This window comes from Dromiciops gliroides, chromosome 1, assembly GCF_019393635.1.
Source record: "Dromiciops gliroides isolate mDroGli1 chromosome 1, mDroGli1.pri, whole genome shotgun sequence".
Lineage (NCBI taxonomy): Eukaryota > Metazoa > Chordata > Mammalia > Microbiotheria > Microbiotheriidae > Dromiciops > Dromiciops gliroides.
The window spans coordinates 248,145,894-248,277,098 of NC_057861.1; the positions used below are offsets into that span (position 1 = coordinate 248,145,894).

Genomic DNA, 131,205 nt, shown 5'->3' on the forward strand with positions numbered 1-131,205 from the left:
AAGATGGTGGACTTGGAGTAACAAAACCTGGGTTTGGTTATTTCCTACAAGACCTAGCTGAGAGATCATGGGAAGCTTATTTGACCTTCCTAAGATTCAGTTTCCTCATTTGTAAAATGGAGCTGATAACATCTGTAGTACTTACCTCACAAGACTTTTATGAAAATCAAATTAAATAATGCATGTAAGGACCTTTGAAATTCACTAGAGAAATGACTACCATTACGATTCCTATCATCTAAGTTCAAACTCATCCTCAATCCACAAGATACATTTACAATACCTTGAAAAGTGGTTTTTCAGTCTATGCTTAACACCCCTGGTAAAATGGAACTCATTCTTCATAAGACAACCTCTTCTTTTTTCATGTTTATCCCAAATCTTTGTCCCTGTTCCTTCTGCCCATAGACGCTAACTTCTCTTGTCTCAAAGAGGGTTGAATAAGAATTAGATGTCAAAGGTAAGATTTGAATCCACATATTTCTGGCTCTAAGTTCAGCACTATAACATACGCCATCTACCTACATGTAGAACATTAAAAGAGTCACTTAGTTCCGTTTATTTACAGAATCACAAAGTTGAAAGGGATCTAAAGGGCCATTTGGTCCAATTCATACACAATCATCCAAATCACCAATTATCCATAGCCTCCCCTTGAAGACCTCCAGTGAAGCTGAATCACCCCATCACGTAGCCAAGAGAGTCCGTTTCATCTCTAAACAGTGCCCATTTCTTTGTTCTTTCCTTTTCTTTTTTTTTTTTTTTTTTTTTTTAGAAATTAAGGTCTTTATTTCAAAATCTGATTATAGTCGACCCTTTTATCAAGTGCCAAAGGTCACTTGCCATACCCGCACCAAGTTGTCTGTGTATACAGCAAATAGAGTCTGACCATCAGCAGACCAGGCTAGGGAAGTGCACTGGGGAGGCCCAGAGTGTTGCTACTATTGATCACTTCTCGCTTAAGCTCATCCACAATGATTTTACCCTCTAGGTCCCAGATCTTGATGCTGGGCCCAGTGGCAGCAAAGAGCCAGTAGCAATTAGGGTTGAAGCAAAGGGCATTGATTATATCACCACCATCCAAAGTATAGAGGTGTTTACCCTATTGAGGTCCCACAGCATGGCCTGATCATCCTTGCCTCCAGAGGCACAGAGAGAGCCATCAGGAGAAACTGTAACTGTGTTTAGGTAGCCTGTGTGACCAATGTGGTTTGTCTTCAGTTTGCAGATGGCCAAGTTCCAGACCTTGACCAGCTTGTCCCAGCCACAGGAGACAATGATAGAGTTGCTGCTATTGGGTGAAAAACGAATGCAGGACACCCACTCTGAGTGGCTCTCATCCTGCATAGTGTATTTACAGACACCCAGGGTGTTCCACAGCTTGATAGTCTTATCCCCGGAACCAGAGACAATCTGGCCATTGTCTGAGGAGAAAGCTAGCCTCAGCACATCCTTGGTGTGACCAACAAAGCGCCTGGTGGTAGTGCCAGTTGTAAGATCCCATAGTCTTAGTGTGCCATCCCTGGAGCCTGAGAGTGCAAACTGGCCATCAGAGGAAATAACCACATCACTAACAAAATGTGAGTGACCCCTGAGGGCACACTGATGGATCCCATAGTTTGTTTCATCTCTGGTAAGCTTCCACATGATAATGGTCTTATCTTAAGAAGCTGACAGGATCATGTCTGGGATCTGGAGAGTCGTAGCGATCTGGGTCAACCAGCTATTGTGGCCTTTACGGGTACTCCGAGGGGTCATCTGTTCAGTCATGATGAAGAGACTTCAGGGGATCGCTCCAGGAGGAGGAAGGATGGATCCAGATTGCACAGAGAGCCCAGCCAGTGCTCCTACACGTTAGGAGCCTAGCAAGAAAAGAGCGACGGTGCCCATTTCTATGGAGCTTTTCCTCAAATTTGCCTTTGTGAAACCTCTTAACTCTTAGCTCTGTCAGTGAAGGAGTGAGAGGGGGAAGACAGGCAAGTTGTCTGACTTAATGAAACACTTATTTGAACTGACCAGCAAAAATAATTAATATATGAAGAAAAAACCTAAGTGTCAATAAACAAATGTATTTCTTCCTTGTTCATTTTTAGTTATTTGCCTGGTTTTACTCCATTAAATGCTAGAAGTTTTATTCTACATAAATGTAGAACAAAAAGTCACAAGCTCCACCCTGCCCTAGACCTGATAGGTAAAAGCTTCTCAGTTGATTTGCATATACCTGGTAGCATTAGGGGCATGAGATGGAAATTTAAAGAGATTTTTCACATCCTAATTCAGAGCAGGCTAAATTTAAAAAGTGACAGAAGAGATCAAAAGATAGAGTAACTTCTGCCAACTTTTGCCTACTGACTGGGTATGGCAGCAGGTCTAAATCACAGAAGAGCTAAAATACCTTAGACGGAGCAATTGCTAAAAGATTTGAAAATCTGCCCTACAGGGAAGAGGCCACAGAGCAACTGAAATTCAGCAGACCAGAGAGCCTCAGCTACATTTAATCATTTATCTTTAATGGTTGCAAGTTTATAATAATTGTAAAATTTAAGAAAGTTTATTAATCTCTTTGCCAATAACTACTTTCACTACATTACATTTCGTTACTTTACATTGATTTAAACTGAATTTTATAGGTTTAAAATACCAAGGAAATAATACTAAATGTTATCTCTCCTTTTTCTAACCCCTGGCAATGAAGAACACATTTTCTTCTACCTTATTCCCATATCTCACACATTTTTATAGAACAAAAGGTCTTTGAGTGGAAAGGAATTTTTAAAACAATTTCATTGTTTGTATCTCAAATCCCATCCCAATGTGCCAGACATAGTAAGCACTTAAAAATGTTTGTTGTTGTTGAATGAATGTACTGTTAGGTACTGAAGGAGATACTAAGATAAATGAATTAGTCTTAGAATAAGAAGGGACACCAAAAGCCATTTAGTCTAACCTATACCTAAATAGGGGCAGCTAGGTGGCACAGTGGATAGAAGTCTGAAATCAGAAAGACTTATCTTCCAGAGTTCAAAACTGGCTTCAGATACTTCCTAGCTGTGTGACCTGGGAAAGTCACTTAACTCTGTTTGACTCAGTTTCCTTATCTATAAAATGAGCTGGAGAAGGAGAGAGCCTTTCTTGTATCTTTTGCCAAGAAAATTCCAAATGGGGTCACAAAGAGTCAGACACAACCTAAATAAGAACCCCTCCAACATTTTCAACAAGTGGCTGCCCAGCCTCTTCTTAAGTACCTCTCTTGGTGGGGAACTCACTATATATAGAAGGACCTGGTTCCAATCAGGATGAACTTCCCTTATAATATTGGGTCAATGACTGGGAATCCCAGATTCTTCAGTCCAGCCCAGCAATGTATTCAAGAGTTGTTGCTGCTGCTGCTGCTGCTGGTGATGTGTGTCTGTGTTTTTTGTTTTTGTTTTTAACAATACTTGAGATTTTGGTAGTTCTCATTCTCATGTAGTATGAGAACCAAGACATCATGATAGCTTTGCCAATTTTGAATTTTTTAGCTTATGTTAATTACTATGACCTAATCTTTACTGACCAAAATGCCACTGACTTCTAAAAGTACTTTCTTGTGTAATTCTGCATGAAATAATGATGTGCTAACAAAGTTTTACAATTCAAGTGTAGTTTTTAGTTTTCTTCTATTGAGAAATTATTTTGGATGCCTGAGATAGACTGGTAAATGACAAACATAAAAGCAGTATGCTATTGTTATCATCTTAAAGTTAGCATTTGGAATGACTAGATATAGTTAAAATTGAATATATTAAGCTCAATTAAAATTGTTGTCTAAATTTTACTTGTGGTTTTCATTTAGTATTTATGGGAGAGACTTGAAAGGTTACCTAGTGCAATCTGAACTTCAACAAGAATCCCTTCTTCAAAATGCCTGATAATCCAAGATTTGTTTTAAAAGTTTCCAGTGACAGGGAAATGATTAACTCCTAAGGCTGTCTATTACAAATTGAGAGAGCTCTAATAGTTAAGCAGCTTTTTCTTCTATTGAACTGAGATTTGCCTCTCTATCTAGTGCTACCAGTTCTGCCCTCTTAGGTCAAGAAAAAAAATCTAATCCCTATTCCATATTCATCTGTCTGATATTTGAAGACAGTTATCAAGTTCCATCATCATACTTTTGACCTCATTACTCCCCTGCTCAAGAAGCTACAATGGTACTCTATACTGCCTCTTAAGAGGAAAAAAACAAACAAACAAGAACAACAAAAACTTCTCTTTGGCACCTAGAGAGCCTTATAGTTCCCTTCTTTCTTCCAGAATGTTTATCTATTACTTTCTTTTATCAACTCTATATTTGTCCTATTTGTTGACCCCCATATACTGTACAATCTTCCATCTCCCATATGCCTTACATTAACTTATTTGTTTTTGTTTTGTTTTGTTTTGTTTTTTGGGGGGCAATGAGGGTTAAGTGACTTGCCCAGGGTCACACAGCTAGTTAAGTGTCAAGTGTCTGAGGCTGGGTTTGAACTCAGGTCCTCCTGAATCCAGGGCCAGTGCTTTATCCATTGTGCCACCTAGCTGCCCTCTTACATTAACTTATAGGCTTTACAACAACAACAAAAAAAAAATAAAGATGTCATTGAGCTTTTTAATGTCCTAATTTCTATTTTAACTCAACTCTGTTAAGAACTGGGTTGGAAACAGAGGCAAACCTCTCGATAAAATTTAGATCTCTCATTCCCCAAAGGGGAAGACAGGAAAATGCAAAGATCATTTCTCAATATTTAAATCACCTTCTTCCTAAAATGGAAGAAAACCAGAGAAAGACAATGCCTATAAAACTAAAGAAAGGTTTTTACAAGCAGGGAAGAAAAGAGAATTTTAACATGCTGCATGGGTACCAAGTAATAGATTGTGTGGGTTTATATACACTTTAAACAAAGGCAGTTAAAGAATTTTGGAGCGAAAGGAATGAGTCAGTGTGTTCCATTCCCATGGAGAGCAAGGAATTCCAGGGGTCAAGGAGGTGGCCTTTGATACACAAATCAGAAAGCATCCTTAGTGATAAGCAGCTCACAGTTCAAGGTTTGATTAGAAGATGTCTTGAGGGGCAGCTAGATGGCGCAGTGGATAGAGCACCGGCCCTGGAGTCAGGAGTACCTGAGTTCAAATCTGGCCTCAGACACTTAACACTTACTAGCTGTGTGACCCTGGGCAAGTCACTTAACCCCAATTGCCTCACTAAAAAAAAAATTAAAAAAAAAGAAGATGTCTTGATAAGGAGATCTCTCAAAAACAGGACAATTCTGAGAGTCCCATAAGAAGAGTTGGCAATAAGAAGATAATAAGACCATAAATAGAATATGTCCATAGTCTCATAACTTTCAGTCAGGTAAGTCTTTGAAGATAGGTCCATAAATCACCATCACCAAATAGTTCAGGGTGTACATCAAAGTTGGAAGGAGTTTAATAGGCTTCAGAGTTACTAATTTTCCAACTAAGTTTACTCTGGTCACTGCAAAGGATTGTTGGCGTATTATCCAATACAGCCAGTCCTCATGAGTTGTTCTGATTACCTGGATAATTGGGGGACTCAAGCAAATCAAGGTATCCATTTTCACAAGGTTGAAATTCAATCAGGACTTTTTGTATCGTACTTCATGTGTGTAGATTCTGATATATCAAATGTGCCTACAGGCAATTACTCTGTGTGTGTGTGTGTGTGTGTAACCTGCACCTGTCTGGCCATGCCCAAATCACCTAACATAAAGGCATGCTAAGGGGCTTTTGGAGTATGTCTATTTTGCCTAACATGGAGGCTTCTACATCCCCTACAACATGGGTCAATGTAGCCTCCTTTGATTGACTCTGTAATTAGAACAGGTATATCTTTAAAATTGGAAAGACTGATATAGTTGCTCTCCCTTTCTGGCTCTCCTTCCTACTCTGTCCAGAGGGTAAACATTATAGTTTACTTCATAGGCACCATGAACTGAACCAATGAAAATGGAAGAACTTTCTTCTTATGCCCCCTATTTTTGACCTGGCTCTGAGAAATGGGCCTGGGATCTCTGTACCACTATTTGTTCTTCTTAGTTTCTAGGTGTTGTTAGTGATCCCAACCAGACCTAGAAATTTTAGCAATGATGACCTGGGAATCAGGATTCCAGGTGGGATGATATAGCCAGCCAGCTTGGCAGGGAAGCTTTGCCCAGAAAAGTCAAGGAACATGAGACTTAAACTGAAAGGAGGGGTTTTGACTTGGAACTAGGAAGTGAGCTATGACCCCTTACCATCCCAAGACTGAAGTGTAAAGGGAGAGAGGAATTATGCCTGCCACATGTTGGAGGAGTAAGTTTGCCTACTTGTGATTATATCTTTAGAAGTAAACATTCCTTTGTAAAAGCTAATCTGAATGTAAATGGTCATATGGACCTAGAAGGCAGAGGATGGATATTCTACACTTGGGGGAACAACATTGGTGAGGTCTGGAGCCATTGGCAGGGAGCTCAGATGTGTCTCAAAACTTCTTAATGGAACAGAAGAATCCTGGGATAGTAGGGGATGAAATCTAGAATACCCGGCATTCAGATTGAGGGAGGTGGGGTCATCACGTATTATACGTATAAACATGAATGTTCTAGCAAGCTATGTGGGTTTGTTTACATAGACCAAGAACAAGACACTAAACAGTGGCTGTATTCTTACAGACATTATCCTTACATACAAACTCCTTGTAAGATAATGCCGTCCATCTGCACAGGGTCATGACAGCCACATGATATCCACATGGGTGACAAGGAAGCACAATCTCGATTCCTTTTCCTAACAGAAGGCTCACAGCACTCTTTCCTCAACCAAAAGCTAGAGGGAAGAAAAGGAATACAAAAAGGGCTAAGGGAGAGTTATAGCTATCCTTTTATATTTGAACACATTTATAGCTCCATCATCTGTCCTTCTGAATCTGAAGCCAACCAGAAAATTCCAGAAAAATCACCATATAAAATAAGTGTCAAAGTTACTCATGGCTAGATGAAAACTCATCAAGCTTTCTTGTGTGTTGGACTGGCAGCAGGCAGAAAATTGCGCAGATGCTCTAAGAACTATATCTTCATTGGCCAGTCCAACTATTTTCAATCTGTTTTCATGTCCATTTTATTCAGTCACTGCCTACTTCACAGAATTTGTCTTGAATAACTCATTTGTCTCCCAGATGTAATATATTATCTTCATAAAATAACAACAATAATATTGTATGAGATGATTATGGATTTGAGTCAGATTAAACTCTGAGGATGGGGTCTGGAAGGTACCCAGCCCGACCCTAGTATAGTTCATTTAGAAGTTTATTGCTTGTCAAATTCTCACTGTCTCCTTTAAGTTTTATTGCCAATTAACAGTATTTTTACTTCTGCTCAGTCTCCCCACTTGTCAGCTACATATTAGTTTTGTCTGCAATCCATCATGTGTCAGAACCCCAGTCCCTGTTGAGTGGGTCAGGGAGTTTGCCCACCAATTCAATACTCGGGACTCAAGAAGAAAGGACAGGGCTCGGCACAGGATGCAGCAATTAAGTTGAGACCAGATGTTAAGTGACATGTCTCTTTTTCTCAGAGCAGAATCCCCTTGGCCCTGGGGTCCCAACAATGGATTATTCTTTTCTTCCCAACATAGCCGAAGATAAATTTTAACCCTGTCGTCCTTCTAGAATTAACACAACTACAGAACAATGCTGAAGCACCCGAGTGACTCTTCCTGTTATTCAGGTTGAATATCTTTAGAGACAGAGGCCGGGAGAGGGGAGTCAGTGGGAACTGTGAGATCTGAAACATCTGACCATCACTCCCCCGTTCCCTCTTCCTTTGGTTTGACCTTGTTCCCCCTCCCCTTTTCCCCTTTGTTCCTAGAACACGTATGCATGTCTCCATACATTGATCACAAGCTAAACACACACCCAGGGTGAGACAGGATTGGATGTTAGATTGTGAGCTCACCCTAGTGTGCATGGGGACTTCCCCCCTAACATTCCTATAAAAGGTCAAGGCATGTATTAGCTAGCACGGCTCAGGCATTGAGTTTGCCCATTCCCATGGGAATGTAATAAATCTGTCTCTGCTTGACTTGGTGGTCTCCTCGAGTTATTTGGGTAAACTGAGGCAGTTTGCCCCATACAATATCATTTACATAGCACTTTAAGGTTTGCAAAGTTCTTTACATATATTATGTGGTCTGATCTTCACAACAACCCTGAAAGGTAGGTACTAATATTATTATTCCCATTTTATCAATGAGGAAACTGAGGCTAAAAGAAATTAAATGACATGTCCAGGCTAGTACCTGAAGCAGAATTTGAACTAAGGTCTTCATGACCTGACATTTTCATGTTAGTTTCCACATTTGTAAAAATGAAGTTAATGATGACAACTAACTCATGGTTGTTATGAGGTTCAAATGAAATAATATCTCAAGCACTTTGCAAATTGTAAGCAAAATAAAAATGCTAGCTACTATTGTTGTAAGTTGATAGTTGGTAAAATGTGCTACACTAGTATATTAAGGAAAAGTCATAGATATAATATGCTTTAATTTCAAAGAGTCATTTGACAAAGCCTTTTATGATCTTCTTGTGGACAAGATAGAAAAATGTGGGCTAAATGATAGTTCAATTAGGTAAATTCATAATTGATTGAATATTGGGACCTAAGGAGCAACTACTGAATGAATGTCATCATGGAGGGGAGTCTCTAATATGATGCCACTGGGCTTAGCATTTGTCTTTTCTCTGCTCAAATTTTGTTAGCAATGAATCAATGGCATAGATATAAATTTTATGAAACATGATGTGGATGACACAAATGTATGAGGGTAGTTGACACACTCAGCTTGTGCGCAGCTGAGATGGGCCTTCAAGCTCAGGAGGAAGAAAAACGAATGAGATGCAGGAATTGATGGACAATGGAGAACACAGTTTTCCAATATCCTCATTGCGGCAGGAGCTGTGGCTCACGTATCGGACTGCACAGTCACACTGTGGCCTGTGGCTCTTCAAGGCGCTGATCCATGGTCGTCCTCGACTGGTGGAACCCTACTACAGTTGACACACTGAGTGATAGAATTAGTATTGAATAGGATGTCAACATAGTCTGAATCCAATAACATATCAAATAAATAGGAATAATGAATGAATGAAGCATTTATTAAGTGCTTACTATGTACAAATCACTGTGCTAAGCACTGTTTATACAAATAGAAAAGTAAGAGTCTCTGCTTTCACAGTGCTCACATTCTAAGTTGCAGAGATAACATATAATATGAAAGGTTTCAGCTGTAAATCAAAAAGGTCCCATGATCCTCAGGGTACACAGTGAAGCAAATAGTAATGTGTCTTTTTAAGTGTAATTTTCATTGATAAAATCTGTTCAGTTTCTGATGTTGAATCATTTGGCAATGGCAAGAGGTGTTGTTTCCTGTATTTGATTCCCAGGATGATGGCTGTGGGGCCTAAAATCATTGCTATTTCAAAGGTTCTTGGGCTGAGGGTCCTTTGTTGTCTCTATTAAGGTCTGAAGGGAGATAGCAGTCAAGGTGGTGGTAGTGGTGGGATGACTGGGACATGCTGCCTTCTGCCTCTCCCTCAGTATGTCTTGCTATTTCAGCTGGGTTGGATTGCCTGCCAAGTGAGTGGCAATTGGTCAACAGTTGATGGGGATGGCTGGTCCCTTAACCACATGAGTTTCTTCCCTGATGATGGTTGTAACGGCTGGGTTGGTAGCAGGATGAGTGGTCTGGAAGATGTTCCCAGAGCTCTTGTTATCTGACTATTGTTGGCAGTTGTTTAACTGGTAGTGATGAAAAAGGGGGCCCCTTTTCCACAATATGTAAAATGCTACAAGTAGGTCCCAAAATTTAATTGTACAAGTATAAGAGTATGGAGATAATAACACAAGTGACAGACTACAAATTCCTAAAGAGTCAACAGCATGTCAAATTTAAAAAAAAGTTAATGTAATCTTGGGCTGCATTAATAGAAGTATAATGTCCCTGAGTAAGGGAGGTAATAGACCTTTTGTAGCATGCACTGGTCAAATGGTCAGATCATGTTGGAAATATATGTGTATATGTGTGTGAGACTCCATTTTGAACTAGTCTCTTGTCTATAACTTTCCTTGGGCAAAGCTAATTACAAAGAAAAGATTCTTCTTTTTAATATCTCAAATCCTGTTCCAAGTTACTAAGCTTCTGTCCCACTGTCCCATTTTACAAATGTAGAACCCCTTGTCCCATTCCTTCTGCTTCACACATTATACATTTGTTGTTGTTCAGTACTTTCAGTCACATCCAGCTCTTTGTGACCCCATTTGGTGTTTTTTTGGCAAAGATACTGAAGTGGTTTGCCATTTCCTTCTCTAGCTCATTTCGACAGATGAGGAAACTGAGGCAAACAGAGTTAAGTGTCTTGCCCAAGGTCACACAGCTAGTGTCTGTGGTCAGATTCAAATTCACATATTCCTGACTCTAGGCCCTACACTGCACACCTAGCTGTTCCACACTATGCATATTGATAGGAAATTGTGTTCAGAAGTTCTTTGATAGATTTAGTTGAGTGAATCAAATGACTTCCCCTTACCATGAATTTTAGTAATAATTTGAATAAAACTTCTTATTTGTTTTTACTGATGTTACCCAAACTTTGAGCAATGTGTCTTTTTCACATGATAGCATATGTTCAAAGGAAGTATTAATAGAAATTCAAGGGGAGGAAAATAACTTTCCACTAGATGAATCAGGGAGGACTTCATAGAGGAGGTGGCAACTAAGACTTGAATTAGTTGTCTCCAATAACAGAAATGTCCTTCCTCTTAGCTTTGGCCTGAGTTTTCTGGACTTCCTTCCAGGTTCAACTCATATTTCATGTTCTGCAAGAGGTGGTTCCTATACAATCAATTTTAGGCTTGTTGGGCTTAAGGTCTTGGCAGAACATACCAGTGGAATGCCCAGAGGGCATTTGGAAATGAGGGAAGAATGCATAGATTTAGAAGTCATCTGAATAGAGGTGATCTTTGAGGTGAATGAATCAGCAAAAGACTGGGTGTAGAGAGGGGAGAACAGAAGGCAGAGGATATCAGAAGAAGGAACAGGAGGAGGAAGTTGAAGGAGCAGAGGAGATGGGAAAATGAGGAGAATGGTAGCAAAACCAGGAAAGAACATCATAGAAGCACATGGGGAAATATTATCCAAAATGGAGTCCTCGAGTTTCAAAGGTTCCACAAAAATCAAGATGAGTGGTGAGAAAAAGAACTGGATTGGTCAACTAAGAGGTAGTTATAGAGTAAGAAACTGCAGTAGAATAATAGGGAAGATAGTCCCACACTGTAGGAGACTGAGTCTGCTTCAGATATCCCCTTCAGCCCCTACCCACTGGAACCTGAACTCTGATAGGTAAACTTTCACCTTAGCTTGCCAGGGACCAGAACAGACTTCACAAATTATTTCCAAATGACTGGCCACATGTTATATTCCCACCCTACCATTCCCTATATCCAGTCTTCCCCCATTATTTGTATTTTTTTAGCAATGGCTATCACGCAATAAGAATTTAATAAATGTTTTACTATTATCATCACAAATAAAGATGTGGGAATAGAATGTAGACTACTCTGAACTGTGTGTGCTCAGTGATAGCAAACTCAAATAGAAATAAATCCTTGTGGGCAGAATATTGACTTTTTAAAACCACAAATTAATGTTATCTATACTATATTGTATTTTTGTTTATTTTATTCAACATTTCCCCAATTACATGTTAATCTGATTAAGCCTAGGGAAGTATTAGGGAGTTTTGTGGTTGCTTGGGGTGGGGAGGGTGCAGGGAAGGGCTGTTGAGGTGCAGTTTTACACCTGGAACTGGAAATGTCAACCTAAGAAAAAAGATTGAAGGAGGAGGTGATAGCTATCTTCAAGTATTTAAATGGCTATCTGATAGAAGAGGTAGTAGGTTTCCTTAGCCTCAGAAGGCAGAATTTCAGAAAGCAGAATGGGGAATAGTTATAGAGAAGCAGATTTTGACTGAGTAGAAGGGGAAACTCCTTAACAATTAAATATTCAAGTTCCCCATCATTAGAAGACCCATTTGTCTGAGAATTCTGGCTCCTGTACAGGTACTAGATGATCTTTCCAACTCAAGTAATACTATGACATTTCTGCTCTAACTTGTTAGTGATGATTCATTTTTAAGCAAGAAAATAAATATGGACATTGTAATTCATTAGGAATTTCTGTAAAAGAGTGCCTTGGCTCAAACTCATTTCTTCATGTCGGAACAGCCTGCCCAGTTTGAGAGACACGGATTCATCATTTCAGCACAATCCTCTGGCCAATCATGATGGTTCAGAGGATCAAATAACTTCTTTTAAAAGAAGTGAATCAAATAACTAATGAGTAAATCCAAAACTGGCTTGTTTGTTTGTTTTATAGATCAGCTTATTCAGTTCACTCATTATGAGAAAGTAGGATACAAAAGGGCAAGGCAACTTGATTGTTTTTTTAATGGAAAGCAAATTGAATGCACATTTTTTAAAGGTTGAGTTAAAAATATTCTTGTCACCTCTGTGTAATTCTAAATATGTGCTCCCTTATGTCATCTGGAGTGCTTTGCTCCTTGCTTCCCCCAAAACACAGCTGCACTTTGTAAAAGATGTGGTAATGTCATAGCAAAAGAAAGGTTTCAGGGTCAGGTCTCTCTCTGCCTGACCTGAGGTTAGCACAGTACCTGACACACCGTGGGCATTTAATCGTTGTGGTTTGTCCATTCTCAAAGAGAACTGTGACATCAGGGTGATGTCATGACTTTCAGTGAATTGGATTTGTGAGGGAGGGCTGTGCAAGGTCACCAACCTCATTCTCTCCTCCAGAGCCAGCTGGATCCAATGGCAAGATAGATAGCAGGATGACTAGCAATGACCTCTGATGTTTAAAGCAATTGAGGTTAAGTAACTAGCCCAGGCTCACACAGCTAGTAAATGTCTGAGGTGAGATTTGAACTCAGGTCCTCTTGACTACATGGGGCAGTGCTCTATCCACTGTACCACCTAGCTGCCCTGGGCATTTAATAAGTACTTGTTGAATAGACATTTGGGGTCATTTTCCAGCCTCTCTTTGAAGGACTTGCCTTTTTAATCTTCCCTCTTATAACAAGAGGAAATATTTTACTTTATCAGCTCAGGGTCACCCATCTAATTGCATTTCTGGATAATAAAAAGAATAATAGTTAAAATTTATATATAGCATTTACTATGTGCCAGGAACTGTGCTAAGCACTTTACAAATATTTTATTTGATCCTCAAAAAAATCCTGGGAAGTGGGTGCTACTATCCCCATTTTATGGATGAGGAAACTGAAGCACAGATGTTGTGACTTAGCCAGGGTAACAGATAATGTCTGAGGCCAGATTTGCACTCAGATCTTCCTGCCTCTAGGCCCAGCATCCCATCCATGTGCCACCTAGCTGCCCATCCTAAGTGTTTACCAGCCCATGAAATGTAAATCTACTAGAGATAAACTGCAGGCAAACTGCCCAAATAGGAGTATATGAGCTTCACTTTCAAAAATTGCCCATGCAGTATTTTCTATCTAACCCCCACTATGCTTCAGCTTAAGGACCCCCAAAGAACCAAGCTGAGCTTCAGGATGGTCCTAGGGCAAATAAGGAGATGGATAGAGTCATCCTCCTGGCTGTACAAGGGTCCCAAACTAAGGTCAAGTTCTGGTGCCAAACATGTTCTACTCAAGAAAACCTGTACTAGCAGAGCAGTTATCCCAAAGTGGAATGGGGTACCCAGGGAGGTGGTTCCCTTTTACTAGAAGTCTTAAGGCAAAAGGGCAAGGCTTGTCAGGTATGTCCAAGGAGGGATAGTTAGACTACATGATCTCTGAGGTCCCTCCCAGCTTTGAAATTCTTTGATTCTGTGATTATTTAATGAGGGATTCTGAATTATCTACTATCAGTCAGGAAAGGGATAAAGGAGTTATCGATTTGCACTTTATTTCTTGGAAGCATCTCTCAATCCAAAGTGTTCTTGTGGACAAAAAAAAAAAAGGCACAAAAGTGGCAGATATTATCATGGATAATAGGAAAGACAGCCTTTTTTCATTACTGTTTAGGACTAATAATCTGAGCCCAGAATGCAGGATTTGCAGTTTAAACATTCATTACTATTCCTAGGATAATCTTAAATCAAAATTAATGCTACCATAGTAACTTGTTAAAATACCACATTATTAAGTCTTCTATTTTCTGGATGATGTTGCGAAGTCCCTTAAAACCACAATGAAATCTATTAATTTTTGACATAAACATATTAATTTCATTATTGAGAAAATTAAATAAAAATCTAGATCAGTTCAGTCATGAGTATTAATTAAAAATTACTAGCATTTAAACTATCCAAACTGTATTTGAAATATACGGCCACTTAGTAAAGGTCCGTATCAGGTAACAGAAATATCCAAAAAAAAAAAAAAAAAGACGAAAAGGTCTTACTTAAGCCATAGTTAATTAGGTGAGTCACACCCACATGTTTTAGGTTATATATGGAATAAGGAAAAGCTGACTGCACAAAGTAAATGTTCAGTGAACAAAAGCAAGTGTCTACCTAGAGAGGAACCCAAAAGAATGGCAAAGACTGAGCCAGAAATAAGAGCTCCTTGAGGGTAGAGACTATGGCTTTCTTTCCCTTAGCACCACAGGAAGACTACCTTCAATATTTCATAAATATTGGTTAATGAAATTATGATGGTGGTGATGAAAACTACTTCAGAAGCTAAAAGGCTGTGTAAGGCTCACAGGCATGGATAAGTTAGATGTTCTTGATTTGGTTTGGCAAAATTCATCAGTACTTACTAAGCTGTGCCAAACCCAGACCCCTCCAATTCCAACCCCACCTACTAGGAGTTATCCATACCTGGAGGATGCTCACTGATGCAACCATCTGAACAAGGTAATGGTAGTGTCTGCCAAAAATGGCTCCTGCTCTTAGGTTCTACTTTGTTTTGTTTGGAGAAGAGAGGAAGGAATACCATGTGAAAGGGGAAAAGACAATTACAACTGACTCAGACTATCCAAAGGTAGAGAAAGCTAACAGAATGATGCATGGAAAAGCACCAGCTTTGGAGTCAAGGACCTAGAGTTGACACCTAGCTCACCCATTTATTACCATACCCTCTAGGCCTCATTATCTTCATCTGAAAACAAGGGGATTGATCTAAATAACTTCAATGGTCTCTTCCATCTGTAAATATGAAATAAGATATCATGATCCCTCATATTGACACCAGAAGTTTTAATTATGTTAAAATGCCATTGAAAAAGTTATTCATGTTCACATTACGAGGGAAAAAGAACACAATTCCCTGTCTCTTTTTGATATGATATGAGAAATTGGGGGGGGGGGATAGAATCAAATTATTCTAGGAGCCTAGAGTCTCTGCTGTTAATAGTTAATATCTATCTTTAAAATAAGTTTGAATTCGAAATGTTTCCTATGAAATTGAAAAAAAACACTAAAAAGATCTCTCTCTCTCTCTCTGCAGGGCAATGAGGGTTAAGTGATTTGCTAGTGTCAAGTGTCTGAGGCTGGATTTGAACTCAGGTCCTCCTGAATCCAGGGCCAGTGCTCTATCCACTGTGCCACATAGCTGCCCCCAATAATTCTCTTTTAATTAGAAAAAACAATTCAATTCACTTGAGTTATGAATTCAAGTTGTAAAATGTTATTTATGCTAAATTTGTTTCAGTTTGAAAAACTATTTTTTTAAAAACTTTGGTTGTCATAAGAGATACAGAAATGGAAATGTTATAATTTTGTAAGCATATTAATATTGCTTTCCTTCCAAATACATAACCAAACCTTTATCACCTTTGTAGGTAGAATAAGTCACAAGTCTATTTTTAAAAAATTGAAACTGTTAGAGATCAATATCATTTCCAATTTAGAAAAGTTGATTAAAATTTGAATTTATTATTTGAGATTCAAGACCTTATAATCATTATTGATTCCTTGACAAAAATGAATGAGCCTTAATAATTACTAAAACCTTCTTTTCATAATCCAATAATGTATCCATTATATAACATTAAAACCAGATATGAAAAGAGGAAAGCTAATCTCTTGTCAGTCTCTTCAAACATCTCAATCCCTTGCAGACCATTAAAAGCATCATTTTTTCCTCCTCAATTGCTTTTACATTATGCATTTCCTAGAATCCTTAAGAAAATTCCTGCATCTTCCCTGACAACATAGTCCTTCCCTTTTGAAAAGCTGTTCCTTGCTAGCAATGTATTACTCAATTTCTTTTTATAGTAGAAAGGCCATTAGATAGCACCAGAGTATATAGGTTCCAAGCCCAGGCTTTCAATTATCCAGGTATTAGACCTCAGGTATATCACTTGGTCTTTAGTTTCACCACCTTTTTTTCTAGTTTCAAATAGGGGGGAAAATCTATTAGTATCACCTCATTATTCCTTTGAGGAAAATTTGCAAACTTAAAAAACATAGAACTTTGAATTATCCTATCTTATCTATAAACGAGTTGGAGTAGATGATCCTAAAGCTCGTTCCTCCTTTGCTCAATTTTTTGAGCATTCAATACTATGCCTAAGGGATAGGAAGGATGTGTAAGAAATGGTCTCTGATTTGATGACGCTTCTATATCTGGTGGGGAGCAGGAGAGGAATTAGCTATGTGAAAACAAGTAGAAAACAATAAAAGTTAATATATAAATACCATCTTGTTTTAGATGATTATAACGTGATGTGATTTTTAACAAAACTGGAATAGGAAATCACATAAATAGTGACTGTCAAAAATAAAGGGGAGTGATCAAGAAAAAAACCATTCATACAACTGTAAACATTGCACAAAGTGGGCCCAAAGTCACGAAGGTATTTCAATATTTAATAGCTCCTTTATTTTTTTAATTTACAATACCATAGCATCATATACAATATATAGGAAATGAATTTATATTATATGTGAAAAATCAGATCTCAAGTGGCAAAAATAAATAAAAAATAATTTTCAAAAAGTTATTAAAATATTGTGACTTTTGGCCCACCCTGTGGGTGGCTCTGATGGTTCTGAAGCCATCCTCTACAATAGCGATGGTTCAATACCTTTCATCCCTCCTGTCAGGTTTAATGAAAAACTTTGAGCTGGGAAACCTTACACAGGTCTTGTCCTTCCCCTAATTCCCAGAAGTCTGTATAATACGTACCTTGCCTTTCTCTCCTAGACATTATAAAATATACTTCTCATCGGAAAAGTTTATTGAAGTCAACTCAATCCATTTTCCAACTTTTAGAACTATTTTTGACAGATTTTTTCATGCTCCACACACATTTGTCATTATAAATTAGCCTGCCTTGTTTGCTCCTTTTGATGGTAAGCTCCTTAAGGGAAATACTATCTGCAGTGTAATTCTCTAAACATAAAGGCATGAAATGAGCTGAAAGTCTTTTTATTAGTATGTAGTAAATGTTTTATTTTCCCATTCCATTTACAATCCTATAAAGTCGTAACTAATGTAACAGTGAATAACTTTAATTTTAGTAATGAAAGGTTCTTCTCTAACATGGACTTCTCCAAAAAAAAAAAAAAGAGCACTGGACATACAATTTACATTCTAAGTATATACATTTCCATAAACCAAGAAAATTATCCTGTACATTTGCATAAAAAGCAGTGTAATTTTTTTTAAGTTTTTAAGTTTTCTTTTTAAATCTCCATACTCTCTGGTTAAAGTAGCACACATTTTTTTTTAATTGTCTAGGATCATACAGTGTAAAGATAATACCAACCAACAAAAGGGGTATAACTTTTTTAAAATATAAAAAGATATAACACTTTCAAAAATGTGAATTTTAAATGGACATTTCAATAGCAAATTAATTCAAAGTAGGAAACATATAATCAATGCAAAATGCTATATCTGACCAAAATTCCCACTAAGCTGTATATATAAAATACCCACACCTTTGGGATGCATATAGCTAATTATAGAACCATCCTTTCACCAAACTCACTCAAACTACCCACCAATCTTACATAAACACTTTTTCCCTTGAATTTACTTAAGTTCCAGAGCAGAGGAAAGTAACATATATGTATAGGGGGAAAGAAGGGGGCTGAGTAGTACAAAAGAGAGCTAACAGAAGTTTTGGTTGTTTGGTTGCTTCAGTTGTGTCCAACTCTTCATGACCCCATTTGGGGTTTTCTTGGCAAAAATATTGGAGTGGTTTGCCATTTCCTTCTCCAGCTCATTTTACAAATGAGGAAACTGGGGGAAACAGGGTTAATTGACTCATGCAGGGTCACACAGCTAGTAAGTGTCTGAGGCCACACTTGAACTCAGGAAAAGGAATCTGCTGGATTTCAGGTCTGACGTTCTATTTGCTATGCTACCAAGTTATATAACAGCAATTCTTGGCTACTAAGAGGAAGAAAAAGAGTGGAGAATAAATTCTATGTAATCTATAAGTAGGCAAAAATAGTCCTTGGCATCCTATTGTCTCCGTTTTCCCTTCACCTGTTTTTACTCTTGCCTCCCAAAATCCCTTCTGCTCCAAAATCTCAGGTTCCCTATCCCAGTTTCTCCATGCTCAAAAATTCTCTCTGGATTCTTATGCTACCTACTTTAAAAACAAAAACAAAAACAAAACCTTATTCCCTTTGCTAATCACTAAGGAAACAATCTGATCACATTAGTTTATATCATTTGAGAACAAACTTAAGGTGTGACAATTTAATCTTTCAATGGCTATTTCCTTGCCATTCTAATGAAATGTCTAATTGATGGTGTTTACAGGGTAATGCTAAGAAATAATGAAGTGTGAGGAGACAGTTACTTTTTAAAAATCACATTGATTCTTGAAACAGGAGATGATAAACGAACACTTGTGGAACCCCAGATTAGGTGGAAAGGATGGAGAAGTGGAGAAGAGAAGCAGTTTGGAAGGGAAAAATGATATATAGGCCAAGAAGGATGGTGTCCTTAGGTCAATTTATATACCTTATAATTCATAAACTCAGAGGTGCATATTTAGCTAGACCTCCACACTTTGTTTAGAGAATTGTCCATAGCTCAGCTATTCTGGGAACTATCAAAACCTTGGTTTGGCCATGTAAAAGCAATCATTATCCTTTCTTTACCCAATATGACCAATTACCATGAAATGATGATTATAACATGAAATATTGACTGTTGTTATTCTGATCTGATTATGACACAAAACATTCCGTATGTAATCAGTCTTCACTGTCTGTAGCTTACTAAGTTCAGTTATATAATCACAACTTTAAAAAAATGTATTAACCACTCTGTACAAATTTCAAGGGAGTTGTAGAAAACTATTAAAACTTAATTGTCTAAATCATTGTTCATAAGTAGTAAAAGACAGGTAAGCATGTCGTAATACTGCACATTATTAGCAGTAAGCTTCATGCTGAAAAGAGAATGTCTAATCATAAGCAAGCCAGTTTACTCTCCTCTTCAAAGAGAAAATCATGTTGTTCATCCTGCAGTTTTAGTACTGAAAGGTCCTTCTTATTTCTGCCAATGAATGGAAGGCAACCAAGTAAGAGAAGCTAGTAAGGGCTTCTAACTCACAGAGAGAATAAAGTAGAATAAAGTAGTTCTATATATTTAATGTAAATTATAGATAAGGAGCTGGGCCCCTGGTTTTACAGATGAGGAAACTGAGGCAAAGAAAAATTGAGACTTATATAAGGTTACACAAATGGTAAAGCATCAAACGGAGAATTTGAGTCTTGGTCTTCTACCTCAAGAGTCAGTATTATGTTCAGTGAGTTTAATGAAGAGTTATTCTTTTTTCATCGTTGTTTTAAGACAGTGAGGATATGTCTTTCCCTCTCTACCTCCCTCCATCCCTCTTCTCTCCTCTTTCCCTCTCTCTCCCTCTTTTCTCTCTCTCCCTCTTTTCTCTCTCTCCCTCTCCTCTCTCCCTCCCCTTTCCCCCCACTTTCTCTCATCCCTTTATATGATCAAGGCACTATCACTCAGCTTATAATGGAGCCTTAGAAATAATCATTTGTCTTTTTGCCCCCAAAATAATGAAAATTGATTTCATTTTGCCATGTGTTTGCTTCTTGGGAGAGATAAATAGATTTTCAGAAAAAAAAGTGTGAGGGTAAGTAAATACTCCCTTCAAAATGAAGAAAAATTCACCCTCATCAGAGTCATCAAATTTAATTTTTTGTTCTTTTTGGAGTCCTCCAAACTATATGGAAAAAAGGTGTAGAAAAATTAGAACACATTTATCTCTTCATGCATGTTTGTGCCAATGCAGCAAATTTGGGTTCCAGGTGATCTAAAAATTCAAGCCCTTCTTCCTCATGGTGCTCACTGCAACACCCTACAGAACCAGCTGCAGAGCCTCTCCCTTCATAGTTATATGTAAGGACGTAGTCTTGAGCATTGGTGTTGTCTTCATTCTGATTGCAGAGTTGCAACTTCTACAAAGTAAGAAAACACATTTTATTATTTTTAAAGAGGCACCTAAATAGACGAATATAAAAAATATTTTTATTTACCTTTGATTGCTTAATTTTTAACCAGAGTGTGTCCTCTAATGGATTCCTACACACAAAAAATGTACATGGTTGGCCTGTATCATAAGCATACTATAAAATCAACATTTAGCAGATGTATAGCAATCATGCAGTTAGAAAAGTATGTGCAAATATGTTCTTCATAATCATGTTTTCATCAGGAAATTACAACTAAAAACAGTATTTTCTCATGAAAAGGAGGTAGAACCAGGACTCAGACCTTTGTAGTTTTTGGTTCAATACAATTGGTAAGCAATCTAGAACTACATCTCTGTACATCAAAATCAAGTTCCCCCAACCAACAGGCACAATGGAAAACATTTTTCTATATAGTTCAAATGAAATCAATGTAATTACATGAGAAGCACAAAATGAAGTTCATTTCAAGCTTAGACATTTCACAAAGTCAGGGCTAATCTTTCTTGTTTCTCCTGTTCTTTGTCTATCAAATTCCCTTGTCCTTAATTGGTAGCGGTTTGGCCAACTTTTGTCAAGTGCCATTCTTTCCACCCAGCCACCACAAGCTTTTCCAAAGATTAAGCTTCTAAGTACAGTGTATTGAACCAAAACCCCACAGATAAATGGTTCCACTGTCTTACCTTCTTTATGATTTGAGCTTAGAGTTACCTTGTGACATGAAAACCAGAGTCAAAAAAACGGGCCCAGACTTGGATTTCCCAACAATAGGCAATAGATCAATGATAAATCATAAGTCCTTCCTATCTCAGGTAAAGATCCAAAAGATTAAGGGCTTTGAAATATATAAATAAAAGATATTCAAAGCATTGCAAACTTAAAGAGAAAAGAAAGAGGTTATAATATCTGTTCTTTTTCATTCACAGTTTACCTCTCCAAGCCCTATACTGGTGTCATGAACTTGTTGGGAGAGAGGATACAGACAGTAAGATGTGCAAATTTAAATTCGTGAAATTTAAGTGTTTTTCTTAATTTATTATATTAAGTGAATTTGTACAGTAAAACACTCAAATGATATGAGTTTTATTGGGTGGCATTAGATATGCTGATGGACTGAAGAGTTAGTTACATAGTAAATGAAATGTAATAGATAAAATAGAATATGTTTCTGATTATCATGAATAATATGATTAATTAAGATTAATTTGAAAATATGAAATAGTTCCCCAAATTATATATTTAGTTTAGCCTATTACAAATCTACTGTTCAGTACATATATGTATTTATACTTATATATATATATGTGTGAGTTTGTACATATATTATGTGTGTGTATATATGTAGATATAGATCTCTTTATATAGATAGATCTAGATATACATACTCAGAGAGAGCTCTAAATAGATACATGCACACATATAGATATAGACATATCTATACACACATATACATTCTCAATACAAACATCATAGCTTGGAGACTACCCAGAAAACTTACTTCACCAAGACGTGGTTGAGTATAATTGTGCCACTCAGAGTATGCATATCTACAGGTATCAACTTCAACATGTCCTCCACTCCTGCATGAATCCAGGGTATGATGTCCTCCTCGACAAGATTCCAAGGTCTGATGTCCTCCTCGACAGGATTCCAAGGTCTGATGTCCTCCTTTTATCATTTCAAAACATTCCTGTCCCCCATTTTTAATTCCTGATCCCAACGTGCCACAAAAACCTTGGCCATTACCATTTATCATCTGTGTAGCAAATCCATTTGTGGAACACTGAAAGAAAGAGAACCATTTATGTCATGTGAGTCATGGATGAAAAGTATGATAAAGGGTAGAAAGGGAATAGTTTAAAATAAGGAAACTTCCTCAATCAATTCAGGCTGACACCTTCTCAGCTAGGTAGTATAGTTGTTGGGCTTTTTTTTTCCTTTTTGGGGGGTGATGAGGGTAAAGTGACTTGCTCAGGGTCACACAGCTAGTAAGTGTCAAGTGTCTGAGGCCAGATTTGAATTCAGCTCCTCTTGAATTCGGGGCCAATGCTTTATCCACTGTGACACCTAGCTGCCTTCTAGGTAGTATAGTTTTAAAGAATTGCCTAGGTCACTAAAGAATTAAATGACTAGCCCAGGGTCACAAAGCCCTATCTGTAGGAGACAGGATTTGAACCTTGGGTTTCATGGATCCCAGGCCAGCTCTCTATACCATAAACTTTGCTGCCTTGCATATAGGACATAGTAAACATCATATACTATAGGGACAGCATTATATCATAATAGCAGGGCTCTATTATATTTTCTTTTGTCAAATATATATAGACATTGTGGAAATTTATTTTGATTTGGGGACCCTACCTTTGGGCTGAGATTGGAAAGCCTTAGGCCCTCATGGTCTCTTCTGTGTGCGAGGGGCTGGTGCCCCTCCCCCTCTGCTTCAGCTGAGCCAGAAAGCCCCGTGGGCTGTGCAAGATGCCGGGTCAGACACTTCCTAGTTTTCTTACCCTGAGCAAATTACTTAGTTCATCACCTGTAAAATGATCTGGAGAAGGAAATGGCAAAACACTCCAGTATCTTTGCCAAGAAAGCCACAAATGGGGCCACAAAGAGTCAGATACAACTGAAACATCCATACAACAATCTCCTCAAGAGATCTCATTCCATCCTCTCTCATTCAACAGATTGTCCTCTCTGTCGTGCTGATTCCATCACTTATTTTCAGTTTCTCCTTCTCTACTGGCTCATTCCCTATTGCCTACAAACATGCCCATGTATTCCTTATCCTGAAAAAACCCTCAGTTGGTCTTTCTATCCCTGCTATCATTCTATGTCACTTGTGCCCTTTGTGGCTAAACTCAAAGACTTTGAAGAAAGCTCAAAGATTTTGAAGATAAACATATGAATCAACAGGACAAACAGCAACAACAGAAGGAAACATGGCCCCAAGATCTAGTAAATAAGTGCAGGCATATTTGAAGAAATACTTCAAAATAAAGAAAAATGATCCAACACTTTATGAAACAGAAAAGCTTGTGGATTTGAGAAGAATATGGAACCAGAACGTGCTATTCCCAGGTCTCCCAGAAGGACAAGACAAAGCAAAAACAAAACAAACAAACACCATTATGATAAAGGAAATAATACAACAGAACTGCCCAGAATTTCTGAACATAAAAATTGAAATTCCAATTGAAAGAATTCATAGTTTACCTCTAGGGGAAAAAAAAAAAACAACCCAAGGCTGTAAAATCCATGACAGTGCTTAAATTTAAAATTTCAATTCAGAATCAAATTTTTGTAAGCCATCAAGGGAAACCTTAAATTAAAAGGAAAGGATATTTGAGCAACAGAAGACTATTCTTCACACACTAGAAAAAGGAGAAGATAATGGAATAATGTATTTCTAAGAGGAATGGAGCTCAAGATAAACCCAGCTTAACCATACAAGAAAAAAAGATGGACATTCAATAAGAAAGCGTTTGGAACACTTTTAGAAAGAACCAGAACTGAAGATATCATTTGCTTCTCAAACACCCCATACAATAGAAATGTAGGAGTGAATAAATGTAATAAGCAAGGACAACAGCAACAAAGTGACAACAGAAAGATGAGTAAGAGAATTCTTTCCAAATATTCATAAGACGACAGGGATGAAGGTGGAAACCTGGTAGAGGTAAGAGCAAAAAGGTACAAAAGGAATATCATGCATAGAAACTAGAGATCCCCTGCCTAGAGGGAAATGTTTCTTTTGTGGGACTACATTACATGGGAGGTTACGTAAGAGAGAAAAGTTGGGGGATAGAGAAGAATGAGTGATGTGCCCATATCAAATCATGGGCTAACAATGAGGGGAAGGTGAAATCTGTGGTCTCAGAAAGAGAAGAGCCAACAGGGGAGCAGATGAAGAGGAAGGAAGAAAGATTAAAAGATGGTGAAAAATTAAGGAGGCCTTACTTTAAAGGTAGGAAGGGGTTCCACTAATGTATGTTCCCATGAGTGAAAAGAGATGACTGATGAAGAAAAATGAAGATTTTACGTTGGATAAGACATTGGGGATTTGATGCTTGAAATGTCACCTTGTCCTGGAAAGGGGAGATGGAACCCCTAGGGGCAAGTGGCACCTGGAAGAGTCAACATAGGAAGATTTCCAGGCAAAAGTAGAAAACAAAAAGTTCAACAAGAAAAGATATGGATCACTGTTGGACTGCATAATCAGGGCTGTGGTAGAGAAGTGACCCTACCATGAGGCAGTATCTTCTATAACACCTACAATAATTGGCATGATGAGGCAAGCCCTACAGGGCAGTGACAGATAGCACCTAGAGAGGAGCCTAGAATGGATACCTTGGAAGCTTTTATTGCATGAAGAATATAGAAAAAAATAGAAGACCAGATAATTATAGTGGTCATGACTCAGAGAATGAGGGACTAGAGTAAACAGAAAATATTTAATGAAAAAGAGAAAAATCCTTTTGGAAAAGGGGATCAAAAATGAGATTTTACAACTAAGGAACAGGACTAGCTTAAGGGTTAGAGAAGAAAGGGAAATCTATTTGACTGAGAGGGAAAAAAGAGGAAGAAGAAACAGATAACAGATAAAAGCAGGAGAGAAAAAAAATAATAAATCAAACCCTAAAGGGCATCAAATGAGATAAAAGGGAGGGAAAGAAAGCCAGTGGGAACAGGGACACCTTAAAAAAATATATTGAAGTAAGTAACTGATAGAAAGTAATACTTTGTCTACAGCAGAAGAGGGAACTTGAAACAGAAAAGTTCCTGTAAAGACAACATTAGTGCATCTAGGAAAAGAAGGGAAGTGGTTGAATGGGGAGGGGGGGAATCTTTGTATCAAATTATTCTGATAAGGGGTTGGTACCCAAGATATATAAACAATTAAGAAATATGTATAAAACAAATAGCCATTCTCTGATATTTAAATGGTCAGAAGATAAGAACAAACATTTCTCAAACAAAGAAGGGCAAAGTATTCATAACTCTATGAAAGAATGCTCCAAGTCACTAATAAGAAGAGAAATACAAATCAAAACAACCCTGAAGTTTCATCTCACTCCCTGCAAATGGGCAAAAAAGACAAAAAATTGCAGAGGTTATGTCAGTGGAGCTCTGACATGGTACATTTTGGGAAGTAATTTGGAATTATGCAAATAGAGTGACTAAAATGTCCATATGCTTTACCAGAGATTCTCTTACTAAGCTTATCTTCCAAGAAAACCATCACAAAGGAAAAAAAAATCCTCATATACTACAAAATATTTCTATTAGCATTTTCTGTGATATCTAGAAATTGGAAACAGCACATACTTATCAATTAGAAAATGGCTAAACACATTCTGGTACATAAATTAAAGGAATATTACTGTGCTTAGTGGAAATGATGTGTATGATGAATACTGAAGAACATGGAAAGATCTACATGAATTGATAGAGTGAAATATGCAGAGCCAAGAAATCAACACACACAGTAACTACGACAATATAAAAGGAAAGAACAATGATACTCCCCCAAATCAAAAGTAAATGTAATAAAATTCTAAAGCTCAAGGAGGACTCAAATGAAGAGATAAGCAATAATATTCCCAAACTACATCTTTATGGAGGTGGGAGGTCCAAAAGTATTTCATGTTGCAAATCTTTTCAGACTTTTTCAACATATTGACAAGTTGTTCTGACTTATTTTTCCCTCTCCAAAAATGCCATTTGTCATATGAGATGGCTCTCTTGGAGGGAGAGGTGTAGGGATACACAGAAAATATCAATGAAAACTTATTTGAAAAAAAAAAAGTGAGCTTTTGGTGGCACTACTTTCATATTTCTTCTACAATATATTATTATGAAAATCTCCCTGGACCTGCCAAGTTGATTGTGTGTAGTAAGATTTGAAAATAATGATCAAAAATAGTGGTATGCTAAGAAATGTCAAATAACCATCTCTGCAGGAAAAAAAAATTGTGCAGCAAAACACTTTTTTACATTTAATTTGTATTATTAACATTTTCTCCACTGCTTTCTTAGGTTTAGACAATCAACAAAATAATAAATCAAGCCCTGATTTATAGCACTGACAGATTTGTGAGGTATAAATTCACTGAAAATTTAGCAATTTACAACTCACATTGAAAATTTAGCAGTTGGTAGTAATCTGGTTCAAACTGACTCTAGCACACCTCTGAATCATATATGAAATCTACATCATTGTCAAATGAAATTGATGCTAAGCATAAACCTTATCTATTACTATTTTTTCATTAGTCTCTCTTCTCCCATAGAGTTCATATATCTGATAGTTATATGATCCACCTTTATGCAGATGACTAATATTTCTATATTTTTCCTTCTCAATCACTTACCCAAGGTCTGATGTGGTATCTTCAAATAGACATTTGTCACTGTCACTTTAAACTCAGCACATCTAAAACTCAAGTTGTTACCTTTCTCTACTGTGAAAAAAAATGCTCTAAGTACTGATTTTTAAAAGAGTCATTTTTTGCTTTAATTCATTTCCTGGGATAAATTGTATTCTCTATATAACTTAATTTTGATTATGTTATCCTCTTCTATGGGTTTAATGATCACTTCACGAGTCAGTGAAAGGTAGGAAACAAGCCCCTGAAGACTTGGGTTCAAATCTCACCTCAGCCACTAGTTATGTGATCTTGTTGATCAAGTCATTTTCTCATTTTAAAGTCAGTGGTTTGTACTTAATGAACTCTAATGTCCCTCACAGCTCTAAATCTATGATTTTGTATTCAAATGACTCCAAAATGTATATATCAAGCCCATTCTCCTAAATTCCAGCTTCACATCCTGCTTTGTCCTGGTGGCTTTTTCTACCCAAATGGCATAATGAACATTAAATTCATTTCTCAATCTGAACATCACCTTCTTTAACTAAATCTAGCTCTCAATCCAAATTTCACTATTTCTTTAGATAGTACCATCCTTTTTCCAGTTACCCAGGCTCAAAATATATGGCTAATCTTTGAGTTTTCCTTCTCACATATTCTATAAATCCAATCAACCGCCCAGTCTCATTAATCCTATCGCAAAAGCATCTCATGTTTTTCCCCTTTGCCCTCCCCTCACAATACTACCACTCTAATTTAGATCAAAATCTTCTCTTGTATTGAGACAAGGCTCCTGATTAGTCTCCACTCCCTCTAGTCTCATCCTTTTCTAATTTATCCATTCAAGTACCAATCTAATTTTACCAGTACATGTCAAGATACTGCTGAAAAACATTAGTGACTCTGTATGGCCAGTAGGACAAGAGAGAACCTGCATGACCTGGTATTTTCGGCTATATTACAGTCAAATGGAATGTGTGTACACACACACACACACACACACACACACACACACACACACACACACACACATGCTTTTCTTCCATAAGGACTGAGCCACATCCACATGCCTAGACCCAGTTGGTGCTCACTAGAACCTTTCAGAATAGAGAATTTCCTTAAAAGTTCAGTTTAAATGCCACCTCCTCCCTGAAGTTTTCCCTGAACTCTTGGGCAAAAGATCTTTTCTTTCTCAAATGTTCCCAGATGACTTTGTCAGAAGCTATTTTCTTACATAATAGTTTAAGACAGCATTTGTAAGAAATGTATTGAACCATTCTTAGATGTTTCATTTTCTTAAATGTTACTTTTATTTCATATTCCACTTACAAAAAATTCTAAAGCTACTAGTTAATCTTGATTTGTTACTTTAGTACTATAAAAGAGCTATAATTTCATCAGTGTGCATATGCCCTTCATACATTAGTATATAGTTTCCAGGAATTACTATGGCTAAAAAAAAAAATTTCTTTAGTGACATTTTCTGATAGTAAGTGCCTCAAAACTTAGACAGGTTCCTACATGAAACACATTCTTGTCAGTAGTCCCATATATTTTTCAACTTTGTAGGCCCTGTGCATGTTAAGAGGCAGCAAGCATAGCCTTCCAAAGATTAGATCACCTCCAAGCCACAAAGAGCCACTAGGTTAGGTCTTTAGGGCAGAAATTAAGCAGGAATGTTAGTTATTTTAAGAGGTTTTTAAAGTCTAATTGAATGCAAAAGTATAGCATGCTTTCTCAGATAGACACACCTGGAAGGGATCTAGCTTACTGTAACTAACACATGGAGAAGCTAAGATATTGTTTTATATGTTGGCTACATATGCCAGTTAAAGACAAGCATAGGTGGGGGGTGGGGGAGTGGAATCTAGCATTTTTCATTCTGGCCAAGCCTACCATATTAAAATATTGACAAATAAATTCCACAAATTAATTTTCTTTTTTCTTCAGTGACACAAACATACCACTAGGTAAGAAACCCTAGACAACTTTTTTGAGTCTTTTCTTTCCTTTAACCCTCAGATCTACACCAATCATCAAGACATGTCAGTTCTTCATTTGAAACTTCTCACATCTGTGTCTAACCTCTTGTAAAATCCCTCTAGCACCAGAAAGGAAAAATAATTGGCAGAAAATAGGTTGAAGAGAAAAATATTCAATTCTGGTTTGGTTTTGTGTTCTCTACCAAGGAGAATGATCAGTATACTGTTAGGCCTAGAAAAAGGGCAGGATCTTCAACAGAAGATTAGTAGCAGATACAAAATAGAGGTGGAGCCAAGATGGCAGAGAAAAGGCAGGTACTCCCCCAAAGCCCTCCGAATACCTTTAAATAATGCTTCAAAACAAATTCTAGAGTAGTAGAACCTGCAAAAAATATGGAATGAAGCAATTGTCCAGTACAAGACAACTTAGAAGGTCAGCAGGAAAGGCCCATTGTACCAGGGTGAAAGTGGAGCACATACCAATATAGATTCAGCAAACCAAAAGCAGGCCTTTGGGTGAGCTACAGTGGAGTTTTCCAGACCTCTCAGCCCACAGACAGTAAGAGTCAGACAAATGGTTAAAAAAAGATTACAGGGGACCCTTTGTTGGTACCAGGGGTGAGACTCCATTGCATTGTCCATAGTTGGATCTGGGTCACATTCCTGGATCTCAGTCACAGGGAAAACAGGAGCACTAGTAAACCAGAACTTCTGCCTACAGTAGAGCTGGGCCCCTGGTCACAATTTCAGGGGAAAAAGAAGTGCTTATGGTTGCTCACAGACCAGTGCACAATAGAGGAGACTAGTAAACACACTTCTTCCTAGGTCATACAACCTTGAAAGAAGTGGAATCCCCAGAATTAACTCTAAAAACAGCTGCCTGAAAAACCCAAAGCTTTGGGCAGTGCCCCTCCACTTTGGAAGCAGAGCCCCACTTTAGCACAAAGTTAAAAGTCAAGAAATGAGCTGGAAAATGAGCAAATAGCAGAAAAAGGTCCTGACAATAGAAAGTTGCCAAGGTCACAGGGAAGATGAAAACAGAAACTCAGAAGAAAACAAAGTCAAAACTCCTACATCCAAAGTCTCAAAGAAAAATATGAATTGGCTACAGGCCACAGAAGAGCTCAAGAAAGGATTTTAAAAATCAAGTGAGAGAGGTAGAGGAAAAACTGGGAAGACAAATGAGAGTGATGCAATAAAATATTGAAAAAAAAAAAGTCAAGAGCTTGGGAAAGGAGTCCCAAAAAATACTGAAGAAAATAGAATAGGTCTAATGATAAAAGAGGCACAAAAATTTAATGAAGAGAAGAATGCCTTGAAAAGCAAAACTGTCCAAATGAAAAAGGAAGTACAAAAGCTCACTGAACAAAATAATTCCTTAAAAATGAGGATTTGGCAAGTAGAAGCAAATGACTTTATGAGACATCAAGAAGCAATAAAATGAAATCAAAAGAATGAAAAAATTATTAAATATCTCATTGGAAAAACAACTGAACTGGAAAATGGATCCAGGAGAGATCATTTTAAACTTATTGGACTATCTTAAATCCATGATCAAAAAAAGAACAGTCATGGTCTGTCAAGACATTACCAAGGAAAATTGTCCTGCTATTCTAGAACTAGAAAGTAAAATTGAAAGTGAAAGAATCCGCTGACACATTCTGAACAAGATCTCAAAATGAAAACTTCCAGGAATATTATAGGCAAATTCCAGAGCTCCCAACTTAAGGAGAAAATACTGCAAGCAGCCAAAAAGAAACTATTCAAATATCATAAGCCACAGTCAGTATCAAACAAGATTTAGCAGTTTCTACATTAAAGGATCAGAGGACTGGTAATATGATATTCCAGAGGGCAAAAGAGCCAGGATTACAACCAAGAGTTACCTATACAGCAAAACCAAGTATAATTCTTCAGGGGGAAATATGGATATTTAATGAAATAGAGTACTTTCAAGCATTCCTGACGAAAAGACCAGAGCAGAATAGAAAATCTGACTTTCAAATATGACTCAAAAGAAGCATAAAAAGGTAAACTAGAAAGAGAAATCATAAGGGATTAAATAAGGTTAAACTGTTTATATTCCTTCATGGGAAAAAGAAAAGATAAGGAAAAGGGCCAAAAATATTTATAGCAGCTCTTTTGGTTGTGGCAAAGAATTGGACATTGAGGGAATGTCCAAGAATTGGGGAATAGACTCTCAGTATATTTGAGGTATGCCAATACACAGTTCCACCTCCTTCATTGAACTCTATGCACACTCATTATCCTTATAGCATTTGATCATACATGCATTGCTTCATACTGGCATTTACCAGTTTCATAATGGTACAACCTGTATCTCCAAGTATGTTTTAAAATCCTTAAAATAGAAACTATGTCTCCTGTTTCTTTTGTACTACCAAAAGCATGTAGTACTGTCTTGATCATATAGTAGGCATTCAATAAGTACATGTTAAATTATATAACAATTTATTAAGTAAAAATAAGAGGTACTTTGAACCCTATAAGGAAATTAGGCTAGATATTAATATGTACCTCACCTATCACATGTTGTTATAGAGTTTGGCAAGGATTTAAAAGACATTTACAGGAAAAACAAACTATAAAGAGTTCAATTTTTCCTGCAAATCATTTTTGCCTGTAGAAAGAATTAAATAGATTTTATAGGTTTTTTGTTTTTTGTTTTTTAGTAGAAGGGTACAATTATCTGGTCAACAATCAGACAAAATATGTTCATCTCTTTTACACAAAACACTATTATTGCTTATGAAGACACAATTTCAAGGAGCAGGTTTAAAATCTTAAACCTGCTGGAAAGCTTCCCTCAAAATTACTTTATATCCTATTTTGTACATATGTTTTATTTACCTATATGTTTATATTTTGGTTTCACTAGATACATGGTAAGGTCCTTGAGAACAAAAACTATTTTCATGTTTTCTCTGTATCTCATGGCCTAACACACAGAATGTACTTAATAAATTCTTAGTTATTGGTTGATTACAGTAGAAAAATAATTAGTAATGCCACTTAACCACTACAACTATGTCAAAATCTCATGCTGTTATCAACAAATGCCTTCTGAATGTTCTCGTGTTAGCTGACAAAGCACATGATGATATCAAAAAATTTTACTGACATCAAAATTGTTTTTTGTGAAGAAGCAAAGCCTCACATATTAAAAAGATAATCCATTCATGATTAAAGATTTGTTTCTAAAACCACATTACTTACCACTCTGTCATCTCCAGGAGCTTCTGTGTTTGATATAATTAGATTTTGCTGAGCCATATCATCAGGAAAAGGCTTTTTTACTTTTGAAGTACTCCAAATTCCACAGACTAAGGTGAATAAGACACCTAAGTGAGGGATAGAATGCAAAACAATAAGTACAAGGTATATAGAATGATTACCAACTGATTTAATTATTTTAGATCCTTGGATTAATTCTTCATTTTCCTATTTATGGATTAATTGGATACAACTGAAAAATGTCATTAAGTGTACTTCAAGTGGTTTCTTTTGGCCACTCCAAACTGAGCAAAACCAAGTCAACTTAGGTTTCAACATCAGTAGTCTAATGTATATTTACATGACTTTAACCATTCTCTAATAGAATCAGAGTCTAATAGAATTCCCACAAATAAAAAAAGGATATAAACTTTGGGCAGTATGTAACATTTACACACTTTACAATTTACATTTAGGGAAGGGATTTTTTCCCCCAAATATCCTACTGAATACAAAAAGTATTAATTGTTTCTATGACTACAAGGCAAAGAAAGACCATTCTGTCCTGAATAAATGTTTTTGGTCAGTATTTTTATTAAAGACACTGTATCATTTCTCCACTGTTAAAGATTTAAATTATATGCTAAATCTTTATATGGTTATAAAATACAAAAAGTTAAAATTATATATTTTTTTACTACATGGTGTCAAAGTCCCTAATTCAGTTGCATAAATATGCACTAAAACTTTAGGTTTACCTTTTACATATATAATATAAACCCACATATTAAAAGAAACATGTAATTGCTTCTTCATGTAGTCCTAGTCTGATGTCTCCTTGTGGTGTTAGGTAAGATTAGATTCTCAAAGAATAGGAGAATAAAGCTTAAACTCTGATAGATTCTACTATTCTGGAGAGTCTTCAAGTAGACACCTGACAAATGGTCTCCGTTCTGCATTCTAAGGACCAACCTAGCTAAGCTACAAACAGATTATTACCAAGTAAACTGACCACTTAGCGACAATTTTTTGGCTATAGCAACCAGTGAAACAAAGAAAAACACAAAATATATTTATACATATGTGTATGAACCCCCATATATAGAACTCAGTTTAAGTAAAGCTAAAGCAATACCATTTCTGAGGCTTTAAATTCAATTGCAATTTTCATATTGGCTCCTAACCATTAGTATAAAAGATATTTACTTAAAAGTAGTCCAGTGGAAAGAGGAGGAACCTTGAAATTGGAAGCCCCAGACTTAATCCTAAACTCTGCCACCTGCTAGCAGCCTGACTTTTAGAAAGTCACTATTTCTTTAAGGCCCAGGTTAATCATTGATAAAATGATGGTAACAACACTTATGGTAAGGCATCTCCATCACAAGTTTCTGTGAGAAAGACAATTTGTAAAATATAAAGCCCTATATTCAAATAGTATATAATTTTCATAGGATCTCTGGGTTGGAAGGAGCCTCAGAGACCATCTAGCCCAAATAGCATTATTATTATTATATTCAACTAAATAAGAAGACTTACAAAATAGTAATGCTACACCCAATAATATTGCAAGGATGGCCCATGTGCCCAGTCTTGTGTCTGGATGTGCTGATTTCTCAGATTCACATTGTTCTGGATGAACACAATCACAGAGATTAACTCGCAAAGTCTTTGTTGAAGACATTCCATGTCTATCACTCACAATGATAGGCACGGCATATTTTCCAAATTGAGCATTATTCTGATATGAAAGATGCGCAGATGTATCTGAAAGAAAAAAAAGTCAAGTATTATAAACTCTTAGGTTATATTCACTGTTGTTCCTCCATCTATCGCTCTACATTTTTATCACAATTGTCCATAATGATCACACTCCTGTTGAGCTACATGTCATCATTCAGTAACTTTTATTCAGTGTCTAACCTGTATAAATCATTTTCCTAGGCAATAAAGTATAGAGAAAAGAATAAGTCACAGAATCTGCTTATAGAGAGTTTATACTCTAAGTAGAGAAATGAAACAAAATAAATAACAATTTTACAAAATAAGGTAAGCTAAGTACATAGGAAAGGTGCAAATAAACTTTAGGGGAAATTCAAGGCATTTCTGGCCACTAGTAGGTGACAAAAAGTTCCGTGGAGGAAATGGTAATTGAGCTGGGCCATTAGAGATAATGTAATTTTTCAATATGTAGACATTAGAGATGGGGAAGGAGAACTAGAGAAGTGTAGTCAAGGCATAGATGATTTGATGAACACTAAATGGAGCAGAAAAATGAAAGGATAAAGTAAGGGATTAGTGATTCATACAGTTTGCCAGGAAATGTTATGTGAAAGGATTGTCTGAGATAAGTCTAAAAAGGTAGACTGGAACTAGATTATGAGGATGTCTACAATACTGCACTAAGGAGTTTAGTCATTATTGGATAGGTAATCAGGAACCAGTGAATGTTTCTAAGCAGGAGAATGACACAATAAAAATTATTTTAGCTAAATTTCTATAATTGCTTAAATTGTTAAATATAACTGTCTTTACCTATATCTCTAGCTACAAATAACCACAAATGAAGCCATCTTATTTGTCTTGACCAGTCTATCTTTCTATAGACTGTCTTCTGTGAAAATCTACTATTAAGCCCCAAATTCTAACATTTCAACAGTATTTGTCTTCTAGAACAATAATTGGTAATTTTCATCATATATTTAGGGCAATGAACTAAAATATTGAGTACCTTTAATGCTTTGAAAGTTTGCCACCAAAAACCGCATAAGTTGCTACTATGTCCACATATTATAGTAAACATACTTTATTTTTCTAGATAACCTAATAATGACTATATGTTAGAGCTTTATTATTTGACTTCATTCTCACATGAAGAACATATGTGCACATATACATATGTGTTCTTGTGTATTTAGATATGTAAACATAGTTGATATTAGTGGAGCTAGTTGTGATGTTGATAGGCTAGGATTTTATGCCATTAGAGAAACATCGAATCATACTTTTTTTTTTTAATCATCAATTGTTATAAGAGTTTCACTCTGGGTTATTCACTCATTCATTACCTATAATTAAAAGATTCATAGGTTTCCATGAAATAGCTTTGTGGTATTTTGTGTATCTCAAAAACAAATTATCAGGAACATAATTTAAATATAATTCTTAGTTCTGTACTACTGATAATAATTTTGGGAATAGATTGATATCGAATAACAAGCAACTAACATTAAACAAAGGAAATAAAGCAACTTACTACTTTGGAAAATGATTAACAACTAATGCTTGCCACTGGTAGCATAAATTCCAAAAGAACAGGAGATTAAGACAAACTATTGAAGAGATTTTAGCTGTGGCTAATATTCTAAGAGAAATCAAAGAATTTTAGGATTAGCATGGATTTCGGAGGTTATCAAAGCCAACTTATATCTGAATAGGAATATGTTCTATACAAAATCCCTGACAAGTACTAAGTCAAGCTTTCAAAACACTAGTGCTATGAAACTTCCCAAGGCAGTTGATTCTACCTTATGACAGATCAAATTTTTAGGAGGTTTTCCCTGACATTTAACAAAAATTAGCCTTGGAAACTTCTACCCATTACTCCTAATTTTGTTCTCTGAGGCCAAAGGTGGGGTGGGAAACAAATCTCATGCCTCTTTCATATAACAGTACTTCAGGTACCAAAACCAGAACTCATCTTTCCCCATACATACTGTCCTCTTCCTATCTTTTCTATTATTACTGAGACCACTGCCATTATCTTTGCACCCTGTCAGTTACCTTAGTGTCAGCCTTGACTCCAAACTCAAACTCATACTCATATTCAATCCACTATCAAATCTTGTCATTTCTACCTTCATAACATCTCTCCTATACATCCTGTTATTTTCACTCATACAGCCTTACAATGACTACTGCTATGGCCTTCCGGTTGATTTTGCTGCCTCAAGTCTTTCCCTACCTCAACCCATCTTCCATTCAAAAGCCCAAGTTTAGGTCTGAACATCTCTCTCTCTCTCTCTGTGTCTCTATTTCTCACACACACACACACACACACACACACACACACACACACACACACACACACACACACACACACTCTCAATGCAATGAACTTTGGTGGCTTCAAATTACTTTTAGGATCAAATAGAAAATCTTATTTGGCTTTTAAAGCCTTTCACAACAAAATGCTTTCCTACCTTTCCATTCTTCTTGAATTTTATTCCTCTCTACCCAGTCTAAGATTCAACTACATAGACCCACTTGCTGTTCTTGATACATGGTACTCCATCTCTGTTTCACCTGTTTTTGCACTGGCTATTGTCAATGCTTGGAATACTCTGCTTCCTATCAGCCATTCACTATTAACTTTCTTGGATTCCCTAAAGACTCAACTTAAATGCCATTTTCTCTAGGAAGTCCTTCCCAGTCACACCACCCCCAAAACTAGTGTCTTGCTTCTATATATTTCCCAAAAGTAGAGTCTGCGTTGTACATATCTTGGTACCCCAGGTTCTTAGAACATATCACGCTTCTTCTAGTAAGTATGAAATTGAGTTGTAGACCACATACCATTCAATCTGGTGACTGTCCATATTTTCTGGATATCAGGAGAACTGAGTCCTAATTTGAAATTAAATGGAGGTCCATTCATGGGATCATCAGGATCAACAGCAATGATTGTCGCATGTTCCATCTTTGGTTTGCAAATTACTATATTCTCTTGATGAATGACTGGAGCATTGTCATTCACATCTTCAAGGATAATTCCAAGGGTGCCAGTACATGTTTTACCATCTAGGAAAATTAGAGAAAATTTCAAAGCAGCTTTTACCCTTTTATTCATTCTTGGTGGTAATCAGATTCAATTTTAAACCCTAATTACCTAGAATCTTAAACCTTTTACTTCATCTGAGAGCTTGCATTCCTCTCCACTCCTACTCTCAATTTTATATTATACAGCCTTTTGTATCTCTTCAATCACAGTAACAAGATTTTGTGAAAATAAACAAAAACTTAAATGATATTGCAGCAAACACATTAGTTATATAAACTTAAAATATATCATTTGAGTCAACCACTATCCTAAACCACTTTAACTTCTGGTTAGAAGCAGTGAAGCAAACTAGCAAGAATATGACAGCAATATATCATGAGGATAATACACTATAACCAAGTAGGATTTATACCAGGAATGTAGGGCTGAGTTAATATTAGCATAATTGACCATATAAATAAAAAACAATAGAAATTATATGATTATCTCAACAGATACAGGAAAAGCCTTTGACAAAATGCAACACCCATCCACACCTATTAAAATACAAGAGAACATACCAAAAAATGGAGTTTACCTAAAATGATAAGTAAGATATATCTAAAACTATCAGGAAGCATTATCTGACCTGTAATGGAGATAAGCTAGAAGCCTTCTTAATAAAATTAGGGTGAAGCAAGGATACCTGTTATTACCACTATTATTCGATATTGTACTAGAAATGCTAGCTATAGCAATAAGAGAAGAAAAATAAATCAAAGGAATTGGAAGAGGCAATGAAGAAATAAAATTTTCATTCTTTGCAGATGATATGATGGTCTATTGAGATAATCCCATAGAATCAACTAAAAAACTACTTGACATTATTATCAACTTTAGCAAATTTGCAGGCCACAAAATAAACCAACATAAATCATCAGCATTTCTAAATATTGCCACCAAAGTACAGAAGCAAGAAATAGAAGGAGAAATTCTATTTAAAACTACTACAGATGATATAAAATACTTAGGAGGTTACCTGCCAAGACAAACCCAAGAAGTATATGAACACAATTATAAAATACTTTTTATACAAATAGAGTCAGGTCTAAACATTTGGAAAAATAGTAATTTTCAGGGGCAGGCCAAGATAATATAGTAAAAATAATAATTCTATCTAAATGAATCTACTTATTCAGTGCCACACCAATCAAACAATGAAAAAAAGATATTTTGTGGATAGAGCACTGGCCCTGGATTCAGGAGTACCTGAGTTCAAAACCAGCCTCAGACACGTGACACTTACTAGCTGTGTGACCCTGGGCAAATCACTTAACCCTAACTGCCTCACAAAAAAAAAAGAAAAAGATATTTTACAGAACCAGGAAAAAAAAGGAACAAAATTCATCTGGAAGAAAAAAAGGTCAAGAAAATCAAGAGAATCAATAAAAAAATGTGAAGGAAGGTGCCCTACCCCTACCAAATCTCAAACTGTATTATAAAGTCGTAATTATCAAAACATTCTGGTATTGGCTAAGAAAGAGAGTGAAGGATTAGTGGAATAGATTAGGTAGACAATACACAATAGTAAGTGATCATGGTAACCTAATGTTTGATAAACCCAAAGATCCAAACTATTGGGACAAAAATTCATTATTTGACAAAAACTGCTGGGAAAATTGGAAAACAGTGTGGCAGGAACCAGGTGTACACCAACATCTCACACTACAGACAAAGATAAGGTCAAAATGAGCACATGATTTAGACATAAAGGGTAATACCGTAAGCAAATTAGGAGAGCATGGAATAAATTACCTATCAGATCTATGGATAAGGGAAGAATTTAGGATCAAATAAGATTTAGAAAGTATTCCAAAATGTAAAATGGATCATCTTGATTACACAAAACTTAAAAGGTTTTGCACAAACACAACCAATGCAACCAAAATTAGAAGGAAAGCAGAAAACTAGGAGAGGAGGGATTTTTATAGCAAGTATCTCTGATAAGAGCCTCATTTCTCAAATATATAGATAACTAAGTCAAATTTATAAGAATACAAGTCATTCCCTAATTGATAGTCAAAGGACATAAAAAGGTAGTTTTCAGAGAGTCACATGAAAAATACTCTAAATCAGTATTACTTAGAGGAACGTAATAAAACAACTTTGAGGTACCACCTCACACCATTCAGAATGGCTAATATGACAGAAAAGGAAAGTGACAAATGTTGGAGTGGATGGGGGGAATGAAACATTAATGTACTGTTGGTGGAGTTGTGAAGTGATCCAATCATTCTGGAATGCAATATGGAACTATGCCCAAAAGTCTATAAAACTGTGCATACCCTTTGATCCAGCTAGGTAACACTGCTAGGTCTGTATCCCAAAGAGGTAAAAAAAAACAGAAAAGAACCTATTTGCACAAAAATATTTATAGCAGGTCTTTTTGTGGTATCTAAGAACTGGACATTGAGGGGATGGCCATCAACTGGGCAATAGCATAACAAGTTGTAGTATATGACTGTAATGAAACATTATTTTTAATAAACATTTTTAAAGTTTTGAGTTCCAAGTTTTATCCCTCCTTCCTTCCCTTCCCTATTTGCTTCCTAAGGCAGTAAGCATTCAGATATTGGTTATACATTGCAATTATTTAAAATTTTACTATATTAGTACTAGAATATTATTGTGCTATAAAAAATGACAAGTGGGATGATTTCAGAAAACCTGGAAAGTGATCATGAATTGATACAAAAGTGAAGTTATCAGAACCAGAAAAACATTGTATACAGTAACAGCATTACTGTAAGATGAAGAATTGTGAATGACTCAGCTATTTTCAGCAATTCAATGATCTAAGACAATCCCAAAGGACTCATGATAAAAATTCTACATATAGCTCCAGAGAAAGAACTGATGGTGTTTGAATGCATTCTAAAGCACACTATTTTTCTCTCTCTCTCTTTTTTCTAAGTCTTCTCACACAAAATAACTAATATGGAATTGTTTTACATGATTGTACATGTATAACCTATATGAGATTGTTTACCATCTCAGGGAGGGATATTATTTGGAATCCAAAACTTTAAAAAAAGGTAATGCTAAAAACTGTTTACATGTAATTGGGGGAAAATATTTTAAAAGTGTTTTGAAGAAATACAAGCAAATTGGGGGAATTAAAGGGAATGCCCCTATAAATAAAAACCTTGGTTGAGCCTACCCATAATCCCCCCCCAAAATATTTTTGTCAGAACTTATTAAAGGCAATACTGAAGTTTCTTACTGTGAACACTTTCTATTGTTTCCTCCATTTCTACAAGTACTGTTAATAGGCACTCAGATGATCAACAGGCAGCCCCATGGCCAGAGGGTGCTCACAAAAAGCAAGTGATTTTGAATGATAAGTCTATAGCTGACCATCACCCCAAATAGATGAAAATTCAGTTATTATAATAACCTAAAAAGATCTGCAAAGTAGTTAATAAACTACTTTGTAGTAGTTTATTAACTACTACAACAAACACTATGTTCTCTCTTTATCTTGCTAGTCTACTGAGACAAAAACTTCTTCCAGATATGTATAAAAGTACATTTATACATTAATTCATTTCATAGGAATGAAGAAATACAGTATAAAAGCCCATGATAAGTTTTACATAATGTCAGCAATGGGGGTAGGGGAGGAAAAAAGGAGAAGATGGCATGGCTTCTACGGTGAAGTCATAGTTATGTCTTCTTTTTTCCTTTTATCTATTTTAATATATGTAGAATGATTTATACAATGTAAAACATTATGTGATGGTTGACTATAAAACATGACATGATATATATTATTACCAACACTTTTAAATGTGAGGAAATGTACATTTAAACTGTAGTATTCTTTTATTTTCACTAGATAACAAGGATATTTCCCCACCCTGAAGTTCATTACAGCCACAGGTCTGGTCCCCACGCAGTTGCTATCCCTATTCAACAAGTTAGTGGAATACCTGGTAAGAAACATGAGCAGTCTTCTCATTTTGAATCTTTAGGTTAACTACACCTTTCATCCATAATCACAAGAAGAAACAAGTTAATGTAGTGTTTCTTAATCCAGAGTCTACAGAACTATGAGCAGATTTCAAGATGGGGGAGGAAACCTGGACTTGGTTTAGAAAAATAATTTATTTATATTTTTACTAACTATGGCTTTTCTGTGTAATCCTTTGCATTTCTTTTGTGCATTTAAAAACATTCTTCTAAGAAGGGGCCAACAGGCTTTACCATATTTGCAAAGGAATTCTACAACACACAAAAAGGTTAAGATCTCTGTTATGATAAAACCAGCCAGTAAATTATAAAGTGCAAAGCATTACAAAGGACAGTAGACAGCAATCTTCTTACTATCTTCTTATCTGAAAAATGTGTTATAGCAGAAAGATATCCTTCAACTTATTTCACTGGTCAAAACATAGGGATAAAAAGCACGACAAGCTTTTAAAATAAAGCTAATTAGAAAGGAGAACATTTTTAAGCTAAAAATATTCCCATTTTCATTTCAAAAAGAAATATAACTTTTAAAATCAATAAACATTTATTAAGCACCTAGGCATTGTGCTAAGCAATACAAAAAGATGTCAGATAGTTCCTACCCGCAGAGAGCATACAATCTAATAAGAGAAACAACATATAAACAAATATATACAAAGCCAGCTATATGGAGGATAAATAAAAAAAATTAACAGAGAAAAGATATTAAAATTCAGAAGAATTGGGAAAGACTTCCTGGACTTAAAGGAAACCAGGGAAGTCAAGTAGATTGAAGTAAGGAGAACATTTGAGGCATGGGAGAAAGCCAGAGAAAATGGCTAGAGTTGAGAAACAGAGGGCCATATTTGTGGAACAGTGAGAAATCCAATGTTACTGGATCAAAGACTATGTGAGAAAGAGTAAAGTGTAAAGAGACTGGACAGGTTAAAAGGCCTTGGGTTATGAAGGACTTTTGACACTAAGCAGGATAGTTTATATTTGATGTTAGAGGTGATAGGGAAGAGTTCGTTGAGTAGAGGTGACATGGTTGGACCTGTGCCTTAGGAAAATCACTCTAGTGGCTGAATGGAGGATGGATTAGAGGGTGGAGAGCCTTGAGGTTCACAGAACCACTATCAGGCTATTGCCATTTCAAGGAATTTAACTATAAAAGGCAGAAGAGATATAGGATGATAGTGGTGATGGAAGGTTCAAGTAAGGGTCAATGAAACTGTTCAATGAAATTGCTCTTTAAAATTGTTCATTGGGGAGGTAGTGTAGCAAAAATAGTGTGGAGTCTCAGACCTGCCACTTGCCTTGGGCAAGTAATCTCTCTTCTTCAGTTTCCTCAACTATAAAATGAGAGTTGAACCAGATCATTTCTTAAAATGCCTCTTCAGGTTATAACTATAAACTTCACAACAATTTAGGCACACATACACACATCTAAGATTTTTTTCTGTACTTGGCATCACTGGCAGTTGCCAAAGCAATAGGGTAAGGCAATGATCATTAAGTCACCTGTCTTAATCCATGAAATATCCATCAGTGGAAAAAGAAAACCATGAAATCAGCTATGTTAAGTTATGCATTTTCTTGGAGGTAGATATTAAATAGGTCAAACCACTACTACCATTATCTTAGCTGCCTAGTATAAATAGCCTAGGACCACCCTGAGCCTAAAAGCCCTGGGAATATCATCGCCCATATAAGCTACCAGTCCTATTCCCAGTGTCAACCCTGCACCTTTGTTAGAGATGAACAACCTTTGTGGATATGCAACCAAGTTTTGCAGGTGCTATAGCCCTTCCTCCTCAGTAGCAATAGCTACTAAAGACTCAGAATTAAAAGTTCTTACCATCAAGTCCCTGGACCTTGCAAGTAACTTGCCATTAGAAACAGAAATGATTATATCATTGAAGAGGACATTAGAGAAGATACATTACCATTGGCTTTGCTACTGTTCCCTAAGCATGTGGCCTTTTCATCTGACTTGCCACTGAAATCTCCTCTATGTGTTGTCAACCTATTATAATGTGAGCCCCTTGAGAGTAAGGAACATCTTTGTTTTCTATTTCTATTCTTTGTCATTGGTTCATTGACTTATTCACTCAAGTTGCCTATAACCGTAAGTTCATAGTTTTTTTGTGCTCATAAAAGCATTCCTTTAGTCAAACACCCCTGCGCAATTTAACGTCCCATGTGCTTTTATTTATAGGTATGAGGAACACTAAAATCTAAAACTTTAGTACAATTCATATTTTGATTCTTTATCTTAATCAAATATAATTGTTTATCTAGTGTTTGTTTTCAAATAACCCCACGAAATTCCATTTGTATCCAGAGCCAAGATGGTCAAGTGAGGAAACAACCCACTGCAGCTCTCCCAGATTTCCCCTCTAAATTGACATAAAACTGCCTCTGAACTGTATGAGGAGCAGGGAAACAACCTAACAGCCCAGCAGAAAAGGTTTGTCTTACCTGGGTGAAAGGGAAGTAAGGTCCAGGAGCAGCAGCAACAGTAAAAGCTACTGGGCTCACAGCAGGGGCCTGCAACAGACCTCCGAGCCTGCTGAACAGTAGTGAAGCCCTGCCCAAGGAGGTCAACAATAGATTCCAACCTCTGTGACCTCCCAGCAGAGAGACTATTTCCAGAGCAAAACCAGCCCCAGGGATTTAGCAAATCCAACAAAATTACACTTCCAGGGCACTACCAGAGTGATTGGTAACCATAACAACCCAGCAGCAAAATACCACCCCTGAGCCAGACAATCAATAACATCACTCCCCCAGGGAAAACTACCAAAAAGACTTTGATAACTTTAGCAACTCAGCAAATGGCTGGCACAAAAATGAGTAAAAAAACAAAACAATGAAAAACAGTTTGACTATTGACAGCTACTTCAATGATAGGAAATATCAAGGCACAAACATAGAGGACAATAACAAAATGGTTACAGGTGAACCTTCAAGGAGAAGTGAAAATTGGTCTCAGGTCCAAAATAAATTCCTGGAAGAGCTTAAAGAGGACCTTGAAAATCAAACTAGAGAAGTTTAGGAAAGACTGGAAGTGATGCAGGAGAACCAAGAAAAAAAATACAAAATAATAATATAAAAATACAAAAAATTACTGAGGAAAATAACTCCCTAAAAAAAAAATTCAGTCAAATGGAAAAGGAATTACAAAAAGTAAATGAAGAAAATAATTGTTTAAAAATTAAAATTGGACAAATGGAAACTAGTGACTTTATAAGACATCAAGATGCAGTAAAACAAAATCAGAACAGCAAAAAATAGAAGAAAATGTAAAATTTATCATTGAAAAAACAACTGACTTAGAGAACAGACCCAGAAGAGAAAATATGAGAATTACTGGACTACCTGAAAGCTATGACCAAAAAAAAAAAAAAAAGCCTGGACAATATCTTCCAAGAAATTATAAAGGAAAATTGCCCTGAGATATTAGAACTAGAGGGCAAAATAGAAATTGAAAGAATCCACCAATCACCATCTGAAAGAGATCCCAAAATTAAAAACCCAGAATATCATAGCCAAATTGCAAAACTCACAGATAGAAGAAAAAGTATTGCAAAGAAACAAATAAAATACCCTGGAGCTAGTCAGAATTACACAGGATTTGGCAGCTTCCACATTAAAGAATCACAAGGTTTGGAATATAATATACTGGAAGGCAAAGGATTTAAGTTTATAACAAAGAATTACATGCCCAGCAAAATTGAATATAACATTTCTGGGGGGAAATGGTCATTTAATGAAATAGAGGAATTTCAAGCATTTTTGATTAAAAGGCCAGAGTTGAATGGGAAATTTGGCTTCTAAATACAAGGTTCAAGTGAAACATAAAAAGGTAAAAAAGAAACAAGAAATTAAAACTGAAAAAAATTTTAATAAGGTTACACTGTTTCTAGTTCTAAATGATAAGATAATATTTGTAAGTCTCACTAACTTTATTGTAAAAGCAATTATTAGTGCAATTAGAAGTATAGCTAAAGAGGTTGTGGTCATAAGGTAATTTGTAAGCTATGATAATATTTGTAAGACTTAAAAACTGGAATATAAGAATGATTAGAAAGAATATGTGTAGACAAAGGGAGTGATCCTAAGGTGACATTGATACAACACCACAGAAAACAAAAAAAAGGGCTAAAATTGAATTGCATGGAAGAAGTAGGAGAGGAAAAACTGAATGGGGTGAACACACACGCAAAGAGGCATTAAAAAAACCAACTATCATAATGGAGGGGAAGATGGGGGATATGGGCAAAGATTAAACCTTACTCTCATCGAAGTTGACTCAAAGAGGGAATAATGAACACACTAAGTTTGATATAGAAATCTATCTTACCCTATAAAGAAGTTCAAAAAAGGGATGGTGATAATAGAACGTGGAAAGGGGACAGATACAAGGGAGGGGATATTGGGAAAGGGAGTGATCATAAGTAAAACAATTGTGGAAGGGAGAGGGTGGGGGGTCAGAGTGGGAAGGATAAACAGGTGAAAAATAGCAAGGAGAGAAATAAACAGTCAAAATAACTATAAATGTTAATGGGATGAAGTCACCCATTAAACAAGTGGATAGCAGAATGGATTAACAAACAAAATCCTACAATATGTTGTTTACAAGAAACACATTTAAAGCACAGAGATACACACCGGGTAAAATAAAGGGCTGGAACAAAATCTATTACGCTTCAGCTGAAGCAAAGAAAGTCAGGGGTGGCAATAATGATTTCAGACAAAGCAAAACCAAAAATAGATCTAGTTAAAAGAGATAAAGGAAACTATATCTTGCTGAAAGGTACCATAAAGAGTGAAGTCATATCAATACTTAACATATATGCACCAACTGGTATAGCATCTAAATTTTTGAAGGAGAAGTTGAATGAGTTACAGGAGGAAATAGATAATAAAACTCTCCTGGGAACCTTAACCTTCCCTCTCAGAACTGGATAAATCTAACTGAAAAATAAATAAGAAAGAAGTTAAGGGAAAAAATGAAATTCTTGAAAAATTAGATATGATAGATCTCTGGAAAAAAACTGAATGGGAATAAAAAGGAATATACCTTCTTCCCAGCAGTACATGGGACTTACACAAAAACTGACCATGTATTAGGGCATAAAAATCTAAGCCAGATACAGAAAAGGAGAAATAATAAAAATCCTTTTCAAATCATAATGTAAATTAGGCATAGACCAACATCTTACACCTTATACTAAAATAAGGTCAAAATGGATACATGATTTAGACATAAGAGGTGATACCATAGGTAAATTAGGAGAGAAAGGAATAGTCTACCCATCAGATCTTTGGAAAGGAAAACAGTTTTTGACCAAACAAGAGATAGAGTATATTATAAAATGCAAAATGGATGATTTTGATTATATTAAAAAATTTTTGTACAAACAGAAGCAATGCATTCAAAATTAGAAGGGAAGCAGAAAGCTGGGAAACAATTTTTGAGGCCAGTACTTCTGATAAAGGCCTCATCTCTAAAATATATAGGGAACTAAATCAAATTTATAAGAACCCAAGTCATTCCCCAATTGAGAAATGGTCAAAGGATATGAACAGGCAGTTTTCTGATGAAGAAACCAAAGCTATCTATTCCCATATGAAAAAATGCTCTAAATCTCTAATGATTAGAGAGATGCAAATTAAAACAACTCTGAGGTACCACCTGACACCTATCAGATTGGCTAAAATGACAAAAAAGGAAAATAATAAATGTTGGAGAAGCTGTGGGAAAATTGGAGCACTAATCCATTGTTGGTGGAGCTGTGAACTGATCCAACCATTCTGGAGAGCAATTTGGAATTATGCCCAAAGGGCGATAAAGCTGTGCATACCCTTTGACCCAGCAATACCACTTTTGGGTCTTTTTCCCAAAGAAATCATGGAAAGGGGAAAGGGACACCCACATGTACAAAATATTTATAGCTGCTCTTTATGTGGTGGCAAGGAATTGGAAGTTGAGGGGGTGCCCATCAATTGGGGAATGGCTGGACAAGTTGTGGTATATGAATACAATGGAATACTATTGTGCTGTAAGAAATGATAAGCAGGAGGAGTTCAGAGAAACCTGGAGGGTCTTGCGTGAGCTGATGATGAGTGAGATGAGCAGAACCAGAAGAACATTATACACAGTATCATCAACATTAAGTGTTGATCTGCTGTGATGGACTATATTCTTTGTTTGTTTGTTTGTTTTAGTGAGGCAATTGGGGTTAAGTGACTTGCCCAGGGTCACGCAGCTAGTAAAGTGTTAAGTGTCTGAGGCCGAATTTGAACTCAGGTACTCCTGACTCCAGAGCCGGTGCTCTATCCACTGCGCCACCTAGCTGCCCCGAACTATATTCTTCTCACCAATGCAATGGCACAAAAGAATTCCAGGGAACTTGTGATGGAAGAGGATCTCCAAATCCAAGAAAAAGAAAAAAAAAGAACTGTGGAGTATAGATGCTGAATGAAGCATACTATTTCTTTTGTTTTTGATGCTGTTGTTTTTTTTCTATTTTGAGGTTTTTCATCATTGCTCTGATTTTTTCTCTTATAACATGACTAATGCAGAAATATGTTTAATGTTATTATGTGTGTGTGTATGTGTATATATATATATATATATATAACCTATATCAGATTGCCTGCTGTATAGGGGAGGGGGGAGGGAGAAAAATCTGAAATTGTAAAGCTTATATAAACAAAAGTTGAGAACTATCTTTACATGTAACAGAAAAAAAAATAAAATACTTTATTAATTTAAAAAAATCATAATGTAATTGTGGAAATTTTTTTTGATTTGGGGACCCTACCTTTAGGCTGAGATTAGAAAGCTTTAGGCCCTCAGGGTCTCTCCCCTTCCTCCTCAGCTTCAGCTGAGCCAAAAAGCCCCGTGGGCTGTACAAGACACCAGGTCAGACAGCTGGGGGGAATAAGCCCCCAGCTCCCTCCGACCTGAACAGAGCTATCCGAGAGATCCCGGACTGGTCCAGGACCAGCTTTGGCATAGCCTGAGGCACGTGAAGCTGGAGCGCACCCCTCCCCCCCACCAGCGGCAGCCCTGGCTGGTGGATTAGCTTGGTGTGTGGGCGCAGGAAGCCCCGAGATTTGAGTGGAGAGAAGAAAAGGTATATATAGACCTGGGAGTTAGACAGCAAGGGGGTTTGGTTGGACAAGGATGGCCAAGAGAGGCTGAGAAGAGGTTCGGACAAGGAGACGAACAGCAATGCAGGACTAGGAGCAAAGGTGGCAGAAGACAGACTGAACAGGAGGCAGTGGAGAGCACAGAAGCAGTCAGCACAGGGTATAGGTTGGAGAAAGTGAAGATTAAGAGGAGTTAGAAGAAAGTAGCTGAGCAGGGAAAGTACATACCCTGAGGCAAGAGGCAGCTAATGCCCTTATTAAAAAAGTTTGAAGCATGGCAGGTGGGAAAGAGATGCAGTGGAAAGAGACTGCAGGAAAGCAGTCAGGTTGTACGTTTTATTTCCCTGTATTCCTAATTTTAAATAGTATCTCAAAAATAAACTCTACTTTGATTATTTAGTTAAGAGGCTTCTTAATATTTTGCTTATTATTTTGGGAGTGGAGCAGTGTGGTGGAACTTTACAAACGGCCCACATTAAATTAATAGAAGTCAGATAGCCAAATAGTCAACAGTCCCAGATTAAGTACTCCAGTCAGATTAGCCCCCCAAATCAGGCTAGTCATTTAAAAATATTTCTACATTTTAATGGCAACCATGGCAGGATTTATGGACCAATTATAATTTTTTTAAACCTATAATTTTTCATTTAGTTATAATTTTTCATAAATCCAGTTATATTATAATTTTTCCAGATTAGATATAGTTGTTAATAATTAATTTTTTTACATAATAAAAGTTACATTCAATAATACACAATTGATAATAAGATTAAAAACCAAATAGGGAAAAATACAATTGGAAATTAAATAATCTGATCCTAAAAAACAAGTGGGTCAAAGAACAAATCATAGAAACAACTGATGATTTCATTAAAGAAAATGACAATGATGTGAGACAACATATCAAAATTTATGGGATGCCAGAAAAGCAGTTCTTAGGGGGAAATTTATATCCCTTACCACTTACATCAAGAAAATTTATATCCCTTACCACTTACATCAAGAAAAAAAGCAGATCAATAATTTGGGCATACGACTAAAAAAACTTTAAAATGAACAAATTAAAAATCCCCAACTAAACACCAAATTGGAAATCCTGAAAAGTCAAAGGAGAGATGAATAAAATTGAGTTTAAAAAAAAACATTGAATTAATAAATAAAACTAGAAGTTGGTTTTGTGAAAAAACCAATAAAATAGATAAACCATTGATCAAAAAAAAATAAAAGAAAACCAAATTACTAGTATCAAAAATGAAAGGGGTGGGGCCAGCTAGGTAGCACAGTGGATAAAGCACTGGCCTTGGATTCAGGAGGACCTGAGTTCAAATCCAGCCTCAGACACTTGATACTTACTAGCTGTGTGACCCTTGGCAAGTCACTTAACCCTCATTGCCCTGAAAAAAATAAAAAAAATGAAAGGGGTGAAATCACCACCAATGAAGAGGAAATTAAGGCAATTATTAGGAATTATTTTGCCCAATTATATATCAATAAATTTGAGAATCTAAATAAAATAGATGAATATCTACAAAAATGTAAATGACCCAGACTAGCAGAAGAAGAAAGAAAATATTAAATAACTCAATTTTAGAAAAAGAAATTGATCAAGTCATCAATGAACTTCCTAAGAAAAAATGTCCAGGACCAGATAGATTCACAAATGAATTCTACCAAACATTTAAAAAACAATTAATCCCAATACTATATAAATTATTTGAAAAATAAGTGGAGTCCTACCAAACTCCTTTTATGAGACAAATATTGTGCTTGTACCCAAACCAAGAAAAGCCAAAACAGAAAGAAAATTATAGACTAATTTTGCTAATGAATATTGATGCAAAAATTTTAAATAAAATAATAACAAATAGATTACAGAAATATATCATGAAGATCATACACTATGACCAGGTGGGATTTATACCAGGAATGTAGGGCTGGTTCAATATTAGGAAAACTATTGGCATAATTGACCATATCAATAACAAAAGCAACAGAAATCATATGTTATCTCAATAAAAATAGACAGATGCAGAAAAGGCCTTTGGCAAAATACAGAACCCATTCCTATTAAAAACACTTGAGAACACAGGAATAAAAGCTTATCTTAAAATGATAAGTACTATTTATATAACACCATCAGCAATTATCTGTAATGGGGATAACCTAAAAGCCTTTCCAATACAATCAGGGATGAAGCAAGGATGTCCATTATCACCTCTATTATTTAATATCATATTAGAAACATAAACAATAGCAATAAGAAAAGAAAAAGAAATTAAAGGAATTAGAATAGGTAATGAGGAATCAAAACTATCACTCTTTGCAGATGATATGATGTTATAAATTCATATAAATCATCAGCATTTCTATATATTACTAATAAAGTTCAGCAGCCACATATAGAAAGAGAAATTCCATTTAAAATAACTATGGAAGGCGGAGAGGAAGCAGCAAGCTGCCTGAGCTCTCCTTCTGTTCCCTCAAAAAGAACATTAAATCAAGCCTCTGGACAGATTCTGAAACTACAGAACCTGCAAAGAGACAGAGAGACACAGTCCTCCAACCAGAGATAATTTAGAAGACTTCAGGAAAAGGTCGGTCTGACTCGGGCAAAAGGGAGGCCCAGCGCAGGGCAGCAACCCAGCACTGAGAGAGTCGGGGCAAGTCAGCAGGAGCTGCGGGCCACAGCCGAACAACTGCGGCCCCTGGTTCAAAAATCTGGTGGCCAAGAAGGACAGTGGAAAAACCTACCTGCACCGGCCGGGAGGGCCACGAACGGGTCAGGCGGGATCAGACGCCGAGATCGGGCGCCTGGTTGGCCGAGTGCAATCAGACAGGAAGTGCAGGGTGGGTGATCTCCACATACCATAAAGGCCTCAGAGTAAAAAGCTGGTCACACAGCACCTATACCCCTGCACAAGAAGCCCAAAACAGGGACCCTGGTGCCCCCAGAGCAGACCTCAACTTAAAAAATAAATAAATAAGCTGCAATAATGAGTAAGAAGCAAAAAAGAGCCCTCTCCATTGAGAGCTTCTGTATCAATAGGGAAGAAGCCAACACAAACACAGATGAGAACAATAGCCTCAAATTGCCTACATCTGAAGCCTCATGAGGGAAGGTGAATTGGTCTCAAGAACAAAAAGCCTTCCTGGAAGAGCTCAAAAAGGATTTTAAAAATCAATTGAGAGGGGGCAGCTAGATGGCGCAGTGGATAGAGCACCGGCCCTGGATTCAGGAGTACCTGAGTTCAAATCCGGCCTCAGACACTTAATACTTAACTAGCTGTGTGACCCTGGGCAAGTCACTTAACCCCAATTGCCTCACTAAAAAAAAAAAAGAGAAAAAAAAATCAATTGCGAGAGGTAGAAGGAAAAATGGGGAGAGAAATGAAAGCAAAACAAGAAAACTATGAAAAAAGAATCAGCAGCTTGGAAAAGGAAGCACATAATTTCACTGAAGAAAACAATACCTTAAAAAATTCATCTGGCCAAATGGAAAAAAAGGCACATAATCTCACTGAAGAAAACAATGCCTTAAAAATTAAAATGGGACAGTTGGAAGATAAGGAATCCATGAGACACCAGGAATCAGTCAAGCAGAATCAAAAGAATGAAAAAATAGAAGAAAATGTGAAATACCTCATTGGAAAGACAACTGATCTGGAAAACAGATCGAGGAGAGACAATTTGAGAATCATTGGACTGCCTGAAAGCCATGACCAGAAAAAGAATCATATTCCAGGAAATTATTAAGGAGAACTGCCCCGATATCATAGAATCAGAGGATAAAATCATCATTGAAAGAATCCACCTATCACCTCCTGAAAGAGACCCCAAAAGGAAAACTCCAAGGAATATTGTAGCCAAATTCCAGAATTATCAGGTGAAGGAGAAAATACTCCAAGCAGCCAGAAAGAAGCAATTTAAATATCATGGAGCCACAGTCAGGACTGCTCAGGACCTGGCAGCTTCAACATTAAAGGACCACAAGGCTTGGAATATGATATTCCGGAAGGCAAAGGAGCTTGGATTGCAGCCAAGAATCTATTACCCAGCAAAAATGTGCATTTTCTTTCAGGGGAAAAGATGGACATTTAATGACATTGGGGACTTTCAATCTTTCCTGGTGAAAAGACCAGAACTGAATAGAAAATTCGATATCAACATACAAGACTCAAGAGAAGTTTAAAAAGGTAAACAGAGGGGGAAAAAAAAGGTTACCCTATTAGGTTAAACTGTTTATATCCCTACACAGGAAGATAATACAACTCTTAAGAACTGTAAATGTATTTGGGCAGAGAGAAGGACTTTACACAGAGGGTATAAATATAAATTGTCTTTGATGTGATGATACAAAAAAGAATTAAGGGGTTAAAAAGGGAATCTATGGGGAGGAGAGGAAAGGGGAGGTGGAATGGGATGAATTATATCATATGAAGAGGTGAAAAAAAAACTTATTACAATAAAGGGAAAGAAAGGAGGGGTGAACATTGTTTCAACCCTATTCTCATTAGATTGGATTCAAAGAAGGAATAACATATACGTTCACTGGGATAAAGAAACTTAACTCATTCTTTAGGGAAGCAAAAGGGGAAGGGAAAAGGGGGGGACTGATAGAAGGGAAGGACAAAAGCAAGGGAGAAAAGGGTAATGAAAAGAGAGGGGGGTGATAAAAAGGGAGGGCAGATTGGGGGAGGCAGGGGAAAGAAGTAAAACGTTGGTGAGGAGGAATAGGGTGAAAGAAGGGGGGAAAAGTACAAAGGGGGTTGAATAGAATGGAGGGGAATAGACAGTCAGTAATAATAACTGTGAATGTGAATGGGATGAACTCTGCTATAAAAAGGAAGCGAATTGCAGAGTGGATTAACAACCAGAATCGTACAATATGCTGTTTACAAGAAACACATTTGAAGCAAAGAGATACACACAGAGTAAAGGTAAAAGGCCGGAGCAGAATATATTATGCCTCAGCTAAAGTAAAAAAAGCAGGGCTAGCAATCCTTATCTCAGACAAAGTGCAGGCTAAAATAGATCTCATTAAAAGAGATAAGGAAGGAAATTACATCTTGCTAAAAGGAACTATAGATAATGAAGTAATATCAATATTACATATGTATACGCCAAGTGGTATAGCATCCAAGTTCATAGAGGAGAAGTTAAATGAGTTACAAGAGGAATTAGACAGTAATAATATACTGGTGGGGGATCTGAATCTCCCCCTCTCAGAATTAGATAAATCTAGCCGATAAATAAATAAGAAAGAAGTGAAAGAGGTGAATAGATTACTAGAAAAGTTAGACATGATAGATGTCTGGAGAATATTGAATGGGGATATGTACCTTTTTCTCAGCAGTACATGGCACATTATCAAAAATTGACCATGTAATAGGGCACAAAAACATCATAGTCAAATGTAGAAAGGCAGAAATAGTAAATGCATCCTTTTCAGATCATGATGCAATAAAAATTACATGTAAGAAAGAACCAGGGAAAAGTAGAATGAAAATCAATTGGAAACTAAATAATTTCATTCTAAAGAATGAATGGGCCAAACAACAAATCATAGAAACAATCAATAACTATATCCAAGAGAATGACAATAATGAAACAACATACCAAAATCTATGGGATGTAGCCAAAGTAGTGCTTAGGGGAAAATTTATAGCTCTAAACGCTTACATGAATAAAAAAAGAGAAAGAGGAGATTAATGAATTGGGCATGCAACTTAAAAAGCTAGAAAAAGAACAAATTAGAAATCCCTAATTAGATACTAAATTAGAGATCCTGAAAATCAAAGGAGAAATGAATAAGATTGAAAGCAAAAAAACTATAGAATTAATCAATAAAACTAAGAGCTGGTTTTATGAAAAAACCAATAAAATAGATAAAATATTGGTTAATTTGATTTAAAAAAAGAAAGAAGAAAAACAAATTACCAGTATCAAAAATGAAAAAGGTGATGTTACCACCAATGAAGTAGAAATTAAATCAATAATTAGGAATTATTTTGCCCAACTGTATGCCATTAAATTTGACAATCTAAATGAAATGGATGAATATTTACAAAAACACAAACTGCCCAGGTTAACTGAAGAGGAAATAAAATCCTTAAATAAACCCATATTAGAAAAAGAAATTGAACAAGCCATTAATGAACTCCCTATGAAAAAATCCCCAGGGCCAGATGGGTTTATGGGTGAATTTTACCAAACATTTAAAGAACAATTAATTCCAATATTATACAAATTATTTGGAAAAATAGGTAAAGAAGGAGTTCTACCAAATTCGTTTGATGACACAAATATGGTGGTGATACCAAAACCAGGCAAAGCAAAAAGAGAGAAAGAAAATTATAGACCAATTTCCCTAATGAATATTGATGCTAAAATCTTAAATAAGATATTAGCAAGAAGATTACAGCATGTGATCACCAGGATAATACACTATGACCAGGTGGGATTTATACCAGGAATGCAGGGCTGGTTCAACATTAGGAAAACTATTAACATAATCAACCACATCAATAAGAAAACCAACCAAAATCATATAATTATCTCAATATATGCAGAGAAAGCTTTTGACAAAATACAACACCCATTCCTAATAAAAACACTGGAGAGTTTAGGAATAGGTGGAGCTTTCCTTAAAATAATAAACAGTATCTACATAAAGCCATCAGCAAGTATTATATGCAATGGAGATAAATTAGAGGCCTTCCCAATAAGATCAGGGGTGAAACAGATTACCATTATCATCCCTATTATTTAATATTGTCCTAGAAATGTTAGCTTTAGCAATCAGAGAAGAGAAAGGAATTAAAGGAATTAGAATAGGCAAGGAGGAAACAAAACTATCACTCTTTGCAGATGATATGATGGTATACTTAAGGAATCCTCGAGAACCAAGTCAAAAATTACTTGAAACAATTAACAACTTTAGCAAAGTAGCAGGATATATAATAAATCCACATAAATCATCAGCATTTCTATACATGACCAACAAAGTCCAGCAGCAAGAGATAGAAAGAGAAATTCCATTTAAAGTAATGGTGGATAATATAAAATACTTGGGAGTCTACTTGCCAAGACAAACCCAGGAACTCTATGAACACAACTACCAAACACTCTTCTCACAAATCAAATCAGATCTAAATAATTGGAAAGATATCAATTGCTCATGGATAGGCAGAGCTAATATAGTAAAAATGACAATACTGCCTAAATTCATTTACTTTTTCAGTGCCATACCAATCAGACTACCTAAAAATTATTTTATAGAGCTAGAAAAAATAATAACAAAATTCATCTGGAAAAACAAAAAATCAAGAATATCCAGGGAAATAATGAAAAAAAAATTCACAGGAAGGTGGGTTAGCGGTACCAAACATGGAGCTCTACTATAAAGCGGCAGTCATCAAAACTATCTGCTACTGGCTAAAAAATAATGTGGTAGATCAATGGAATAGGCTTGGCTGAGGAAATGCAGTAGTAAATGACACTAGTAATGTAGTGTTTGATAAACCCAAAGACTCCAGCTTCTGGGATAGGAATTCAGTATTTGACAAAAACTGCTGGGAAAACTGGAAGACAGTATGGCAGAAATTAAAATAAGGTCAAAATGGATACATGATTTAGACATAAGAGGTGATACCATAGGTAAATTAGGAGAGAAAGGAATAGTCTACCTATCAGATCTTTGGAAAAGAAAATAGTTTTTGACCAAACAAGAGATAGAGTATATTATAAAATGCAAAATGGATGATTTTGATTATATTAAATTAAAAAATTTTTGTACAAACAGAAGCAATGCATCCAAAATTAGAAGGGAGGCAGAAAGCTGGGAAACAATTTTTGAGGCCAGTACTTCTGATAAAGGCCTCATCTCTAAAATATATAGGGAACTAAATCAAATTTATAAGAACCCAAGTCATTCCCCAATTGAGAAATGGTCAAAGGATAAGAACAGGCAGTTTTCTGATGAAGAAACCAAAGCTATCTATTCCCATATGAAAAAAATGCTCTAAATCTCTAATGATTAGAGAGATGCAAATTAAAACAACTCTGAGGTACCACCTGACACCTATCAGATTGGCTAAAATGACAAAAAAGGAAAATAATAAATGTTGGAGAAGCTGTGGGAAAATTGGAGCACTAATCCATTGTTGGTGGAGCTGTGAACTGATCCAACCATTCTGGAGAGCAATTTGGAATTATGCCCAAAGGGCGATAAAGCTGTGCATACCCTTTGACCCAGCAATTCCACTTTTAGGTCTTTTTCCCAAAGAAATCATGGAAAGGGGAAAGGGACACCCACATGTACAAAATATTTATAGCTGCTCTTTATGTGGTGGCAAGGAATTGGAAGTTGAGGGGGTGCCCATCAATTGGGGAATGGCTGGACAAGTTGTGGTATATGAATACAATGGAATACTATTGTGCTGTAAGAAATGATGAGCAGGAGGAGTTCAGAGAAACCTGGAGGGTCTTGCTTGAGCTGATGATGAGTGAGATGAGCAGAACCAGAAGAACATTGTACACAGAATCATCAACATTGAGTGTTGATCTACTGTGATGGACTAGATTCTTCTCACCAATGCAATGGTACAGAAGAGTTCCAGGGAACTCATGATAGAAGAGGATCTCCAAATCCAAGGAAAAAAAAAAAAAAAGAACTGTGGAGTATAGATGCTGAATGAACCATACTATTTCTTTTGTTTTTGGTGCTGTTGTTTTTTTCTATTTTGAGGTTTTTCATCATTGCTCTGTTTTTTTCTCTTATAACAGGACTAATGCAGAAATAGGATTAATGTTATTATGTATATATATATATATATATATATGTATATATATAGATATATAGATATAACCTATATCAGATTACCTGCTGTCTAGGGGAGGGGGGAGGGAGGGGGGAGGGAGAAAAATCTGAAATTGTAAAGCTTGTATAAACAAAAGTTGAGAACTATCCTTACATTTAACGGAAAAAATAAAATACCTTATATGTAAAAAATAAATAAATAAAATAATAAAATAAAATAAAATAACTATGGCCAATATAAAATACTTAAGAGTCTACCTCCCAAGACAAACACAGCAACTATATAACTAACCGGAACTACAAAATACTTTTCACAAAAATAAAGTCAGATCTAAATAATTGGAAAAATATTAATTGCTTATGGGTAGGCAGAGTCAATACAATAAAAATGACAATCCTACCTAAGTTAATTTATTTATTTAGAGGTATACAAATCAAACTAGTCATAGAACTAGAAAAAATAATAACAAAATTAATCTGGAAAAACAAAAGTTCAAGGATATCAATGAAAAAAATAAAAAAGAAGCTGGTCTAGCAGTACCAGATCTCAAACTGTACTATAAAGCAGTAATTATCAAAACAATCTGGTACTGGCTAAGAAATAGAGAGGTAGACCAATGGAATAGAATAGATAGAAACAACATTATAGTAAATGACTATAGTAATCTAGTATACGGTAAATCCAATTTTTGGAACAAAAATTCATGATTTAACAAAACCTGTTGGGAAACTGGAAAACAGTACAGCAGAATTTAGGTATAGACTAACATCTCATACCTTATACTAAAATAAGGTCAAAATAGGTATGTGATTTACAAATAAAGGATGATACCAGACAAAAATCAATGGAGTATGGAATTGTCTGTCAGATTTATGGACAGGGGAAGAATTTATGACCAAGGAAGATATAGAGAATAAAATTAAATGTAAAATAGATCATTTTGATTATATAAAATTTAAAAGCTTTTACAAAACCAAAACTAATGTAACCAAGATTACTAGGCAAGTGGAAGACTGTGAAAGAATTTTTGAAACAAATATCTCTGATTAAGGCCTCATTTCTCATATATATAAAGAATTTACTGTGCAGTAAGAAATGACAAACAGGATGACTTCAAAAATCTTGGAAAGACGTGTATGAAATGATGTATTGGAAAGTGACCAGAACCAAGAGAACACTGTACACAGGGACAGCAATATTGTTCGATGAAGAACTGTGAAGTACTTGACTATTCTCAACAATACAATGATCCAAGACAATCCCAAAAGAATATTGATTAAGCATACTATCCACCTCCAAAGAAAGAACTGATATTAATGGAACAGACTGAAGCATGCTATTTTTCACATTCTTTCATTAAGTGATAATTATGTTTTATGTTTTTTATTTTTTATGTTTTGCATGATCATATATGTATAACTAATATCAGATTGTTTGCTACCTTGGGAGGGGGGAGGGGAGGGAAAGAAGGAAGAATAGAGATTGGAACAGAAAAATATAAATAAAAATGTTTAACCTGGGGAAAAAAAGGTGAGGGAGTGGTGTTCTGGGAAGGGTACAGGATATATATATATATATATGTATCTACATACACACACATAAATATATGTTGTGCATATATGAGTTATTAGGTCTTATTTGTATAGTAATTTAAACAAATTTGTCATATATATTATTTATGTAAATTGATATGTATACATTATTTATAATACAGCTATTTACCTGTATTAAAAACAGAAAAAGGAAACTGCCTGTTTATAAAAAAAAAAAAGAGGAGGAAAGAGGAAGGATTTAAAATGCTAAGTTATATGTGCTAGAATATATCTAGTACATTTGTATAAAATAACCTCACCATCAACATATAATATGTTTCACTTGGGGGGAAAGGTAATTTTTATAAGGATCAGAAAGAAAGAAAAATGGATTATAAGTTTATTTTAGAAAAAACAAAAGCTAAAAGGGGAATCAAGCCCTGGTTTGCTTTTGCTAATCATGTAATGCTTTCACTGTGCTAATGAAAATAAAACTAATTCCACTTATATTTGATGTTGAACTACTTCATCACTTTAAGGATCCTTGCTTTCATTTGAATGATTCTTCCTCCCATATGAATACCAATTCCCCTCCCTCACATGCAAGCACTGCAGTAGATTTTCACATGTTATAGTATCCAAACCTATGAATCGCTAAATGTCCAGGCCTCTCAGCCTCAGTTTCATCATCTATAAAATGTAGGATTTATACTCTGACCAACAATGACAAAGGATTTCTTATTCCAAAAAGTTTATCTTAGATTAATGAAGACAAGATATGCATTCACTCAACACTTGCCAGTTAAAGAGAGGAGAAAGTAGCCTCAAAATATATTAGATAGTACCCTAGGAATATTACACAAAAATGTGTCTACACACACACACACTATATATATATATATATATATATATCACACATTGTTATAATATATTACATATTATGTGTGTGCACATATATAATTATATCTTGTCTGTTATATACATGTTATATATTAGTAATGCATATATTGAAATTTGATACATTTTTTAAAATATTATTATATATTTCCCTGAGCTACTCCAAAGAAAGGGGTAGCTAGGTGGCACAGTGGATAGAATGCCAGGCCTGGAGTCAGGAAGATTCATCTTTGTGAATTAAAATATGGCCTTATACATTTACTGTGTGATCCTTGACAAGCCATTTAACCCTGTTGGCCTCAATTTCCTCATATGTAAAATGAGCTTGAGAAGGAAATGGCAAACCACTCCAGTATCTTTGCCGAGAAAATCCCAAATGAGGTCACAAAGAGTCAGAAATGATTAAAATTACTGAATAACAACAACAATCCAAAAGATGAACAATCCACATACAGATCATAAAGAGTACACTGTATTTTATCATATAAATCTTAGATGGAATATTTAATAGGCATAAAAATGCAGCATGTAAATTGGAAATAATGAGAAAAAGACACTTGTACATTATCAATAAATAAGGTTGACATAAAGTAGACATTAAGTTTCATTAGTACTAGATAGCAGAAGATATCAGCCCCAATTAAAAATTAATAATAAAAAACAGTACAATAAGACTTAAATATCCTTGGAATACCTGAGTGATGGCATCACTGTATGGCGATTCCTTTTCAATATTATATGTTTCTTACCTTTGTCTGTTGCAAGCACTGTAATGCTGTATACACCATTTTTAATGGCCTCTGCCTCTCTGTCCAGCTTTTTGGAAATCATTATTGACCCTGAAGTTTCATCAATGGTGACCCACCCTTTGGGGTCATTTAATTTCTTATACCTGTTAATAAGGAATCAAAGAATTTTATAAAACTCAAAAAATGTGAAACATTCCAAAATATAATATTGTTATTAAATTTTTCCTATTACATTTTACAAATACATTGAAAGTATAATCACGGGGGCGGCTAGATAGCACAGTGGATAAAGCACCGGTCCTGGATTCAGGAGTACCTGAGTTCAAATCCGGCCTCAAACACTTGGCACTTACTAGCTGTGTGACCCTGGGCAAGTCACTTAACCCCCATTGCCCCGCCCCCCCCCCAGAAGAAAGTATAATCACATTACTGCTGAAGCTGTGAGGAGAAGGCATAATGAACATGGGCCTGGGAATCAGTCCAATGTTTCAGCAAGGGCAGGGACATGGAATTAAAGGGGCCATCATAAAAGACAGATGCTTTGGGGAGAAAGGTTGTGGCAAAATAAGTGATCAGTTCTTCTAAACTATGGGTCATCTTGTCCAGTACTGACTCTGAAACTTAACTTTCTCTGTCCCTAAAATTAATTGATTTCACACCCACAAGCCACCCATCTGGGACTTGGGTTCTCTGAACAAACCTTGGCAGAGACAAAGCTTGGCCTTTTTCTTTACACTTACTTGGCTCTCCATTTAGAAACAGATATTGTCCTTTTACCCAAGTATTTTTTACTAATCCCTGGTACATGACAGTCATCCTTACCCAGGTTGGGATATCACAACTTTGTCTGACTCAGTACATGAACCTGCCAATGGCAGAACTACCTGCTAGTCCCCTATCTGGAAGGCTCCAGATCTGTGACAAAAATCGGCCCAAACATCAGAACAATTCACTACTTTGTGAGGTGCATTTACAACTGGTGCAGGAAGAGAGAAGTAAACTTTTAGTTTAGCTGCCCCTACCTTTGAACTTCTAAAGGAATCTGTCTACATTGTACAGGGTTTGAAGAAGGTGGTAATTCAGTCAGGTAGGGAGTGACTCAGCAGAATACCTGCTCTGCTAGTCAAGAAACCCACAAAAGTCACCTTGGCTTATTCTCTCTGGACTCCTTAGGGTTAGGGGTCCATGAGCATCTTTCACTGCCATAGAAACTTTAGGAAATCCACTGTCTGCTCTATGAAAGAATGTGAGGGAGTTCCAGGTGCTTTATAGGTCTAAGGCCCACTGACTCCACAGGCCCTGGATTCAGGAGGAGACCTGAGTTCATATCCAGCCTTGGACACTTAACAATTACTAGCTGTGTGACCCTAGGCAAGTCACTTGACCCCAACTGCCTCACCAAAAAAAATTAATTTAAATTAATTTAAATTAAATTAATTTTTAAAAAAAGTTCAAAGGTAGTAGTGTACCCTTCATTGCCTTAAACTACCAACCAGCATGGAAAACTTGTTTCTAGGCCTTAAATGACTGCTGGCCAGAAAAGAACTTCTATTCATGCAAGTAGATATCCATGGCCTACCATGACTGCTACTACTACTACTAATAGATAACATTTATTTAGAACTTACTACATGCTAGGCATTGTACTAAGTACTTTTCAAAATTATTATCTCATCTGATCCTCACAATAGCCCTGGAAGGTATGTACTATTATCATCATTCTGCATATGAGGAAACTGAACTTAAGAAGAAGTTAAATGACTTGTCCAGGATCACAATAGCTAGGATATATTTGAAGCAGGATTTGAACCAAAGGCTTCCTTATTCTAAGTCTAGCACTCTGTCTCCACTGTGCCAAGACCTCCTGACAGCTCCATCGATACCAAATCAATACATTCACCTTCACTCTGACTTATGTTCCTGGACCATGAAATGTGAAGGCAGAAGTGCTATCACGAAAAGCCAAATCTCAACTAGAGCCTTATACAGGTTGTAGCCACTATACCTTAACAAATCAATTAGAGTTCATCTGCCAGAAGTAAGTGAAAGGTGCTTTTAATCAGACTTAGTTATCCAACTTCCAATTGGACATGGATAGGTCATACCCTAAGGATGGCTATTTTTCAATTTCCAAAAGGGTCCTATACCTCCACTTATGCCTGGATACATCCTGACTAGTGAGGTTTTATTTGTGAAGTTTTCTATTTTCCGACTCAGTATCAGGCCACAGGGACAACTCAAAACATTTTACCTGCTTGTCTATGACTCTAGGTGACCGAAACTGTGATGTTAGCCAGAATGTCCAGTCATTATGTGCCTTGTCCAAAGAGGTAGGGGCATTGGAAGTGGGGAGCAATCTCTTTCTCTCTCTCTTTTTTTTTTTGGTGAGGTAATTGGGGTTAAGTGACTTGCCCAGGGTCCCAAAGTGTTAAGTGTCTGAGGCCAGATTTGAACTCAGGTCCTACTGAATCCAGGGCTGCTTCTCTATCCACTGCACCATCTAGCTGCCCCATGGGGAGCAATCTTGCTGCAATCCCTACCATTCCCCCTAACCCCCACCAATCTGAGGTGGCGGCAGCATTAAATTTAATCCTGGATTTGCCTTTGATCCCAGATATAAGATGTCATTTTTACTTTTACCAAGATGCTTCACTTCTTCCCCTATGCTGGACTCCAGTCACAGCCAAGGCCACCTGCCTGTTCCTGAAGAATATTTTTTGCTCCACATTGCTCCCTCCTCTTTTAACATCACCTCAGACCAGCCATTATAGTTTCCCTCACATTTATTGACTACCTGCCTTCATGACTTACTTGGAAAGGATTCACTTCTCCATTGCACTTTTCCTATTTTGTCACCTTTACAACCTATCAGAATGACTGCTCAACCCCAATGCCCACCCTTATTATAATATAATCTATTCATCTCCCTAGGACACAGACTTCCATAAGAACTATAATTTCCACTATTATTGTCCACCCCATCTACCCAAGGCACTGCAGTTCCTAGAGAAGTTGGAAGTCAAACTAACTCACAGCAAGAAAAGTGGTATATAAATGAGAAGTTTACTACTACCATGCCCCTTGGAAGCCCATGACCAAGTTGGTCTATCTTCCCAAAATCTCCACACCATCAGATCTTCCCAAAAATGGATAGAAAGAACTGCTTCTTCATTGATCAGCTTCTAATCCCAGCCTCCTATTGGCTGAGGTTATTCCCCTCCTTCCATTGCCCTTGTCCTTTTGGTCCAGAACAATTTATCTATCAAAATCACCTTATTAATGAAATAGAAAGTTCTATGAAAGGAGAAACTTTTTAATCCCCCCATGGCCATGTGTGTACCCTTAGTGTTTAGCATAGTGGCTTAGAGTAGGTGCTTAATAAATATTTGGGGTTTTTTGTTTGTTTGTTTGTTTTATTTTTTTAGTGAGGCAATTGGGGTTAAGTGACTTGCCCAGGGTCACACAGCTAGTAAGTGTTAAGTGTCTGAGGCTGGATTTGAACTCAGGTACTCCTGACTCCAGGGCCGGTGCTCTATCCACTACGCCACCTAGCTGCCCCAATAAATATTTGTTAATTTGAATTGAATTCATGTCCTTGACTGCTACAGTTAAGGATAAGGTTGCAAAAATACATTGTCCAGATGATCATTACCTCAAATCGGCTGTGGGACAACCTTCAGAATTTTGTGGACTGGCAATGGTACAGAGTTAAAGAAAGGACATGGGAACTGGCCCATAAAATATACTAGCCATAGAAAAAGTAGAGAGACTTTTCCCTCCAAGGCTATCCCAAACCACGGAAAGAAGTTTAGAGTGACATGTTGACTGGTGGAATGGTGTCTGAGCTCATAGCATTCTTTCAGAGGATGAGTCAAGAGAAAACAAAACTGACCCTGTGCCTGTGACCCTACTTTCTTATCAGCAATAGGTAGGGCTGGAAAATGCAAACAGCTGACAAAAGACTGAAAGTTAGGGAGGTTTCTGTCAGACAAATGGTCAGTTCCTCTGACATACTCTGTATGTTGCCTGCTGATCCAGTGCTAACCTCCCGACTTCAAACTCCATTCTTAAAACCAGTTTTTCAACTTATCATAGTACCTGGAACTTCAGTGCTCTGAAGAAATCCTAATTAGAACATGGTTTGACTTTCATTTTACACTTTCTTGGCTCCTGACCCAGACCCTGCCTCCCTCCTCAGCAAGGGATTGCCCTTCCCAAGGTTCAGTGTTTGCCTAAGCCCTGGCCTTAACCCAGGCAGGACAGGACACTGTTTATGTAGATAAGGAATTATTTGTACCTTATATCATTGCTGCTTCTGGTTTCTGTGTCCTGTGCTTTATACCCATTGGCTCTCGTACCCACAGATACATTTTCCTTTATGTGAACAGTTTGCGCTGCTGGGCTGCAATCCGGGCCTTCATTCTGATCTATTACATTAACAGTTACCATAGCTGTGTTCATGCTCCGTATATCTCTAGAGAATGGGGCTTCATTGGTTGCACCAATTTCCAGTATCACCTTGTGATTTTCCTCATAGTTCAGTGGCTACAAAAGAGTATTTACATCAGTTTAAATGTCCATATGACACGTGGCCAAGATAATGGACACTAGCTAATGTGGACAACAAATGTAATCCCATCAAAATAAGCAAAAATATAAAAATTCTGTATCACAATTATACATATAACCCAAATCAGAAGACTAGTAGATGATTTTTTAAGGTCCCTTCACTTTTACCTCCTATAAAAACCTATGAAACCTATAAACCTCAGATAACTCTGTAGCTAAAAAACAAACAAAAAACAAAAAGACAAAGAAAGAAAAAGAAAAGAGAAAAAGGGGGAGGGGGGGAAGCGCATTTGTCCAAAAGGAACAACAAGAAATAAGTAGCTGTCATTTATTTTGGTAAGTCCTGGGAGGATCTCTGTTATGTCATGGATACATGCCTCAGAAATACAATAACTCTATGGTTGTTATCAATCAAGTTGACAAACTGTTGCCTTGGTTACCCCTGAAGAGGGAATCACCAACTACTACTGCTTCTAGTCTTCTCTAGCTAAAGGAAGCTCCAGCATTACATGCATACCCTAGACCATAACTGTTGCTCTTACTTGCTTCAATATGTAACAAGCGATAATCATTTGGGCAGACACCAAGCAAACACTGAAAAGTCCAACTATTAGGGAACAGGAAGCTGCTACTCCAATGAAAAGAGGGTCAACTGTGGCTAATTGATATTAAGGATACGTTGTTGTTTTTGTTTATTTTAGAAAATTAAAGAAAACTCCCAAGAAATCATACTTTCAAAGTACTCTATATATGTATACAATTGAACCCTGTATTCATGCTAGGAATGTTCTTCCTTCTCAAGTTCACCTTCTGGTTTCTTGCAAAATTCAGTACTAATTCACCTTCCTTAAAAGGTGTTTCCCAGACCTTGCTTCTAACCCCTCCCCCTATTCATCCCTTGCCCCTGAGCATCTCCCATTCATACTATATATATTTTATGTGCATATGACTGCTAGGATTTTTTTCTCATCCAATAGAATAAGACCTCTTTGAGGTCAAGGACAGTTTTGGGTTTAGGGGAGCATGTTGGGGGGGGGGTTGACTTTCTCTGAGCCCTACATAGAGTGTGAGGTACCTAGTAAATACTTAATAAATGTTTGCTGGCTGATTGTATCCAGACTCCCTTTTCTTTCATCTCCTCAACTCCTTCCCAAGATAGTTAAACATTCAAGGAAGAGTAGGAATTGGGGATGCACCAATATACTAAAGCCAAAGGTCAGAAGAAGAAGAGAATAATAGGAGTAGTAGTTGGTGTAGTTTCTTGTCTAGTGGTAATTGAGGCAATTATTTGTCAACCTGACAACAATAGAGAAACCTATTGTCTTTCTGGGGTATGTATCCATAACATAACAAGGAACATTTCACAACTTATCAAAAACACATGAGGGGCAGCTAGGTGGCACAGTGGATAGAGCGCCAGCCCTGGAATCAGGAGTGCCTGAGTTCAAATCCAGCCTCAGACACTTAACACTTACTAGCTGTGTGACCCTGGGCAAGTCACTTAACCCCAATTGCCTCACTAAAAAAAAACCAAACACACACACACACACACACACACACACACACACACACAATAGCTACCTACTTCTGCATATTCACATAGGCCCAAAAGACACTTCAAAAACAAACCTAAAAAAGTATTGTCAGCAATTGTGAAGTCTTGCGTAAGAAACTGAAGACTAGAAGAAACACAGGTTGTACTTTTCTTACTGTTGTCCATTGAAAGAAAGGGAGTCAGCTGAGAAAAACCAATTTGGAAAGAGAATGGTTGGCTAAGAAGGCCATATCTGAGAATGGGATTTTTATTTCTGGACCGTGACTTATTATCAATGCAGAGATGACAATTTGCTGACCAGCCACAGAATACATCTGATAAGTTTTGTCTAATAATATTTCTAATAATATTTACCAGGTATCTTCCCAATCAAATCAAAAGGGTTTTAAAATAAAAGGGATGGAAGATGAAGATACTCTCTCTCTCTCTCTCTCTCTCTCTCTCTCTTTCTATATATATATATATATATATATATGTGTGTGTGTGTGTGTGTGTGTGTGTGTATACATATACACACACATAAATACATATACATATATACAGAGAGAGAGAGAGAGAGATCCCCCCAAGTTAGATAGTATAGAGAGTTAGATAGTACATACAGGATATCCACAAAGGAAAAAGAACAATAACTGAGACATCCAGAAATTCACAGGAGAAAAATTCAAAGAAAAGGCACTAGCACTAAAATCCATGGCCTCAAATGTCTATATGCAAATACCCAAAGTTTAAGAAACAAAAAGAATTAAAGGTTTTAACTGGAAACCAAATTTGACTTCAAAGACACCATTAGGAGTTGCAGGGATAAAACCTACAAAGAGGATCATAGCTATTTCAAAAGAAAAAGGGTAGGTAAAAAGGGAAATGAGGTAGCATTGTATATTAATTAGATGAGAAAATCTAGGAACCAAAGAAGGGGAGCATGATGGAAAGCATTTGGCTAAGGAGGGAGATCAAAAGTGTACAGAAGATGGATATAAGGCCAGATAACAGAGGATTAATGTAAAAGCATGGCAAGAGTCCCATAAAATGTGTCAGGAGAGCTAACGTTCAGAATGAGCTGATGTTGGCAAGGGAACCTGAAGAACAAATTATTTAATAGATAGTTGGTGAGTATCTAGAAAAGAAGCAGTGAGTACAAAGAGCCAACATGGCTTCATCAACTTGTCCTCATTTCTTTTTTTGACAGGATTATTAAACTAGTAGATAAGAATACCTTGGATATAGTTTGCAGATATTTTTAGCAAATCTTTAAATAAAATGTCTCATTGTTGTTGTGGAGAAGATGGAAAGATGTAGATTAGATACAATATAATTAGATGTGTTCAGAATTGGTTGAATGGGTGGATTCAAAGAAGAGTTGTTATTGATTCAATGTCTACATGGTAAGTCTCCAGTGGAGTCCCCCACTGGGATCTGTGCTTGGCCCTAGGCTATTTAGAATTTTTACTAATGACCTGAATAAAAGTATAGATGGCATATTTATCAACTGTGCACATGGGAGGAATAGTTAATACATCCCGTGACAGGATCCAAAAGGTTCAGAACAGACAGAGAATTTTGACCAAGTCTTATAAAATAATAGAATTCAACAGAAATAACTGGAAAGTCTTACAACTGGGTACCCAAAAAAATCAATTTCATAAATATAGATATGCCTAGAAAGCAGTTGTTCTAAAAAAGATCTAGGAATTTTGAGTCATCAGTGTGATGTTACAAAAACAACAACAAAAAAGCTAATACAATCTTGGGCTACTTTGAGAGAGGCACAGTTTCCAGGAAAAGGAAGTGAAAGTCCCATTGCATTCTTCCCTAATCAAATCCCATCTGGAGTACTGCATTTAGTTGTTAAGCACCACAGTTTATAAAGGACATTAAGGATGTCTAAGGAGAAACTAGGATGATATAAATCTCTGAGTCTATGTCACATGAGGATCAGCTGAAAGAAACAGGAGTGTTTAGTCTGGAGAAGTAAAGATTCAAAGGGAAAGGGGGGAGGGGAAATGATAACAGTTTTTAAATATTTACAGAGTAGTCATGTGGTTGAGGGATTAGACTTGTTCTGTTTGTTCTGACAGGACAGAATGAAAAGGAGAGCATGGTGTAGAGGCAAATTTATACTTAATGTCAGGGGAAAACTTCCTATCAATTAGCGCTGTCTAAAAGTGGGAGGGGCTGCCTGAAAGGGAGTGAGTACCCCTTCCTCAGAGATCTTCAAGCAGAGGCTGGATATGTTATAATGGCAATCCCTTTCAGGTTTCGACTGCACTAGATGGCTGCTCAATTCATATGATTCCGGAATTTACTTAAAGTATGACAAAATTTAAGGAGTTATACAGAAATATTTGGTTCCAAACTTTGCCCACGAAGTATGTTTGTGAAATGTGATTATCGCTTCCTAAGAGCATGACCTTTCCAATAATTCAAAATCCTCTAAAGATTGAATTCCATCAGACATGAAAAGGTAGAAATAGTCAAGTACCAATGCTTATTTCTGAGATGCTATTGAAAATATAAAGACTAATTCAGAAGTCCACATATTGGTGGGGTTTTTGTTTATGTTTTAAGAATCATTGGGTTTAAAGCAGGGGTTCTTAATAAGAGGGTCATGAACTTGATTGAAAATTACATATTTATTATTTTCACTAACCTCTAAATGAAATTTATCACTTCCCTCAATTATTTAAAAACATTATTCTGAGAAGTATGTAGGAATCACCAGACTGCCAGAGGGGCCCATGTCTGTCTCTCACACACATGCACACATGTACATACACACACACACACACACACACACACACACACACACACACACACACACACCCTTCTTCTTTAAAGGAAGAAGGGACTTAAGAGATCATCTAACACAAATGTCTCATTTTACAGATGAGGAAATTTAGGGTCTTATAGGCCAAGTGACAAACTGAAATTCACATAACTGATCAGAGGTCAGACTAGAACCTGAAACCATGCCCTTTGACTCTAAATTCAATGTTTTTTCTACCGCTATCATCTTGTCTCTCAGATAGCTACATGAGAAAAGGTCATGACACTCCTCAGCAATAAAGGCTGACAGCAATCAAGGGGATACTAACAGCAGATTGGTTGAACCATTACTTCAGGTTGGGATGTCATAGATACTTCTCCTAGAGTCCTTTGGTCAAAACTATGACAGTGTTCTATGAAGTTTTCTGAGACCTAAACAAACTGATATGAGAAACTTTTGACCTGATTGTAAGGATTTTGAACCCATAGCAGTTTGGAATTCCACCAAACTGAAGAAGGGTAAGAAAAAATATGGCTTCCCTTTTACTTTGGAAAAACTTTTCTTCCTGTTTGTAAACCCTCAAAGGGGTCTAAAACTAGAAGCTGACCTGGAAAAGCCTCTGAATATTCTCAGTACTGGAAATGAACTAGAACAGTAAAATCACATTTCTTCAAATAGGTCAATATAACCTTAGCAGATATTCATGGATCCTGGTCCATGCTAAACAAATAGTTGCTAGAACTGGGAAAATGAATGATTCAACTACATCAGCTAATGTTATATTGGCATAGTGATTCTGGCTACAAAGGACTGGAAGTCATTCACGAATTACATTAAGATGATAATTTCCTAAAGATTCATGTACACATAGAACAGAGGAGTGCTTGCATATGAACAAAAAGCATAGATTTTTGCCCTTTATCTAAATATATGTTTTATTCCTGCGTAGGCCAAAGTTCACTTAACTTAATTGAAAATATGACAAGTTTTGGGCTTTCCAAGTTATGATGGGTTTTTTTCTTTTTTCTCACCTTAATAACAGATAAAACGCCTTCATTAGTTTGGGGGTCTGTCACAATCTGAAAATTTTTATTTCCATTGCCCTTTAAAATGGTATAATTAGCTCTCCAATTAGCAGTATTAGGCAAATCCTTATCTTGTACAGCTATTCGAAGAATATCCCTCTTGATTGTATTTTCCTCAATTGATGTTTCATACTGAAATAAATAAATGTCTCATTAGCAATTTCCTTTACAAAGAAAGAAAGCTATGTTAAGGGTAGTGAAAGTTCTCCTCCCTCCCCCAACTCTTAGAGCACTTGATATAATAATTTTCACAGATGTGATTTAAAACAAGGAATTCAAATTGTCATTCAAGGTCATTTTCAAATAATGCATTAAGAGTAAAAATTGGTTTAGTCTATATGACAAAAGAATAAAACCATTATGCTAATCAAAGTAGTTTTCTTATGTATATTAGCCACCTAAGCTTTCTTTAATTTTACTTGGAAGAATTTGAATAAAGATACAACCTATTTTGTAGTTGGTTTTTTTTTTTTCAGGAAGTTAAACATAGTAATTCAGATGACATGATTCATGGTAAAAAACATTGAAATGTTTCAATTAGATGTAAAACATTTTACCTATGACTTTCTCATATACCTGTTTGTTTTTCATATTGAAATGTTTCTCTCATTTTCTGTAAATATAAGCACTTACCTTAGACTTTGTGAAAGTGGGCGCATGGTCATTTGCATCTTTTACTGTAATGATACAAGTTGATGAATTCATCAAACCAAAAAATTGACCATCCATATCTTGTACTTTCATTACCAACTTGTATTTGTCTACTACCTGAAATCAAAAATAAAAATTCAATTGTAGTAGAAGTTATTGATTGTTCATATTCTTAGGTCATTTATCAAATGGGGAACAGGTCTTTTTCTTACAAATATGAATCCATTTCTTATATATCTTGGAAATGAGACAATTATCAAAAAAATTTCTTGTACAAATTTTCCCCTAGTAAATTGTTTCCCTTTTAATCTTGGCTTTATTATATTTGTGTAAAACCTTTTTTAAAATTTTATATATCAAAAGTATACATTTGATCTTTTATGATACTCTCTATACCTTCTTTGGTCATGGATTTTTCTACTCTCCCTAGAACTGATAGACAATTTTTTCCACGTTTCTCTAATTTTTTACTTTGTAACATATCTATGTCACACGTCCATTGGGAGGTTACCTCCATATGAGGTGCAAGGTATTGTTCTAAATTTAATTTCTTCCATACCACTATCCAATTTTCCTAGACGTTTTAGTCAAATAGTGAATCCTTATCTCAGTAGCTGGGGTCTTTGTTTATCAAATAGTAATGTATTAGACATATCTGCTTCTATATCTTATGTACCTAATCTGTTCCACTGATAAATCTCTCTTTCTTATTCATTACAAATTTTTTTTAATGCTTTGTAGTATAATTTGTTCTATGGCAATGATAGGTACTGGTAGGCCCTCTTTGTTCCCATTTCTTTTCATTATTTCTTTGAAGTTCTTGACCTTTTTTTTTCTCCAAATGAATTTAATTATTATTTTTGACTCTAAGTTATAGCTATACACTATTTATCTTTAAAGGAAAATATCATTTATTCTTATTTTTAAAATTAAAAAATAAATTGGGCAGCTAGATGGTGCAGTGGATAGAGCACCGGCCTTGGATTCAGGAGTACCGGAGTTCAAATCCGACCTCAGACACTTAACACTTATTAGCTGTGTGACCCTGGGCAAGTCACTTAACCCCAATTGCCCTACAAAATAAATACATGAATGAATGAATTAATTAATTAATTACAATTGAAAACAAAAAAATGAATAGATAAATAAAAGAAGTTGGTTTTTTCTTTTTTAAGATGAACTCTAAGTCTCTGAAATGTTCTGCCTGTCTCTATACTCTTATCTCTTCAATTAATCCTACAAAACAAATTAGTCTTCCTAAAACATTCAGCACACATACTGGTAAGCAAGAATGATGCCCCAAATTGAATAAGATACAATTCAAACTCTTTAGAGTGGCATTTAAAACTCTCCTTTATCTGAAGACAATCTGCCTTCTACCTCATTTCCTATATATATTCTGCCCTGGCTAGATGCCTACCATTCTCTAAATATAGGGGATTCATTACTGTTCACCACTATAGTTTCTGTTGTTCCTCAGACATGGAATGCCCCCTCCATTCCTCCCATAAAACCCTATTTAGGCCAAATGTCAGGGCTTAGCTTTCCATAAAAGTTGTCTGAACCCTAATAGTGGCTTCTCCAGCTCTCCAGATTATACAGATCTGAGGCAAGCAGGAATGACTAAACCAGAGTCATATTGCTAGTAAGTGTCTGAGACCAGATTTGAACTCAGGAACGTGAGTCTTCCTGACTGCAGGCCCTGTACTTTATCCACTGTGCTACCTAGATGCCCAGAATTACTAAACTATACATTTCTTCAATATATAATCAAATACTACAACAAAATGAGAAGTATATGTAAAGTACCTTACAAACCTCATGTGCTATATAATACAAAATAATAATGTACTAGCATAATTATTATTGAAAAAGTTATTGTGTTTCTAATAATCTACTGCCTTATCATTCACTATTATTCACCCCTTTGCAATCAAGTTTCTATGCCTTTTCAAATTTTTTTATTGCAAGTCATCAAAAACATCACAAAACTGAAAATAAAGTAGATGCCCATACATTAAGGAATGGCTAAACAAATTATGGTATTTCAATATAATGGAATATTATTATGTCATAAGAAATAATGGGGCAGCTATATGCCACAGTAGATAGAAAGCCAGGTCTGGAGTCAGGAAGACTCACCTTCTTAAGCTGAAATCCAGCCTCAGATACTTACTAGCTGTGTGATCCTGGACAAATCACTTAACCCTATTTGCCTCAGTTCCTCATCTGTAGAATGAGCTAGAGAAGGAAATAGCAAACCATACCAGTATCTTTGCTAAGAAAACCCCAAATGGGGTCAGAAAGAGTTTGACATAACTGAAAAACAACTGGACAGCAACAGCATAAAAAATGATGAGTGTAATGATTACAGAGAAACATGGAATGGTTTGCACAGACTGATGTAAGTAAGCACAACCAAGAAAAGAATATACACAATGACTTCAACAATTTAAATGGAAAGAAAGCACCACAAAACAATAAAATGCATATGTTGCAAAATTATAAGAAAATAAGCATTGGGGGCAGCTAGGTGGCACAGTGGATCGAGAGCCAGCCCTGGATTCAGGAGGACCTCAGTCCAAATCCGGCTCAGACACTTGACACTTACTAGCTGTGTGACCCTGGGCAAGTCACTTAACCCTCATTTCCCTGAAAGAAAAAAAGAAAGAAAGAAAGAAAAAAGAAAATAAGCATAGCCTCAAAGAAATGAGAAAGACATCCTATCCCTACTCCTTTGCAGAGGCGGAGAAGGTTCATAGGTATGAAACATTGCATATATTTTCAGATTTTTTTTTTATATATTGATTGGCTTTGCTAATTATTGTCTCTTCCTCTTTTTCTTTAAAAATTATTCTTTGTTGGGCAGCTGGGTGGTACAGTGGATAGAGCACTAGCCCTGGATTCAGGAGGACCCGAGTTCAAATCATCTCAGACACATGACATGTACTAGCTGTGTGACCCTGGGCAAGTCACTTAACCCCAACTGCCTCACCAAAAAATAAATAAATAAATAATATTCTTTGTTTATAAGATAGCTCTCTGAAAGAGGAGAATAGGAGTAATAATAGAGAAGAAATTTAGATCCACAGAAACAAAAAAAAATCAATAAAATTTTATTTAAAAATAAAATTTAAAAGTTACAAAAAGGCCTTTTACTAGAACTCAAGCACCTTACCTTTGTGATGAAATAATGGGATTTAGCAGATACTTAAAGACCCACCTGGAGAACTTTAAGTATCTGTTACTGTCATACTAGATAGAGAATTCATGTATAAGATAATGTGTTTACTTGCTAAAAGATTATGTAATAATGTCTAATATTATCAGTCATTTACATTCATATATCATTTACATGTCATTGTGACTATGTACATTGTGGGTATGGTTTGGAATTATTGTATATATTACAAGTACATCATCTTAATCAAGACTGATTAAATCAAGTGAGAGTGATTGACTGCTGATTAAGCCTACTTCAAGTTAATTGGATTGTATCAAGTTAATTGGATTGTGATCATACCTGGCTATCCCTTAAGAAGGTGTAATTCTCAGAAACTAGACTGTGAACTCAACTTGAGAACACCTTCAAAGACAATGGATTTGGATGATGCCAACCAATAACCTTGAAGCAGTGTGTAAGGACCGCCTCTGTTCCAGATCTATAAATAAGCTTCCAAAAACAGCTTGAGAAGGAGTAGCCTTTTTTTTTACCGGCTTATACCAGAGATGAAAAGATCAAGTGAGGATTTTTTGAGGATGGGGGAAACATGGGTATGTTTGTAGGTGGTAGGGAAGCAACCACTAGATAGGTGAATAGGATCAGATCTCTGACCAGCAACAAGACTTAGTGGTTTACATTCCCTCCTTTATATAATAGAGAGTTGAGGTAGTTATGCAATCTATAACACTTCTTACCACCATGTGTCTGGATCAAAGCCAAATTTAGTAACGTGTTTATGTCACCTGAAAATGTTATGGAAAGGTTATCATACCACATCTCATGGTTTCGAGACATCCAGTAGGCCATAGGTGGATGGATTCTGACTATGCCATCAGACTTAGTGAAAGAAAAAGAAAACTTTTAGAAGGGAGAGAGGAAGAAACTGGACTGTGTCCAGCAATTGTGGTCTATATAGTTGCCATCATAATTCCAAACCATACCCACAATGTACATAGTCACAATGACATGTAAATGATATATGAATGTAAATGACTGATAATATTAGACATTATTACATAATCTTTTAGCAAGTAAACACATTATCTTATACATGAATTCTCTATCTAGTATGACAGTAACAGATACTTAAAGTTCTCCAGGTGGGTCTTTAAGTATCTGCTAAATCCCATTATTTCATCACACCTTTATGGTTGTTCCTGTAAGCTATTCCCCTATCCTCCTCCTTGTTCTCTATAATATTCCTCTGATGATATTTGGTTGCTGTGTTTTATACCATTATCCAGATTATAACCCACCAAAACCCTCAGATCCTTTTCAAATACTTGTCTAACTATTATTTCCCCATATTATAAAGTTATAATCAAAATGTAGAATTGTTATATTTATCTTTTTTATTTATTTATTGAATTTTGGGGGGGGGTTTGTTATATTTATCTTGATTAAACTACATCTTTCTTTACTTAGCCCAATTCAAGGCTATCCATCAGGCTGGGTTTTTTTGGAGGGTGGGCTGGGGAAATCCTGACTTATTCAATGTGTTAACTAGTTCTCCCAATGGTATATTATCTACAAATATGGTGGGCACTCTTCTCTCATATGAGAAAGCTTAATTGGAAGAGATGGGAAAAGAGAGAATGTTATTTATCACCATCATCATCTTTTCTTTCTCTACAGAGATCCTTACTCTCTAAAGAGATGACATTATTCTTTCTATCCATGACAATATCAAGACATTGTAATATGAAGCTAGGGTCCAATTTATCATTGATTGAATTATTACTTTTGATTTTGATCACTTTTAATTTAGAAAAATGTCTATTGTAATTTAAGGGCCGAGCAGCAAACATACATGCATACGTACATAAATACATATAAAAAATAAGTAGATGACACCCTTATATTAAAAGATGCTACATATTTTCTGAATTCTACTTTCAAGATGAACAATCAGTACATGTTCATCCATCATCCACACTAACTCCTTCAGTCCCTTTCATGACCAAGAGCATGTTTTTCAAGCCAATTTGTGGATCTTAAGGGTTTGGACTGGTTTGGGCTATAGCCAGACATCAAGCAAAGCAAACTGACCTGGATTAAGATTTGACCCATAACCATGGCTTCCGTTTCAATTGAACCCATGAAAAGATAACCTATTAATCCACTAGAAAAATCAAAATAACATTTTCAAGAATGCTTTTAATGAGCCAGCCCCACTCTTCTTGGTCCTTATTACTTTGCCCTGTTTTTCTGTCCTTTGGTAACTAACCCCCCCCCAAATATAATATTCCTTTTTCTTAATAGTGCGTCTCACACAATTAAAATACAGTAATAAAATAACCAATTCAAATAACATCATAAAATATATCCTTTCACTGCAATGTCTTTTACATGATCTGACTCTTGGCTAGCACTGTTCCCCCCACATTTCAGCAAAAAGGCATTTCTCTAAATTGGAATAATTTTTATAATACTTTTTGGTGAAATTTGATGCTGCAATTAGGTGTTATGCTTAGAAGTTACCTCTCTGTCCAACTGAGGTGATATCATGGTGATCACACCTGAAACAGGATGCACTGAAAATAATTTAGGAGATGGTGGCTGTTGTTCCGTAATGGAGTACTTCAGACGAGTATGCATTGTATCAGGTTCATCTCTATCTGTGGCAGATACCTTTCCCACTATGGTGCCTACGTATTTGAGGGGGAAAAAAACAAAAATAATCCTTTTCAGTCTCCACAAAAATATAACATTATACCACTCATCTGTATGGTTTTTTTTTGTTTGTTTGTTTTGGTTTTTGGTTTTGGTTTTTGTGGGGCAATGAGGGTTAAGTGACCTGCCCAGGGTCACACAGCTAGTAAGTGTCAAGTGTCTGAGGCCAGATTTGAACTCAGGTCCTCCTGAATACAGGGAAGGTGCTTTATCCACTTCGCCACCTAGCTGCCCCCTATCTGTATGGTTTTACCTCAAATAAGGTAGCTCCAATGAGTATTAATTTGCCTTAACACTGTTCAAGTGTTATAGACAAACCACACCATAAATTGTCAAAATCTCGCTGTAATAACATTGGATAGATTATTTATTATTTCTACAGAATCTACTCTTCCTAAATAGTACTTAACATAACATTAAGTTTTCATGGAACTAATTCATGCTGTTAGGGAGGGTAGATCTATACGTGGCAATATTAGCAAAAATCTGTTAAATAATTCTGAAGAGAAATAACTTTAAACATTTTGATAGTATTTTCCTAAATATGAATAGGAAGTGGATCTGTAATTTAATAGGCCTAGTGAACTCCCAGATCAGGAAACTCCCTCGACCTATGTAGGTTGATACTTTCACTTCAAGTTATAGTATTATAGAATTGTAATTACAGAGAGCTTAAGTGACTTACCCAAAGTCACATGGTCACCATGTGCTTAAGACAAAACTAAAGCTTAGGTGTTACTGGCCACAAGGTCAATTATCTATGCCATGATGCAAATTTTCACAAATGATTTAAGATTTTTTTAAAGCCATCAATTATCAGTTAGCAACTATGTATTAAGCAATCACAGTGCATTCTATTTTATTCATAGTTCAAACTATTATACAATTAATTTTCAAAACTCTGTGTCAGGGAATGACTTGTAACGATTAGAGTAATGCCACCTCCTGGAGAGTTACTGTAGGGAAAGCTCTACCATGAGGAGAAGGAGGCATCTGAGGGCAAGCCATGCAGCTTTTCTTTGGCATCAGGAAGTGACATTTGCTCTTGGGTACTGTCTATCAAAGCTACCAGCCAATTATCTTGGAGCTGTGTGTGCACATGTTGATGGGATGTTCCCAGTTTCACAAGAGGCTTGTGGGATGAAGAAGGGGTATTTTTTTTTTTCTTTTGCCAGGACTCTCATGGAGAGCGGAGCTGGAGACATTAGCTCCCTGAGATAGACAGCTGAATCTAGGCCTTTTCTCTCTCTCTTCACCAAATTCTTATCCTCCTTAATAAATGCTTAAAAGTCTAAACTCTTGCTAAAGCTTCTAATTTAATGGCGACCACTCATTAGATATTTTAGACAGTATAGCTAGAATTTTAGCCCCTTACAGACTTCAATTGAATTATATAATAGTCTTCAGAAATTCAAAATAATAGGAAGACTGTATACATCCAAGAGAATACATATTCTCTCTTATTAATAAGTTTGGCAGATCTTTTTATGGTAGCAAAGAACTGGAAATTGAGGGGATATCCATCAATTAGGGAAAAGCTGAATAAATTGTGGTTTATGATTGTGATGTATTATTACTGAGCTATAAGAAATAACAAACAGGATGGTTTCAGAAAAACCTGGGAAATCTTATATGAACTGATGCAAAGTAAAGTGAGCAGAACCAAGAGAACACTGTACACAGTAACAATAATATTGTGATGATGAACTGTGACTTAAGTACTCTAAGTCAATGATCCATGACAATTCCAAAGGACTCATAATGACAGGTGCTATCCACCTCCAGATAGAGAACTGATAAACTGAGTGCAGATTGAAGTATATATTTTTCACTTTTTCTTGCTTTCTTGCAAGATGGCTAATATAGAAGTGGTTTTCATGACTTCACATGCATAATGGGCATCATATCATTTGCCTTCTCAATGGGTGGATGAGGGACTAGAGGATGAAGAGAATTTGGAACTCAAAATAAATAAGTGTTAGAAAAGTTTAAAAACAATTAATGAGTTTGTACGTTTATAATGGGCTTAGCAGGAAGAGTATATTTTCTTCAAAGCAATATTTTGATAAATTGGGGTAATACAACATAAAGAATGGCTAAAATAGATATTTTGGGTTTTGCTTTACTCACTGATTTATATCAATTTGATTTAACCTGATCATCTCATTTCTCTTTTGCAGCGGCTAGTAAACACTAGCAGCGACAAAAACAACAAAATGAAAGAAGCAAGGAATCTGTTTAAAGCAGAAGTTGTATGGTCAAGATTAAATAACTGATAGCTGCCCAAGGAAAGAATTCCTTTATAGGAGGCTTCCATTGAATGCCAAACACATGATTTAATGCTATACCAAATTAATATGAAATTTGATCACTTAAAAGTAATATTTAAACAATACTCAGAGCAAATGATGTAAATTATTATTAATGATATGCTTACCAACTCTACTGCCTTCAAGAACCTCAAAATTATAAACTGTCTCTGTGAACATTGGGTAGTTGTCATTTTCATCTTCAACTTTGATAGTAAGTGGTAAAGGAGAGTCTGAATAGTATCCATCTGGAGTAGATGCATAGGCTACTAACTAAAAAAAAGAGAACATAAGTATTTTATTAAAATAAGATAACAAACCAAATTTTGAGATATTGTCCTCACTTTCCTTTCTAAATCTTTTCTATCACCACAATAAAGCACAACTAGCAGAACACAAAATTGGAAGTGGCATTCTATCAACCACAATAAGAGATATCAGGCTTTTTTTAGAAAGTGTTGCACTTCAAATGTAAACTAGAAATGCAGAGGGGGTAAGCCAGGGGCCAACTAGGTCTGTCCTAGTAGAATGAAGAATGGCATTTGAGTTCAGGAACTCTATTGCTATTCTAAGCTCTGCCCATACTCAGCTATGTTGTGCTGGGTAGGCCAATGAAACACTTGAATTCTCCAGCTATATTTCCTATTAGTTCATTTATATAATGGACCCTGAAATCTTTGTGATAGAAACAAATTTGCAAATAAAACATATTTTTTGAAATTGGGGAAAAAAGTAGAAATAACAAAGAGAATAAACACATAACTAAAAAAAAAGAAAACAGTTTTCTGTGTTTTGCAGAGTTATTTAGTAATGTAGACATTGACCCTGTTTTATCTCATGACAGGTTTAGCAAAACCAAAGTGGAAAAGACATGGATATTTATAACACAAATTGACAGCCATGTACAGATAGTGGAACAGGAAATATTTTACTGTAAGGAAACTTCTCAACCAATCAGAATTTCCTATCCCCAAAGCAGCGAGAGCAACTAAGTTTATTAGCTGGAGATGACAGGAGAGGAAGACAATATACAAAGGTATAGGTCAAGTAGTTTCTACATTAAGAACAATAAACATAAAACTTTGCTTTAATATATTGCAACAAATTATACATCCATCTAGAATGAAGCCAAGAAGGGGAAAGAATACAAAAGAAAGAGGGAAAGAAGGAAAAGAACATGAGAAGGAAAGACAATATCATATAGAGATTCCCATTAAAGACTCCTATATTCCCTACAGAGATTCCCAGTCTCTACAATCCCACCCAATGGAGACTCCCAAGTATTACTTTTAGTTCTAGTAAATTGTCCTGGGTAGGTCAATTCTTCTGATTTGGCTTACATATCCTTCCCCAAACAATTGCCAAAACAACCCCCACAAACTTATTCAAAACCCTCATTACTTGGCTGCCTGCTCTGTTAAAACAACCCCAAAACTTCTTCCTCCAATAGACCATGTCACCTCTAACTCTGAGACTTTTGCAAAGAAATTAAGAGATTAACCTCACTGATTCTCTAGATAACTTCCTCCCTTTAATGTATTCAAAGAAATTCTTCTTTTATTTTTTGGAGAGAAAAAAGTCTTTGCAACTAGTATGTACCTGACATGACACAGTTCAGAGACTTCCTTTTAGTTACCATATTACCTAAAAAAACTTCAAAGGATCAACAACAGCAACAAAAAAAGAGATCAAACTCAGCCTGGCATTTAAGTGCCCACACAATGTTGGCTCAAAGCTTCCTTCCCAGGTTTATATTTTTATATGGTTGCTATGTTCCAGTCAAACTGGATGACAAACTGGCAAATTGCTGTTTGCCGAATTTAAACAAGTCTCCAACATCTATACTTTTGCTTACTCCGTCACTCGTGATTAGAATAGTTTTCCATATCCCCCAGTTGAAATTCTTTCTATGGTTAAAAGCTAAAGAAGAGGGGGTGGCTAGGTGGCGCAGTGGATAAAGCACCAGCCCTGGATTCAGGAGTACCTGAGTTCAAATCCGGTCTCAGACACTTGACATGTACTAGCTGTGTGACCCTGGGCAAGTCACTTAACCCCCATTGCCCCGTGTAAAAAAAAAAAAAGCTAAAGAAGACATTTCCTGCATGAAGCCTTCCTTTCTTCCCCTTACCCCAAAACTTATTTACATTCTACTCTGAATTTTACTCTGTATTATAGTTATATCCCTTCCCTATCTCTCCAAATAGATTTTAAGTTTCTCGGTTGCAACATTAATATCAAATTTTATTCTTATATCTACAGTGCCTAGGGAAATGCCTTGTCCATAAGTGCTTAATTAAAATTGGTTCAATTATTGAATTTCTGTTGTTGCAAAATACCTTTTTCCACACAATAAGTTCTTTAACTTTTACAATTAGCCAGACTGTTTTATTTTACTTGGAGAATTTGGTCTTTTTGATTCTCAGTTTATGTTAAAAGCTATTAAAGTGTATTTCGTTATTATTTTTCATGCTATTTTTCCAATAGGTATTTTAATTACCTCCATTTTAAATTCTTAACTTTTTCTCTAATATTCACTATAACTGAGTAGTACATATCTTACATTTTACCATTCCAATAAGGATATTTGATGTATTTTTCCATTATATAACTGATAGCTTCAAAATTAAAAGATTCTCCTTGCTGGAGTACCACCACCATTTCATGATTTTTTAATAAAGGACAAGTAGTACCGATATTGCTACTCAAGTTCAAGTTGTGTTGCCGTTTTACAACTAGAGAAATTCTCCTTGATGTTTGAGAAAATTTCCTAACAAGTAGGCTGCTTCAGGAGTTAGTGGGTTCCCTTTTACTGAAAGGTTTTCTAGGATGAATGCCCACTTGAAGAGTATGTTATTGAGGAGTTGCTTGAGTTGAACTAGATTCCTTCCAACTCAGAGACTTTGAAATAAATTCATTTTGTAATAGGAGAATAAGGATAGGAAACAAAAATTCCATTTTTAAAGCTATCAAAGGCTAGATCAAATGAATTCTTAGTTTTTATACAGACACTAAAAGATAGCAAAATTACTCAAATTTTAACTTTTTTTGGTCAAAATTTAGTCTGCTCATCAAGGTCTCATAGCAACTTATGATAAATAAACATTTAGTAGCCTAACAAAACTGAAACTTAAACACCTCTGATTCTAGTTTTAGAAACAAGTTTATTGGGTAAGCCTTAAAGTACCAGCACCTCACAAGATGAAGAGTGAGGAAACTAAACTGAAATCTCTGTCAAAGACCTTACTTTCTGTTTATCATAAGTACAATTTTCTTCAGCCTCCCTCTTCATTTTGTCTTTAGAGTTCTACATAGATTCTTTTCCAATTCTTTAAGCACTCTTGTTGCCCTTCTTGGGGCTTTTTTCCAAATATTACTCAGATTGATAATTCCATATCACCACTTGTTCTACAGAAAATAAAAGAAAATGTAGTCCTAGACACAACTCTTTTCAGTCACATACACATTAACTTCTCAATTTAAAAATGGTAGAATTATAGCTTCAAAGATATAAAGGAGGTCCCTGGGTCTAACTCCTTCATTTTACAGCTGAGGAAATTAAGGCCTAACACTGTGACATATTTTTTTCTAGGTTACATGAAAATTAAGTTATAGAATTTGGAATTAAACCCATGTCCTTTGATTCTAAATAGACTTAGTTCTTTTGACTAAACTATATGGCCTCACTGGAGTTGAGGCAAGTGACAGCAAGTACCAATTTCTGAGAGAAATACTTTACATGAACATTAAAACTAACTGAGAGCATAACATATCAAAAGGCTAGCCACACCGAGAACCAAAAAAAAAAAAAAAGTGAGTATGAATAATGAGCAACAAACAGGATGATCCATAAATAACCTCATTAATAATTTAAACTCATACCTCAAAAGACTCATATGTCTCACGATCTACAGGACCATTACAAAATAAATTTCCAGTATCTTTCTCTATGTAAAATAAATTGAGAGGTTTTTGGTCAACTCCAGGCCCGCTGATGGAGTAGTAAACAGTGTATTTCTGGGCTGAATCAGATTGAACCTATGCAGAAAATAAATAATATATTTTTAAAAGTCAGAATTTAATGATAAATTAAATTTTAAAATATATTTTGAACATATGTCTACATGCTTATGGCATGGGAAAAGATGATTCCAAAAATGTAATAAATACATATAAGTATGTTCAATGTATAAAGCATGGCAACAGAAACAAGAAGACAATTAAGGAATTAGCACTGGATCAAAAAACAGAAATAGAACACATGAAATATAACTCCCAAAGTGGTGAAGCCTTGTTAAAAATAATAAATGTATCTAGATTCATTTTTAAATATCTAAGCTGAACAGCTACTGAGAATGAAAGCTTCATAAGCCAAAGGGTGTGTGAGTGCGCATGTGTGTATACATATATTTAAACTCTACCTGTTGAAGAAACAAGGGGAAAGGGCCTAGGGAGTTCTCTTGCATCGAACATGGAATAGGAGCCCATCTTCTCTTGGCCCGCCTGAGAATTGTTTCTTTAAGGTCTCCTTTGTTCAATGTCTAGATTTAGAAGAAAAAGAAAAAAACAATGACATTTGGCTTCCTAGGCATCCAAACATCCATAATCCCAAGCCCTCAAATAATTAGGATTAAAATAGAAATGAAATATTGGGATATTAAAGAATTTAAAGTTAGTCTTTTTTTTAAAAAATTGACTAACACCATCACCAAAGAGTGGCTTACAAAAACTCATCATCTTAATCCTCATCACAGCAGTCATCTCCCTGTAATAACCTGCATGGAAACATGGAAGAGCTAGATGTAAAACTGTAAAGGTGGAAAGGACTTGTTAACTGAGACTGTCATTTTTACAATATCTTGGGTTTCAGAATTCTTAATTAAAATTCCCCAACTGGAATAGGATTTGAAAACTATGTAAGGAAAAATAAATTGTACTTCCTGGTGACCTCTCAAGATGAAAATTACCTTTAGTCCTACAGAATTTGGAGTCAATATGTAAACTATAATATTCATATCTTATACTTGAAGTATTTTTTAATACTTTTTTTTCCTTGAGTTAGAATCTGAAATAAAAGAAAACCACCTTTTACCCATAGAACTAAAATATAGTCAGCTCTTTTTCCTCTTTTTTTCCAGGGCAACAGGCTTTCCTTGAGTAACAGGTTAAAGAAGATACAAACTCTATGTGAAGATAAGATTTGTACTCTAATTGGTGCTTCTCTTACTATAAAATAGGAATATAATCATTTTAAATTCTTTTAGTTTATCTTGTTGTGGTAAAAAGTTTTAACAGTCGGTTAGATAATGGAGAGATGCCAGGTTTTTTTTAGGACCACCCTTTTGGGGAGGAGACCAACAGCATGAGCTACGCACACCAGTCCGCCTGCGACGCACACCAGATTGCCTGCTGAGCACTCGACTTCCGGGGTGCGAGCTGAAAAAGCAAGGAGAAAACGGAAGTGGGGCCTTTTTCCTGCTCCGCTGGTCTCCTGGCTGCGCTGCACAGACAGACGCGGACTGGAGTTTGACTCGGCCTGGCTCTCGGTTAACAGCACGCGCTTGACTTGGTCTCTCTCCCCAAAGGTGGCCTTCGGCTTTTGGTGAGTTTTATACGGAATATAGACTAAGCCTAGACTTAAGACGATTTGTATTGTATTTCTACTTTCCTATCCTTCTAATCAACATCACCTTGTGACTACCATACAATAAAAGCTCTATCTAGAAAGAAGCTTCTTCCATTTACTAGTCTGGGAGATAAATTAAGGGAAAGGTTAAGTAGGGTAGATTTATGATCTAATATCCAATTTTAATCTCACATTGTGTAGATAAGGAAGTTGTCATCCTTCTTTGCATTTATCACATTATGTTGTTCAATATACTTAGTTGTATAGATGACTTATCACTCTGACCAACTTCCTTGAGAACAGGTTTAGCAGAACAATGGGTCTAGGGTGACACCGAAACCTAGGATGTCTCTCGTAGGGGTGCAGAAGTCAAGACTGAGTTAGTCCTAGAAGACAATGTAATGACACTCTAAGGTACAACCTGTTTCCTATGACTTTCTGTGCCTTGTTATGTAATGGATCTCGTTTTTAAAGGCTTCACAAGAAGCTGGTCTCCAAAAATGATAAGCCATATTGTAAACAAAAGTTATATGATAAAAACTCATGGCAGCAAGAATAATACCAGATCAGGGGCATCTAGGTGGCACAGTGGATTCAGGAGGACTTGAGTTCAAATCCACCCTCAGACACTTGACACTTACTAGCTGTGTGACACTGGGCAAGTCAATTAACCCTCATTGCCCCGCTCCCCCCAAAAGAATAATACCAGATCAAGACAACAAGTATTTATTAAGCACCTATAATGTATCATGAACTAAGTGCTAGGGATACAAAGAAAGGTTTGAAAAACGGGTCCTCCTCTCAAGCAGCCCACAATCTAATGGGGGAGACAACATGTAAACAACTGTGTATAAAGAAAATATATACTGGAAAACTTGGAGGCAATTTCAGAGTGAACTCCTTACCCTTAAGGGGCACCAGGAAAGATTCATTGTGGAAGATGGAATTTTAACAAAGTTTTGAAGGAAGCCACAAAGCCAAGAGGCAAAAAGAAGGAGAGAGAGAATTTCAGGACAGCCATTGAAAATACCTTCATTTAGGTGATGGAGTGTTGTGTTTGAGGAATGGCAAGAAGGCCAAAGTCACTAGGTCTTGGAGGAGGTGGAGGAAAGTAAGGTGTAAAAAGACTGTAAAAGTGGGGGGCAGCTAGGTGGTACAATGGATAAATCACTGGCCCTGGATTCAGAAGGACCTGAGTTCAAATCCAGCCTCACACACTTGACACTTATTAGCTGTATGACCCTGGGCAAGTCACTTAACCCTCATTGCCCCACGCAAAAAAAAAAAAAAAACCCAAAAAAAAAAGATTGTAAAAATAAGAGAAAACAGCTTATGAAGGGCTTTAAACGTCAAACAAAGGATTTTTATGATCATGGAGGGAATAAGGAACCACTAGAAATTACTGGGGGTGGGGGGCAGTATGTGCAATGACATGACCAGACCTGCACTTCTAGTGTCAGCAGAAAGAAGGAGGTATACACTGGAGATACTGTGAAGGTAGAATCAATAGAACTTTTTTTTTTTTTTTGGTGAGGCAACTGGGGTTAAGTGACTTGCCCAGGGTCACACAGCTCATAAGTGTCAAGTGTCTGAGGCCGGATTTGAACTCAGGCCCTCCTGACTCCAGGGCCAGTGCTCTATCCACTGTACCACCTAGCTGTCCCGAATCAATAGAACTTTACAACAGAATGGATATGGAGAGGAGGGGAGGGGAGGAGAGGAGAGGAACGGCAGAAAGAATGGAATTGGGTATAAAACCTAGATTGTGAGTCTGAGGCCTGGGAGGACAGTAGTATCCTTCACAATAATAAGGGAGTTAGGAAGAAGAGATTTTGCAGAAAAGATAATGAGTTCAGTTGGAACCCCAGAGTTTAAGATGTATACAAGATATCCAACTTAAGAAATCAAGAGACAGCGGGAGATTTAAGACTAAGGGTCAGCAGAGAGAGAAGCTAGATAAATAGATTTAAGAATCATTTGCACAGATATGATACTTGAATCCATGGGAACTGATGAGATCACCAAGTGAATTAGTATAGAGGGAGAAGAGATGAGGGCCCAGGACATAGCTATAACAGCAGACTTTCCCACTGCATCACATAATGAGGTATGTGGTAATATATGGTGACCAAGGACACATCAGCAAAGAGACTAGCCAGGTGGAATCATAACGAAGTTTTAATACCCTCAATCGGAAATCATCTTTGATGATGCTTTTCTGAGCAATGTCCCTCTGGTTTTATAGTTCCTAACTGGATCAAATTATCTAAGTGAGTGAAAATTTCTGAGTTTTCCCACTATTTTTCCTCCTACTCATGTATCACCCAAAGTTTCACTCCCTGTTTTAACTGCCACACTACTTTTTCAATTCACAATTTGTGTCTAAGAAGATGCTTAGATCTTATCACCATGTTAAATGTGAGATTTTATAATAAAGTCAAAGTAAAAAAAAAATGAAGCAATAGTAGGACCTCTTAATTATCCTTCAGTTTGTATTAGGTTTTTATAATACCTTCATTTGATATTCCAATGCAACATTTATATCCTTCTGTTTCTCTTCCTGAGTATTCACAAGGGATATGATAAAAGTTCTCTTCCCCGGAGACAATAAAATTGTATTTGTGGAATATACTGAACCATCTTCTAAAATTCCAAAGTCAGTATCACTTGAATGAATAAGGTTTGCAGACTTCAAGCATTCTTCCAGATTAACTGTATGGAAAAAAAAGTCATGATAATATGAAAATAAAAACAAATTTCTACAGAAATCCAAGTTACTTTGCAAAGATGGATAAACAGGGAGAGAAGAACCCAGTAACATTAGAGTCATTAAATGTTCCTACTAATTTTTATGAAATCATTTGCAAATGATTTTCAAATGAGATACACTTTTTAAAAGGAATCCATCTTTTAATCCATATTTTGATTCAGCTATATTTCAGCTAAAAACATAGTACTTTGAATAGATACTTATTAGTCTTTTAAATATATAAAATGCCCCTTTAAAATGTTTTTATAAAGCAGAATCTTCACCTAAGGACAAAATACTTAAACTATGAGATGGTATGTGACTTGAAATTAAGATTCTCCTAAGCAATCACATTTCTTAAAGATGGTACATAACCTATAAGAGATACTTTCTATTACCAAGACCTAAAGTAGTACCATGGGTAGCTAGGTTGCACAATAAAGTGCCCGCCCCATAGTCAGGAGAACCTAAATTCAAATCTAGCTTCAGAAACTTAAAAGCTGTGTGACCCTGAGCAAGTCACTTAACCTTGTCTGCCTCAGTTTCCACATCTGTAAAATGATCTGGAGAAGGAAATAGCAAACCACTCCAGTATCTTTGCCAAGAAAACCCCAAATGGGTTCACAGAGTCAGACACAACCAATCGACAAAAAAACAGTACCATATACTCTTACAGAAACAAAAGAAAACAACAACAGTGCGTGAACTAGGCAAAATTGTCAAATAAGAAAGGAAGGACCAAGAAGAGCATTAGACCATTAAAAAAAATTATTCTAGGGGGGCAGCTAGGTGGTGCAGTGGATAAAGCACTGGCCCTGGATTCAGGAGTACCTGAGTTCAAATCCAGCCTCAAGCACTTTGACACTTACTAGCTGTGTGACCCTGGGCAAGTCACTTAACCCCCATTGCCCCACGGGGCATAGGCTTCTCAAACTAGCAAGGGGGCCAAAAAGATTACGAACCCTCAGACTAGATGATTTCTATAGTGCCTTCTACCTCTAGATCTATGAGGTCTTTCTCCTCTTCCAATTCAGTCTTATAGCTTACTGTAGCCTACTACTACAGCAATATCTATCATTAGCATTCACATTTTAACTGAAGAATTAACAAGTAGATATAGAAATATAAAGATAAAAATATAAAAGGAAAAATGCAAAAAAACATAAATAGCAGCAAAACCACAGACCAAGATTTTAAAAATTAAGAATACCAGAAGCATTGTTAAGATTATTTTGATTTTTATCTGCTTCCAAATGCTCTCTGAATGGTCAAGGCAGAGGGGAGCTTAAAGAATGAAATTTAAACTACAATTTACAAAATATTCTGCCATATCTTACCTCTGCCAATAATTTCATTAGTTTCTAGTTTAGTAGGTACATAGAAAGTCACATTGTTGCAGGCTTCACAAGGAAAATTCAGGATCTAGAAAGAAAACCAAAACAATTTGACATAATTATTCTTGATATAAAATTATTATCTTAAATTGTGCACAAAGGAATCTTTAGATTTAACATATACAGTTAAATGCCTTCAGTAAAACAAAGTGAAAATACAATATATTTGAATAATAAGCCTGAGCAATTTTTTGTCTAATTAGTGTAAATTTTACATCATGTTCCAAAAGTCATAGTGCCATTTTAGGCTATAAAACTGCATTAAGACCTTTTATATGTTTCACAAACATGTGTGTATCTGTGTGTGGAGACGGAGAGAGGGTGGGAAAGAGGGAGAGAAGATAGGGAGGGAGAGATCCAGCCTCAGACACTTACTAGCTTTGTGACCCTAGACAAGTCACTTAACCCTGTTTACCTTGGTTTCTTCATCTGTAAAACAAGCTAAAGAAAGAAAGGGCAGATCACTTTAGTATCTTTGCCAAGAAAACAACAACAACTTAACCCAAAGTAATTACTTTGGAATTATATGGTTTGTGTTTTTTCTTTTCTTTCAAAGGTCATAATTCCTTGTTGCTCTATTATCTTTCTCTTCTCCCCTTCCCTATGAATATACATCCACAAAATTCATGGAAGAAAGAATGGAGGGAGGGAGAGAGAGAGAGAGAAAGAAAGAGAGAAAGTTTTCTGTATTAGAGGAACCACCACTGTGAAAACAGATTATTATTATTATTTTTTTTTTAGTGAGGCAATTGGGGTTAAGTGACTTGCCCAGGGTCACATAGCTAGTAAGTGCTAAATATCTGAGACTGCATTTGAATTCAAGTACTCCTGAATCCAGGGCCTGTGTTTTATCCACTGCACCACCTAGCCACTCTGAAAAACGGATTATTTTTAACAAAATATAAATTTACAAAATTGATTGGTTAAGAAGAGTGATTACATTACCAAAAGGTTGTATTAAATAGTTATCATTATTAGTGCATTTAAAATATGTTTTGACTTATAACTTTTTTAAACCACATCAACTGAAATGTATAAGATCTGTTTTATATGTATATACACACATAAATACATACACATACACACAGAACAGCATTATACCCTGTGAATAATAATTGGCCAAATTACATTCTACTATACTTTGACTATATTTTCTTGTATTAATTCAACTCTCCCATTATAATTTTAGATTGTATTATGTGAAGTCTGTCAAAACTATTTTACTTTGTTATCAATTTTGAAAATGTATACAATTCAAAGAAAGTTAGACTCTCCAAAGATTGCTTTATGTGTGTTAATACATGAGGTTACAGGGAATCAGTGTGGGTTTTCTTTTTTAAAAAAATAGCTATGTTTAATGAAAGACTTGGAGTATAAAATAGAGGCTATATTGAGTCATTATATGAAAGTTCTTTGTTGACCTGAGTCATACATGGAGACATGAAAACCTAGGTTTTCACTGCTCTCATGCCAATGGTCTATCCCCTATAAAGGGAGGCATCAAACACAATACTTCCAATTAAGTGGACTAGATTAATAAGTAATAGGGAAATATTTAACAAAATAAATAAAAATTCAATAGAACAGAAATAATTTTAACATGTGGTTTTCTAAGTTAATGTGCAGCCCACATGATACGCTTTCTTTTTGAGTTTGACACCACTGCCTTATATCACAAAATTAACAGAGGATGGTCCTTATTAAGGGCCTCAAAAATAAGATCAGGATTCTTAAAGCCTCATAGATGGGTGGCTTATGAAAATGCAAGAGGCAATAATAAAGGGCGTTTTAGCTTTATTAGGAACAAGATGAAGTTTGAAAAAGGATTAGACCTTATACTTACCCTTAGTCACAGATGAAAGCAAACTTAGTTAACTCCCCTATAGTTCCTGGTTTCTTTACTAAAGAAAATGGGCAGATAGATGGCACAGTGACTAAAGCACTGGCCCAGATTTGGGAAGACCTGAGGTCAAATCTCTTCTCAGACACTTACTAGCTGTGTAACCCTGGGCAAGTCACTTAACAATAGTTGCCTTAAACGGGCAGGGCCATATCCAGTCATCCTGATATATATCTTGCCACTGGATCCAGATGGCTCTGGAAGAGGGAGGGAAGTTGGTAACTCTGCATAGCCCTCACTCACTTGAATCCAATTCAGTGCAAGTCATGACCTCACCCTGATGTCATGCTCCTCTTTGAGATGAGGGACAAACAACAACTAAAGAGAATAATCTTCAGATGGCAAAAATGGAATAAAATCAAGACAGGGTAAATAGGATAAATAAGATAATAAGTAAAAGGGGGAGAAGGGAAAGGGAACAGGCATTTATTAAGCCAGGCACTGTGCTAAGTATTTTATTATCTCATTTGATCTTCACAACCAACCTTGGATATGAAAACTATTATTATCACCATTTTATAAATGAGAAAACTGAGGCAGACAGCGATTTGCCCAGGGTCACACAATTAGTATCTGATGCAGGATTTTAATTAAGTTCTATCTCATTCCAGTCTCAGTGCCCTATCCACTGTGCCACCAAGAGTCTTAACTGTTCTTAATGGGTTCAAATCACCTGACCTAGACCAACTATATTCCAAGGTACTGAGAGATTTTGTGAAAAATGACTGTCAAACAACTATCTATGGCCTATATAGCACCAAGGAGAAGAGAAGAGGTAAAAATGGTCAAATGCATTTGAACAAAGCACTACAGAAAGTATTTCTCTAGATGTTCTTGACTATTCTGCAGCATCTGACAATGTTGATTAACTTTATCTCTTTCAGTTCTTATAACATAGCACTTTCTTGTGAGTGGAGGCAAGAAAGAGTTCCAATTTTCAAAAAGGGGAAGAAGGTGTTCACTTCAAATTGTAGGGTAGGTGTTTAATGCTGATTTCTGAGGAAATTTCAGAAAAGATAGTAAAAGTACAGATTGTACTTAGAAAGGAAAGGGTTCGCCACTACGAACTGGATAGGTTTATTAGGGGCAAGTCATCATGGAAAATGGTGTTCATGGCATCAGACATGGTGAATATATTGAAGAATTTTCCTGAGCATTTTTGTTTGTATTTAATCTTTGTTAGATAAAGGGAAAGCTTGTTGTGTAGAAGAAGTAGAGTATTTCAGCACTGATGCAATACATGAGCAAAAGACATCAGTTAAATAAAAATAAAATGAAATGGAGGCAAAAAGAGAGCAAACTATGCCAAACTAGCCTCATTTTCTTTTTCTAATAGCATCGCTACACCAGAAACCAAGATAATGCCAAGGATATGGTAAAAATGGCTTTGAGCAAAGCCGTACAGAAAGTATTTCTCTAGATGTTCTTCTTGACTTTTTTTGCAGCATCTGACACCACTGACTAACTATCTCTCTCAGTTCTTGTAACACTCCATTTTCTTGGTTCTCTCCTATCCAAACATTCATTTTCTGTCTCCCTTCCTGGACTATCATCCATGCCACCCCCATTAACTGAGGGCATGTTCTATTGTTCTATCTTGGACCCTCTTCTATTTTCTAAACCTGTAATCTCATTGGCTCCCATGTTTTAAGTTGTTATTTCTGTGTACAAAACTCCCAGATCTACATAGTCACTCCTAGTGTCTCCTAAACTCCAGGCCCATTTACATCACAAACTACTACTGGATATTTCACACCAGATATCCCACCTGCTTATCAACTCCTCTATCTGAGAAAACTTTCCCCTGTTCTGAACTTTATTATTGCTTCTGAGAGCAAAACCTTCATTCCAGGTAACCAGATTTACAACCTCTATGACATCCTCAACTTCTCACTCATCCCACACATGCACTCCGTTGCCAAATTTCGTATTTCTATCTCTATGTTCCTTTCTCTATGATCACAGTCATGGCCTAATTCAGACCATTATCATCTGCCACCTGGACTATTACAACAGCCTTCTATTTGGTCTTTCTTTCACAAGTTCCTCCCCGCTCTAGTCTATTACTGAACAACTGTCAAAGTGATTTTCCTAAAGGACAGGTTTTTAGTGTGTTTCCCTTACACACACACACACACACACACACACACACACACACACACCACTCACACTCAAATGCCAGTGGCTCCATATAATCTCTACAGTAAAAAATAAACTGTGTGGTATTTATAATTGTTCACAACCTGGTTTCTTCCTATTCTTACACCTTACCTTATTTCTTGCCATGCACTCAGTGGTTCATTCATCCTGGCATACTTGCTCTACTTCACACAGAACACTCCATCTCTGATGTCTGTACCTTTGTACAGGTTGTCTTCCCTGCCTGAGAAAGTTTCTCTTTTCAATTTTGCTTCTAAGAATGCCTGACTTCCTTTGAAATCTGAACTCAAGCCACTGCCACCATTTCTTTCAGAAGCCTTTCCCTCTAAGATTATCTTATATCTATTTTCTATGTATCTTATGGGAAGAGCATGAGTTGATCTTTTATTCCTTCACCCTGGATTCACAAAGAGAAAGGAGATTATAACAGAGGTAATTATGTATTAATATGTTAATGATATACAAATTCCTGTTTATGCCCTGATATTCATTTTAGTTCAGAAAACTATAAAGAAATTTTCCTTGAATGAATTGGAAAGGATAATGCCATTGCCTAGAAAGAGACTGGCTATGCTCCTAATAGCTGATAACAGGCTGAGTTCATCAACTCCATTCAATCAATCAATAAACTTTTTAAAGTCCTTACTACAGGCCATGAACTTTGCTGTGGCTGAGAATATAAAGAAGAGCAAAAATAGTCACTGCCTTCAATGAGGAGCTTAAATTCCCTTTTTTTTTAATAATAAATATTTTTATTTTAAGATTTGAATTCCAAATTTTATCCCTCCTCCCCACCCACCCCCAAGGCAATAAGCAATCAGATATAAGTTATACATGTTCAATTAAGTAAAACATTACCATATTAGTCATTTTACAAGAAAACTTGGATAAAAGAAAAAAAAATGGGGCAGCTTGGTGGCACAGTGGGTGGATAAAGCACCAGCCGTGGATTCAGGAGGACCTCAGTTCAAATCCGCCCTCAGACACTTGACACTTACTAGCTGTGTGACCTTGGGCAAGTCACTTAACCCTTATTGCCAGAAAGAAAAGAAAGAAAAAGAAAAGAAAGAAAGAAAATTTAAAAAAATGAAAATGGCATGCTTTAGTCTGTGTTCAATCAATATCAGTTCTTTCTTTGGAGGTGGATAGTATGCTTCATCATTAGTCCTTTGGGATTGTCTTGGATCATTGTATTACTGAGAATAGTTGTCGATCATAGTTCTTCATTAAACAATATTGCTGTCGCTGTGCACAGTGTTCTCCTAGTTCTGCTCCCTTCACTCTACATCAGTTCATATAAATCTTTCCAGGCCTTTCTGAAATCATCCTGCTTGTCATTTCTTATAGTAGAATATTATTCCATCACAATCATATAGCACAGCTTGTTTAGCCATACTCCAATTTATGGAAATTCCTTGGATTTCCAATTCTTAGCCACCACAAAAAGGGCTGCTATCAATATTTTTGTACAAATAGGTCTTTTTCTCTTTTTTAGGATAAAAGAGTTTACATTCTAATGGGGGATACAACATGCAAATAAAAATTTTAAATACAAGATATATAAAAGTTAGATGGAAAGTAACCTGAGAAAGAATAGCTCTAGCAGCTGGGAGTGAGGGAACAGGATAGGAAATGCCTCCTGTTGAAATGTGGCTTTGATTAGAGTCTTAAAGGAAACTAGAGATTCTAAGTGGCAGGAATAATGTGGGAAAGCAGGTGGACAAGTGAAAAGGCATATATATGAGATATAGAGTATCATACACAAGGAATAACAAATAGGTCAGTACAATTGGTTCATAGTCTGTATGGAAGGGAGTAAAATTTAAAAACAATGCAAAGGTGAGAAAGGGCTGGGGTGTAAAGAGCTTTAAATGTAAAACAGAGGAGTTTGTCTTTCATCTGGAAGGTAACAGGAACCAAGTGAAGTTTATTGTGTTAAGGTAAAGAGAATAATATAAACCTATACTTAAGAAAAGCATTTTGTGTGGAACTTGAATTAGAATGGGGAGAGATTGAAGCAAGAATATCAATTGGCTGCAACAGTCCAGGTGAGATGTGATGAAGGACTAAACTAAGGTGGTGGCTGTGTGAATGGAGCACGTAGCACAGACGCTGTGAAAATCAGGAACAAGATAGTTGATTATATATGTGCGGTAAGGATAAGCAGTCAAAGTTGCAAATCTATCTGATAAGGAAAACTGGTGCTACCCTAAATAAAAATAGGGAAGGTTGGAGAAGGAATAACTGGGTGGAAGAAAGAATTTCTCTATCTTCCTCCTCTCCCATCAGTGGAGAGGCCTACCCAGTAAAAGATAGCAAATGTAGTATGATTCAGTCATACTCTCTACAAACAGATATGGCCACAGTCATGAAGCAAAGAAGTAACTTCAAAGAATGTATCCACTGCAATCAGTAGAAAGGGATGACCATGGAGAGGAACGGGCTTTGTAAGCTTTGCCGAGTAATCTGGCCAAAAGATGTGTTATATCCAGGGTAAAGCAAGACATCAAGTCCTGTAGTACCAAAGGAGTAAGTTGCCTTGGCTAAATACATTTCATATGTCTGCCTCACTGGTGTTACACTCTACATTTATACCCACTCTTCCCACGGATGTTGTTTGTATTTGTAGGAGAATGTACCTTAGATTTATGGGAAGGGGAGTATTTTACAACCACTGTTCTCATTATGTTCAACCTAGAAAGTGTTTTTGCTTTGAGTTGATTGTGTCTACTGGTTGACACAATTAAGCTAGTAAAGGGGAGCTCATTAATGTGACTCATGAGTTATAGTAGTAGTAAAGCAGACTCACAAACTTCATCCTTAAATCTAAGGGTAGGAGAACAAACTTCAAAAGGTGCCATGCTTTTATATACCTATATATGTGCCAATTGTTTTCCCTATTTGAATATATGCCCAAGGAAGGCAGAGGCCATTTTTTTTTGACTGTTTTAAATCATTAGCACTTGTGCTGTGCCTAACACATAGTAAGTTTTTGTTCTTGGTGGTGGTGGTGGTGTTTATTTAGAATTTTGTTTTTCCCCAATTACATGTAAAAACAAATTTTAACATCCATTTTTAAAACTTTGTGTTCCAAATTCTCTTCCTTCCTATCTTCCTCCCACACCCCACCCCTTTTAAAAAGGCAAGCAATTCAATGTGTTATACATGTGTATAAGTTCTTAATAAATAATAATAAATGCTTATTGATTAAGCAGTTGATATCCTTGCAGATGAGACAAAGAAATGTAAACTAGATGATATTAGTTAGGTAGATTTGGAATTGTTGACTGTATTAATATTACCTGGTAGACATTCTCTATTGGAATATTTCGGTTTTGTTTTATTCAACATTTTTTATTTGGAGACATTATTTGGGGAGATTTGGAGAAAGTCACAGATGACATGTTGGAATCATGTAAAAATAGTTCTTTGACTTATCTGGACCATTCACACCCTCTGATCGCAAACCAAGCCCTGAATCTCTTCAATTTTTATTACATGTTAAATTATCATCAATTTATAGTAGTTCATAAAACATATATATGACACAAAGTTGGTAGAAATCACTAATACACTGGATTAAAAAAGCCAAAGAAATCTCAACTAGTGGAAGGAAGGAGCAAGCTAGAGCTAGCAAGATGAAATTTAATTGGGATAAATGTAAAGTTGTATGCTTAGGATAGAAAAAAAAACTGCATAAATACCAAATTAAGAAAATATGACTAAAAAGTAGTTCTTTGGGGAAAAAAAAACACCTTGGAATTTCTAGTGGAATCCAAGCTCAATCAGGAGCAAGCAGTGTGATATTACAAAAGCAATCATAGCACATTAAGTTATAATAATAATTGAAATACAATGCTCAGAACAAAGGAGATAATAATACTCATATTCTGCCCTCATAAAATCACATCTTAAGTACTATTTCTAATCCTGGTTACCATGTTTTAGAAGAGACATTGGAAGGGTAGAGTAGATTCATAGTTAGATAACCAAAATAAGGATATTTAATATTGACCTGTTAGGTGAAAGAATGAGGAATATATAGCCTGGAGATTTATACGGTCATGACAGCTGTCCTCAAGAGTTTAATTCTCATGTGGAAGAAGGAATAGACAGGTTATTTGGATCTTAAGGGAAAAACTAGGAACAATGACCAGAACTTATATGGTGAAACATTTTAGCTCAGCATAAGGAAGAAGCTATATACAGTGGATGGAGCAATGACTTTAGATTGAGGACCTGGGTTCAAATCCCTCAGATGACAAAGGTAACTTTGTGACTTTAGATAAGTCATTTAACTTTGGGCATAATTTTCTTCATCTATAAAATGAGGGAGTTGGACTAGATGGCTTCTGAGGTTCCATCCAGCTCTATCTCCATGACCTTATTAGGGAAAAATTTCCAGTTCCAGCACCCTGAAAACAAAATGGAGGCCTTTTGGGAGGGGTACCAAAGCTCTAGGCTCTGACTCACTAGACATCTTGAAAAAAAATTCTAGATAAGCACTTGCTGAGGATGTTGTAAATAGGATTCATGATTTGGGTAGAGGGTTGGACTAGATAACAAGTAAGATTACACATTATGAATCTGAATGAGTCAAAAGGCACTTCAAATCTTTGCATGTTCTGAGAATCATTATTATGAACTATCATTATCTTTGTATTATAGGTGATAGAACTTAAATGAAATCTGTATTAAAACTTTGACATATCTTGAAAATTACACTTAAAATAATGAATCATATTATTTCTCCTTTATTACATTTACCTCTATTCCAAATGTGCCATTATGAGTTCAAATTAAGAAAATTCCAGATAGATGTTATCCTACTTCCTTTTATTTAAAATCAATTTGACATCTTTATTAAGCACCTAATCTTTGCAAGACTCTGTGCTTTAAAGAGAAAAGCATAATATACATGTTCTTCCCATAATCCTAAAACTTTGGAGTTGTAATGAACCTTGAAAGCTATATAATCCAACCCACATCTGAACAATTCCTTCTTTACAATCCCCACTAAGTGATTGCCCATCCTCCATTGAAATGCTTCCCTAGAGTGAGAACTTGTTACCTCCAGAGGCAACTGGTTCTACATTTGTACAGCTACTTAAAAAACAAAACAAAAACACTAAACAAGAAGTTGAAAAAATTTAGATCAAATCTTTGTTCTGGTAGTTAATAGTTTTATAACGTTTAGCAAAGCACAATCTCTCAGGGCTTGATTTTACTCAACTGAAAAATGAGAAAGATAGACTAGATCATCTATCAGCTCTCATCCAACTTCAATACTCTGTGTGACTGATAAACAGAAATTTGACCACCAAATTTATTTTGACAGTAGCAATTCATAAAACAAGGCATGGAAGAGTTGCAAATTTCTTTGGTTGGAGAAAATAATACATGAAATCATGATCTTCTGAAGCAAGAAAAGTTATATAATATCACCAATTATGTACAGCATTTTGCTTTATAAGCAAGAGAGTCACATCATTCTAAAACATTAAGGGGCGGGGGAAGCTAGGTGTCAAATTGGATAAAGCACTGGCCCTGGATTCAGGAGCACCTGAGTTCAAATCTGGCCTCAGACCCTTGACACTTACTAGCTGTGTGACTCTGGGCAAGCCATTTAACCCCAATTGCCTCATCCAAAAAAAAAAAAAAAAGAGAGCTGCTATAAAACATTAAGGGGGAAAATATGAAAATGATTAGATTATAGTACTGTCGCAATTTATAATAATCTCCTTCATTAATTCAGATCTGCAATAGTAACAAAGTTATAGTTACCTTGGATGCTAAATGGTTAAATGATTTTGCCAGTCATATGGTTAACTATGACAAATGAGACATGAAAGCAGTCCTATCTCCAAAAACACTTAACAAGCTGTCTTTCTTGCAGTTTTTTTTTTTTTGGGGGGGGGGTGAGGATGGGAAGTTAATGAATTCCTGGTGAGTAAATTCTTCAATTTAAAGAGGGAAAATTAAAAGTCAATTTAAAGAGTCATAGGTTAGCATAGGCCTATGAGAGGCAGAGTGACTTGTTACCAGTCACATGACCAGCATGTAACAGAAGCAGGCCTTGAATGTAAATTTTCCTGCCTCTGCCTCACAATTTCATAATCAGTAGGTAGTAAATATAATTCATATAAAGGAAAAAAGCAGCCTTCAGTATATACTTTAAGAGTTGCTGCAAATTTTAGAATCTATAAACAGAAATATATTGACAGATTTTTCAGTCCTTTTTAGAGAAGTAATTGGCAGATGAACCATCTCACTCTTTTCATATTCAAAACTGTGCTAAAGAGACCTGAGTGAGCAAATACAATTTCCCACATTTTATCATACCTGTTTTAAGTTGGATTTGCTTTAAAATAAAAGATAAGTGATTGCTTTTGTACAATTTTATTAACAATTGGCAATTCTAGCAATATTTTTCTGTTCTTTTTTGGAAAATCTTAGAGTGGGGAGAGGAAGGATGTAAAATAACTTCAAATATAGTTTTTAGGGGAGGAGAATCCTAAAGACAAAAGGCTGCTTATCAATTCCCTTGTTTTACAAAGGGAGATTTAGTACAAATTGAAATGTCAGGGGATAACAGATCTAGAGCTCGAAGGAACATTAGAGGTCTTTCCCCCAACCTGTGAGGAAACTGAGGCCCACAAATATTAGAGGACTTCCCGAAATCAGACAAGTAGTAGCATGTAGAACAGCTGGGAAACAAACCTGATTTCAAAAGCAGTATTCTTTCCATTCCATTACTAATAATACAGAAGATTCATTGTGGCTTTAAAAACCTCAGGCTGCTATTTCCCAAAACTTCTTTTGAAAGATTTCTTCCCAAATAATTTTTTTGGAAGTTTTCCAGAATTTTTTTTTTAAGTTTTCCAAAGACACTAGTGATTTTTAGATAAAAACAAGAATGTATGTGCTTTAAAAAAAGGCTACTAGACTACACACCTACATTAAACCAAAAAATTGAACTTTCTAGTTGGGAATATTGTGTCATTTGGACCTACATAATTCACAGAAAGAGGAAAGTCAGTAAAGGTGCAAATGTATTCATCTGAGCAGGAGTGGAAAGTGTTTGTAAAGGGATTTTGTGAATGAGTGAGAGAAGATTAAAGAACAAAAATGCATCAGTTGGTAAAGAACATCCTCAAGTTATCTAAATTTTTATCTAAATTTTTCCCTTTTAAAAAAATAAAGAAAATGTGAAATAGGGAAGTTACTAACAAGGGTATCTAATACCCCTAAGCTAGTATCCCTCAGGCCAGTAGTCCCCAGACAACTCCTAGAAGAGCTGTTTCCCTATCCTCCCTACCCCCAGGCACCTACAAGAACCAAAATCTTTCCAAACTAGACTTTATCACCAACAAACTAAGCCAGATTCCCTACCTGTTTTACACACCAGTTTTAGAATAGAAATAACAAGCATCATTTTATTAAAATAAAAGTGTGAATGCCTTTCAAAAGATTTGGAAAAGCAAGAAACCCTTTTTAAAAAAGATTTACCCATGTGTAAAGGTTTTTTTCCCCTCATATTTGGGCAAGGTTTATGTCTTCAAATAAACATTGTTCCCCATAGCTATAGATAACTGATCCATCAACTTAAACTTCAAATTATCTATAATTTTATCCTTGTGGCTTTATCCCTTATCATTTAATTTTGTGATTAGAGTGGTCAAAATAACCCAATGCCTAATGGCCAACAGCTGATGAGCCTCTCAGCCTAGCTAGTCTAGTCTACAACAGACATCAAAGCCTTATGAGTTTGGTAAGACCTGCCAGAGCTTGCACACCACTAGGATAGACTTCAAGAAAACAGGGTCACCTCCACACCCAGAGGAGGCGTTCAAGCGGGGCTTTATGAAGGAGCTAATCAGTTGCCAACTATTTATTTATCCACTTTGTACAAAGCACTGTGCTAGGCACTATGATGAATACTGACTGATAAAACACAAGCTTGACCCTTACCCTGAAGTCTTAATTGAAGAGACAAGGCATTTGTATACCACATATGTTTATCAAAAGACAGACAAATGCAAAATAGGTATTCATTTCATTGGACTCTACAGCCTTGCAAGGTAAACCCAAGCTCAACTCAGGGGAGCAAGATGGTGAAAGGCCCCTTTCCTTGCTCCCTGTGGATGCCTCTTCCTCAATTTCTTAGGACACAACCAGAGTCACCAGCTTGACTTCTGCACACACATCCAGAATTTTCCTACTTGGCATCGTTTATTCTAAAGACAATTACTAGGGGTAGGCACAAAGTCTCAAGGAAGAACTACTTTTAATCTCATATATATATATATATACATATATATACATATATATTTAAAAGTAGCGTGTATACACACACACACACACGCACCCCTATTTTAAAACATCCTACCCCTCCCCTCCAATGTGAGTAGTTTCCTCCCACACCTCAAAAGTACAGTATTCCCCACCAGACTAATTTTCAGACCTTGGGACAATGAGATGATGTATATAAAAGATCTTAAAAACCTTAAGGTGCTATGTAAATGTGAATTATTAGTTTCATTAGGGATGCGGAAACTTGTCCAAACTCCTGCAGTCCCAGCTGCCTTTACCTCCCTCTCTCTTTTCCCAGCCCACCAGCTCTGGTGTCCCCTTTGTTGAGGCTTGGGAGCTCCCCAACCAAAATAAGCTCTCCTCTTTCCCTCTGTTTTCTTTTCCTTGGGCACAACAATTTGGGGGCAGAGCTGAGAGATGAAAATAAAATTATTCCCGAAAGGTAAACCAAAAGCCGAGATCCACCCGAAACGCTAGGAGGGTTTGCCACACCCGGCTTCACACCCAGGACTCGACACCCAAGGATAAGGTGAAGTTTCACACAGGGAAGAAAGGCAACTTCTCACTTTTCCTTTTTTGCTCCCAACCGTTTTCCCTCTCTCAGCTCCAGATCCCCGGCACTTCCCAGGAGCTCTCAAGTTCCAGGAAACTCAATCCTTTTGTCTTTTTTCTTTCACCTCCGGCGGGGATGTGCCCTTTTGTGGGGCACCAAGGCAAGGGCTAGGAGCTCCGCGGTCTCACCCAGGAAAATGAGCCACGACTGCACCAGTGGTCGGGACGGGACCCTGGGGGTGGGGTGTGAGGGGTGTGGACTGAGGAATGAGGTGGTTTGCAAGAGGCAGTGTAGGGCTTCAGAATCTTAGGTACATGCAGGCACGCACACACCTCTCATATCCAGAGGCCACAGTTTGGGAATGAAGGCTAAGGGAAACGCCCGTCACCTTCCCAAACTGAAACCCTATTCTAAGGTTCCGCTCCACTCTCGGCTTGTAGAGTTTCTTGTTCCCTTCCCCCAGTCGCCTTTTGCCCCAACAGGCTCAATTAGTTCCCAGAGGAGATCAGAACGCTTCATTCGCAACTCCCCCCAATGCCTCCCTCCGCCACACTCCGGCTGACCCCTACCCCTATCCCGAGTTGATCCCCCGCCCCTGGGCTACTGACCCCACCCCCTGGGAGGGCTCCCAAGCTGCCTTGCTGGGGGCAATGGGCTCCAGTCCCTCCCCTGGAGTGCACTGACCCGCGGCCATACTCACCAAGAGGGTCAGCAGGAATTTCAGGCAGCCGGCTACAGCCCGGGAGCGTCCTGGCCAGACTGTGGCCATTGGAAGCAGGATCCGAGGTCCGAGGAGAGAGAAGCTGCTGCGTCCAGGGGAGGCACCGAAACAAAGGCAAAGTGGGAGAGCAAAAGAGGCAGCCCGGGGTGCAATCTCCAGCTGGGACTACATCAGCCGCTCCCCACCTGGGAGCGTGGTGTGAGAGTGAGAGGTGGCTACAGCTGCGGGAGGAGGAGAAGGAGGAGGAGGAACTGAAGAGTTGCTTCTCTTCTCAGTTTCTCACCTTTCCCACTCCTTCCTGCCCCGGGAGCTTCTTCCCCTATGACGTAAGACAGGGGGCCACCAGAGCTCCCAGTAGACTCTGAGGGGCCCCTCCTAGCAATTTCTCAAATCTTATCACGGAGAAAGTAAGGGAAGGAAAGAAGTGTCTCAGCTTGCCATCTTCTCCCTGGCGCTTTTTTTTTTTTTTAATTAAGCTGAGCAGGGTAGTAGTTTCTCAGAGTCAGAAGAATCCAATTCTCACCACCCCGTTTATCTTTAGGGCACTATTACCAACCCGCCCTTCATGGAGCAGAGGTATACAAAAGACTCCCTTAGATCCTCCTTATTCCTGGCACTCTGCTACACTGACAAAAAATAAGTTTGCCTGAAGGGATCATTGTCTCAACGTATACTTTGATGCCAAGAACATATCTACTAAAGGAACAGCAGTCCCCTCCCATTGAGCTCTAACCAGTTTTCTGGAATACTGTCTCCAGGTGAGAAAGACTTTCCAGCTAGTTATCCCTCTTTCAGTGAGACGTGCAGCTCTTTGTAGGGAACTGAACATCATTGGTCATCCCAGTACTTTACAAGCGTGCTATGAAAAAAATTTTTTAAAAGTTCACCGTTCTCTTTTGTTCGTTTCTTTCCTTTAAAAAATTGTAATTGATTCTTCTATACTTCGTATAAGAAGCAACTATTTAGTCCACAAACTCTGGATTTTTCTCTCTCTAAATTCCAAAACGGTACTAAGAGGGCAGAGAAAAAAGATATTCGAACCTCCAGAATAAGAATTGGAAACAGACATTCAAAACTGATCAAACAACAGGGGGGAAAATTCCCATATTTAATAACCTTTAGACAGCAGAGGTGTGTATACATTCCAGGTTTTGTTTGCTATCTTTTAAACCTACATCATGTTCTTCCAAAAAGTGCCCCAAACTACTTTTTTGTGTGTTTTTTATGTTTGATCCATCTTATAAGATGGTGGGTTTATCATCCACCTCATCTAGCAAGTTCTGTCTTAGCAGTAATTGAAAATGACATAAAGTAACTTAAATGAAACAAAGGAGACTAAGGAATTCATAACACACAAAGAACCTCCTGCCCTAAACTGTTTAGTCTTCTCCATAGAGTTGAACTAATTCAACCCCTCCAATTTAAGTTATGCTAATTTAGAAAAAAAAATCAGTTTGCTGTGGGAATTTAAATGCTTTCTTTAAACACTTTTTATTCACCTAGAGACTAAAAGTTAATTGAAACTCTTTCTTTACTTTTAGCAAACTTACCTTTCCTCTATGACTTCAGCATTGCCTATTGTCTGCACTCTGACAATGATGAATAGCTCCTAAATAATCCAAGCAATAATATAACAGCAATACTGGGTGGCTATATAACATTGAAATGGACTGTTGCACTGACTCATTGTACAAGTTTCTCTGAGCTCCCATTTTCTCATCTAGAAAATGTAAATGTATATGTATGTATGTATATTCATGAGTGTATGTATATATTCTCACATATAAGAAATATTGGCATGCTTCAGAGGAGATATTTGTTTCATGTATATGGGTGGCTTTAATTTTTACTTTATTTTCAATAGTATCCTAGGTCTCAGATTCTTGGGAAGAGTTAGCCAGTTATATGATGAATAATCATTCAGAGAACTATTATTGCAAAACATGTACAATGTGAATGTTTACTAATAATGGGAGGTACTTTTAGTAACTCAGTTTCCTGTCAGTATTTCTCATAGCATCACATATTGCTTCTGAACCTGTTTCCTCGTGTATAAAATGGAGATTTGGAGTTAGAAAAGACCTTAGAAGTTATCTACTCTAACCTTCCCATTTTACACATGAGGAAACTGAGGTCCATAGAGGTTAAGAGAATTGCCCAAGGATTTAAACATTGATCCTCAGACTCCAAATACAGAATTCTTTCTATTGTACCACACTGTCCAGAACATATTATATATGCCAAATATTGAATTGTTATTATGATCAAATAAGATAATATATGTGAAACAGCTTTACAAAGGATAAGGCAAAAGTAAACTATAGTCTTTATCACCTTAGAAATTATTCTCTCTGACCCAATTAAATTAGGTCTGTGAAAGTTTTTGAGAGAAAACAATGCTGCTAAACCAATCTATCGTTGTATGACTTTTTTTCTGATTTTTTTTTTACATTTCTTTTCTGCCCAGTCTGTGAGGAATGCAAAGCAGTGACATATGCTTTTAGTTAAATAACTACAGGAAAATAATCTACTTTTGTCTAACAGAGGGTAATGGCCCAGTTTTAATATTTTCCTCACAAATGTTGGGGCAACTTGCACAACTGAAAAATTCTGAGAATTGTCACATCTCCAGAAAAATGTCTATGGTATAGGCTTGGCCCAAGAATGGTTGAGTAAGTAACGAGTTCACATGAGTTGGACTATGAAAGTTTTCTCCTCAAGCAATGGTGGCCTCAGATCCCCAAGAAATCAATGCCCTCCCCAAACAAAACCTTTTGATGGCTACTTTTTCATCTTACATAATCATATTGACTTTTTTTGGGGGGGGGGGTTTGTTTGGTTTTTTTTAGTGAGGCAATTGGGGTTAAGTGACTTGCCCAGGGTCACACGGCTAGTAAGTGTTAAGTGTCTGAGGCCGGATTTGAACTCAGGTACTCCTGACTCCAGGGCTGGTGCTCTATCCACTGCGCCACCTAGCCGCCCCCATATTGACTTTTTAAACTGGTATGCTTATCATGTTAACAAATAATACAAAACTTGGTAAGACAGCTATTGCACAAGGTGACAGAAACAGGATCCAGAAGGATTTTAACATTCTATAACATTAGGTTCAAACTAATTAGAAGAAATTTGATAATGATAAAAAATAATGTCCTACCAGTGAATTTTAAAAATATCAACTTCACAACGTGAGATGTGTAACTTTATATAAGTTCATCTAAAATATATTTGGGGGTGTTGATAGACTGCAAGCTCAATATGGTTCACCAATATAATATGTCATCCAAGGAATATAATATCTTAATCTGCATTAATAGTAGTAGAGTGTCCTGAACCAGGGTGGTAGAAATCCCATTCTACTCTGTCTGGTCAGTCCACAGCTGAAGTCATTTTAGAAAAGACATAGAGAAGCTGGAAAGTACCCAGAAAAAGACCTCCAGTTCATGCCCTGTTCAGACTGGTTGAAGGAACTGCTTATGTTTTCTTCTTTAGAAAAGAGAAGATTTAGGAAGAACTTGATAGCTGTCTTCAAGTATTTAAAGGACTTCAAACTATTTAAAGGTCATGTGAGAGGGAAGACCAATTTGTTCTCCTTGGCTCCAGAGACCACAATGTTCAGAGGTCCTTTACTGGATCTAATCTTCTCCAGTATGTTGATGATTTATTATCATGTTCCCCTTCGTTTGATGTGTGTGTTAAAGACTCTTTGTACCTTTTAACCTCGCTTAGCAAAAAGGGCCATAAAGCTTCCAGGGAGAAGCTCTGGTTTTCACCTTCTGTTAAATTCTTTGTCCAAACTGTTACCTCTGTTGGACTTTGTTTAGACTCTGTCCATTTTAAAGGCATTCTTAAATTTCCTCAGCTGACAACTAAGTGGCAGCTTATCTCCTTTTGGGGACTTGCTGGATACTGTCACCTATGGATCCCTGGGTTTTCCTTAATTACTTGCCCCAAATGTGATCTACTCAAAAATGACCATCCAGAGCCTTTTAAATTGACTGGATCCTCCCATGAAGCTGTATAAATTTTAAAGGCCTCTTTCATGTACCACCCCCCTTCTCTCAGTCTCCCAAATTACAAACTCCCCTTTTTCCTATTTGTTTCTGAAAAATGCATGCAAGATATTAGCCCAAAAGCATAGAGGATATTTATGCCCTCTTGGATAGTATAGTAAGATTATTGATGCTATAACAAAAGGACTTCCCAGTTGCCTAAGAGCAATAGAGGCAATAGCAAAACTTGTTGATGTTATAGCTGATATCATTCTGGACTCTCCCTTAACACTGTTAGTCCCTCATGCAATAAAAGTGTTATTCAACAGTCATCATATTCAACATTTTTCTACTAGCCAATTGGCTAATCTGGAAGTGGGACTTTTGAGTAACCTAGATATAATTATTGAGTGGGTATGGACACTCAACCCCACAACTTTTCTTTCCAGTAAGGTACAAGACAATGACTATAGGAACATGATTGCATAACCTTTCTTGACAGTATTCTATGCCTCAGATTGGATTTAAGTGAAATACCCTTGAAAGAAGTAAATTTTGTGTAGTACACTGACAATTCCTGTCTGAGAAACCCCAAAGGTGAATTAGTTGCAGAATATGGGATAATCACCTCCACTGAGGTAGTGAAGAAAGGACACTTACCTAATGCCAAGTTGGCTTAACAGACTAAACTTGAAGCTGTTGCTCGTGTGTGTGTGTGTGTGTGTGTGTGTGTGTGTGTGTGTGTGTGTGTGTATGTGAGCTTGCCCAAGGTAAGAGAATAAACATCTATACAGATAACAGATATGTATTTAGATTAGCTCATGACTTTGGGATGCTCTGGAAACACCAGGGACTTTTTACTTTGAGTGGACAAGCCATCAAAGAATGGGTGAACAAAGAATGGGTAAATAGACTTTTAGACTATCTATTTTTTCCCACGATGATAGCCATAGAAAATCTCCAAGGGCTTAATAAAGAGAACAATGAAAGCCAAAGGAAACACCTTTGCTAATGAAGCTGTACATTCTGCAGTTCTTGAGGAATCCACCACAGTTTTTGCTACAGGTGAATTTAGAAAGGAACTCAAACCCCTTACTATCAAAGACATTGGGGAAGCCCAATTGGCCATGATTAAACCAGCAATAGACAAATTACTAGCTGAAGGAGGGACTTCAGACCCTAAAACTCAATTTTGGAAGGGACCTAATGAACTGATAGTATTTTGTGATGTTCTTTTGTTTTGTTTTTTTGTTTTTGCAGGGCAATGAGGGTTAAGTGACTTGCCCAGGGTCACACAGCTAGGTAAGTGTCAAGTGTCTGAGGCTGGATTTGAACTCAGGTCCTCCTGAATCCAAGGCCAGTGCTTTATCCACTGCGCCACGTAGCTGCCCCTTTTCTGTGATGTTCTTAAGGATTTTTTCATTAATTTAATCACTGGGGTCCTGAAAAACTAAAGGACCTGGCTTGAAAATATTGGTGGGGGAGATTTGGAAAGACTGCCCAGCAAGTGGTGGAACTATGTTCAGTCTGCCAACATCATAATCCTTCCAAACCTATTCATTCTTCACTGGGGAGGTCCAATTCTCTCATAGGTTATTTCCTTTTGATTATGCTATTCTTTAGTTATCTTGTTTTTCCCTTTAATATTTGCATTCTCCACATATATTCCAACCTAGAAAGCCTTGTTTGTCTCTCCTTAGGCTTATAATCCTTTTCACAAGACCTGCAAATTGTCATTATAAGTACATAGCAAAGGTCACTTTGTTGCTTTTCCTAAACCAGCTTCTAGCTATGCTATTAATAACTCCTAGTTGTGGTTTTCTAGTTTTGTCAATGCAAGAGATGCTTTGTTATTGGGTTCCTAGGTCTGATATCTGGGTGTCACATTCTGGTAATACCATTTTGGTAAATTCTACTACCAACTTCTTTTGCAGGGAACCTCTAGCTTCCTTAGCACTTAACCTCAAGCCCTCTGCCCTGGATGAAATCACTTTATCCAGTTCTTAAGGTCATATCAGTTGGCAAGGCCCTTGACACTTGTACAAGTGGTTTGTTCTTGCCTTGTGGTTCTAAAGTGTATATATCACTTCCCATGAGTTGGCATGGTTTCATGTGTCTTTTACCTGATGTTTCTGTTTTGCCTTCCCTGACATTACCATAGCCCATTTTCCATCAAGCAAGATGATAGTCTGTTTTTCTTAATCCCCTTGAATTAAATAGTGGTTGGATGACTTTTTTTTTTAGGGCCACCATCCCTTGGGCTGAAATAGTTTCTCTTGAAAGTGATCTGCATTTCATGTCAGTGCAAGTCACCATCTTTTTTAATATGACAGCTAAATCTCTCCTCACTATGCAAAATAAAAAATAAATAAATACGTAAAAATTCCCTGTCTAGGATGGTTCTCCAAAACTATCAAGTTTGGGATGTTCTCATGGCCTCCCAAAGTGGTGCTTGTGGTTCTGTTGGGAAAAAAAAAGTGCTGTTTTTATGTTAATCTGGGATTATTATTTCCAGTGTTCACACTGTAAAAGAAAAGATTATGATCTTCACAGCTCTAGGAAAATGGAAGTTTTACCTTTCTAGCTGGCTCCCTGGCAGGATTAGAACACTTTTTAGCTACTTGTTCCAGGGTCTCCTTTTACTGTTATTGGAAATACTTGCCATCTAGCTTTGTGCAAGGTGTTTTGTTTGCCTTGGATTCTCATTGCTCTACCAAAGTTGTTAACTAAATTTTGTTTCAACAAATTGTACCTCGGGGGTCTTTGGGGTTCATGGGACTCCCTTGACCAAAAGGATAGAATATGAAAATGAATATGCTAACTACCTTTATTTGCTTGAGCTCCCCAATTATACAGGTAACTGAGGGGAGCAGTATGGAACTAACTTGACCAATCAGGATACAGAATGGCTTGACAAACCAGCAATACTTTGTGGTAACCAAGAGTAAACCCAGCTGAAAGTATAGAATGAGTTGAGTGATCCTGAAACTAGTTTGGCTCAAACCTGCCTTGAGCAGCCCCTAAGCTTTCAGATAGCCTTAGACTCTTGGAAGCATCCCATTTATCTTGTTGTCTGTGTATTTATGCTTATCTTGTGTACTGTTTACTTATGTTATTTACTTACTTGTTTGCAGTTCAGTGTACTAAAAAGTCAGTGCCCCTATTCTTGAAACTCTCCACTGCTTCTTCCTGGGACACTCCATGCATAACACCCCTCTGTTACTTCTCCATATCCACATATCTATATCTATATTATATATCTATATATCTATATATATTGTGTATATATATGTACATATATATATACACATACACTCACATGTGTGTATAAAATTACTCATTGCTTTCCCTGAGCTGAGCTGATCCAGCATTAGACTGTCTGCTCCACATGTGCATGAATGCACCTGCTTAATAAAGATCATTCTTGACTTCTACAAGCTGAGTTTCCCTCCAGTTTTCTTCCCATGTGGAAAAGGGACTTGGATCCCATAGGGTTGGCCCATGGACCCTCTAGTCTTCTTCCCCTGGGGAAAGAGGGATCCAGGTACCATAGGGTTCCTGCCTCAGTTTACATTAGAGATCACTCACATATTACAGGATAGTCCCGTTTAAATGCCCCTACCTGAAGGCAACAACCAATGTCTAGTAGAATCAGATGACTGAACTCTGAATGTTCTAAGTGAAATTAAATTAATTATTTCAATGAGAAAAGTAAAGCTATCTGACTGGGCGTCCCTCAAGTACCCTTTTATTCTCTTCAAACTTCTTGTTATTGTGTCTTTTTTTTTTTCCCTAACCTCCCTCACATTCCTTAATCTGGAGAAATTTGACTTTCATCTCCTACACTGAACACTCTCTCCAGGCTCACCAATGACCTCTTGATTACCAAATCTAATAGTTAGGTTCTTATCAATCTTTTCTTCATATTTTATCATTTTCAAAAAATATTTGTTTATGAAATAAAGGAAACATTTCCATAACATGGTATAATAAAAAGATGATTACACATGAAACTACAAATCTATTATATACAACTTGCTATTCCTTTTTAGATATATAAAAAAGTTATCATGTAAATTTATTTTCCCCCCTTTTTCTTCTTCCTCCCCCCCACTGTCCTAGAGATGGCTACCATTAAACACAAATAGGCGTATGTATATGTGTGTATGTGTGTGTCTGTAAAATTCTATACATACTTCTGATACTTCTATTTATCAGTTATTTCTCTGGATGCAGATAACTAGCATCTTTCTTCATATGTCATTTATAGTTAATTTGTGTATTTACAATAGTCAAAATGACTTATTCATAGTCATTCTTAAAACAATATTGTTATTATTACATACAATGTTCTCTTGGTTCTGCTCACTTCACTCTTCATTATTTCATGCAAGTCTTTCCACAGTTTGCTCAGATCATTGCACTTATCATTTCTTATCATTTAGCACAGTAGTATTCCATCACAATCATATACCACAACTAGTATAGCCACTCCTCAATTAATGAGCATCCCGTGAACTTCAAGTTCTTTGTCAACAGAAAGAGAACTACTATAAACATTTTGGAACACTTTTTCTGTAATCATCTCTGGAAATAGACCCAGTAGGGGGGCCAAAGAAAGGCAGCCACTGGCCCAAGCTCTCCCCAAAACCTCTCCAAATACCTTTAAATAATGCCATAAGACAATTCCTGGAGCAACTGAACCAGTAAAAAGACAGGGCGAAATAATTTTCCAGCCAAAGAGAACTTAGAAGGTCATCAGGAAAGGTCTGTTGTACCAGAATGAGAGTGGAATGCAGTCTAGTGCACACCAGGCCCCAGCAAACCAGGAGCAGGCCTTGGGGTGGCGGGGGGGGGGGGGGGGGGGGGGGGGGGGGGGGGAGGGAGAGGGGGAGAGACACTGAATCAGCAGCTGCAGTGACTACTTCTGGAGCTCTCAGCCCGCAGACAGACAGTAAGGAGGTTGAACTTGTCAGAAGGAGTTTATAAGGGTCTCTTTGCTGATACTAAGGAAGGACTCTGTTGCTTTGCCCATACTTGGGATCCTCAGTCTCAGTCCTAGGGGGAGTCCCAGGGCAAGGAGCAGCACTGGCACACCAGAGATTGCAGTAAATGCAGTGGAACAGTGACCCTCCTCCCAGTTCCAAGGCAAAGAAAAATGCTTGTGGTCTCTCACAGGCCAGATCACAGGCCAAGAGAGTAGTAAACAAACCTCTCCTTAGATCATACCACCTTGGAAGAACTGAAAATTTGCAAGTTCCTAGAAGTATCTCTGAAGACAGCTGTACAAAACCTCGAGAGCTTGGTACAATGCACCTTCCACCCTGGAAGCAGAGCCCTACTTTAATAAAGAATTAAAAGTCAAGTAATCTGGGTAAATGAGCAAACAACAGAAAAAAATCTGACCATAGAAAGCTACTATAGTTTCAAGGAAGATCAAAACACACACTCAGAAGAAGATAATAAAGTCGAAGCTTCCACATCCAAAACCTCCAAGAAAAATATGAATTGGTCTCAGGCCATGGATGGGCTCAAAAAAGGAGTTTGAAATTAAAGTAAAAGAGTTGGAAAATTGGTAAAAGAAATGAGAGTGATGCAAGAAAATCATGAAAAAAGAGGCAATAGTTTGGTAAAGGAGACACCAAAAAATTCTGAAGAAAATAACACCTTAAAAAAATAGACTAGGCCGAATGGTAAAAGAGGCACAAAAATTCACTGAAGGAAAAAACTCCTTAAAAAGTAGAATTTGCCAAATGGCAAAAGGAGGCATAAAAACTCATTAAAGAAAACAATTCCTTAAAAATTAGAATTTAGCATATGTTAGCTAATTACTTTATGAGAAATCAAGAAACAGTAAAACAAAACCAAAAGAATGAAAAAATAGAAGACAGTGTGGAATATCTCAATGGAAAAACAATTATTATTACACTACATGAAAGACATGATCAAAAAAAGAGCCTAGACATCATCTTTCAGGAAATTATCAAGGAAAACTGTCCTGCTATTCTAGAACTGGAGGGTAAAATAAAAATGGAAAGAATCCACTGTTCACTTCCTAAAAGAGATCCCAAAATGAAAACTCCCAGAAATATTATAGCCAAATATAGCTTCCTCGGGGTGAAAACCTCATTTTTTTCCCATTAGTGATAGAAAGTTTCTTTTAAATTTGTTTACTTTTCTGTTTCAAATATTTACTTTGTCTCAACAACTGAAAGTTGTGACAAAATGTTCACCACAGGCATTAATAATATTGATAGATTTATTGGAATGTTGATAAGAAGAGGTGATAGAGGACCTTTACTGGGAAAGGAGAGACAGAAAGATTTAAAACTGCTATATTTTACTAACGTTACCCTGCTTGGGGGCTCAGAGATAAAGAGAAAAAGTGTTGATTCCTTTTTATAACTTTCTATGGAAAAGAAAGAACACTTATAATCTAGATCTATAATGGGTTAGTCATGAAGGTTCAGACATTCTTTTAGGATTCCATTGCGTGCAAGCTTCATGAACTATATGTGAAGACTTCTGAGCTTATTCATAGAGTTCTGTGAAAAATACAGCAAATGAAAGAGGAGGAAGAAGTTTAAATATACCAAACATTTAGGAAACATGGGAAGGTGCTGATGCTTATGATTGCACAGAGGCATGTTAAATTCAATATGTCCAATATAGAACATATCTTTCCCCTTAACTGTCTCCTCTTCAACTTCCCTTTTACTATTGAAGGCACCACGACCCTTCCAGTCTCCCGGTTTTAAATCCTCACATTATCCTGGACTAACTAACCAATTTCCAGTTCTTATTATTTCTACCTTGATAATATCTCTTGCATAAAACCCCTTCTCTCTACTTACACAGTATTATCAGTTTTAATTCAGACCCTCATCTTTACTTAGCTAGATTGTTGCAACAGCTTTATGATTCATCTCTCTGACTTCTTCCTTATTCCAGTGAATTAAATCAATCAAATTGCTCTATTCTATTTAAAGTAAACACCAAAATGCATGACCTATTATGTTAATAAGGTGAGATCAATCTCAATCATAGGCTTTGGTCTCAAATGAATAATAGTTTTTAGACTAAGTATTGAAAAATCCACTGATAAATTACACAGAAATCATATTGACTGGGGAAACTTGGAGAGGCCCTAATGGTGATCTATAAAATATCAAGCCATTTTGAAACTGAAATTAATCCAAAGATTCCACAGATTCAGTGTTGCATGAATGTCTGGTGATAAGTTGAGAAAGAGCTGTTTCTGAAAGGGAATCTTTGAGCCAGGGAAAGGCCTCTGAGCATTGGTTCTTGGTTTGAGTCTCCTCCTCACACCCCTTAATCAGAGGAGAATCTCAGGAATTTCTGAGATCTATAGGACTTCCAATCTTCCCAAAACTATCCTAGAAGTGGCCCCAAGGCTAACATATAGCCACATCTGCATTTGTAACCAAGGACAGATGGATTGGATATAGAATAAAAACTCTTTTGAGTTTCTTCGTCTATTATACGAGGATGATAATACTACCTACCTCCCAGTGGTATTGTGAGCTTCAAATAACATAACCCATGTAAAGTGCTTGATACATCTTAAAGTACTATATAAGTGCTAAATAGCCAGCTAGCCATTCTGAGAAATTTTTGTTTTATCCTTGAAGTAATGGGTAACTGCTGAAGGCTTTTGAGTAGGGGAGTCATATGGTCAGTTTAATGCCTCAGGTAAATAACTATAGCAGCTATGGTGAAAATTGATTGGAAAGAGGACAAAAATGAAGCAGTAAGACCAAATAAAACAGTATTATTACAATAAATGGGAAGTAATGAAGATAAGAACTAGGACTGTAGTTTTGTGTGTGAAGGGGACACAGAAAGGAGAGATGTTGTAGAAGTAAAATCTACAAGACTTGGCAACTGATTTGATATGGGAGATAGAACAGTGAGAAGAATCACCAAAAAAAAGCTTTATGTGACACCCAGTTTAGCATTTAAAACCATTCATAATCTGATTCTAGCCAAGGTTTCTAGGATTTTTTTTTTTACATTATTATAACATTCCTTGTTAGATATTGTACGTTCCAGGCAAAACTGGCCTAATTACTATATCTATGTATTTCCATCTCATGCTTTCATTTTGGGGGAGAGGCTGTCTCCTATGCCTGGAATCACTTCCACTTCTTGGAATCCTCAGTCCACTTCAGCATAAAGCTCATATACTATCTCTCATGAAAGATCTTTTCCAATTCAACCATTTGCTAATGTTCTCCCTTTCCCTTCCAAAATTAATGTTTTACTTACTTTGACTTTGCCCAACTATATGCCAATAAAAATATTAACAGAGCAAGAAATAGCTAACAACCCAACTAAAGACATTTAAGAAGCAATAAGTGAACTTCCAAAGGAAGAAAAACCCCAACAATCTCTAGGATTAGATGGATTGGCTTGTAAATCCTATGAAATATTTAAAGAATAATTAAATATTGATCTTTATAGCATTGAGCTTTATTTTCATTTTCATTCACATCCACAGCTGAGCTTCCTTTCAGCTTTGGCACAGCCACTTCATTAATACTGGAGCTACTTGTAGTTGTCCTTCACTCTTCCCCAGTATCATATCAGATAGCTTCCAACCTGAGGGACTCATCTTCTGATGTCATCTTTTTTATAATTATGATGCTGTTCATAGGATTTTCTTCACAAAGATACTGGAGTGGTTTGCCATTTCCTCTCCCAGTGGGAGGGGAATGGGTGATCTCAATTCAGATGATCATTACATATACTGCTGTGGACAAGAATCCTTTAGAAGAAATGGAGTAGTACTCATAGCAAAAGGGTGAGAAAAGCAGTACTGTGGTATAATATCAAAAATAACCAAATGATATCTGTTCAAATCCAAGGCAAACTTTTCAATATTACAGAAATACAAATCTATGCTCCAACCACTGATATCAAAGAGGCCAACCTTGATCAGTTCTATGAAGAACTACAATATCTTCTAAAAATAACACCAAAAAAAAGTTTCATTCATCATAGGAGATTGGAATGCTAAAGTGGGGAATCAAAAGATAATTGGATTAGGGGCAGCTAGGTGGCACAGTGGATAAAGCACTGACCTTGGATTCAGGAGGACCTGAGGTCAAATCCAACCTCAGACACTTGACACTTACTAGCTGTGTGACCCTGGGCAAGTCACTTAACCCCAACTACCTCACCAAAAAAAAGAAAGAAAAAGATAATTGGATTAACAGGCAAGTTTGGCCTTCAAGCAAAAAATGAAGCAAGGCAGAGACTAATAGAGTTTTGTCAAGATAACTCACTGTATGTGGAAAACACTCTTTTTCAACAACCCAAAGAGTGATTCTACACATGGACTTCACCAGATGGTCAATATAGAAATCAGATTGATTATATACTTTGCAGCCAAAGATGGAGAAGCCCTATATCATCAGTTAAAACAAGACTTGGAGCTGACTGAGGCTCAAATCATGAGCTTCTTATTGAAAAATTGAGACTTAAATGGAAGAAAGTAAAGAAAACCATCAGACCATATAGTTATGAAGTAAATAACATCCCATAAGAATGTGAAACGGAGATGATGAATAGATTTAAGGGAATTAGAACTGATAGATACAGTGCCTGAAGACCTATAGACAGAGGTTCAAAAGATTGCATAGGAGGCAGCAACAAAAAACATTCCATGGAAAAAGAAGAGCAAGAAAGGATAATAGCTATCTGTTGAGGCTTTACAAAAAGGTGAGGAAAGAAGGAATAGAAAGTATATACACAATTGAATGCAGAATTCCAGATAATAGTAAGGAGAAAAGTTTTTTTTTTTAAATGAGCATGCAAAGAAATGGAAGAAAACAATAGAATGGGAAAGATGAGATTTCTTCAAGAAAATTAGAGAAATCGAGGGAAAATTTCATGTAAAAATCGGTATAATAGGGGGCAGCTAGGTGGTTCAGTGGACAAAGCACTGGCCCTAGATTCAGGAGAACCTGAATTCAAATCCAGCCTCAGACACTTGACATTTACTAGCTGTGTGACCCTGAGCAAGTCATTTAACCCTCATTGTCCCACAAAAACAAAAAAAGCAGAGGAACCAGAGACCAAATTACCAGCATTTATTGCATTATGGAGAAAACAAGGAAGTTTCAGGAGAAAAAATCTACTTCTGCTTCATTGACTACACAAAAGCCTCTCACAACAAAATATAATGAGTCCTTAAAGGCACTGGAGTAACAGATCATCTTGCTTGTGTCCTGAGGAACCTGTATGCAGGACAAGAAGCAGTTGTTGGACCCAAACATGGAACAATTGATTGGTTTAAGATTGGAAAAGGAGTACCACAAAGCTTTATCTTGTTACCTTATTTATTTAACTTACATATAGAGTTTATCATGTGAAATGCCACGCTGGATAGATCAAAAGATGGAATTTAAGGTTACTGGGGAAAATATCAATAATCTCAAATATGCAGATGATACCACTCTGATGGCAGAAAGTGAAGAGGAATTAAGAAGCCTCTTCATGAGGGTGAAATAAGAGACTGTAAAAGCTAACTCGAAGTTTCCAAAAAAGAAAAAACAAAACAAAACAAAAAAAAAAAAACCCTTGGTAACTGGTCCCATCACTTCCTGGTAAATAGAGGGAGAAGAAATTAAAAGTATCAGATTTTATATTTGGGGGCTCAGAGATTACTGCAGACAGTGACTGCAGCCATGAAGTTAAAAGACACTTGCTCCTTGGAAAGAAAGCTTTGGTCCATCTGAACAGCATACTAACAAACAAAGATATCACCTTGCTGACAAAAGTCTGTATAGTTAAGACTATGTAGTTTTTCCAGTAACAACGTATGGTTGGTTGTGAGAGTTGGGCTATAAGGAAAGCTGAGTGCCATAAAATCAATACATTTGAATTGTGGTACTAGAAAAGACTTTTTATTTTTTATTTTTTTTGCTGGGTAATGAGGTCTCAGGGTCACATAGCTAGTAAGTGTCAAGTATCTGAGGCCAGATTTAAACTCAGGTCCTCCTGAATCCAGGGTCAGTGCTTTATCCACTGCACCACCTAGCTATTCCTAGAAAAGACTTTTAAGAATCCTTTGGATAGCAAGGAGATTAAATCAGTCAATAAAAGAAATTAATGGTGGCTATATTCACTAGAAGGTCAAATATTGAATCTGAAATTTAAATGCTTTAGCTACATAATGAGAAGATGGGACTCATGGGAAAATACTTTGTAGGGGAAAATTTTGAAGGGAAAAGGAAATAGCAGAGAATAAGATGGATAGCATATTATTGAAACACTTGGACAAACTTCAAGAGATAGTGGAGGATAGAAGGACCTGCCATGCTATGGTCGATGGGTCCACAAAGAGTCATATATTACTGAACAACTGAACAACATAATTTCAATATTACATAAACTACAAAAATAGGGGAAGAAAAGAATTTTTAATAAATTCCTTACATGATACAAATATGATCTTGATGTCTAAACCAGGGAAAGACAAAATCAAAAAAAGTAAAAAAAAACCCCTATAGGTCAATAACCCTAATGAATATGAACACAAACAATTTAAATAAAATATTAGTAATGAGACTTCAGCAACGTATCAAAAAAAATTTATACACTATGACCAGGTTAAATTTATATAATGAATGCATGGTTGGTTCAACATTAGGAAAACTACAAACTTAATACATTATTGACAACATGAACAATAAAAATTATGTGACTGTGTTAATAAAAGTTGAAAATGCTTTCGGCAAATTGTCCCATCCATTTCAGTTAAAAAAATCAACTAAAAACCAGGTAATGAATGGACCTTTCCTTACTATGATAATATGGGATGTAGGAAGGATTCCCCCTTTATGTGACCTCCTATTCTGTAATTTAGTCCCACAGAAAACGCTGATTTATTTGCAAACAGGGAATTGTGTGACCCATGGTGTTTCAGGCCTGTTCTCCCATCATCACTTTTATTTTCATTCTGTTTTTGTCCTTTGTATTTTTAGAAAGAAATATCTTAGTGGTCTCTTTGTTGTTATATTGTTGTTTTTAACCATGTAGGTATCTTTCTCTTTCTAGTTTTTTTTTTGACCCCTCTTTTTTTCTGCAGCAATTTATTTTATCAATCATACATTCCTTGGTTGCAGTATATGTTCACATATCTAACATATAGGGCCAGAAATGTGAATTATATCAATAATACAAGGAAACTAACAAAGGAATAAGCAGGTAAAGTATTTTATATTTTATTTGCAGATAACGTGGTTTACTTAGAGAACCTTAGAGGATGAACTAAATGAACTAAAAATTTAAACAACTTTCAAGATATAGATAATACAATAAATCCACTAGAATAACTATCCTTATTAGAATTTCATGGGTTCTTATGCAAGATTTTAATCAGAATATACTAACTTAGAAAACAAGAAACCACCTGAAAAGGGTATAAAAATAAAGACAAGGCAAGCCACATGGAAATGGTACCCCCAATATATTTTATTTATTTATTTATTTTTGGTGAGGCAATTGGGGTTAAGTGACTTGCACAGGGTCACACAGCTAGTAAGTGTTAAGTGTCTGAGGTCGGATTTGAACTCAAGTCCTCCAGAATACAGGGCCAGTGCTCTATCCACTGTGCCACCTGGCTGCCCCCCCCCAATATATTCTTGAGCTTCCATAAGCTGATAGATAAATTGAATTATACTGATATGGAAGAAGATCTTCTGTAAAGATATCATCATGGCACCCTACATTTGGTGCATTCAGGTTTAGGAGATGGTAGAGGATGGGAACTGAGGAGGTAGACTCCACATCAAGGCAACTGGAATCCCAAAGCCAGAGGCAAGGCAAACCCATCCCTGAGGACCTCAGCAAATCTTTGGAAAGTGCAGGGAAAGCATGTTGATAAAAGATAGGGGGAGGGGCTAGTGGGAGATAGAACAACTAACAGTTAACTCCTTCCATTTTCATGTATATTATGGGATAGTTTACTCATACCTTCCTAGGTTTTCCCTAAGAGGTTTCTTCTCCATCAGTCACCTCAGGAGATATAGGAGTTTGCTCCTATTTATGCATGGAGGCATATAATGGATTTACTACTTAAAAAAAAACAACAAACAAACAAAACACCCTGCTTTTATGCCATCATCATCATCACCATCATCATTGTATTTATAGCTAGTAATAGCTATAAATAAATAATAGAGTGTTGTATTTATAGAACCTTGGACTGTGATTTGCAAAATTGATCACCTAAAATAGTTCATTCTAAACCTAGGAAATGTAGCAAAGAACTACATAGCCAGAGTATGAGGGGACTCCATGTTATGATAATTATATAACTCAAATTCACATAGAAAATGACAAGTCACATCACAACAAAAATGCTATAAGGTATTGTCATCCTCATCTTGAAAATGAGAAAACCGAGACTCAGAAAGATTTAGACTTACATCAAGTCACAAGGCAGTAAGTGTCAGAACTGTAATTTAATGAAAGGCTTTCTGACTTCAAAGTATATACCATCGATCTTATCCTGAAGCCTTTTCCCCAGAGCTTCCTAGAAAGAATTTATCTTCTACATGGGGAGCTCTAGCTTGATTGTATTCCCTCAAGTGTGGGAGTATGTGTTCATTGGCTTACTCATTCATTCATTCAATACACAACTTACTTTGATAAAGCTGATTAGCATTTTAGAGAAAAACTGAATAAATGTCCCAGAGGTAAATCAGAGTGAGGCCATGCTGAGTTTATTGGCTTCCACCTACCACTCTGGACCCTTTATGGCCTTACCTACTGCCATTTAGGTCACTGTCACTTTTAAAATTTAGTTTACACTATTCCCACCCTTCCCAGAAGCTTCTGTAAAGAGACCAAATACTTAGACAAGAAGCCTCTGGTAAAACTGTATGATGGGGCAGCTAGGTGGCTCAGTGGGTAAAGCACTGGTCCTGGATTCAGGAGGACCTAATTCCAAATCCGGCCTCAGACACTTAACACTTACTAGCTGTGTGACTCTGGGCAAGTCACTTAACCCCAATTGCCTCACACACACACACACACAAATTAAAATCAGAAAACAACTGAAAAATCAATAAAATTTAGTGTTTAAAAAAATCCCGTATGATGATTAGCAGTTGGCACTTTTAACTGGTATTAATTCCAACCATGTGTACTACTACCACCCAGAGGCCAAAATATGTACTGTAAATTGTGGTTCTGTGGCATAAGGGCCTCAAGACCAAGTTGATCTATAATAATATGATACAAATACTTAACAATATCAATGTGTATACTTATCAATTAATGGCTCAATATTTCTTTCCCTTGTCTTTTTCCCCATACCAGCATATTTGACTAAAATCCTATCTTTTACAAGAAACCTTTCCAGGAATCTCTTGATTCTAGTGCCTTCTTTCAGTTACTTATTTCCTATATTTCTTATTTACAGCTTGTTTGTACATATTTGTTTCTATGTTGTCTCTTCCATTAGATTCAAAGCTCCTTGATGGCAGGGACTATAGTTTTCCTCTCTTTCTATCCCCAGCACTTAACACAATGCCTGGCACTTTGCAGATATTAAAAAAATGATTGAATTTGAACTTCCAAGAAGTATGGTTTTACATGGATGAATCTTCTAATATGCATAATTATCTCCCAGTGAGCATAAAAAGGACTACAGGGCTTAGAGCTGGAAAGAATTTTAGAAAATATTTAACTCATATTCTCAGCAATATGATTATCTAAGACAAAACCAAAGGACTCATGACGTAGTGTGATGAAATAATGAGATTTAGCAGATACTCAAAGACCCACCTGGAGATTAATCTAGACTGATTGAATCAAGTGAGAGTGATTAACTGCTGATTAGCCTACTTCAAGTTAACTGGATTGTAATCACACCTTGAGAACACCTTCAGAACCAATGGATTTGGATGATGCCAACCAATCAGCTTGAAGCAGTGTGTAAGGACCACCTCTTTTCCAGACCTATAAAAAGCTTCCACAATCAGTTTGCTGGAGAGAGTTCCTGATTGAAGCAGGCTTGTGGCAGAGGACTTGAGGAAGAACCAGACCAGGCTGGAACTCTAGGCTAAATAGGCTTTTTTCTTAACTTTCTGAACTCCATGGGAATATCTGTATGCTTTAATAAATGTTTAATGCCCAAGGACTGATGCTAAAGCTTCTAATTTAAGGCGACCACAATTTAGATTTTAAACATCACAGTAGCATGTTATCCACCTTCAAAAAAAAGAACTGATATTGACTGTACAAACTAAAGCATGCTTTCTTCCTTTCTTTTTCTCTTTTCCTTCCTTCCTTTCTTTCTTTTTACCAACCTTCTTTTTTTTGTTCAAATCCTCTTGTACAAAATGACTAATATGGAAATGTTTTACATGATTGTACATGTATAACCTATATCAGATTGCTTATCATCTGGGGGATGAGGGAGGGGAGGGAGGAACAAAATTTGGAACTCAAAATCTAAAAAAGGTTTCAAATGTTTTAAACATGTAATTGGGAAAAATAATATATTATAATTTAAAAAGGAAAATATCTAGCTCAGTTGACCTTTATTTTATCTATGATTAGCTTTGATTTTATCTATGATAATGCTGAGGCTCAAATAGATTCACTAATTTGTTTAAGGTCACTCTAGTATTAAGTAGCAGAGTTGAGGTTTCAACCTAGCTCTGTACTTTTCCTATCATATCATGATTTTTCACCTTATTCAGAAAATTCTCTTTGTACACTGTGAAATGGGAAGATTTAGTGTTGAGGCTATGAAAAGACATTTTTGGTCAAGTTATGACTTAGAACAACCATTCAGAAAAACAATTTGAAATTATTCTAAGAGAATGACTAAAATGCTTGTGTTTTTGACCCTATGATTTTACTCACTGGAAGGTTGATTCAGTATAGATTAGGTCTGAAAAACTAAAGAAAATGAGATGCCCATATCTAGTAGTTAACAAAAAGTTCACAGCCATGGCAGAGATAGGATATTCAGAACAGAGAAAGGATGTTCATCCAAGATAAAACACTGATTCAGTTGATTACAGTCTCTGATCAGATTTATGTTGGCAAGCTGTTGGAAGAACCCAGGGGACTCTCTGTCACCCCTCTGACTGAATTCCCCCTCCCCAGGATTGGGCCATGGTCACCGAAGCAGCAAGTCTCCTAGGAAACTTTGTGGTCAAGGCCTGGATTCCAGAGACAATGTTTGGCCAGAATCCCGGGGTCCGAGAGAGTCAGGTGTACAATCTTTGCTCTGTATAAGCCTGGAACAAGTTCTGACATGTCAAGGCTGAAAGGTTGAAAAATTACTCTTATTCTCTTAGAATTATTCTTGCAGAGACTTTATTTGATTCCTTTGTGGTTTTTTGCTTTAAATACTGGGCTATCCCGAATAATAAATCTCACACAGTTACACACATAATGTGGTGATGTGTCAATTATTAATCATTTCTGATTCTCAACCCCCGTCAAGGGCATTGGTCCATGACCCCGACAGTAATCTATGGTCTAAAACCCTATTACAGCAATGTAAGTATAAACAACAGAAAAAAAATCAAAACTGAAAGTCAAAAAATTATGATGACCAAATTAGGGCCCCCAAAAAGAAATCTGCAACCCCTTCCATTATTTGTACTCTGGCTATTGAGCACAGTCCATACTATTGGACTCAATTAATGTATTGAAGGTTTTGATGATCAATTTTTCCCTCTGTTTGTTAAAAGGAATGATTTTCTAATTTCAGGAAGGAGATGAAAGCAATTGACATCAATAAAAATGTATGAAGGCAAAAGAAAAAAGAAAAAAAAAGAAAAACAGTATTCAGGTTTGAACCCTATCTCAGCTTCTTGCTGGCTCTGGGCAATAACTTCTCTTCTGTAAAGAATTAATTGTTATTTGAGGTTTTTATGCCTCAGCGCGCACTGGCCTGGTTGTAGCCTTTGCCAGGGCTCTGGCACCTCACGTCATCACCACTCACCGACACCTACATGGGCCTGGCAAAATTATAATGATTGGAAGCCTAGTGAGGGCAGTCATGTTACTGTCAGAGCAGCCATCCCATTGACTGGGGCTGTGTGGGGTGTTTCTAGGCTTGGGGGAGGAGAATTGGGCATTCTAGGCGGAAGGTGGAAAGCGACAGGCCTTCTGTTGTGTATTTTCAGCTGATTCCTGGGCGGTGGTATTTTTTAAGGTATTATAATTTCCCTTTCCCCATTTTATTTCCGTTCCCTCGATCCTACTGATCCTGTTTGTGTGTGTGTGTGTTTTTTTTAAGTTCGTTCTTGTTAAAATAAATCTTGTTCTGTTTTGAGGGAGGCTGCCGGTCTCCTTCCTTGCCCCAATATTGCAGCGAGACACTTAGCTAGCACTCCCCAATTAAAAATTGGTCCCCACACTCCTTTGAGCCTTAATTTCCATATCTATAAAATAAGGATGTTTTTAACAGTTGTCTCTAACCTCCCTTTCAGTTCAAAATCCTAGGATCTTATGTCTAGTTAAAATGATTTTTATTTTGGAAATATTATTCATCAATAGCTAAAATTCAACAATTGTTCTAATAACTAGTCTTTCCAATCAGATAAACTCAATTCCTTCTATATTCAACAAGCATTTATTTATTAAGTAATTTGCTATATTCTAGGTGAGAGGGACATAGGGATATGACCCTCCACTGAAATGGAAAGTGCCCCCCCCTTCGGCCTAGTGATCTGATCTCAAAGTCTTAAAGCCCCTTAGAGCCCCCTATTTCTCTCTCTGTTTTTTTCTCTAGAGAGAGGCAATAACAGGAAGCTACTATCCCCCCTTTCTAAATATAGGCATATCAACTTAAAAATTGCTTCATAGGGTCTGCACCAAGATATTATGTAGATATGATAGATTGTTGCTGAAACAGGAAATTTTGCAAAATAACCTACGGCTCAACCCCTGAGGTTGGGGCACTCTGACCCAGGAGAGAGACTTATCGCTGAACAACCCAGGAGAGAGAGACTTATCGCTGAACATCCCAGGAGAAAGATTTATTGCTGAACACATAGTATTAACCCAATTACCGCATTTTGTTCAAATTAGATGTCTGTAAAGAGTATAAAAACTGCTTGGTTTCCTAATCTCGGTGTGTCACACCTCCTGGTTATCCCAGTGAGTGTGGTACACCTTTCTTTCGAAAGAAATAAAATCAGTGCTTTGGCCTCCTTTCTCCTGGAGTCCCTATTATAGGGGTCAGTGGGTGTACTTCCCATCCCACTCATAGGTATTTGAGATATAAAGAAAAATTGAAACAACCTCTGCTCTCAATAAGCTTGAATTCTATTTGAGGAACATATCATGTACACATATGTTTATTAGACGCTTTGAGCTCCCCTAATTCACACTCCTATTCTGGCTTCCCTGGGGAATTACTACCCCAGATCAAATGGTCTTCTCTTTGGCTCTACACTGATAAAATCACAAGTCACAAGCCCCCATCAATTTTTTTTACCCATAAGAGTAAGCCAGTGGACATAGATCAGTGAAAGGAAAGAGTTAACTGAAGTGTCATAGAAAGCATAATAATAATTAATATCTTACCATTAAACCTGTGGTCTGCTCTCCTATAAATATATATAGCATCAGCACAAAAAATGGACAAAAATAATTAGGGGTCACACACAGGGAAAATAGCTCACCAGGACAACTACAGAGGTGCAGGGCTTATCTATGTCTTCTTGTGATGTTCTCATGTCACTTCTCATTGAGTATGGCATCACTGCTAGGTGATTTGCTCCACTGAGCCCTTTGGGTTTGAATATCATTTTCATTTCTCCAGCTTTAGCCTCACTTAACATATTGAACCAGAACATTGCTATGCATTTTCAGAAGGAACCAGAATGTATACCCTAGTATCAGCCAGGGCCTTCCCTTTGTGTTTTCCTAAAGTCTTAACCATCTACTAAGCATCAGGATTCTGGCCCCCAGTGCCATAATCTCTCTACTCTCACGTACTACTCAACTTAATTCAGTAGCTAGACTTTTGTTCCATTGGACAATATCATGTATTTCTGCTGCAAGACACAAATGCCAGTGGGGTAGAGAAGAGAGAAAAATTCTCTGCCCTCTTTGCTCTTCCAACAGGTGAAAGGTAAAGGGTGAACTTTTTCCTCAAACTTGCCTTGCATTTTAAATAACACCAGAGACTTGACTGATTCTCACCCAGTCACTTTCATCTACTGTAAGGCTATTGTGAGATTGTTTATACTTAGTTGTTAGATTTTTAATTTAAACATTTTATATGGAATTCCTGGGTCATTTAGGAAAAGTCCTAAATGCCTTCATTAAATTCTTCTCTCATTTAAATATTTGCTGTCAGCTAGGATGCTTTTGGCCCATTTGTCCTTATACCCAATTATGAATAGCTCTTTGGTGAATAGGGGAAGTTAAGAATTTTCATTTTGACTATCTCCCCAAAATCTTGTCCTAAAAGGTCTCAGCAAATTCCATGTCAGTGAGACTGGAGAGGTACTCACAGAGAGAATGAAGGATGGCTGCTCTGGGCCCTTCCTTAAAATGGGGGCTCTGGGAGGAACTCACAAATGGGAGAAGGGGCCACAGGGGCAGATAGAGAACAATTCAATATTAAACAGATTTTAGTGTTGCTTAAGAACTAACATAAGGGCAGATAGGTAGCACAGTAGATAGATCACTGGCCCTGAAGTTAGGAGGACCTGAGTTCAAATGTGACCTCAGACACTTGACACTTAGTAGCTGTGTGACCCTGGACAAGTCACTTAACCCCAATTGCCTCACCAAAAAAAGAAGAAGAAGAAGAAGAAGAAGAAGAAGAAGAAGAAGAAGAAGAAGAAGAAGAAGAAGAAGAAGAAGAAGAACTAACATAATTGATGGGAAGGTAATCAAACCAAAATTCATGGTTATGGACAATTAAACACTGTTTCAAAATTCTCACACATTACCATTTATTTTGCTCCATGTAAAGGCCATCCCAATCCAAAGATAATAAAGAAAATAAAAAGGAGGAGAAGTGAAGAACTATCCTAGAAGAAAGTTCTCACACAAAATGAGCTCACAGAACAGGATTAGGGACCTGAGATCTGTTGAGAAATTCTATTGTACTAGGTGAAAATTGCTCTGAGAGTCCTCCTGTCATATCCGACAGATACCCTATGTTCCCACATAAATTTCTCCAGTCTCTCAAAAACATAGGGCCTTCCAAATGGAGATCCTTTGCTAGAACAAACTGATTTAAAAAGAAATCATACACAATCACTCAGAAAAGCCCCAAAGATATGTGGGGTTCCTAAAAGAGGACTTAAGCATTTGGGAATTATTCTTAAATTACCAGGAAAAGTGTATTCTATGTACCTGCAGTTCAGAGACAAGCCAGCTAGGCTTATGTCACAATAGGCAAGCTATCTAGATCTACTCAAAAGTATTTTTTTAAAGTAACATGGGTACATCCTCACTCTGTGTGCATTGATAGGTACCAGCAACATCTACAACACTTGTCAGCTTCCATACATCTAATGAAAATAGTAACACAAGAGACAATGCTGCAGCTTTCAATCATGCACAAGTTATCTAGCCTGATTTGTAAAAGAACTAGTGGAAAACAACTGTATTAAAAGTAACAAAAAAATACAAGGCTTTGTTTTATTTTGTTTTTACTGGGAGGTCCCTATAATATTAGTATATCCTAAAGGAGATTCCTGAAATAGAATCCCTCCAGAAACTCCTTAAAATTCATAAAGCCAGGGGGCTGCTAGGTGGTGCAGTAGATAGAGCACTGGCCTTGGATTCAGGAGGACCTGAGTTCAAATCCAGCCTCAGACACTTAACACTTACTAGCTGTGTGACCCCTGGGCAAGTCACTTAACCCCAATTGCCTCACCACAAAAAAATGCATAAAGCCCCCAAATACATCCCAGATAAATCTCCATGGTGTGTATATATATATATATATATATATATATATATATATATATATATTTGCTTGCTGACTATTTGATTCCATAGCCAGACTTTCATTCTACTGGATGCTACCATGTTACAAGATGCTATTGAAAAGTGGGGAGGGAGAAAAAGACAAATTTTCTCTCTCTCCCATGCTACATTTTCCAAGAAGGAAAGGGGGAAAAGTGAAGAATGAACTCTTTGTTTAGAAGTTTCTCTTGCTTTTAGAGAACATCAGGGATGTGACTGATCCTCAGTCACCTTCATCCAATGGCCAAAGCCTTGTAATGTTATCAGGTGGCTTATGTTATCTTGCCAGATTATTTAGGTGATTCCCTTGCATTCTACTACTGAGATATTTAGAGAGACTCCCAAATGCCTCCTTTACAAAAAATACAAAATATGTAAAGTAAATAGAAATACAATTTTGAAGTGCGACAAGAGTATTAACTAATGGAGGGATCAGGAAAATCCTTCCTAATACTAATTCCTAGAGTAGCAGAACCCACAAAATGATGGCATGAGATCATTTTCCAGCCAAAGATGGCTGAGAAGTTTGGCAGGAAAGGTCTATTGTATTGAGATGAGAGTGAAGCACAGCCCTGCTGCACATGCAGATCCAGCCCCAGGCTGGCCATACCAGAGAAAGAGACCCCTGGAGCCTCTTGAATCAGCTGCAGTGGCTGCTTCTTCTGGAACTGAATTCATGATCTAGTGAGAGGGCTGAGAGGCTGACCGGGGGCAGGGAATTACAGGGGTCTCTGCTGACACTGAGGAGGAACTCAGTTGTTTTGCCTGTGCTGGGAACCAGGAAGCAGTCTTGAGTGGCAGGCCCAGCTTAGGGAGGGGTGCAGTCTCGTAGAAGCTAGAAACCACAGTGAAACAGATTTGGTTTTTTTTGTTTCCAGGTTAAATAGCAAGTAGTTCTGGGGTTATTTACAGACCAGAGCACAGGCCAGGCAAGTGAGGAAACCTGCCTCTCCTTAAACTGTACCACCTGGGACCACCTGAAGTTTGGGAAAGTGCATCCCAAAAGCAGTACCCCAGGTGAAGAAAGAGTTAAAAATAAAAAAAATAGGCTAGGAACATGAAAAGACAGAAAAAGATGCAGACCATAGAAAGTTTCTTTGGTTACAAGGAAGATCAAAATACACCCTCTGAAGAAAATAACAAAGTCAAAGTTCCTACATCCAAAGCTTCCAAGAAAAATATGACTTGGTCTCACTCGGGCCATAGAAGTGCTCAGAAAGGACTTTGAAAATAAAGTGAGAGAGCTAGAGGAAAAAATGCAAAGAGAAATGAGAGTGATGCAGGAGGGTCATGAAAAAAAATTTCAACACCTTGAAAAGCCAAATGGAAAAGCGCTCTGAAGAAAATAATTGCTTTAAGAATTAGGATTAAACAAATGGAAGCTAATGACTTTATGAGAAATCAAGACACAATAAAGCAAATTCAAATGAATGAAAAAAAATAGAGGGCAATGTGAAATATCTCCTTGGAGGAGAAGCAAAATAAAAGATGCCATCAATAAACTGCATGTGGAGAAAAGAAAATAGGCTAGTTATATGAAAGATGTTGATGGGCAGTCCATGTGTTCCACTGATAACTTGGTGATCAAGAAAGAGTATTCTCCACCATATCAGATGGCAAATATATGGGAGGTCATGGACAAAAGCCCTGAAAGGTAGGCAGGAGTGTATCGGTTGTAATCTTCAGTGTTGGAAGGTGTGTTGTTTAAAAATCTAAATGTGGGTTCTAATCTGTGCCCCCCCCCAGTTTTGGGGGAAAACTGACTAAAATCACTGATAAATTTACCTAGAGTTTAGGCTTTTAAGGGTTTATTAAAAGATATAAGATAGTAAAGAGAGAGAAAGATTGAGAACAAATTCCTTATAGCATGGAAATCCTAGCCTTCCTAACAGCCCATGTGAAGTCCTGCCACCAAGCCAATGTCTCGAACCAAAAGATCTTCTGATCCTGTCCACCAGCCTCTGTTTCCTACTTCCTGTCCTCCTCCCAGAAACGGGAGGTTCTTCAAGTTGATTGGCTGAGAACAGTCTTCTGTTGATGTTGCAGTCCACAGCCTCTGAGAATACTCCTTCTCAGGGTCAATCAAGTTGGACCCCTGGGCATCTACCAAATTCCATTATTTTACCACAAAGGAATATTCATGCCAGCAAGGTAACTGATCCATTTTACAATTCTACTTTAGTATTATTTCAATAATTTAGATACTATATTTAGATTTTCCAGAAAAGAGATAATTCATACTCTGAGATATACGTGGGGAGCCAATGTTCACAAGCCTTGGCTATGTTAAAAGTACTGTACATATTAGAAATAAGATGCATCTGGCCTCTCCCAGTGTACAATAATAATGGATGATGCAAGAATTTCTAGACTTATGTCAGTTAAATTTAAAGTAATTTTATTGAGCATCTAAGCTTAGATATTAGGATAGAATACATTTCCATCAAAGTTAAAGCATTTCTTAGTTCTCCAAAGAGTCCTTTGGATCAAGTAAATGTCATCATTTTATATATTTAAAGTACACCCAAACAAATAAAAAAAGGTGGTGTTTGTTTGTACAGCATTCCAGGGCCTCTGAAATGGCATTTGAAATAGCATAGTGTCAAATATAAGCTAGTTGACATACAATCAGTTGAGTAAACTTCATGCTTCTTGTCACTGGTAGACTGAATACTTGCCCACCTCACCAGTTCTTGACCTTGGAAGCATTTTGACATCCTTAGTTCACCATGAAGCTGTTGTTCCAGGCTATACCTTTTCCCAAACACTCTAAGGGAGTCAGTCAACTTTGAGCCAAAACCAACTCTAAAGATCTGGAGGCAAATCATTTAGTTCCAGGGCCTTCCCAAATTCTGCAGTCTCTTTGCAGTGCTTTTATTCATACTATTCCTCCTCTACACACACACACACACACACACACACACACACACACACACACACACACACACACACACACACACACACACACACACACACACACAGCAAGTTATTCTGCCTCTACATTGTCTCCCATGATGACCTCATTAGCTCCCATTGGTTCAATTTCAATCTTTATTAATATATCTAGAAGATCGATTGATCCAACCCCAGGCATTCTTCTGAATTTCAGTCCTGTGTTATCAATTGTCAACTAACTATTTCCACTCAACACTCCTATTTGTACTTCATACTCAATATATTCAAAAATACAACTCATCTTTTCCCTTGTTCTTTCTCCAAACATCCATATTTCCACCAAAGGGTATACATCTTCCCAAATACCCAGATTCATAAAGTTGGAGTCATCTTTGACTTCTCCCCCATTAGAATATATACTCTATGAAGGCAGGGACTATTTTTTCTTTTCTTTTTTCTTTTTTTGCCCTTTTTTTTCTATCCCCAGTGCTTATCATGGTGCCTAGTGCATAGTTAGCACTTAAATGCTTGTTGATTGACTTATTCTTCCTTCTCCCTCACCCTTTTCCCATATCTGATCAGTTACCACATTTATCAATTCTACTTCTAAGTCCTTTACATATAGGAATGTGCTGGAGCCAGCTCAAAATGGCTCAGAACACATTGCTGAATTTTCAGTGTGAGCATTTATACCACTGAAAAATATCTGTGGCTAAAAATTATGGTTTTATGTATTATTTTGTTGTTTGTGTAAACTTAAGAAAGAGATGCAGAAAAGATGAATAATTCAGATTAAATTTAAAGGTGTGTCTCAGGAGTTACTTTTGTATGGGCTTGGAGAGTCAGTTGTTAAACATTTACCATCACACCCGTTTATATTCTTCCTTTTCTCTTCAAACACATGGTCAACATCCTTTTCGCCTCTTCCTTCCACTTAGATCTTTCTAATTGGGCTAATTTTCTGATCCATCCTCTCTCTTAGCACATAGTTCTAACCAAGTTACTCTCCTGCTCAAAAGTCTTTAATATTTCCTTATTGACTCTGGA

The 131,205-nt window shown here is 36.7% G+C and overlaps 1 protein-coding gene and 1 pseudogene across 2 annotated transcripts; both read right to left on the reverse strand.

Annotated features, from left to right (window-relative positions):
• Nucleotides 1-821: 821 nt before the first annotated feature.
• Nucleotides 822-1,770, reverse strand: LOC122735880 (annotated as a pseudogene).
• Nucleotides 1,771-17,527: 15,757 nt separating this feature from the next.
• LOC122755242 (desmocollin-2-like) lies at nt 17,528-102,502 on the reverse strand. Of its 2 annotated transcripts, XM_044004815.1 has the most exons (17): nt 102,257-102,502; nt 88,574-88,658; nt 87,000-87,199; nt 83,283-83,402; nt 82,744-82,899; nt 78,993-79,137; nt 76,364-76,530; nt 70,642-70,776; nt 69,955-70,140; nt 64,330-64,577; nt 60,033-60,175; nt 36,677-36,901; nt 33,641-33,868; nt 32,108-32,232; nt 22,019-22,303; nt 20,587-20,632; nt 20,381-20,508 (listed from the first exon to the last, which is right to left on the reverse strand). In XM_044004815.1, exons 1-16 carry the CDS (start codon nt 102,323-102,325, stop codon nt 20,597-20,599), a joined length of 2,553 nt encoding a protein of 850 aa, XP_043860750.1. In that variant the 5' UTR covers nt 102,326-102,502; the 3' UTR covers nt 20,381-20,508; nt 20,587-20,596. The 2 variants fall into 2 exon arrangements, with proteins under 2 accessions (XP_043859897.1, XP_043860750.1); XM_044003962.1 differs by lacking the exon at nt 20,587-20,632 and having other exon boundaries at nt 17,528-20,508.
• Between the last annotated feature and the right edge of the window lie 28,703 nt (nt 102,503-131,205).

Excerpts from the sequence above, each read along its gene's own strand:
- LOC122755242 (XM_044003962.1), bottom strand. The coding sequence starts at position 102,325 with ATGGCCACAGTCTGGCCAGGACGCTCCCGGGCTGTAGCCGGCTGCCTG. Across the intron at positions 88,659-102,256 it reads AATTCCTGCTGACCCTCTTG|ATCCTGAATTTTCCTTGTGA; the intron begins GTGAGTATGGCC and ends TTTTCTTTCTAG. Across the intron at positions 33,869-36,676 it reads GACAGTCACCAGATTGAATG|ATACATCTGCGCATCTTTCA; the intron begins GTATGTGGTCTA and ends TTTTTCTTTCAG.